The sequence below is a fragment of the Fringilla coelebs genome (genome assembly GCF_963513975.1).
Source record: "Fringilla coelebs genome assembly, chromosome: 4".
Lineage (NCBI taxonomy): Eukaryota > Metazoa > Chordata > Aves > Passeriformes > Fringillidae > Fringilla > Fringilla coelebs.
In genome coordinates, this window is record NC_140032.1 from 35994715 (window position 1) to 36138893 (window position 144179).

Below are 144179 nucleotides of genomic sequence, written 5' to 3' on the forward strand. Positions count from 1 at the left end.
CATGACTGCTCATAACAATAAATGTGTGTGATCCATGCATATATTTATTATTGAGTCTAGCTTTTAGACTAGTGGACTCTACTGAAAGCAGAAAATTGAAAAGCAATCGTTTTCAACATCTCGTATACTTCTGCACTGCAACATCCAGGACACAGGACCAAAACTGGAGAAATAAAAATTCACCTAATCCAGCATTTATTCCAAAATGTATTAGATGATACATGAAATTAAATAAAATAAATATAGACTGAGTTATTAGCCAGAATAATTTTATTCTTCCTTGCATACAAAACACTTCAAAAATTCTGCACAAAATTGCCTTTTGGAAACAGAAGTTTGAAATCCTAATTACTTGCAGGACACTGCTGCTCAGCACAGAGACTTACAGTGCTGTAGAGCTGCCTACATAATGTTAATATTCAGACCTTGAACCCAGAAATACCTTGGTGCAATGTATCTGTCTTAAAATGTAATCATACCAAAATTTTGTCAGGAGCAAGACCAAGCTCTAGAATTCCTCTTCAGGACGTGCAGTTTAGAGGCCACATGTAGTTTCCTGAGGTATAACAGAGTAGGGAAAAAATAGAATCTTCTGGGTTTTTTTCCTGTGGAAAACACGAATGATTTAGTAGTAGTTTATCTCTTAGCAAGAGATTTAGACTAGCCTTGTAACAGATCAAGTCACAATGACAATGTCACACTGGCATGCATATTACACTTAATAATCCATACCACAGAAGTTCACTGGGCTGCTGTCTGCCACTTTAGGTTATTTTGACAAATATGGATAAAATTAAATACAAATAAAGTTATGGCTCTCTCCTTTAGTGTAAGGCATATCTTTCTTATTTTATGAATAGTTTCAGGGCCAGCAAGTGGCAATGCATGATGAGGTTTCTAGGCAGATACTTGTTCCCACAAGGAGTTAACTGTTACCCTAAAACCATGTAACAATGAGGAAAATAAAATCTTCCAGTTGTTTTTATAGTATTTTCAGTTCTTAAATAGTACACCTGAAGGTTCTGTTGAGATAAACAATAATAAGTACCTTGAATGCTCTATTAACATTTAATAGGAGAAAATATGTGATTAATTGCATTTCTGCATTTTACTTTCCTGATGCAGTTCAAGAGCTACCATTGCATTGCAATAAATACTGTTTACTTGGGAGAAGAAACCCAAACAAAGCACCCAGGACAAACAAACAAAACTAAAAAGTGCTCATCAAAAGGTCAGATTGCAGTTGGCAAGATGAAGTTCTCTCAACCTTACTAACATTGAATATGGTAGCCACAAGAGTTAGTCTTGCATGATCACTGCTGCAGGCAATGACAGACTGAAGATTTTCAGCATGAATAAAGTTGCCTGTACATCTCCACTGGCAGAGCAAACTTTGGTTTCAGGAATAAATATCCCTTAACTTCCTTACTAATTTGTTTAGAAATATATTCTGTTTAATTCAAAGTAATAGATCTTATATTCAGGTTACAAAAATAGATGTTATTCTCTTTTCAGCTCTTTTTAGTTCCATTCATTATGTTCAAAGACTATGAAAGTTTAAATGTTCTACAAACTTTTCTATCTGCAGGCTCATTTTATGACTCACTTCTTGGCTGCATCCACAATATCTTATGCTTTGGCTCTCTTTGGGACATCTCATTGACTCAGCTGTGATACCACCCTTGTCTAGATCTTGATCCCATGGGGACAGTACACATTATCCCTTCACAAACCCATGAAGTCACAAGTAAAATCTCTATTTAAATTTAACATGATTCAAAAAAGGAAAAACTGTTTAAATGATCTTTTTTTTTTTTAATTAAAGGCATTTTATTCTAAATGGATGTGGATTACTTGTGTCTTGGCAGCAAGCATTTCAATGTACAGCTGACAGAATTCTCTATCAAGTTAGTGGTATAAAAAACCAGCACATTTACACTAAGATATTGATCACATCTATTCAGTTGTTGTGGAGGTTTTTTTGTCTAAAAAAAAGTGTGTGATTGCATATACCCATGCATGTTCCCTTCTGCATAAGCACCAATCCCACCAGTATCCAAATTACTTGGTCACAATAAGTCATCGTCCTTTGACAAAAAATTCACTGTTTCCCAAAGAGTGTATTTAAATTACTCTGAAAGTGGAAATATTTCTGTTTCATTCAGCAATACTGATACATTTATTTTGTAATGTCTGGATTCACTTTTGGAGATTTGTCTTGGCAAATCATTTAACTATATTTAACTAGAATCATCTTGGGAAAAGAAGATAACAGAGAAGCACTCAGTATACTAACTTCACATTTATACAAAACCACAAATAGAATAGAATCTATGTGGAAGGCTGCCATGAGGAGCAGTGTAAGGAAATCATTACATGCAGCTTTCTCCTATTTCAAAGCTTCCTCTAAAGAAAAGTTTTATATTTTAGCAAGGCAACTCAAGACATAAAAAGACATTGACAATGAAGCTGACTTTCCTCTAGCAATATAAAAGGAGGAGAAGAAAAGAAAGATTTTGCCCTTGTCATTGCACTCCTTCCAATTATTTCTAGCACTTTGTTTGAGGCAAGAATTGTTATCAATATAGGAACAAACTGTAGAAGCATATTCACTATGACACAACCACTTAGCTCTTCACAAATCCAAAGATACTTGTATCATTTATAACAGCCTGGATGTTTATTTGTAGAAACAGATTGATTGATTGAAAGATTGAAAGATTCTAAAAATCAGTGTTTCAAATAAAGTCCAAGAATGTTCCATGCTGTGTCACTTGTAGGTCCACTTGCTGCTGTAACTCTGTTGGATACCAACACAACACATAAATATCTGAAAATAGTAATAGGCTTGTAGGATCATCTAAATCTTATCTCTGTCTAGACCTGTTACCAAAGTACATAAACTAGGTTTTGATTCAAAAATTAACACTATCTACTTTTTTGTGTAGCAAAGTTAGGTATTAAAATCCTTAATTGGTATATTTTTTCATTATCCAGTTGTTGATTTAGTAACCTTTCTTACTAAAAGCAAATGTTCATACCTACCCGCAGTAGAAACACCCACTAACATTGACAAATAAAGCTATCAAAGACCACTTATGTGTGTGCAAATTAACATGCAAATGAAAAATTACTCCAATATAAAACACTCAGAATAAGGTGAATATTTGCTCAGAAACATTAACTGAATACCAAATTCAATATGAAAGGATTTTCCAGAGACCCCTTACAGAGTAATAAAAACATAATTCAAAAAAACAGCTGCATAAAAACTTAACAACTCAGTAAGTTCTTAACATACTTGAGTTGGAAAGTTATTTGTCACTGTGCACTTGACAATTCTCAAGAGCTTGGAAAAGTTTAAATGTAGAAATACAAACTATTCCAGCTACCTAGAAATAAGTGTTGCAAAGCAAAACCGCTAATGACATGAAAGATTTCACTGCTGCCACCACAGAAGGGGTTCAGTTTTCAAACAAGGAGCAGAACATGCGTTATATTTAAGCTCCACCAGACTGAACACAGATTGTATTGAACTCATGGATTTCTGAACACTCTGGGTGTTCTGGAATCACATTACTTTTACAGGTATATTTTCCATCACTCTGATTTTTTCTTAAAGTGCATTCCCAGCTCTCTTACCTCCCCTCCTCCCCAGTCATTCCTTATACAAACAGGACTTGAGCCACAATCTTGTAGCTGGTACAAGGATTCACTCACAAATATACTACGTCAGAGCTTTATGCCTGAATTAAACCAGGAAAATATTAATAGTCCCTGACAAAGTGAGTTTATTGGACTATTTCCTCCAGCTAAACCAACACAAATTCCACTGACATTGGAAGCCTGGAACGTTAGTTCACTTAATATCAGCCTCTTATGTTTAATGTGCCTACAAGAAAAAAAGGGGGAGTTTGCATATTTCTCTTTGTATGCACAGAAAACCGTAGTCACAATAACAGTATTTCATGACAAATGAGTAAATTCGGATGCCCAAAAGAACAGAGGGGGAGAATCACCTTCCCTGAACATGACACTTTGTTGTGACACCCAGGATGTGGTTGGCCTTCTGGGCTGTGAGTGCACATTGCCTAATAATATTGAATTTTTCATTTTAAAAAAACCACCCACCCCAAGTCTTTCTTCCCAGGACTAGTCTTGATCCATTCTCTGCCCAGCCTGTACTTGTGCTTGGGATTGCCCTGACCCAGATGCAGCATCTTGCACTTGGTCTTGTTGAACTTCATAAGGTCCACACAGACCCACCTCCCAGGCCTGGGTAGGTCCCTCTGGGTGCCATCCCTTTCTTCCAACATGCTGATGGCACCACAGAGCTTTGTGTCATCAGCAAACGTGCTGAGGGTGCACTCAGTGCCACTGCCCATGGCACAAAGATGTTAAACAGTGGTAGGAAAGGGTTAAAACTGGCAGAGTGGAGATGAGGATGGTAGATTCCTCAAGTGACCTCACAGCTGGGAATGCTGAGGTCTGGGGAATAAGAGTGTAGGGAAACCTCATGTATAAAACCATATATTGTGCCCGCTGTTTGCTGTGATCTGTGTGTTTTGAGAAGTGGACTCTCTGTCTAGAGATAACATGGGTGCCTGCAGAGACCTGGGGGCACTCTCATAGCCGGGCTCAACTCCCTGTCTTGGGAGAGAGACCAAAGCTCAGGGCTCACAAAGAGCAGAGGGAGATCACAGCATGGTGATACCCCAGGTGTGTGTGCACCCTCGATAAACGGGTGCAGAGAGCAGCCCCGCCGTGTTCTGGGGGGAACTGAGCCTGGCAGGGTCTCTGCTCCTGCCTGTGTGCCTCTGCCTGGGTGGTGCTCTGGGATCCTCTGGGTAGTGAGGGTGCTGAAATAAATTTACTCCTGGCATTCTGGCTGTGCCTTTGGGGTTGTTCTGGCCGCCTGCCTGTGTTGATTCACACGGTATCTCTGAGGAATGCCACTTGTCACTGCTTTTCACTTGGACATGGAGCCGCTGACCGCAAGTCTGAGCACAACCCTCCAGCAGATTCCTTACCCACTGAGTGGTCTGTCCATCAAATCCATGTCTCCCCAGTTTAGAGACGAGGATGGCATGTGGGTCAGAGTCAAATGCTTGCACAAGTTCAGCTAGATGACATCTGTTGCCCTTCCCTTGTCCACCACTGCTATAATTCCATTATAGAAGGCCACCAAATTTGTCAGGAGTGATTTGCCCTTAGGGAAGCCGTGTTGGCTCTCACCAATCACCTCCTTATTTCTGACCATGCCCTAGCATACTTTCTAGGAGGATCCACCTCATGCTCTTGCCAAACACTAAGGCCTGTATTTTCCTGGGTCTTCCCTATTCCTCTTTCTAGAAATGAGATTTATGCTTTCCCTTTTCCAGTCAGTGAGATCTTTACCACACTGCCATGACTTCTCAAATATAATGGATAATGGTTAAGCTGCTAACACTGCCAGTACTCCCAGGACCTATGGATGGACCATCTGGTCCCATGGGCATATGCACCTTCAGGTTCCTTAGGTGGTCTCAGTGAGCAGTGCTTCATTCTCCCAATTCCTGCCTTCACCTTCTGCAGCTTGGGTGCTGTGGCTTGAACACTTGCTGGCGGAGACCAAGGCAAAAAACTGATTCACCTCCTTGGCCTCCTCCATGTCCTGGGGACCAGGACTTCTGTGTCCTTCCTGAGAGAATTTTTATTTCCCCTGGTATTTCTTCTGTTGTTGGTGCACCTAAAGAAGCTTTTTTTTTTTTTTTCTGTACCTTGGAGGTCCTTGGCCAGATTTACTTCTGTCAGTACTTTATCCTTGCTAACAAGATCTCTGGCTGTTTGGACAATTCCTCCGTATTCCAGCCAGGCTACCTTGCACTGGTTCCACACTCTAAGCTACCTGTTTGTGTTTAAATTTGCGCAGGACCTCCTTGTTCACCCATGCAGGCACCCTGGTGTTCTTCACTGATTTAGGGATTGTATTTTTCTGGAGCCTGGAGAATACAATTCTTGAGTATCATACAGATCTCTTGGGCCCGCCTCTGCCTGTCCTTCCTAAAGATCCTGTATCCTCTCATTTCAGCACTCCAGTCATAGGAGCCCTTCCACAGTGTTCCAATGATGCCAATAAGGTTTTAGCCCTGTAGGCATGGGCACATCTCATTTCTCCTCTTTGTTCCCCATTGCTGCATGTGATAGCACAGAGGCATTTAAGCTGGGACACCAGTGAAGCTGGCTTTCTGACTGAAGTGACCAGAATTCCTTTGTGTGATCCTCATGACCTGTGCAACCTCAACAAGCTCTGGGCATCTCTTGTTGGCTCTGTCATCTAAAACATGAAATTAATTAGTTTCAATTGTATGCCCTACTACTTGATTACTCTTATCTGAAGCACATGGTCCCTGAATACATATAATCCTCAATATTAGAGTTCTGATTACATCCCTTCTCTTGCTGCAGGAAAAGTGTGCTACCATTGCTCCACTCTGCTGCATTTTAGCAGATTGAATATTTTAGATATCACCTCCTTTATACAATATCAAAAGAGATAAAAGGAGGCCGTGAGGTGAGACAGTTCATCTAGCTCTATGGGTTGCTGTTATTCTTTTTCCCTGGGATTTGTTGTCCCAATGGTTTGAGATTTTTTCTTATTTTTATTTTTGTTTTTAAATAGTTAGGTCAATATTCAAGACAAAGGTGTCTTCATAAAGAAGAGCAAGTCTTCCCAAAGTTTGATCTAATGCAGATAGTGTGGGTACTATTGTCTCCCTACTCCCCTTTCCAGACCAAAGGGACAAATCCCCACCACTTAGCCATAGAGTAGGCTATGCTGAGGAGGTCATCTCATGTTCTCTTCATACACTGCAGCTAAAACAGAGAAAAACATTACTAAAATTATGACAGCATATCAAAGCATATCCCCTTCACAGCAAAGAGGCACATGAAGCAACACTACTGCACTGAATCCCATAGGGGAAAAAAGACCCATGTAGTTAAAACTCCCATATTTTTAGGCTATTTTCCTTAATACAGACCAGACCATCCTGAGGTATATTTTTCACAATCCTGATCCAGTTCTCCTATACCACCTATTTCTCAACCTTTTTGAAAATGTAGCTTCAGCTCCTTAGTTCCCTGCCTTTTTGTCATAAGTTTCAAATAGCAGGGAAAAAGTGAGAAAAGAAGTCTGACACAAGGCAGAATTCAGCTCAGTAGGTTTGCTGTTATAAACCTCTCCCTTTACGTGGTTTGTAAAACAGAGCAACTTAAACACCTCACAACATCCTTCTGAGAAATTACTAATAATGCATGTTTTCTTATAAATATTTACAAAGGCAAGACATCATAGTTCTGATCCAGTACCAGTTAAAATATTCACATGTTAAGCAAGCATGTGAGAGGTGAAAAAAATTAGTATTTACATCTGTTCAAATAAAGACTGAAAATCTGTTTTTCATTGTGCTGTTCACATAATTTTGTGTGTAGCCCAGAGGGAGTACTGGTCATTACAATTCAAGTCTAAAATCAGCAATAAATTGCATACCAGTAGGCAGTATCATCTATGAACCTGCCTGTGGCTGAGTTACCTCTCTTCAGTAATAGGAAACCTCAGTTTAAGGTCACTTGCAAAGCTTGGTAGAGAGCTTTGTACACAAAGATTGTCTGTGGCTTAAAAAAACCCAAACAAATCCCTAAACCATACATAGTATTGTAAGTTCTACATAGCAGATGTACTAAAAATAAGTGATTTCCCCCTATCAATGCCCACAGGTCTTGTTTGGGGTTAGAAGTGGTTGGATTTATTACTCCAAAAATGCCATCAGTTGCAAGGTACTGCATATTAGGCAGCACAGGTGGCAGGTTCTGTTATCAAAGCAAATGGGAAAGAAAAACCCCAACACCTACCCCCTCTTCCATACACACTTCTTCTCTTGTTTACTATGGACTTCTTTTTTCTGAGCCTACTCCTTGTTAAATATCTGTGATTGTTAACCAACCTTAAGATGACTCAAATGTGTGTGGGAGTTTGTCTTTTTTAATTAAATAAGCCTTGCAGTTGCCAAGCAGCAAAGAAAACTTCTACAGAAAAAGAAAATAATGTTGCAGCAAAACCTTTTTCAGCCCTACATCCAAAAAGATCAAAATAATTAAAAAAATTCCATGCATCTTCCTTTAGTAAGATTCTAAAATGCTTTTCCATTAATTTCATTGCTATCCTTGCAAGTAAAACACTCTGTTTACTAGTTAGACTCGCATCTCTCAGGGAAAAAAAAAGCTTTAAAACATGAAGACAAAGGGAAAACAAAAACATTGTCACAAGATGCATTTTCACTGGCTGTGAAAGACACTCCAAAATGATCTGTCTGGTCATGGAATGAAATTTCCTCTTTGAAATTCATTAAGTCAGACACTATCAGCCCAATCCTGCAATTCTGACTCAGGCAAAACTGTCATTGACATCACTGAAAGCTTTGCCTTTATGAAAAAGCAAGAACGGATTTCAGGACTGGAACCTAGTTGTGTTTCATTTCATTACCATCCTATTTCACAAACAAAAACCCCATTAAGATCAGAATGATATTCTAATTTAAAGGAAAAACTGCATATCCACAGAACACAAACCAAGCATGGTATGAATTGCAGTGGAATTTTATTGTGGCCTTTATTTTAACTTTCCGTTAGATGTCAGGACTGTGCAAAAATCAACATATATTTTCTTTATGAGTGTTGGCTTCTCTCAAAGTGATTTATGAAAACAGATCTGCTGCTAGAAGTGCTGTAGGGTAGACAGAAGGTTGTAAGGAAAATGCCAGCACACTAAAGAGACTAAAGAAAAATAGTCAAGAACAAAGCCCAAAACAAAGCAGTATAGGATTATTCAAGTATTTAATATTTTCTTAAGATATTACAAACACTAAAGAAGCTATCCCATTTATGCTTAAATAAAAATAAAATTTAAAAACCAAATATCTATTGCATCAGTGGGGCTTTCAGAACTCTGCTAAATTTGGGAATACATGCCTTCATTTTTCTCTTGCTTTTCATACAAGACTGGAATTATAAATCTCCAAATTTGAGACTTCTCATTGCCTGATCAGAAGTTACATCTGTTCATAAGTTCATAGAATATCTCGAGTTGAGAGGGACCCATAAACATCAAGTCCAACTCCCTCCTCCTCACATTTGGTGCTATTTAGGTATTAATAAACTATTAATAGAATATAAGCAACCATTTTAAGACAGAAAATTCACACTCACTTTTCCTAACTGAATTGTTCCCAGATCAGTATAAAGCACAATACTGTTGAGATGCTTAATAATGTTTACAGAGTAAACTCAAAAATGGCTGTGGCTGTATTTCACACCTCCTGTGTCTGAAAGCAATCACTATATTCCCTCATTTTTTGTTTAAACTTTGCCTCCAACAGCATTCTCCTAACCATGAAGCTACAAATGTCAACCAAGCCATCGGTACCTCAAATTAACTTCAACCAGAATGGGGAGTCAGAAGAAAATTCTACACATGTATCTGCCCCAAAAACCTCACAATATAGAATCTTAGCATTTTTTAGATTAGAAAAGCTCTCTAAGGTTATCAGACACAATCGTAGTAGTCAATAGTCTGTCCACTTCCACAGGATGTCAAGCATTCACAGCTGAGGTTTTGATACCCCAGAGTCACACACTCTTCTAATGCATAGGTATGGTCATCAACTCAATAATTTTGCCCTAAAATTAAAGTTACTATGCTTAGATCTGCAGGATCTGGTCAAGCATTGGGGAAACTATTGGCATTGGAATGATACCTGGAAAAACGATGTATTGTTCACTCTACTAAAACACAAGGTAACGCAGGAAGGCAGAGAATGTTGCTTAGAGAGCAACATTAGAGATTATTATTACAGAATATCTTAGTATCACACGTTTAAGATTCATGTCACTCTACTGAATGTGCAAGACAGTTAAAAATAGGAAGACAACAAAATATACACCGCATATTAAAAAAATTATAAATACAAAGGAAATATCAGCATGTATACCTTAGTTATTCTATACACAAACCCAGTTTTCCAGAACGATTCTTTAAGAGGAAAAAGTAATTTAAAAAGGAAAAAAGTCTGAGGGGAGAGAATAAAGTTTAAAGGTTAGCAAGCAACTTTTTGCTAAATATGTCTGTTTGGAAATCTGCTCATTACAACAGAAAAATTCATGAATTTAAAAAAAGTATTCTCTTGGTAATTTTAGGAAAAAGAATACATTTGAATTATCTCTTGGATACAGTTCTCCTCTTTGGACAGTCTTCTAAGTAAACATTTCAGTCCTTAGTATTGTTTGATATTAATTTTTTAATTAGTTTTTGATATATCTGTTTTCACCATATATTTTTATTTGCTTTAGGAGGGGGCAGAAATAGGGCTTAAAAGCAGTCTGATATTATCAGCAGCCATCTCATCATGTATAAATGGACTACATTAAGATTCAGCACACAAAAACACCACATAATAATTCTTTAAAATTTTAAAATAATATATTGTACATCAAATTCTTTTTTTTTTAATTGAAATGTAAATTGGGGCAGTTTGCATTTTGGAAACACAGCTTTCCCTCTTTTGTTTCATTGCTCAGATATGCTAGAAAGGCAAATCTTCTAAAATACAATGTAAAGCAGACCCATGTTAAGGAAAGAATATTGGAGAAATAAAAACTCCTGACTTCTCTCAGTTCTAATCAAAGTTGTTACTGGGCAAGTAGAACCTTCAATAAAATGTTTTTCTATGCAACCCACAGAAGTCATCTCTACGTGGAGCTGTGTGCCTTTGAGCACCTGTTCTGCCCAGGAGAACAGAAAAGGCATTTGTTTCTACACGTGTCGCAGGGCTCCTGCCTATGGGCAAGTCAGCTGCACCTAGATGATCTTTAGGGCCCTTTTCAACCCAAACCATTCTGTGACTCTCTGAACTGTGTGACCAACATGATGGTATTCATTCTTGAAGTCATGGTCAGCCAGTTTCTATCTGGCCTGTCCAGCCAAATTAAAACCTACTTTTGTGTATTGTATTAAAAAGTGCAATGAAATTTCTTCTTATGGGAAGCAAAAACACAGGAAGGCGAACAACACTGCTACAAATTAGACCAATATTTTACTGTACAGTTTATTGTTACAATTAAATCAAATAATGCTGAATCCCACTAACTTATTTTCAATAAGCCTCACAGCCCTGGGAATAAGTTGTGTTTTGCTAAGGCTGCAGAGCAGTGCTTCTATTCTGGGAGCAGAAGGCAGAGATTTCAGCCACCCAGATGAGATTTTGCTTTGTGATTGTTACAGTCTCAGGACTGGGCACTGCAGAACCACTTGCAGCAGGTGAAGATTTGCTGCTCTTGGTGATTTTTTAAGTCTGACACCATTTGTTGTCAGTGATAACCTATTATTTCATCCAGATATTAATGCTACAAAGCTTCTGTTTTCACTCGGACAGCTTAGATGCTGTTCAACCAACACCCTTGACCAGGCATCCTGTTAAACACATCAGAGTCACTTAACACCCTATCTTTTTTAAAGGATTTTAAAAATTCACAGCACATTAACAGCTTTCCCTGTTACATACCACTTGGAAATTGGCAGTTAGGCAACACAGTGTCAGCAATCTCAAGTGCAACACCATATGTCAGATCTGTTAGAATTAACAGTAACAACAGATAAACACAATCTCCAACACGCACATGCTCCTGAGCACACAAGGATTGTCAGTACACATGAATTTTTACAGGCTGTGAAGAAGACTCTACAAGGCTTTGGTGAAATAATGCATTAAAACTCTTTATAGTATCCATGGGGGAAAAAAAAGTAAGGGCATTCAGTGTTGCTTGCATTTCCATCCCTCAATTCCTCCACTAAAACCCAATGTAGCTGGGAACTCTTTTCATAACATCCTATAGGTCATGAAAAATTGCAGCATTGTTTCCACTTCAGGAAACGCCATTGTGTGAATCTGGTAGATTTTTGATTATGTTGACAAATTTCAGTACTGAGAGGGTATCAACAGAGAAAAGAACTTAGTCCATTAAAAAGCATTTTCTCAGAATAAATAAAGAACAATCAACAGCTTACAGTCGCTCTTCAGCTTTTCCCTTGGACTTTTTTCTATTGTTTAACTGGATGCTAGGCAGAGCTAAGAAGGGACCTGGCCTACATTTATGTTAAGCCCAGACACATCTCTTCTTTCAGAACATTTATTACAAATAATTATGTTTGTTCAACAGACTAGGTGGTACTATCTTCATGTTTAACAGAAATATATATATACCCACCTCTTAAAATAGGAAGGTCAAAAGAAGTCTTTACATATCCAGCTTCTGGTTTCAACTGGAGAAAATCACCTTAGATGAGGAAAAACTACAGAAAAACAAAATATTTTCCTGGTCAGTTCACCTTGGCAAATGCAGTGGCAATTGTTATGTGTCTATTTTAGTGTCCTTCAGAGTTTGGTGAAAGACATCTAGAAAAATATCTGAAAAAAAAATCTGGTACTGAAGGCTAAACTGAGTCCATGCTTAAGTGTTTTCTTAATTTCACAGGCTGTTTTTGTACGCCACTTTCAGGCTTTATCTGTAGGCACTTCAAAACACAAAAAGTTTCTTAAATTCCCAGTTATTTTTATGACGTGGCAAGGTCTAGACAACATTATCTTGGCAGAATGGCCCTGTCTTCAAGCTAATCAGTTAAGGGTAAGAGTACAAGACTTTCCATAAACAAATAGATCTGACTTCCAGTGGGTAGTTTGTTGTTTGTTTCACTATCTGGAAAGCAAATTATCTCAGATAAGGCATATCAATCACTACTGGTCATAAATTACTGTTGACTTTGACAAGCTGTCAGTAAAAAAAGTCATATTTCAAAATGAAAAAGAAGAAAGAAAATTTCCTTCCCCCTAGCAGTAAACACAAACGCTTCAGAAGCCTCAGACAAGCATCTGCACCTGGAAATGATCAGCCTGAGACCCAGTCCAACACAAATCTTGTAAAAGCTGTCTATTCCATAGGAATAAAAACAGCCCAGATTGGAAGGGACCCTGAGAGATCATCTGGTCCAGCCTTCCTTGGTAAAGGAAGCCTAGATGAGATTATTTAGCAATGTCCAATTACATCCTGAAAACCTTCAGTTATGAGGACAGATGATGATCCTGAGGAGGCTGCCCTGAGTACCCTAGCATTTTACGAGACATTTATAGCATTCTGAAACTCCTCCATTTGCCTTCATTCAATAAGAAATAGATTTTTTTAAAAAATCACATTTTGTAACACATTTACACAAAATAGTTGAGCCTTAAAAATTTTTGTGAATACTATGCTGAAAGGGAAAAACTGGGGTACACTAAGCCATCTTCCTTACTGCATTCTAATGTCTGTTAAGATAAACTCATTGCACATAACTTGCTTTTGAAGAAAATGTTTCAAAGAACTGAATATTGTTTTTCTTGTAGCTGGAAAGAAATTCTGGTTCACTGTAATGTCAGGCTCCAAATGTCTCATAGTTGCCCAGGTGTTTCCTTCTCACTGGCTTTGCAAGATGCCTGCACTGTATTTAACTTCAGAAATTCATTTATATGTGCAACCTTATGATAAAGGATATTATGTCTCACTACTGCCAATATGCATGAAATAGCTTTGTTATTAGCTCTGGCAACACAACAGTTTTTCCATTTTACATTTGTTTCACCTAATGGCCTTCACTTATTCAAAGTGATTCCCACTGGTATCCAGGCATTCATAATAATGAAAAACCATTTTTCTGAAGTAATAGTCCATAATATACTACCTTTAAGAAAGAGCACTGTGAAAGAAGGGTCATGCTGGTTATACTGAAGTTTTTTTCAAAGCACACTCCTTAATCTCAGTTTTGAATGCAACCATTTAAATGAAACATAACCATAAAACATAACTGCCAAGATAAGTCCAAATACATTCCTAAACCCTTCCTCCTCATGCTGCATGGACTACATCATTATAATAAAAGTAGTTTGTCTCATTTTAATATTGAAAGAAAAATAAACACCATAGTTGAACTCTGGACTCTTAATAAACACTGCTCAGATATTTGAAACACCATGTTCTATCTTATTTCTCACTGACATCAGGGTTCACTCCATTCATTGCTAATCGTTGTGAGATACAGAAAGAGATTGTGAAACAAGCAAACAATTACTATTGCCTGAGCAAATAAAGAATTGAGATGCTTTCAAGAATCAATATGAATTACCTTGCATTTGCTTTATACAGATTTTGTATTCCTCTTTTTCTTGAATGCAGGACATAGCTTGGTTTTTTTGTGCAAAGAGCTTCTGAACTATGTCAAAATTTGTCTGTTACTATTGCTGCTGAATCCCATTCATACTAAGTGGAGCTAACAGTGATCTTTTTCCTCAATGTGTTTTGACTTGTTGCCTTATCTGCTGGCAAGGATGTCATAAAAGCTTCAACCCTTCCACCTTTATTAAAAGCTTTTGATGAATGAGATATTTTTGTGAAGATGTTTTTAGACAGCAAAAATATTTTGAACTTTTCTCTGGCAGAAGTATCTTGATACTAATGAAAAAATAAGTAATATTTCCAGCAGATCAGGTCTGTTTGAAAATCCTATATATCAGTAACATCTCAGACATGGGATTTCTTCTTTGCCTCCATCATCAGGGTGGCACTCAATGAGCTGGATGGATCCCACATCTACATTCAGCTATGCCAAGAAGTGGATAAGAAAGAATTTTTACTCACATTTTACAGTTTGGATAGAAAATAGAAATAGCAACACTATGGAACAGATTTTGATAATAACTATACACATTCTCAAGGTCAGACAACATTACAATCTCCAAAGCATTTGGAGACCCTTCAGTTTGTCAGAGAATTAATAACTCAGTTCTGTTTTCCTCAAAGTGGTATAAGGCAGTGCCACAGAGACAAAAACAGAACTGTTGACAGCATCAGTTTCTCTCTGTACTCCTGAAGACTGCATCCTAACCCTACTGAGGCCCAGAAAATGCACAGCAGCTTAATTTGCTTTTTGCCATTACTGCATTCCCACTCCCTTGGTAATAGGCCTCATATTGTTAGAAATCCTAATTGCTGAACTGACATACTGCATTTGTAATGCAAGGCTATTTACATTTGTATTGCAGTTTTTCATCCAACTTCCTTTCTTCCAAGGAAGAGGTCACAAAAATCCACTATAGGATTACTCATCAGCCAGAGACTATTTGAGTTCTGCACATTTATGTCTCCAGATTGAAAGTATGAATCACTCTTCTACATCATTTCTGCATATAGACCACAGCTCTCTATCAGGAAATATGAATGAATTTGAATTTGATCCACCAGGGCCTCATCTGTTCAAAAATTTCACACTCAATATAACTGGCATATTTTTCTTATGTGTCTCATCTCCTTAGCTGACGTACAGGACCATTTCTTTTAAAAAATCCAAAACATAGTTTGATAACAATTCCAGCAAGAAGCACCCTTACTGAGAATTAAGAATGAAAAATATCATTATACACAATTGAAACAGTGATGATAAATTGACCTTGTTTATTCTTCCAGTATTTCTGGAGTTGTTCAGGGTTCAAACTGAAACTTCAGTATTAAATACGTACTAGGAGTACATGGCACTTTCACCACAGTTTTATGATTTTAGTTTAATCTGAATTTTCTTGCCTACATCTGTGACTGAAATAGACTTGCTTCAAGTTCTGCCTCTCCTCAAGAAAAAACTAAAGTGTAAAAATATACAAGAAACATCATTCAGAATGAAGAAACTTGATACTCCAAGTTTGATTGCATGATAACATATAAGCAGAAACAAGATATCTTCCAATGAAAGAAGCTTCTTAATTCAGCAAAAACTCTCCTTCATTAATGACTCAAAGGAGCACAAAGCAAGTTTGCTGATGATACTAAACTGGAGTTGTCAACTCTCTTGAAGGCAGAGAGGCCCTGCAGAGGGACCTCACCAAATAAGAGGGCTGAGCAATCACCAATCATATGTTTAACAAGGGAAAGTGCACCTGGGCTGGGGCAGCCCTGGATGTACAGACGGACAGGAGAATGACAGGCTGGAAAGCAGTGCCATGGAAAGGGACATGAGAGTCTGGGTTGACAGAAAGTTGAACCTGAGTCAGCAGTGCCCTGGCAGCCAGGAGGATGTGACTCTTGAGGTGTCCTGTGCAGAGCCAGGAGTTGGAGTCGATGATCCCGATGGGTCCCTTCCAACACAGAATATTCTAAAATTCTGTGATTGCCAGTCTTCAGTAAGGCCAAAGGTGCGAAATGCATGGGAACTTGCCGTCCTGGCAACAAACACAGAGCTACCTTTCACTGGTACTCTTTTGTAGATGGAGAAAGGTTTTTCCCTTTGAAGAAACTAGGCTTTCTGGCACTACAAGTACTGCAACGTGAGCATGTAAAGCTACAGCTTTCCACTTCCTTTGATCCCCTTATCTTCATGTCTCAAAGCATCCTCAAGGACATTGTCATTCTGAAATTTACCAAAATTGGAAATTTTTAGAAACTGCCAGGTTTTAATCCGTTAGCTAAATCATTAAAGCTGCAGTGAAATGTAGCCTGTGGAGTCCCACTGTTGTAACTGTGCTTTGTAAAAGCATCCCCTGAAACATGACTCAGAAAGAACAAACACCTGTTTGCTTACAGAGCAGGACACATTTTCTTCTCCACGGAGAAGGATCACAGGGTCCTTCATGTGCCTGTGCTTTGCAAGCACCCACTTAAGGGCAAAGCAGATAATTTGTGAGTACACAACACATGCATGATCTAAGTGAGTGGGAGTCTCTGAGCAGAGTACCTCTACCATTTCCCAACAGCTATCCTCTCCAAGTGCTTACATTAAGTCCCCAAAATAGTTTTCTGCATCTACTAATGGAAAATCTGTATGAGGACAATGTCTTTCTTCACATTAAGAAAGCATTTGTTTAAGTAAAGCCTTGAAATAAAAATCTCAATTCTGCAGCATTTCTATATTGCTTAATGACTTTACTACAAGTGAGGAAAGAAATGCACTTCTGTAAATTTTGTATGCAGAGCCTGCTCTTTTCTGAAATTCTTTATCTTAGTTCATATGTTTTCTTTATTAATAAAGCTATAAGTTCCATATCAACTTTATAGCTACACCTGAAGTGAAATTCATCTATATTGAACTAAAAATGCAACCAAGGATATTCCATTTATTATGTGAGACATATATATGACTAAAACAGAATGGTTTTATGATTCATTATCGCTTTGTACTTCTGAAGAGTCTTTCAGTTTCTGGTTATGTTAATTTGTAGTTACGTTGTAGTTATGTCAAAGGCACTTAAAAATTTTAACATTATCTCCACTCAATGATAACATAACAGAGATAATAAAAAATAAATTTTTGAAATTAAGGTATAAACATTGCCAATCATTAATTCAAGATAAGGCTTCAATATTTCTTTTGAACCATATTTAAGACAAAACCTAGTGCTGTGTCAGATTTAAGCATATGCTGTACTGTATTTATGCATGTGCACACAAGTCACAAATACACATCTGATTCAGGTCATAGAATAGTTTATAAAACAGAAAAGAAACAAAACACTATCTACAGCTAAGTAGTACAAGCTGTCTGTCACATCTGTCCCCTACCTACAACTTGACAATAACCAGAGCAGGATTGTCACTCCAGCCTCCTTGAAATGTCTGGCCATCACTCTAACCTTCCACTGTTGAAGCATCTAGGAGTGTAGCATTAGGAATTTCTGTAATTGGATCCTCCAGGAACAAAATAATTGCCATGCTGGACCAGAAAGCTTGGAAAAATAAGCTGAAATAAAAACAAGCTTGCTGTTTCAGACTTTTATTATTCACTTAAATAATGTTACAAGTCAGTTCAATGAGATTCAGTTTGTTATAGACACTTTAAAGGTGAGATGCCTCATGTGAATGATCAGCACACACATTTAGAAAATACTGAGCATTGGAGAGAGATTAAAAAAAAAAATTACTAGATATAGATTAACATTTATTTCATAAAAATGAAGAATACACTGAAAACTCGATGAGTAGCTCTGAAGCAAAACCCTTTGTTTACAGCACATTTGGAGAGGAAAAAGTTACTGTAACACTTCATATTCCAGCATGTACAAGTTACAGACTCAGCAGTTAACATTTGAATCTGAGATTATTTGACACAAATAAAAAGGAAAAAAGTATCTAATAGCGGTTTTTGTTAACAGCCTAACCTATAACAGCTAAAACTCCTACAAGAAAGAATATGTATGAAGTCACATCTTAAAGGAAAAAAAACCATGTATTTAATAAGTGCTACTTTGCAGTCAATATCTGATAGAGTTATTACTGTTCACTGTGACACTAACATATTCTGTCTTTAAAAAAAAAATCCACCTTCAGAAACACACGAGCTGCTCTCTGCAAGACTCAACAGTAATGTGCACTAGTACAATAGCTTTTCTCTGACTTTCCTCTTAAAGGATTACAATGAAGGGTATATCTGATGAAACCAAAAATGAATTATGGATATGGATACTTGAAGACAGATTGGCACAGATATTGGATTCACAGATCAGGTCAGGACAATCATCTTCACAGCTCTACAAACACAGCTGTTGACTTTGAATCATCTCCAGCTATATAGTTTTTGTCAGTAGATAAGTGGATTTTTAATTCAATAAGTACATGTATATGATCACTTGGACACCAAATTGAACTTAAACTCCACATTTTCGATAAGTTATTATAAAATACATGCTCAACCAAGTTGAAACTCTAAGTATTTCATAGCATTATTTAGAGCAATAGCATCATCATCCTTAAGAATCTGACCATAAGCCAGTACTGACACCAGTGAACTTCATTCCCAAGTACACAGCTTCACATCTACAAAACTTTTAAATGTCTGCAGGGATGGTGTCTCCACCACTTCCCTGAGCATCCTGTCCAGTGATTGACAACCCTTTCAGAGATTAATTTTTTCCTGAAACTCCCCTAACACAACTTGAAGCCATTCCCTCTTGTCCTATCCCTTGTTATTTGGGTGAAGAGACTGACCTCCACCTTGCCACTAGTGGAGAGCAAGTCCCCCTGAATCTCCTTTTTCCCAGAATAAATAGCTCCATCTCTTTCAGACAGCCCTCATCAGACCTGTGCTCTCATCCTTCACCAGTTTTGCTGCCCTTTTGTGGACAGCACCTACAAGTCTTTCTAGTACTGAGGGGCCCAGAACTGAACACAGGATTCGAGCTGTGGCCTCACCAGTGCCATGTGCAGGGGAACAATCAGTGTCTGGTCCTGCTGGCCGTACCATCTAGTGCAATCCAGTGTATAATATTCTCAAAATGATGTTCCACATTCATTTCTCTTTAAAGCACACATGTTGAAGAACAGCCCTGCAAGCTGTACATGCCATTTCTACATAAGTGAGCCTCAAAAGGCAGACAGACTTGTCCTAAAACTTAAGTTAAACAGAGTACCTTGAAAATTAAATTACTTTAGTTCGTTCCCATTTTCTAATATTGAAGAACTCTCTGGGTGTAAAGTGCCTGGCACAGTTTTATCATTACTGAAAGTTTATGCTTTCAAGACTTACATGATATTTTCAAACTGCATCTCTTTAAGTTATGAATACGTGATCTAGTCACCCCTTCCTCCTTTCCAGGAGAATGAGGCTAAGAAAAAAACTTCATTAAAAGGATGGCCAAACAGTTGCATTAAGTGAATCAACAAAACAGGAGAAACTGTTTAGAAATATGTCTCTCAAATCTTTCCTAGACCCCTCCCCATATAAGCAATTTTTCACACACAAATAAAAGCTGGACAGTGAGTCGAGAGTAGCACACCTTCAAAAAAAACCAAACCAGTGGTCAATTATTGAAACCATCTTCTCCCACTGTCAAGCTATTCTTAGGCAAAAAAATAGAGCACATCTCTACACAATCGATAGCTAGAGTTGTACAGTCAAATTTCAGAGCACATTAAGAGTGCTGATGAAAAAGTTTTTGCACTTGGCTTAAAACTAGACTTATCAAAATAGTTTTCATTTAGAGCAAAATCAGAAAGAAAGACAGTGTCAAACAGCTCCTAGAAATAATTCCAAAATATAGGCACAAACCCAATACTGACTTAGGAAATGCTATACTAACACCCAGTGATAGTCATGTTACAAGCCCTTCTCATATGTGCTCCCTCTTCCATCTGTGTTTCAGTGATGAACAGCACTAGCTAGAGATGCATAAATAGGAAGCATTAGATAAGAACAAAACCAAAGATTATCAGTTTGTTTCAGGGGGAAAAAAATCAAATAATTAAACATGATTCTTTTCAAAGGTGTGACAGATACATGAAATAAGGAACAAGACAGTAAAAGCTTATGTTAGGAAGCCAATTGGTTTGAGAATTAATAGAATTTAAGCAAATGGAAAAATAACAGCAACATGAGAAGTCAAATAAACATATCTGCCTTCTCCCTAATAGTAGTCATTATTACACCTCAATGCAAATGATCCAGTCATTCAAGCCCTTATAAGCAAATCAAAATATGTCATCAAGCACTCATTCTATATAAAAAAGTAATGAATGCAAAACCAATGCAATGTAATTGATTATCACAAAAACAATACATTTTACAGTAAATTAATTAGCTGAAACAGGTCAATAACAAGTGAAACACATGTAAAAAATTGTTTAAGAAAAGCTACTAAGGAAAAAGTGGGAAAAAATAGTTTGATTTGCATTCACAACTCTGAGAATTAGTTTTGAGTAACAACGTTTGTAAACAGCCAGCTACTAAACTAAGCTTGCCCAGGTCTTATATTATGGAATCATTTTCCAGATCTCCTGGAAAAAAGGATCTTCTGCAACCTATTTATCTCATACAGGAATCCAAAGGTTATTGACTGTTTACACAGCTCATAATATCCTTACTAGATTTGTCCTTTCTTTATCCTTATGATGCATGTATTCTGTACAGTCAGTAGAAAGGAGCTGAGCACAAACCACAGCAAGGAGGAGAGAACAATCACTGGGAGATTTTTCATTGTTTTATGTCTTTAGTATTTACTCTCTTCCTAAAGTCATACTTGGGTTTCTTACTTACAGGACATACTGCAAAATCTGCATACTCTCAAGATGAACAAGGAAAATGCTGTAAAATCGGGCAGGATAAGAAAATCTGGATGCCCAGCTTTCATTCCTCTCTTTTTATGTACACCTGCTGTCACTATGACTTTGCTGCATCTCTTCATGGCCACTGAGAAGTGCTTTTAGAAAGTAGTTTTTTTTGCAGTTTTGGTGGGGTTTTTTAAATTTTTAATTTATAATACTTCTGTAGAAACAAAGGTAGTCCAGCCCAAAGAGATTTCAAAAATATCTAAACCCCTTCTTTAAGTACAAAAATCAACACAAACTAAAGTATAAAGCATTGAGACATCCTAATTATAAGTCTACTCACCACAAGGCCCACAGATTTTCAACTACATTAAAAAATAGTCTCAGGCCCTACTATGTTTTACACACACAAGCAATCATATTTCTAGCAACAAAATCCATGGGAGTTAATTTGCACAGGTACAATATGCTTCTCTGTTATTTTTTTTGCATGCAAAATTATCCCATGGGTGAATTAAAAAGAACCCACTCAAACAGACAGAAGAAACTAAAAGTTTCATACTGGGAAAATGCCAGGGTCTGGATATTTAAGAATTGTTCTAATATGATTACATGGAGTAATTAAATTTTTTAAAAAAGGAGCACTCACTAACTAGCAGGAATGGTCTCCCTTGAGGCTTGAGCCAGCAAAACACTCACAGGGCAGCTGACTCCAGCAGAACAGCTCACTTGCTTTGAGCCAAGCAGAGTTAAATGGATTGAACCCTTGATTAATTAATGGAGCGTCTCATACAAAGTATGAAATTAACTTGGAAATCTTTCTGTTTTTGATTGAACTGTGCACTCAATGGCTCATAGGCATCTCGACCCTCTTTATAGACTGTTCTGATATCTGAGAGAAAATACAAAGTTCACATTGATTCTTATTTTCAAACAGAAATTATAAGCACATAAAGAGAAGATCGTATCTTGCTCCAAGACGGTCAAGACACCACGGACAACAGATGAGCTACACCTCAGAACTTCTTTTCAGCAATGACTACTTTTGGAGTAAAAACTTATACTGCATTTATATACTTTCTTAGTTGTCTCCCTATAAAGTAACTTTTTGTAAATGACTAATATTTACAATAATTTTATATTTTGATATCAGAAAACTTGATGGTGTTTTCACGTATATACCTGTTATTTACAGGATGGGAAGTGTTTTCATGTGACATATTATTACTCTGAATTAAATTTTACATATTACACTGAAATAACTCAACATTGACTGGGATCGTACACTAAGAATAAAATATAGACCATTTACCTGCATTTGAATTTCTATTACTACTGTAAACCACCTCTCCAGATATTGGTGTCTCATATAGATTAGCACAGATCTAAAGATCATGACGGATAAAACTGCTGCCACTGGAACTCAGGAACTCCATCTGCCTTATGAGAATTAAGGTCAAAGGTAGAATGTGTTTGAGAAGAAAAAATATCTGAAGAAAAAAACATGCAATCTGGTGTTTCATGGTTTGATAAAAGACTGGAAGTTTATTCAACCAAAAATTAGAAACAATTTATTTGTATGCACCCCAAAATTAAATGCAATGGCCAAAAAGCCGATTTATTTTAGTTATCCCAAGTCTTGCTTTTGAGGCAATACATTTTCAGAATGCAATGTTTCAGCTCTGTGGTGAGGACACACACATTTCATTTTTTAGAGAAAACAGTCTAGCAAATTATTTCATACAGACTCCACTTTGTTTTTAGAGACTGAAATACATTTCTAAGCCTTTTCTTGCTTGTTGAGCTACATTGAACAACTACATTTTTCTTTTTAGTGAAGTTACTCTCATATTTAAAAAATGGCCTTTCTATTTTAGGACTGTATTCATTGAAAAACATATATATTCTATTTGTAGTTTTGTGTTTAGTAATAGGTCAAAGCCTCTGGGGTTTCACACTTGAATGAATTACATCCTGGGGAATCCTGTGTACTGAGAAAGCCAGACTAATTAACATAATCAAACATGTCTCAGTAAAACCAGTATCTAAAACTACAGTGATGTCATATCCCATCACGACACCCTCTTTAAATGCTAGAATGTACAAACTGGCAATGCAAGTGTGGTAAGGACTACATAAATGAGGTCTTTAGTCCCTACCATTATGATATGTGGGGTTTTCAGCTGTCAGTTTGGAAGCCAATCTCCTAAGTAATTAACTCTGTAGCTGAATGTATCATTATAAAGCATTTGGGGTTTATAGATTCACATGTTTTAGCATTGGAGCCATGGCTGACTTGAACTGAATCTCCAGGGTCATCACACTTTACCAAGTGGCTTCTGGACCAAACCCAGAATGTACAACCCTTAAAGAAAGGTGATCAGTTTTGCTCCCTTTTTAGGTATTTCAAAAATTTAATTGCTTCAAAGTAAGATCATTCTTCTTCTAGTCTGAATTCAACTTTTATCAGGTTCCAGGCTTGCCAATTTACTACCTCTAATTATTTCAAACTTTAAGATTTTTACCTTGACTTCACAATTCATTTTACTTCATGCAGGTGCCTAAAGACCTTTCAGTTTTTTTACAAGATGAAGTTTAATCTTATATTAGAAAAAGTACTCCAAGCTGTAGCATTCTTGTAGTTCTTTTCAGAAACCTTTGAAATTTGTCAGCTGCCTTTTTAAGGATGATTAAACATACTGAACCACAATGTGTTTATGATTGGAAATACTAAAATGATAATAATAACTTCTCATGACTACAACTATAATTAGTTTGTCTTAATATTCCAGAATAATGCTATCACACCAAAAAGCACATTAATTAATCCTTCTACCCATATATGCATTTCGGTTTTTCTGTGTGAATAACTTGAAGTAGCTACATTATCTTGCATTCAGTTGTATAAATTGTGTGTTAAAAAACTGAGGCAGACTATAATATTGACTTGTCATATTTCTTGTTGTCCTAATATACAAAGTTTTTGCCTCACAGGTTATTCCTGGTGAACACCTCTCAAGCTCAGAAACACAAGTGATTTACTTTCATATATACCTAAATCATGGTTGAATCAGGGATATAGTAGCTATCCAGCCTGCTGGTTATAAGGAGAATTAGAGACTGACTTTAGAATATTTTGGTGAAAACTTTTTTTCAACATACTGATGTTTTCCATTTGTAAGAAATGCTCTTCAATTCACCCCTAATACTACTGAAAAGAAATGAGGCAGCTCAGTTTTTTATGCATGTGGCACACACCAGCTACCATGTTTTGAGAGCAATATTATTTGATTTTTTTATATAAATAAACAACATTAATATTTGAGACAGAAGCTCTGGTTTCTGGATTCTAGTTTTAAAATAGATGTTCAAACAAATCTCATCTTTCAAACTACTGTAACTGCCAGAAGTATCAAAAGATACCATAAAGAGCTTCTAAAGATGGGACATAGCCATTAGTTTAGCTTTATATAATAAGCAAATAAGTCTACCAGTAATGATATGGAAAGACTAAAAGGATGGTAATTAGAACAATATGGTGAATTAAAACAATTAGAAAATATTTTATCAAAGTTGGAAGTCAACAGTAGTGTTTTGTTGAATTTGAACCTTTTATATGTCAAGATGTGTTGTTTTAATTCCCTCAGAAGAAAATATTTTAATACTCAACACCAGCAGCAGAAAATTTTCAAAAGTTTCAAAACAGTCTCATTAAGCAGAATAAAATATTTCAATAGTAAACTGGCTACCTAAAGCACAAGCAAGCACATTATTTCCCACAAGGATTTTGAGAAGCTTGAACTCTGCATATCTAAAGTATAGCCTGCATTTATAATTAATAGAACTGTTCCTATTAGAGACATGGAGAGTTTGTGATGGTAGTTTCAACTAAGAGTACTATAAAATAAAATGCATATGCCTTAGTGCAAATAAATTAAATTAGAACAATTCACTGTTGAAGTACATAATGCACAAAGATAAATAGCTCCTGGAGAAGCAGCCTCACTGCATGCTCATTTTAAGAGAAAAGAGAGGAATCAACTCTTCTAAATACAGAAAGAAAGTACTCCACTGATTCTGCAGAGCACCTGCATTGACAGACTGTCCCTGAGCAAATAGAGGGATTTGCCAGTTTGTTTGCTACTGTGTTTTCAGTTGAAGGTTTAAACAAGTTTCTTTCATTATCATTGTTGACATTTAGGGCTACAAAGAGGAAAAAAAACCTAAAAGGATCAACTTTTTGCAAAGTGGACCTAGAAACCTAGAGCATCCCTTCATTTATGTAAACACTACTAATTTAAAAAGTTCAGGGAATGGAGGAAAATTTATTAGTGATGTTCTGGTGCATTCTTTTCCATACACTTGATAGGAATCAAGAAATCCCAACTGGCTTTAAAATGTGTGGTAGGCATTAATATTTAGTGATACCTGCTTGGAACGACCTTGAAGAAGAGCTAGAAAAAAAGAATAGTGATATTGTAAAAACGGAGAATGTAAATTAAGAACTGTGGTGAAAGTCACATGTGGAGTATTTTTTGAAATTAAAAGAGAAAAAGAAAAGACAGTATACCTGCAGGTGGAACATGTGATTACTTTCAAGGTTTCTAATGAAATGCCTTCTTTCTAAGTCACGCCTATCTTTGGACATAAGGAGTGCATAAAATCCCTATTTCTTATTTCTTTCCTGCATCTCCTCTACTTGATGACCTTTTAACTGAGTTTTTTTCTGTGTTAAAAGTTTTTCTCTATTTCACTCTCTTTCTTTCCTTCTTCCTTTTTCTGTAATGAATTTATTATACTTCCCTCAAATTTCAGTTTCTATTTCTTTGCTTTATGTGCCTTATCTTGCTGAACCTTTGCCTTTTTCCACATCTGCTTCTGTCTTCGGCATTCAAGTTTTCTATGGCTTTTTATTAAGAGTCTGGCATGAGATAATCCTGTGGGCTGTGCAGCTATTGGAGCTGCACGAGTATTGGGGCTGCCATCTAACTGTTGGTGTTTCCTGTTTAGTGGCTACAGGGAAAAAAAAAAAAGCAGGCAGATCATACTGGGGCAATCAAGGAGAGGGAGATGGGCCCAGTCAGATGCTGTTCACAAAGGCAGAGCTCTGTCCTGAACTGGACCTCCCAGATTTCTCTTTCCACCGGCTCTCCCTGGCATGATATGGCTGTTCAAAGGCCATTGTCTTTTAGGTTCACAGAGCAGCCCTACTTTACAATCCCATAGATATTTCCCCCTTCTGCCCTTCTCCAGGTGTAGCCCTTCCTGACAAATCCTTCATTGTACTTTGTGCACAAACCATACAGATTCCTACAAGAATTTCTCAAACAATATTTCCCAATATCAACTCATAAAGCCTTACCCTTGCTAAGGAAAGCAGCACCTGGTTTGCCTGAAATGTTTGGTTTCTCTGAAAATAAATGCAAACATGTCACTTTCCTACTGCCACCTGTACTTTTAACTTTATTCTCTGTCGCCCCCCCCATTCTCATGAATAACTTTCCAGTTTCCCTCTTAGGATGCTCTCTCCTTCGTTCCTTCCCATAATCCCTTCCACTCTCCTTCCCAGTCAAACTTTCAGACTCTTTGCGTTTCCCTCTTGGCCCACTCTATGGCTCTAGATCATCTTTTTTTTACTGAAAAAGTCAAATAGAACAAAATAGAATACTTTTTCTGTGTTAATCAGCGCTGTATTTTCAAAGAAGAGGCTGAAATTCTCAACCCCCTCACCCATTTCCTAAGAAAAAGCCCACCGCCAGACCTACAGGCAAAGCAGAAGGGCCCCTCTTTGCCCAGTCTTTTCCGAGACCCGAGGTTCAGTGAGTTCACCCGACCTCTCTGACGGTCGCTACCCCGTGTAGGCATCGACTCGGCCGCCCCAGTCCCCGCGGCAGGGAAGGCGCTCGGGCCGGAGCCGCTCTGAGCACAGCCAGCCCCAGCGGAGCACCCTCCCGGCCCGGGGCGGGCCCTCCAGGGCGCCCCCTCGCCTCCGCCGCCGCCGCCGCGCCCGGTCCCGCCCCGCGCCCCCCGCGGCGGCCGCGCTCTCCGGGGGGCGGCCGCAGCCGGCCCGGCCCAGCCTCCCGCCCGCCCCGCCGCCGGCCGCGGCGCGCCCCGTGCCCGGCATGCGTCCGGCGGCCGAGCGCCGGCTGCTGCCAGGAGCCGGGGGCAGCCGGGCGGGCAGGGGGGCTCCCGCCGCCGCCGCGGCTCGGCGCCGCCGCCGCGGCTGGGATTAGGCTCCCGCTCGGCTGCGATGCGGAGCGGCGGGGCGGGCGCGGCGGGGCCCAGCGGGAGGGCGCGGGGCGCCGCCAGGCGCTGAGGCGGGCGGCGGGCGAGGAGCCGCCGGAGCTCTCCAGGGTGCTGGGCTGCTGCCCGCCCGCTCGCCCGCCCGCCCGCGGGTGCCGCGGCGCGCAGCCCCTCCGATGCCTCCGACACCGCCGCTCCCGGGCTCCGCCGCGTCGCCGAGCAGCATGGGCCGGATTAGGTACCTCCGCGCGGCTGTCTCGGGGTTCTATCTGTGGGAAGCTGCGGTCCTGCTCAGGTGAGTTGCTTTCTTTGCGGAACTAGAGGTGTCCCCCTTCCCGGGTGTCGAGCAGCTGAAATGCCTGGGACGAGTGCGGACAGCCGCCGCGGTCAGCCTTTCCTCACCACGAACCTTCGGCAGCCAGGCTGCGGGCACAGAAACTAAATGCGTGAGCTCCACGCTTCCTGAACGGCTTCCTAACATCGCGCTGTCCCGAATCCCATTTTGCGTTTTACAAGCAGGAGGTTGTGTTCTTCCTTCACTTGCTCGCAGATAGAGTTTCCCTGTAAGATCTGTGAATTTTATCACTGCTTTTAGCAGGAATTGTAACATCAATTATATTGAAAATTCTTAAGGTACAAAGTGTCTATATGTAAAAGTTATGGAAGACGATCTGAGTTGGGAATATATGGACTTCTTTATTACCGTCAGTTCTTTCCAGCAAAAGGAAAATCACAGATTGCGTTAGGTCAGAAGTCTTGTGCAGAAACAGAGAAACACTAGCTGAGTGTTTCTGAGAGGATATGGTCTACAGAAGTTCCCTTAAGAGGGAAAGCATTTGCTGTGCTACCAACAGTCTAGGATTTGTATTATGAAAGATGGCAACATATCCATAAATTATGACCTGAGTCAAAGACTGAGGTTCATACGGCTTTCTAAGCACAGTAGGTAAAGTGATGTTATTATATCCATGTAAGCATTCTTTTAACACATAGCTCTGGAAGTGTGGTGATACCAGACTAAAATGAACTTGAGTCCTCCATGAGGGAAAGCTTTAGAAGAAAAATCACACATGTAAAGAAAGAGGCTTCAGTGTCATATATTCACTGCTAACGCAGTTAGCCATACTTGTTATCAACAAACATTCTAGCTCTGTATCACAATAAACAAACTATGGCATATAACAGGACAGTGACAGACTATTTTAAGAATCACACTATTATTTAATAGACAAAAAAACGAAACTAAAATTTGAAAAGAGAGTTTGAGGATTATATGTGTAAGGCATTTATAGCCATGAGGTTAAGCCAGCAGCATGTATTGCCCCACAATGATGGCACACTTCACAAGTGCTTACAGGTTTACAGCAAATCTTTCCATTCTGAAGTTAATGTAATGATGTATCAACATATGTAACATAAATATTTTATAATGCAATTTTATTGTAATTGTGCCAAAAGAAAGAGATTTTAAGAAACTTGGTCACATGGTATGAGACTGACACTGTGAGGAAAGAGTCAATGCATGCATATTACACTTTAAATTTTGCAGTGAGTATTTGATGTTCAGTGTAGGTAACCAAACACTTGTGTAGCGTAGGCAATACAAGCAGTACTATGCTATTATTATTCTATTTCAATGTACTTATGGAACTTATTACTCCTCTGCATATTATTTATTCCATGCAAATGCCATCCTACTGTTGAACTGTTCATTCTTTATTCTAATGATGTAAAAGCATTTATTCCAAGGGGGAAAAAAAGCTATAAAGTCAGTTATGAAAGTCATACAGGTATTTTTCATCACATAAATCTGTACTAATACTGAATTGTTTCCAAACTTATGCAGATATCTTGTGTAGCATAAATTCAAACTATTCTCTTCAACATCCAGATAACTGTGGTATTGTAATAACATTTTACTCATAAGTAGTCACTTTATGATAATGAACATGGTTACTGTGCACATGGATTATATAGTTGGAGAAAGAGTTCAGAAAGCTGCTCAGAATCCATGTTTATCTTCCATATCAATCTCAAGATAGAGAATGCTTATGACTTTAGGTCTAGAAATAATACCTGAGAAACCTGAGCCAGTTCAAAACACATAGGAGTCTTCTCCATGCTTTAAAAACAAAAAAAAAAAAAGTGGAAAAAAAATGTAAAATATGAAAACCTGTAAAATTCTCAACTTTCCCAGAGCCATTAATTCTATTTCTTTTCCAACTTAAGCCTTGTGAAATTATTTCCGTTGGAGCAAAGGGAGCAGGGAATATTAGAATGCTGCTTCCACTCTCTGTTAGACACAGACTCCAGCCTTAGCACCCGCATATTTGATGAGAAGATGGATGTTCTATGGGTTTCTAGGAACAGTCAAAGTGGTTTTATTTGCTCACCCATTTTGGAAGAAATTATGTTATCTTCTCTTACATTCTGCAACTTTGAAACTTTTCTGCTCTTCATTAAGAAACTAAAGGCTGGTTGAGAAAAGTGAATGAAACTAACAAGAAAAGCCTTCATTACTTGTCCAACAGCCCTGAAGCTATTTAAAATTAATGTTTAAATTATATGCCTGTGAAGATAGGAAAAAAAGATGGTTTTCAGTGTAAATTTGGACTGGCTATTTTAATGAGCAAAGTCTCGAGATGCATGCTTAACAAGAAGAAACTTCACCTGATTTATTTTGTTTTTAACAATTCGTTCTTCATTCCACATCAAAAGATCCTTCCAATTGCAATGACTGAAACAAGATGTATATTGGTCATTATAGGATCTAATTATTTGGTCTCTGAAAGATGTAGGGGAAAAAAATTAGAAGAGCAATGAAGTTGGGAAAGGGTCTAGAGAGCAAGTCTTGTTAGGAGCATCTGAGGGAGCTGGGGTTGTGTAATCTGCAGAAAAGGAGGATCAGGGGGGACTTTATTGATCTCCACAACTCCCTGAAAGGAGGGCGTAGCCAGGTGGAGATCAACCTGTTCTCCCAGGCAACAAGTGATAGGACAAGGGGAAATGGCCTCAAGCTGTGCCAGGGAAGATTCACATTGGATATCAGGAAGAATTTGTTCATGGAAAGAGTGGTCAAGCATTGGAATGGGCTGCCCAGGGGGGTGGTGGAGTCACCATCTCTGGAGGTGTTTAAGAAATGACTGGACATGGCACTTAGGGCTGTGGTTGAGAAGGTGGTATTCAGTCAAAGGTTGTACTTCGTGATCTTGAGGTCTTTTCCATGATTTTGTGATAATGCACAGTCTTTGATAATATTGTGCATGTTTGTACTGTTCTGCCATAGATAAACACACATATTGATAATGTATTAATAGATTTTAAACATGAAAAACAATGGTTAAAACACATAACACTCTGGTTTATGCAGTATTTTTGAGGACAGAGAGAAAATCTATTATCAGACCCAAAATAAAAAAAAACCTATTACTTACTAATATTACTGCCAGTCTGAGCCTGAGTGTGATACTAAGAGGGTCCAGGTGCAAAAAAGAGGCAAAATCTAGGGAAAATAATGTAATGTAGCCTTGAAATAACTGTAATTTACTACCAAAGAAAGAAAAATTCTGAGATATAGTTTGAAGTTATAAAAATGTCTGAGACTGAGTATTCTCCTGGGTTTTCAATAAAGTAATAGTGTGACCAAAAAATCCTCTGGATTTGCCTGAATTCCAAAAGGTCATTATGAAAACAAGGTCATATTTGTAGACTAAATGCAAAGATAAGATTTGTGAGTCAAAACCAGTTTCATAACAGTTCAGGAACTTTCACAGACACCAGCACTGATCTGTTAGAACGACGCTGTCAGGGGCTTGAAGGGATTTGCTTTTTCTTTGGAGGGTGTAGTGTATCTATTTTATATGTAGACCTGTGTATGGAGAAATAACAGGAGTAAAAGGTTGCCCTGGGGAAATGCAAAATAGATTCTCCCTATGTGGTATTTCTTTATTTAACCATATTAGCGCAGACTAAGAATCATGCTACAATTAGACTCTTGCCTCTTTCCTTGTTCTTTTCACTACTCCACTGAACTTACATCAAAGAAAACAGTATCACAGACACAGATAATTGCTCCTAAAAACCAGATTTTTGTGGGGAAAACCCCCATGCAACCTAACTTTGGGGCATATCTGAGTTTAAGGTTAACTGATTTTGAAATTGTTCCTGCATTTCATTGCAAATTGATTTCAGGTGAATATCTATAAGTGGCGGAAGTCATTATCCTTTAGGCCAATATTAGTTCCATCGAATAATGAAAGAGAAAAAATACAACAGCTAAAAACTATTAATTCTGACATAGCATCACAAACATCTTTGAAAATAATGATTTTGAGGTGTTCTAATGAAGCTTCAGTAGCTTATTAATATGTTATTAAATAGACCTACAATGCTACTCAAGAAATAAAAGTGTCCAAATGAAGATGTGAATTAAAGTGTGTAAAAGAAAATCTACTAAAGCCAGATGACAGCACTGGGGCACAATACCTTTCCTCAGCAGCCCAGACTTAATATGAAAGATAGTTTCTGTGGAATAAATCAGTTGGCAGACTCCAGGTCCCATGAAAAGCATTTAGCACATCTCAGGGAGCAGCAAAGAAAGGGTAGGAGAGCTGGGAGCTCAGACTTACAGCAACACAGAAAGGAACAGGATTCTGCCATAAAAGTTTGCAGTCCCACAGCACTTGGGCAGGAGAAAAACAGTTCAAAAGTCCAAATTGATGGGCAAAGGTGGTAATGAAGAGGTATGCCCTAGGTCAAAGCCAAAGGGTCAGGTCAGCAGGTCAGGCACATGATCAAAATGATGGAGATACAAGACTGGGTGAAAGTATGCTTGCACACTGGCTCATGCAGAGAGCAGGAGAACCTCCCCAGCACTTCTGAGGGTGAAAAAAAAGGAAAAAAAAACACAAGTCCTCAGAGAAGCGAGGTGAACCCCTGCTGAGTGTTCTACAAAACAAACATCTCTGTTTCAAAGCTGAGTTACCAGAGCTCACACTGAGCCTGTGATGAAGGGTCCTTCAAAAAGTTTAGGAAGAGAGCATCATCAGTACTTTTAGGGAAGCATTGTATTTTCCAAAACTCAGACAAAAGTGACAAAAAGGGGTTTTGTGACCCCTTATTTGAATATGTAATTCAAATTCTCTTGTATTTCAGCTCTACCGATTTCTCTTGTATTTCAACTATATCACTGAAGACACTGAAATTCTTTTGTACCAAATAGGTACAATTTTTACTTTTCCTGAGTAAAAATGTGATTAGTGCTTTAGCTATCCATTCTTTATTTCTATAAAAACTTGGTGATTTTTCTAATTGATTATCATCTTTATAATTTCAGAAAAGGATTATATATTTATATATTATGTATTTATTTTTGTGTTTATAGTATTATAACCTTTAAGAAAATTAGATAACACAGAAATTTCAATTAAAACCATGAATCTTTCAATTCTTACAGTGCTAGTGACATTTTCTTACTTTCAACTTCTTTTAGTTCATTCCTAGCCAAATGATGGTAACAACAACTGAAAGCAAGTAATATTGTGAGATAAGTGCTGTGCTTCTGTATGATGATAAATGCAATAGCTCCTCTATAATATTAGTTTTGTCCAGGCATCCTGGAAATCATGACAATCAGAGAAAATAAACATTTTTACAAGATTAGAGCTTCTTATTTTAACAGATTCAGAATACAGACTTCAAATGACCTTACTGGGTATTATGTAATAATACCTATAGGGAATTATTCCTGCAAATCAGCTTTTCTCAAGTAATGAATGATGAAGAGCCCTTTTGTGTGGTGTTGCTTCTTGTCCTCTTTACTGCTTTTCCTACTAAAGTTCATGATGTTTAGTGAAAGAATCAGTAAAGGAAGATAGGTATCACTTTCACTGGTAAATAGGCATCATGAATAGGTCACGTTAAGGCACCTTTTTGAGGATATCAACTACCAGCAAAAAGGGAACATCTCAGAGAGCAGGAAAATACACTGTAAAAAACTGTGTTTAACAGGAATGCAGAACCAAAACAGAAGAACATCAGAAAGAGAAGAGCATCAGAAAGCAGAATAGTTTGCACTGTAAAGTCATGAAAAAAAGGGTGAGAATCTTAGAGACTGTACTTTTCTCCTGATAATCTATTACTTTTTATGGCTTCTGAGGCAATATTATTCTTTCTGTCTGTCCTTTCTGCCTTTAGATTGTGTGGCATTGGAAGTGTAAGAAGTGACAATAAAAAGAAAGAATTAGAAAAAAATATAGAGGGTATATATTTATATAAGTACAAAAGAATGCATTTCATTATTACATTTCCAGTCAGATGTCTAATGAACTGCTCCAATACACGTTATTGAAGACAACAGCAAAAAGGGTAATAACACCCGATCTACACTTAACTGGACTTTCCACATAATGAACAGAATCACAGAATCAATTAGGTTGGAAAAGACCTCTAAGAACATCAAGTCCAATCTTTGAATGAACACCCCCATGTCAACTACACCATGGCACTAAGTTCCACATCTAGTCTTTCATTAAACATTTGCAGTGACAGTGACTCCACACTCCAAATTTTTATACAATTTTTCCATACCACATACCACCCTGTTACTTCTCTGAGCTTACCTCTGATGTACAAAATGAGTGGGGACAGCAGGGAGAGTCAGGGCTATTTCTAGGTAGGAACTTCCCTAAGGAAGGTCAGTCCTCTTCAATATCATTATTACTGAAGTTTCTTTCTGGTGACATGAAATATTAGCAAAATGCAGTTTTCAAGGGAAACAGTTTAAGACCACAGAAAAGGCAGAAACTTTCAAGAACACTCTGGTCTGACATGATCATGGTCATTGATGGAGCTGTTGAAATTGTGAAGCTGTACAAGTAGTGGGGCTACTGACTAATACAAATCAATGGTTAGACGAAAAAGCAAGGCAGCAGGTTATCCCGAGGTTATCACCAGGTTTCTACTGTGTTGTTTCACCAGGTTATCTGGTGAAACAATGCAGTAGAACACAGGAATACTAAATTTTCTCAAACAGTTCCTTAGGTTGAGTTAATTGCTATTAACCTGCATGGGATTCGTACAGTTACAACTAATTTAGAAAAATTATCATAAGCAAAATCAAAACAGCTATGAAATTTAAAAAAGCAAACTCAGTTTCTTCCTCTAATAAAATTCAAGCTGTAGTTATAACTACATCACCTACTGTCTTAATATTTTGCTCTTTGTTGCATTCCCTCTTTGATATAAGATAAATAAATATATATAAACACATTTAATCTAAAAAAGTATTGGCTTATGCTACCCATCACAGCATTGCTCAAGGCTTCATATACTATGTACAGTTTACGTTAAGACTCCACTATGTCTAGAGTTCCAGTTCCTTATAAAAAACATTCCAAATACATTCTCCCTTTCTGAATTTTGAAAGGTAAAATGTGAACCTAATGGAATCCTAGCATCTCTGAGAATCCACAAGTACCAGAACATGCAAATTCACAGATGACTTTCTACAAAATTGGCTGTTAACAATTTTGTATGATTTTTACCAACACTTTAATTAATTTTAATTTCACAAGTAACCACTCAGCAGAAATATCTGGCTAATACAATTATACCAGCATGGTTCTCATAGGTTTCTTTTCTTTTGTTTATCTTTAAAACTCTTATCACGTTACATCTTAGTGGGAGACTGCACTTAGGGACTATTTTGGGATTGAGCTTAGGGACTATTTTGTGAAAAGTTGATTTATAATGTTCTGGCACAGAGTGGGACTCAATTTCTAAAAGGATCTTGAGATTTTGTCCTGCTAAGTCTTGTAGTTTCATAAAGGGTTCAAAACTGCACTGTCCTTTATGAGATTCAGTAACACACAGGAGAGTCCATTCTCTGGGCTAGGTGGGCTAAGACATCTTCAGGGGCCAACTGAACTTCCAGGTTTGTGAGCAATATATGTGCTGACTAAGAGTGCCCTACTATATAAAATAAATGTCCCAAAGTGGTAAATTGCTGGCAAAAATAAAATAAATACCTTGAAATCAATCATGACTAAAGCACTGACTTCACACAGTGAAGTTGTGCCTAACTCCTGTGTTTGAGGGTAAATGTCCATTCTGTGCCTAAGCACATGCATAGAACTTCTGTGAAGGGATGTGCATCTGTAGGATGTTTTCCCTGATGCTATTGGGTCAGATGCATAACCTCTGACTCAGCAGTATTAGAACTAAATTCAAAGCAGGCAGATTTCAGCATCCTATCTGGAATACATCCCCTAAAAGACTCTTTTTTAAAATCCATAGTAGATTTATTCCATAGTGCTTTATTCCACTAGAAGAATTCTTTGTTTGCAAAGAATTCTTAATTTTTAAGAATTCTAAATTTTTAAGAATTCTTAATTTGCAAGAGTTAAAGTAGAATAAAATAAAAAATTTCCCTCAGTTCTTGTGCACTAAAAGTTGATAGTCAATTTTTTTGAACATAGTATGGCAAGTTTTTACCACACAAAATGAATATAAAATGTCTCCACTTGAGACAGTAATCTGTTATTACAAAAAGTGCAATATAGCAGGGAACTGGAATCAAAAATACTATTTGGAAGTTTCTTCATATATGTGTTAAAATTTTACCTTTTCTCTTCAAAACTTATCCCCAGATTCTAACACTGTGCAAATGAGCTCTCAGAATATCCCTCTCTCTTTACCTATTTCTGTGGTTTCTCTACACGTATCTTTGGATCCAAACGTGCTCAAATTTTCATCTATGATGAAGATGTGAGCACAAAGGCACTTGTTCAGATTCCCTAAATAATGGTTAACAGAATGCTGGTTTTCCTCCTTTTCAACAGGGATGACTACTTCAGGAGAAAATGGGTCTTGCACATAATAAAGCCTTTAACACTGTTTGGGAAGGGGGCAGTGTCCTCAATGCTTTCATGATGATCCAGGGAAGGGGAGAGGGTGCTCTCTCTGGACTCCTTGCTCATGTGGCAGAGGATTTGTGAGGGCAGTGGGGGATCAGCTCAAGTCATGATCCTTCCTTCCCTCAGCTTATTTGGAATTCTTTACATAAAGTTCCTAATACTGGAATGATAATTTAAGGGGATGCTGCCATTATGAAAACTAGAAAAGCAAAGACTAAATATGTATCTGAGGGGAAGTTTAAACACCACTTTGTGTGTGTGAAAGAATGAGTGTAGTGGACCAGGATAATTTTGGAGGAAGCACGAAAGGCTAGCAGCACTTTTTTTTTTAACCTTCACATTATTTTCTCTGACTTATTCCGTAAGGAATATGCTCCAGTGCATGCATTAGGAATACTGGGTTCTGTCATTATGTGGCATGAATTCTGTCACTCTCATCATCACCCTGAAGCTCTACTCTGTTCTTGTTAAAGAAAGTCTTATACTGATTTATTACAGTGTTGATCCTGGATAGAATTAATAGAAAAGAAAAAATTACTTTATCCACATATCTCATGTAAATTAACACGGTTGGTTAAACATCACCATTCCTGTCTCACAAAAAATTCCAAAGCTCTGAAAAGATTTTCTCACTTTTCAAAGCATTAAAAAAAGCTTAATTTGCAGAAAGCAGGAAAAATCTCCTAATTCTGTGAGGAAGATGTTCAGAGTCTTTGAAAATTAGAACCTGAGACTCCAGTTTCCATTGACATTGGAAAACTGATTGTTACTGACAAAATGGAAAGGACACTGAACAATAGTCCAGCCAAGCCTGTCAACATTTCATAAAACTACATTGAAACATATATGTTTCCTTAAAACTTCATTTCATGAAAACAGTATTTTTTCAACTAGAAATATTTTGTCTTATGAGAAAACTCTAGAGTATTAGTAAGAACCCAGATCTACACTATTAATTAGCTGGCTAGTCAGAATAAACAATTTCATGAGAAGCATTTTGGGGAAAAATACTTTAAATAGTGACTTTTTGGGCTATAGTCAGCTCTTCTGTAACAGAACTTTTATCAAATTAATTTTAGAGAAAAAGTAAAATCTTCTAAACAGCCATCTCACATGTTCACACAAGATACAGGACTGATATAACCAGAGCTTCTCTAAGGCAACTAGAATAGTGTTTCATTGAATTGTGGTTCAGTCTTTACAAATCTGGAGTTTTAATTCAAAATCAATATTTTATCTAGTTTTGATAAACCTCAATCATTTTATTCTAATGTAAGATTTTCTGAGAAAATTTTTATGCATAGTAAAAATTAAGAAGCACAGCAAAGAACCCATTTTCAGTTTTGTTTAGGGTTTACAACCCATAAAAGTAATTTTTAAAAACAAAACAAGATAAAAAAGGAACAGAATACATGACATTCTAATTGGCCATTAATTATGATTACAAGAAAGGTGTCTCTTCTACAGATGTACACTCCAGTGAACACTGTTCTGGTTACACTATTGAGAGTACAGCAACCTAATAAATGCAAAGCTGATGGGGCACTCCCATAATAGTAAAAAATCCATTAGAACTAAGAAACTCAGTGATAACCATCTCTACAATTTAAAGGACATTTTGAAATGTATTCTAAATACAGAATCAACAAAGCAGCTACACTCTTTAGAGCTCTGTTTGCAGAATTCACAGGTTCTTCTTAGACCTAGGAAGAATTGCCTTGAGAAACAGCAGTTTACAGTCAAAAGTCTCATTTGCATTAATTTGCCTTTCAGTCTTGTGTTGCCTCATTGTCATCAGCTGCATTAGCATCCTCATGGTGGTGAAAGACACCAGTCAGGTCCTGGGCAGGGTCACTTGGTTAGGGGAATCAGCATTAACCATGACAATAAATGTAATTATTCAACCCTGACAGCTTTTATAGAAGAATATCTGGTGTAATAACATAGACTATTCAAGAAATTATTTTACTTGGTCATTTTGCAATCAATCCATTATGCCTATAACTTTTCTGCATTATGTAGTGAATACACAAATTACTTTTTATAATGAGATAATAATGCAAGTTCAGACTACTAGAAATAAGTGGTTTACAAATTCTGTAATATTTAACTATTTTTAATTAAAAAATAAAGTTGTCAAAACCTAAACCCATTCATTAGGTCCTTGGAAGAGTGAGAGATTTGTCAGAATTTGAATATTTGAAATATTCTCTGCTCCTCTTTGAGTTAGCTTTTTCCTTCCCCAAAAGTAGGCTGAATAAATTTAAGAATGGCAAGAAACTGAGACCTGAGTTTAGATCATTTATGAAAATAGTCTCTACAACAGCCTAAAAGTAGGTTCTTCTGGGAAAACAATGAAAGATATTCAGAACAGAGTCCTAATTTATAAAGTATGTTAAGTCACGTGTTGCATTGCTGAAACTGGTAACAATAAACTTGTCTTATACAACAAGGCAAAATTACAGAGACAACCTGCAGTTGTCTCTGTGTTTTCTGTGTTTTCTGTCTTTTAATGAAGACAGAAAGCCTTGCCTGCAAGAGCTGAAATGAGGGATGCGGGACTCCAGGCACCTCTCCAAAATGCAGTTTATTCCATCCAAGACGTTGCAGCAGCCCAGGGTTGTGGGTGACAGAGCCTGTGCCTACAGCTGTCAGCTCCAGCTGCAGGCAGGCCTGGAGACCCTTTGATTTTGGTTACAATGCATTATATACTTTGCTGAACCTCTTAATACAGTAGAACCAATCTGTGCCTTGACTATTATCTATAGCCTATCATAACTACTATCATTGCCATATTCATGTTACTATTCTCCAATCACTAAAAGTCAGTACATTACAGTTTAGGCTAGGAGTTGTTATTCAGTTTTCTTGCAGTGGAAAATTCTGAGACCGTTTTTCTACTTGCCACTTCGGCAGGCTTGTTTGCCTGTGCTATCTTCTTGCTTGGTAAAAACACCTTCTTGTTTGAGGTGGGTTTATCCTTTGCTCTAAGTCATAAAAACCCCTTCTAACTAACACACCCTTTGCCTCCTTGGTTATCCAGTAAGACTGGCTCAGCAATTCTTTACTCCTATATCAAAACTTGCTTCCAACTCTATTCCTTCATCAGACTCCACATTTAAAAATCTCTCTGCTAAGCGTACATATGTGTGAGACTATCTTGTCAAACTTTCCTCCTTCCCAACACTTGCCCATAGGATTATGAAGAATGCTGGCAAATTAGTTTTCTTCTTTTATCCTAAGAGATTTTTTTCCTGAGGAAGGTGTAAACATTGTGCTTATGTATATGTACTAAGTCAAAAACAAAAAAAATTACATAAATCTAACATTATCTAGGCTATTATATACTAGAATGGTGACCATGACAGAGCTACTTAATCAGAAGACTTCAAATCACATTATTCTGGTTCTTTTTTCTCTCTGTTAAGATGAGCTGAAACATTCCACAGCAATACAAAGTTTTTTGAAACTATAGTCCATAATTTCCGCAGCTGTGGAAAATCAGTAGAAAATCTAAATTTTACACAAAATATTTCAAATTTTCTTGAGGGTTTTTCTTAGGAAATACCTTTTTAAGGTCTTGGTGGTACAATGCTTCTGCTCTTCTTAGTTGATATGACACTGGCAAACATGAGTTAAGAATTCTGTGTCTGTTCTGATAAAATTATTATCTAAAACATTGCAGGATATGAAAATCTGCATTTTCTTTGCACAAGGAACTGTCAGTTTTATGACCTATGGCAAGTAAAAGAGATTGCATCTTTAATTAGCAAGAAACACATTATTGTCAGTTTTAGCAGAAATACAATGAAATGCACATGCAATCTCAGTCTTTGTTAACACATTGCAAATTTAATTCTTTCTCTGTCATTTGCTGTCTCTGGCTTTATTATATGCCACCCTCTTCCACTATTCTTTCACCATAGGAAACTCTTTTTTGTCCCTCAGAATGAAATTAATTTATTCACCAATAAATCATTATTCAAATAGAGTTATTTTCATAATGGAATATAAAGGAGTTGGAAGAAAATTATCTCCTTACATTAACCTTGAATGGCAGAAGGTAACATTGTCTAATTCGGGCACCTAAACTAGGAGGTCAGTTACCCTGAGTTCACAATACAGATATGTAAAGAGCTTGTCTTCCAAGGATAATTCAGAGAAGGAGATGAATTTTGTATTTTGTTTTGTTTCTCAGAAGAAAGTATCTCTGTGTGAGCTAGAATGGAACAGCAGTGACAGATTATTTAATATGTCACTTTCAGTACTGGATCCATGCAGCTGTGACCCCCTGACATAGCTCCTGGCATTCCAGAATGGCCCTGGATTTTCATAAATAAATATTGCTGATGAATGGCCTCCAATCAGAAAAGTCTGCTTGTCTTTTATTTTCTATGAAGCATTTTAATTTTCAGTAAATAGGTTGGGTTTAAATTTTATTGAAATTTTAAAAATCATTGCTTAAAAAATTTCTATCCTGTCTTCTGAACTCCCACTCCACAATATTTGCTAATCTTAAGGTTTCCAAATTTAAAATTCTGTATTGCAGTAAAACACAGAGACTTGTACTTCTCTCCTGACATAACTATCTCAGTCAGTTAAAACACATAACACCTCAAAAGAATAGCTGTGTCATGCCACTTAACTGAACAAATGAATTTCAGTGCAAAAATTTGGAAAAAACTTCGCCTTATCCCCAAAAATCAAACAAATTAATATTGTTTATGCGTTACATTAATGTATTACATTTTTTGGTGTAAAATTGAAAGCAGTTTTTGTCTTTCTAAAAAGAGCAGGGTTTGTTTTTGTAAAACCAAGGAAAACACTAATTTGGATCAGCTTGAGGTCTTCAATAATCATTCCCGGTTTGTTTTTTTTTTTAAGCTGTCACATGCTGGAACATTCTCCTCTCAAAAAGATGTTTTTGTTCAGGTTTATGTACCTCTTGACTAATGTGTGCAAATTCTGCTTACTATAAACTCTGATCTTGTTAGTCCTTTACATACTTAATTAGTAGATCAGATAGTTAGAGACATTACCATTACAAAAAAAGTCTTTTTTGTACCATTACAAAAATGCTTCTCATCAAATTAAAAGCTTGCTTTCCCCATTAATTCTACCAGATGTATTTGATTAAGTTCTGTATCGCTCAGAAGAGGCTTTGAATGCTTTCTTCATATCACAAAATCTTACTGCTAAAATTTTCAAAGTGCAAGACACTGCCAGATGATCCAGCACCACCAATTAGAGGATCATGTCCTTCCTAGTAGACTTCTTTAACTACATGGTTACACTGAATATTTTTTGTTTTAAAAGCTGATGAATTCTATCACCATTGCTTACAGCTATAGAATCAAGGAGACTAGTCATGAGATTAATTCACCTAACCATTGCTGGTGAACCAGTGAATAAGTACCACTAGACTAATTTGCTGAAATGCTTTTGTGTAGCAATGTATGTGAGATGCAATTAAATGCATATTGGCTTCAGTTTTTGTTTTCCTTCTAAGGGTGTAATTAATTTCTTTGAACTTCTCTGGGAAGCATTTTAATATGAAGTGCATTAAAAACATTCAAACATCAGCTGGAGAGAATGGACCACAAACACAACATCTAATTGCTCCAGGGGTTTGGCCACACTTGCTGTCTGAGAGAATAAGTTAAATAATGAAATGAAACCTACTGGACCATCACAATGCCTATACTGGCACTGTAGTTCACATTGTAAAATGAAATGCAAACCTTCTACCTCTCTGAATGACTAAAATGGATTGTGTTTGAGACAAAATTAGTAATTTATGATCAGATGAAAAGAATCCCCAAGACAAAGGTGACAATAACTTGGCGTTAATGTGAGAAAATACTTTTCCAAGAAAAAATGTGTCAGTAGTTTACCTATGGAAGGGAGAAAATGGACTTATCATATAATTAAAAGATAATTTGTATCAATTGAGTTCAAAAGTAAATCTGTGAGACTCTGGAGATTGCACTCAGGCTAATTTGGATAAATGAGCAGATTGCTCTAAACTGGACTTGGAAACATCTCTCCAGGAAGCTTCCAGTTCAAGGTATAATTACAGCACACCATATTCTTTCTTTATCTCTGTCACGTCCCTGTAGCAGCAACGAAACGAGAAGACTCAGCAAATGTTTTAACATGTAATTTCTTCCTTCCCTTTTGTTTATACTGGTCTTATTAAGCCTTTCTGGAGTGACGCAATCATTTTTATAGAAATACTGATGGTACTCCATCACGTTTTTTCTTCAATATTTTCAAACAAATATATATATTTTTAAGGCTGAAACCACATACTGAAAACAATTTTTTAATACCCCACCTTGAAGATGAATGTTTAAATGAGGGAAATCAGTAAAAAACAGCACTTTCTGCAGTACAGGAATGATAAGTCTCAAAGGTAGTAGGCCTGAAATTACATTTGAAAATGTGCCTTTTAAAATAAAGCTTGTATAAAACACTTTCATGTGTAAAATTTCTCTCTGTTGTTTGTGCTTTGGTAACTTAAGTTTGATAAAAATATGCAGAAGGTCCAGACAGATAGACCCAACTTACAGGTAGAACGCAGTAAAAAAAAAAGGAACACAGGAGAAAAAAAGACATGGGAAAGCAATCTGATTTTTTTCAGCTTTAAATGTTTTAAAGAAGGAAAATTTGTGGGAATTGTGCATGCCTTTTGAAGAGATTTTTCCTTTCCAATGATTTTCTTTTGGAGGAGAGGAGAGGAGAGGAGAGGAGAGGAGAGGAGAGGAGAGGAGAGGAGAGGAGAGGAGAGGAGAGGAGAGGAGAGGAGAGGAGAGGAGAGGAGAGGAGAGGAGAGGAGAGGAGAGGAGAGGAGAGGAGAGGAGAGGAGAGGAGAGGAGAGGAGAGGAGAGGAGAGGAGAGGAGAGGAGAGGAGAGGAGAGGAGAGGAGAGGAGAGGAGAGGAGAGGAGAGGAGAGGAGAGGAGAGGAGAGGAGAGGAGAGGAGAGGAGAGGAGAGGAGAGGAGAGGAGAGGAGAGGAGAGGAGAGGAGAGGAGAGGAGAGGAGAGGAGAGGAGAGGAGAGGAGAGATGTTCTCTCACAAACATTCCTGCTTTAAATAGGCATTTCAGGAGCACAGATTCATGGCCCATGTTTTATCTTGGTAGCTAAATTGCCAGATGATAGATGAGACCTCCCATTTAAATTCTGTAGATTTTGGTGCTCTGGCTGTATAGCTGTGTTACTCTATATTTTTTTCAGACTTCTGTAGCAGCAAATATTTTAAAAACATAAAAGAATCAACAATAATGTAAACATATTCTCAGGAGAGGATTAAAAAATAGCTGCATCCCATCACCTTCAAACACAATCATACATGTCACAGCATCCTAAGGCCTAGCTCCATCTTGAAACACACAGGGCTATCTGTCTTTGCTCAAAGTGTTAAAGTATTCCATAACTAAAGTGTTTCAGCGGTTGAAAGTCTTTTAATTTTGATCTAAATTTATTTCTGGACACTTCACCTCCATTTGCTTTCAGGACAACATTATCGTTTAGCTTACAGTTCTTTATTCTTTGCAGATGCATGTCATAGACAGAATATTTGCCTCTCTTTTTTTCTAGTTGTGTTTAACCTCTCATTCTTTAAGCTGCTTCTTGTTTATGGACACTTTGAGTGCACTTTCCATTCCAGAGCTCAAGTTCCTACTGTGCAAGTAGCTGATGCTCATACAACTGCTTAGTAAGTCAAGTACCCAGCTGTGAAAGGAATTGAGCAAGATGAGCCAACATTACAGCTGTAACTTTCAAACCTCATTGCAGCAACTGCAAGCCTGCAACCCAGCCCCTGTGTAGAAGGACCCTAAGACGTCATTTCACACTTGGAACTATGCCCATTGCTTCCCTTCCTTAAGCTCCTCAAATCAGTCAAGTGCCTTTTGACAGTCTGAAGATTTCTGCATGAGATCTGTAATGTTTAATTTGAATTTAGCCTGCTTTTCTATATATCAGAACTCATCCCTTTTCACCAAGCTAGCCATATATGAAGAACAATGCCTCACATTTTATTACATCGTTTCTTCCAGAAAGCTGTATTGTCTTAGTTGGTACAGTTTGATCTTCTGTTAAGTTATTAAATTGTGTGTCCAAATTCCCATTTGAATTTGTCCAACTCTCACTGGTTTTTCTTCTTCCTTTATTCTTTAGATAAATGTCCAGCATTTTCTGCTGTCTTGAGATATTTGTACACTTCAATCAAGCTATTTTTTTCACTCTTCTTTTTTGATAAGCTATGAAGATTAAGCTCCTAAAGTCTCTTACTTGAAGCAAATTTCCCTAACTCTCGGGTCATGGTTTAGTGGCCTTGTTCAGTACCTTTCCAAATACTTTAATGTCCTTTTAAAACTCAGACATGATTTGATGCAACATCCCAGCACTGGTCTCATTAATATCATATAAAATAATAAGTGACCTTCGTGCTCCTACTCTTTCAATCTTTCTACACCACTGGATAACACAGTAGGGCAGTGAGAACTTCACCACAACAGTGCAGAGCTGTTTGAGGAATTCTGAGTCCTTCTTCACTGCTTTCTCCAATTCTGCCCATGTTCACAGTTCATACATCTCTTAATATCCCTGCTCTAATTGTTTTAAACTCTCCTGCTTAAATGGGCTGACTTCAGGAAAGAGGCTTTTTTCTTCACATTATCAGAATTTATGCCTCTGTCAGTTCTTTTTGCATGTCTTAGTTTTAAACCATCAACTGCTTTGCATTTTCTTTCCAGATTGTAGATGGCTTTGCTGAACACCATTCTTACAACTAGCTTGCTTTCTCAAATTTCGGATGTGGTAGCTGATTTAGAGCAGCTGCATCTTGTCTGTGTCAGGCTGCTTCTTACTCTCTTACATTTATATCCCACTTAAAATATCTTCAGCTTGACCTAACAGTTTCTGATTCAAATGTGACTCTTTGTAGGTAAAGTACCTGTGATTTAGGAGAGTTTTCTATCTCAGTGATTGAAATTCCAACTTGACAGGCTTCAAGACATTGATGTGAAGCTCAGATTTTAAGTGAAAAAAAAGGTTAATGGACAGAATAGACCAGAGACAGAATTATTCTAATTTTCTGATCTTGTCTGGTGTTGTGTGACAGCTTATTTGAAACAAAAAATCTTACCCTAAGTTTTGATGGTGTAAATTTGTCTGGTCACAAATAATTTTTGAATGTATCTTTTGACATTTTCTTTTTTTTTCTTGGTTTTTTTCCACAACTTCAGGTATCAAATTTCTTTTCAACTGTTTTTGAAGGCTTAATTTACATTTTAAAGATGTTTGGGATACATCCAGGAAATTGAAGTCAACTACTGTTCTAAGTCTAAAATTGGAAAATAGTATAAATCCTTATAACTGATAGTAATATTTGCGAATAGCTCACAGGAACAACTCAGAATCACTACCAGGGAGACCATTCTGGTTGGTAACTTTTCCTCATAAAATATGAACAGACCAGAAGACTGTCAGGTTATAATCTCTCTCAAATAAAAGATTTCAGCAATGGGAAGCTTCTACCTCTGAAAAATGTACAGCCTTCTTTCTCAGTAATTTAAAGTCACATTATGACTTTATGTTAAACACGAGTCCATTGTACCTTGCTGATATTAAAACTCTTGCTGATATTAAACTCCTATAATTTTGCCTGCTGGAAAGTGCATGTACAAATTCTTTAAAGAACTGTGACAGGTCAGAATGAATTCCCTCTGGAGGCACGCAAAGCCATTCCTGGACTTACGCAATAGTTGTGTATCGAGGACAAAGCTGTGTGCATTATTAACACTAAAAGGAGCTCAATTCTTGGTTCATGAAAGGAGTGTACCCTCCTCTAACCCCTTAGCCAGAGCCCTAGCTTTCAGAGGCAGTGTGCAATAAAACTGAAGAGCCCTTACCATGCAGAGTAAATTTTTATATTAATCTGGAAACAGAAAATCCCTTTTTAAAATTCAGTGCTTTACTTGGGTTTTACTACATTATCAAGTCTAGCTCCTTTTTAACTAGACGAGTATTCCACATGTCAGTTTTGACTGATGAAATTTTTATTTGTTCAACATTATTCTTGAAATACATATTTTCTATAAGGGCTAAATCAAAAGGGCAGAACTCTGCAGAACTCGAACAGCTTTTCCTCATTACACCTGAAGCTTAGTAAAAGGGAAAACATTCCTTGAAGAAATATTTAGTTACAAATTACAACTGACTTTTGAGATAAAACTTGTTTATACAAAAGGTATTAACTATGCTGAATGTATTCTTTTCATAAGCAGGCATTAAATTATTCAAGATACTCTGAGACTTAAAATTGACTAATGAAAGCAAATATTAATGATGCCATCATACTAAGAGGTAACTGTCACTTTGTGAAAATCCATATTCACAGTAATTACTATTTTTCCCAGTTAGCATTGGTTATCCTAATTTCAAATTACTTTATTCCATGGCAAAGCAAGAGCTACAAGTACAGCAAAGAAAGATTTACAAGAATTCCAGTGAAGTAAAAAATAGAACAAAGAAACAAATTCTTCCTTTCCAGCAAGTGATACTCAAGCAAACAATGGGCCTTTCTGTATTTGAGTTCTGGATAATTTATGTATATCACAAATAAAAATATAGGATTGTATATCCTGTAGTATAGAAATTTCATATACCTAAAGAATAGAAATATCATTTCCTTACAGAAGACTACTAGAAAGAAATCTAAGTGTTTAAGTGCATATACTAGGTGTATACACACAGTAACTTGCTTCTCCCGCCTTCCAAGTAGATAATACCCCACAAAGGTAATCTGACTCTTGTATCTTACTTGTTTTATAGACATCAGTGATGTTTTACAGAAACAGTAATCACTACAAGTTGTAATAATGTGATGAATCAGATCCGTTCAGAATGATTGATAATGAAAATTATGGGAATAGGATAATTCCAAACTGAACTATAAAAAGAATATATTGAATACTTCCTTTCTCAGAAATGGAAATACATTCTGCAGCTATGGGAAGAAATAAAGACCTAGGTTAGATATTGAAAGAGAGTAAAGAAACATTTTTTACCAAAAGAGATACCAAAATATTGAAAACAATTTAGAGATATCCGACAATTAAACAATTTGTGAACAATTTAAGAATATACAAATCAACTTATACATAGAATAGAATAAATGCTTGCTAAGCAATTAACTCAAGGATAAAATTTAAACTTTCTGATTTAATATTACAACTAAAAGACTTAATTTCTATTTTTAATTAAAATATGAGGAAGCCATAGCATTCTAGAGGCTTCTGTGTTCATATTCTATGTGTGCCCAAATTTGTAACTCTCAAGGACTAATATGAAATCTTTTTCATTTAAGATAATAAATCCAAATTTCCAACATGAAGACAAAAATTTTAGCAGATCTTCTAAGTGGAAGTTTCTGTAACACTGTAACTTTTAACATCCTGGGTAAAAGTGTCTTGGAAAGAAAGAAATTACATTCTCAGTCTGTGCTCCACATGGCCTCTACATACATACATGCTTGTATGGAAGTTTTCCATTTTGATATTCTATCCATTGTTAAGAAGCAAAGTTTAGCATGGCTTTTTTATGAGTCAGAAAATTCCTAAAGGCTTTACATTATCCCCTGTGTTAACATCTAAACAAAACCATATTTAAGTGGTTCTAAAAGAGTGAATTGATATGAAGACAATGAATTGGGTAAGTAAAAGAGGTTTAAGTCCTTCTGTAATGGATTTTTTACTTAAATTTAGCACAAACATGCAAAACTCTTGATCTTTTTTGAGAGCCCAAAAGCCACAAATGGTTTCAATTCCACTGTATATCACAATATTACTCAAAATTTATATATTTTCTGATTGTTATTTTTCCAGTGTGTTAGAAGGAACTCAAGAGTTGTTCCACAAAACAAAACCTTCTCCTTTGGGTCCCATGGCTGATCACAGCACCACTATTCTGCTCTCTTAGCATGTGCAGAACACACTTTAGAATGTCAGTGGGAGTTGTGCAAGCCATGGAGAGGAAGCTATAGGAGATGGCACTTGACTTGACCAGAGAAGAAAAGTTTACCATAAAATAATTTCTTCAGTAAGTCATTAGGGTTTTGTTTTGGTTTTTTGTTGTTTCTTTTTTACCCACTGTAGCAGTCACTTTTGTTTTAACAGGAAATGAAACTCGAAGACAATGTTACATACGACCTGCCAAGAGACTGAGCTGTTTTATTATGGTTACCCATCAACATAAAACAAAAATTGGTGATAGCAGTACTATTCTAATCAAGTCCTTAGTACTTTTTTTTTTTGCTTCTGATCCAGGCTTCTATTATAACACACCCAGTTAAAATAGATCAATCTCAGAATAGACTCCAAAATAGGACATACACAGCTACGCCTGAAGATGACATTATTTAACTCTGTGATAATGATATTGATTATTGCTGACTGAAAGTGTTATTAATCTTCAGAAGTTCTGAGGAAGAAGTAACTGTGCAGCATAGCAGAATAAAATGTATGTATTAAATGACAGAGATAAAAAGAACTTGCTTTCAATTTCTTTACTACTATTGGTTTTGAAGCATTAATTAGCTCGAAAAACCGTCTTAGCTTTCCTGTTTTCCTGTTCCTACAAAAATGAACTATGACTGACTAAATAAAATCAAAGTTTTGCTAACTTCTAACAATTTTTTGTTTGTTTGTTTTTCCTTGCTGTTAGCTTGGTAGCCACAAAGGAAACAGACAGTGCAAGATCTCGTAGCATGCCAATGTCGCCGTCCGATTTCCTGGATAAGCTAATGGGTAGGATGTCAGGCTATGATGCGAGGATCAGACCAAATTTCAAAGGTAATTTCACAACTAAACTTTCGGGTTTTCAGTATGTCAGTATTACTGTTCACAAAAATGCAATTTCTGAAACAAATATGTAAAATAAGAGGTACATTCACTGAAAAAAAAAAAAAAGTCTTTCTTTTTTATGTGTGGCAGTTCATTCCAGTAGCAATAAACTCTACACCTACCACTTTCACAGCTGCCCAATTGCAGGCCTTTAGTAAATATACCTTATCCTTAGATTTCAGTTGTCTGATATGATTTGTTAGTTTCTTTCGTTTCCTGAAATGCTCACTGATGGATTCAGATTCCCACCTTGGATTGCCATAGCATGAAACACTACAGAAAGTAAGCTCTGTGAAAGACTGGCCAAATCTTTTTGTCTGTCTGGTTCTAAAGTGTGTGTTAATGACATTGATCATCAAACTCAAGACAGCTTATTTTAGTTACCAATTCTACCACCAAATTATATTCCTCTTTCCTGGGCCCCATTTGTGCCTTGAAATGTCAAAAGGACCATCTTTCCTCTTGTTATTTTCCCTGTTACCACTTCTCCACTGAAACTGTAAGTTCTCATTACCTGGAATTTTGTCTTGGTATATGCCTTTAATGCACTTATCACAAAGGAGATTCAATTAAAACAAAGCAGATTCAAAGGCTGAAACAGTTTGCAAATGGAATGACTACATCTCCTGAGGGTCTTAGCATATTATCCAGAGTCAGGCACATTAGAGTATTTAATGAAGGATTACACAAACTATATTTTTATATGAATATGCAAATTATCATACATACAAAGGCCATCCATTCTGGTCTGGGAAGTCTGGGTAAATTTGACTACTCTTTTTTTTAATACAAGGAGATCCAGTGTTATAGTGGAACCATATTTAACTCTATAACTGAATTTTTAAACAAGATATCAGTATTTAAATTACCCAGAATATAAATAAAGTTTTGAAAGAACAAACCTATTGTGAATAAAAATTACATTATTCTTACTTTGCCGTAGTTGCTTTGTCCTATGCCTATCTTCTTGAGTCCAAGAGACTCTCTTAGCTCTAACATTTCACATAAGCCCCATATAAGGCTTTACTCCATGTTTACTACAAAAATTTTCCTCTAAGCTGGCAGAGCTTTCTCCTCTAAGTCATCTGTCACTGCCTTTCCATCTTAATTCTTATTCAGCAAGAAATGTTATAATTTTTTGACATCTCCAAGTTCCAGAAACTTAAGTGGTTTTGACTCCAAAGCCACTGCCATGTGCTGGTTTTACCAGAATTTGCTCAGTCTGATTCATAAGGACCATGTAAGAGATTTGTCAGATTACTTCCTCATCAGCAAACCATAAACAGTTGGTTGTGTATATATAAACTTATTACCCAGGATTTGCTGCAGCTGGAAATGCTTTGCTCTTTTTTAAGTTAGGGGTGCTGATATTTCTCAGGAAATTATAAATGTGCACTGGAATTTCAAACACATCTCTATATGATTTGGGGATTGAATTTTATAGTTGGTCATGGACAGCATCCAATCACAATCTTCTGGTGGAGCAGCAATGAAGAATAGGCAGATGGTTTAGAGATTACTAAACTAAATGCAGTACTTCTTGAAAGTATAATTCAAAGGATTTAGAGCTTTGTTTTGTAACCATTGAAACTTAAAGAGACAAAACCTAATTTGACGTTGCTCCTTTTCAAAAAGTGCACATTCTAAATCTTCTGGACAGTTATGCAGTTTGAACAGATCTGTCCAGAATGATTCAGACCTACCACTAAGAATAAGTATCTCCTTAAGTGACTTTGCCACTTTTTGGTTAGTTTTATTACTCCTACAACAAGTGCTGGGGCTTTATGCCTTTTTGAGGTTTTAAATTGGTGACAGCTTAAAAGAAAGAGGGTAAGTACTAATAAGATAACTCAGACATTAATTTTAAATTATTTTTTTGTTCCAGTAAAATTCCTATGCAGACAAGGTTTTTAGTTACTGATTTTAGTCATAATCAATCTTGGTCAGGAAGACAAAATTATATATTTTGTCTTTGTGGTCTGCTTTTGATATGGAATACTGCATATGAGTTCTTGTTCAAAAAATATAATAGAGAAGACATGGGGTTTATTCAGCTATGGAATACATCAGGAAACTGAGAGTCATTGTAAAAGCTTTGTTCCAGTTACAATTTACTTTTTTTTAATGTTACATCAAGCCTATAGTAAAATGCTTCTCTTACTGTCCACATTGCAGATGATATCCATTCCTGCAAGTACGGAAAATATTTCATTGCCTTTTAAATTTGAATGCAAATATGTAACCTAGCTGTAAAAAAATTAAATATTAAAGTAAAAATTTGGGCATTTATATAGGAAAATGCAAAGTATTACTTGCCCTGGTATTGGTAAGAATTTTGCAGCAATCATTAGTTTAGAAGCTTTGAAAACCAGGACTTAATTTAAAAAATAAATAATTTAGTTACATATGCTCTCCTGACCCCTTCTGGAAACTCTGTATTTTTTCGGGCTTTTCATTATATTTTGGCAATAAAACCTTTGTTTTTCTGAATATTAAAGAGATATTTTTTGTTTGCTTTAAATTTGCTGATTATTTTACTGATTTTATAGCCACGTGACATACTAAGACATGGAGAAGTATTACCTCCTTTTGATCTTTACAAATTTGTGTATTTGCAGATTACTGCCTACTGTATACCTTTTCCAGTGTTTTCTACTTAAGCTGGTTTTCATAGAATTGTGGCAGCTTTCATAGAAGTGTGGCAGCTTTTCATAGAATTTTTGATCCTTTTTGACATTTTGACATCTTTCTCCCAAGTATATAAATATATTAATCCATGCAATGTATTTATATATAATATTAATCTGTATCTCTTATTTTAAAAAATTCTCATTATTTCTACCAGTTTGGCTGGTACAGAAGTAATGTTTACAGGGATAAAGTTCATGTTCATGTCCCCCACCATCCTACCTGAAATCTGGGGGGGGGGTTTGGTTCAAGTTGTACTTGCAGAACATGGTACATGCTTCCACTGATTACAAAATTGACACAGGTGACAGCTGACTCACAGTGAATTGTATTTCCACAATTCTGCAAAGATTTTTATACTGTCTGGATTTATATCACCTCTGCCAGTCAGTTTGTTCCTGTTCACTTGGTCTGAAATGTCTTCTACAGTCTTCATACAAAATTCCAGCAGAATGGCTCTAGTATTTGACACAGCCAGCAATTGGAGACAAATGCTGCTACAAAGACTTCATTTGGCTTTTCTGCTCTGACCTTCTTCACTTCCATGGATATCTTTATACCTTAATCATTTTCTTTCAGCTTTCAGATCTTGGCAGGATTCTATTTTTAATGCCTTGTAGATAGCGATCATTGTTAGCTTTTCTGTCTCTAGTGAGTTTTAGCTCTATTTCTTTTCTGCCTCTCTTTAATCTATGTTCAACTTGCCTGGATTCCTGTGTTGGAACATGACTTCCAGCTTTTACAGCTTCTCATTCATGATTCTTTGTGACCATATTCTGGGAAGTTCATTTTTACTCTCAGCACAGTGTCTTTGAGTTAACTCTAAAGCATTGGAGGCTACTTTTAGCTTCTACTTTTGTACCCCTTTTAACTAGCTATTAACTATTTTATTGTAATTTGAAATTAGGTATCAACACTGTAGTGATTTAGAGCTTTTTCCTAATAAAAGCAACTATGTTGATAAAGCAAACATATTTTAAAGTCTAGTACTATTTTAAACAAGATAGCATCATATCAATTTTGAAAGGATGGCAGGTACTACAACATGGAAGTTTTTGGAAGAAAAGCTGCCTTGCAAACAATTGACTAATATGGGCAAGAAATACAATTTTCTCCCTGACAGTTTTTAGTGACTTCCTTCATTTATGGTCCCTGCTTTTTCTTTTCCCCTTGATTCTTTTCAGGAGTTGAGCATGTAAAGCTTTTACTGATTTCTCAGAAGTACTGGGTATTGTCAACAAGTCTAAATAATTAACTGTGTACCAAAGTGACTGCAAGTGCTACCTCCTTACCTGAGAATTCTGCTCCATAGGTGTAGTCTTGTGTATTGCAAAGACTGAAGTATGTGTAGAAGTGTTTTGTTAGAAATATTGTACAGGACTTCAAAACAATTTTTGCTCTCAGAAAAGAAAGCTGGATGTTCCGAGTTCTGTCCTATTGGGAGAATTTTTAGTGGACATTCTGATTCTTCAAGTATTTAATTTGAAATTTATTGGTCATGTTAGGTTTTTCTAGTTGCAATCCACCAGTAGTGGCAGAGGATTTTTCTTCAGAGATACTAAAAAAGAGATATTACATAAAGGTTTATAAGACCAGTCTTTACATTCCAGATATAGATCTTTCATTGTTAGACTGCTTACAACTACAAAAAGAATCCAGAATCTCCAGTGCTGAAGTGGTTTATTGATATAAGAATATTTAATTGTAGGAAGGTAACAAAAAAAAAAAAGGAGATGGAAAAACCTTGTTTCTATTGGACATGGACTGAAATTGATAAGGAATAATGGAAAAATTAGCAGGCTTTTCCACAATGACATTTTAAAAGGGACTTCTGGAAAATAATTTAAGCCCTTTTCCATGAAGAGGCAATTCCTTGTTCAGTTATCATAATGACTGCTCTGCCACTATTGATTCTTCAAAATGCAAGATAAGACAAAACAACAGTTGAATGAGGGCCCATGGTTACAAAGAATTCAGTTATAAATGGACTCAAACATTTTGTGAATTTAAGAGAAAAGGGAATAGAATCTAAATGACTTTCCTGTAAGCAGTAGAGATAAGAGAAGCAATAATGCATTTCTTTTCCCAGTGATGACAGATAACATTGAAGGTAGAAGCTGCCTTGAGTGAAGAAAGTCACTTTCCCCTCTAATTGTTGTGAGAAGTGACATGCATTCTCACTGAAATACACATAAAATATTTTTACTATATATTTCAAATGGGATGTTGTTTTTTTTCAATTTTTCTATAGAAGCATGTGTGCAGGTTTATACTGAACTTTGTTTCTATGGGTTTTTTTATTTGCTAAACCTAGTCAGATAAGTAGTGTACCTTTTAGAAGAATCAAAAGAAAATTATTAGAAACCATTCAATTTAATTGTGCATTAAATTAGTTGTGAATATAGCATTATTTCTTCCAGTAAATATTGTTTATAATGGTTTATATTGTTTATAATGGTTTATATTGAATAATCTATCAATAAGCAATAATTCTGGAACAGGGACTGGTGGGGATTTTTTTCTCTTTTGCAGGTCCTCCAGTTAATGTCACATGCAACATATTTATAAACAGCTTTGGGTCCATTGCAGAGACAACCATGGTAAGATACTTTAATTCAGTCAATGTTTGAAGTCCAAGTGAAATATGTTTCATGAGCTCTAAAGTTGGCTAGGGCTTCTCTTCAGCTGGAACTCAGGAAAGAGGAAAATCCACTTCTGAGAATGGAAAATGAGAATTCCTAATTTGCCAATTGATTTTTTTTCCTAACAAAAATTTCATCATTATACCATCACACCCAAGTAAAAGTAAAGCCAAGACTAGAAGGGTTTTTTTTCATTTTTTCTACCTAAGTTTTATTTGACAGTTGCAATAAAATAATTATTAGATAGGTATTAGTTTCAATAGTGTTTCACCTTCCTAACCTCAAAAAGTGCTAATTCATTAAGCAGCTTTGTTAATAATATTTTTTCAGTTTCATCATACACAGTGTAGATTGAGATGTATACTTTATTTTAAAAGTCCTTCTTCCATAGAGTTATTGCACTGAAATAATGGAAATTACTAAAACTTTGAACAGGTATATAAAATTTGGAATAAAAGAAGTTGGCTGCATGCTTTTTTACATACATTTAAAATTTGTCTACTAAAGAAAGACAGAGAGAAAAGATGAGATTTTCACAAAATAAGGAGAAGAGGTCAGAGTGTAAAGGTAACAAAACTAGATATTGAACTGTGAATTGACAAGAACCCCCAGGATAATCTCACTAAAAGGTGAGACATATGCTGGTAACTTGGAGTACAGATATAATCACTAAAATTTATTGTGGGGAGATATTGGCATTCCTTCTCTCTACAAGTGTTTCCCATTTGTTTGAAGAAAGTTAAAAACATCTCTTTGAAAACAGTTACATAGTAATTTTGGGGCAGAGCGGGTTAAAATACTGAGAGATGACAGAAAAACTGTGGGAGTTTGTAAGATCCAAATTTATAAAATACTCTGAAATACCAACAATTTCAGGAGTCAGGATATGTACTTGGAATGACAAAACTGAACTGATATAGCAAAAAAAGGAAAAAAACCAACCCAAACAAACGAAAACCTACAAAAAAAGCCCTAATGTCACCAAGGACCTGTAGTTAGGACAACAAAAAGAAAAATTCATATAATCAAATATTTATGCCCTCTGTCTCCAAGTGATATTAACAACTGCCTGTTCTTCACCTACCTTGGAACATAGTAGTAGATGTTATTGAGAGAGGTAGACAATTTTTTTTTCAGATAGAAAATTACTTTAATTTGTATTTGGGGACCTTTCCAGATTGCAAATCCCGAACAGATTGACAGGGCATCTAGAGAGATTTATTCAGGTTCAATCAGAGGATTAAGCAATACCCACATGATTAGAATAGTGTTCTACAGCTACTTCCTAATGTCTGGATGAGTGAATCTGGTCCAAAAGAGGAGACAGACCACAAGGTCAGTAAAGTTCAAAGACCTAGCCACTCAATTGCTATATAAAGGATATATACAAAGCTGGAGTTGTTAACACACAAAAATGGTCCTGGTTTGGGAAGAGGATGACCAAGTTCACATCTCAATTGGATTTTCTCTCCAAAGCCAGAGAATTAAAAGCATTTCCTTTCAGTGCAAGTTAGTTAAGTTAGTACAATATTTCTATTTTATAATCAAACTACATTCTGCTCTGTGTTACCTTGAAAGCAAATTGAAACAGTCAAGGTAGACAATGACCTGGTCTGTAACAAATAGTTCCAAGTAATGTAATATAATACAGAAAATACCAAACCTGGTCAGAACCACAAGGTTTTTCATTCTCTTATTTTCATGCATTCAGAAACTGGACATTTAAGTACAACCTTGACCTTCATGATGCTTGAGTTCGGTTAATAATTCACTGACATAGCTCAAAACAGACTTCTACCTATTGTCGGCTGTGCATGACCTCTCAGAGACTGAAATCTTCCTTTGCAGAACAAATGCTTTTTCCTAGATAGTACTTTCAATTGTGTGGTTTATCAGCTTTTCTTCTCCCTAATACTGATGGTGAACTTCTGAAAAACATGAAAATCTTTCTACCTTTAAATGACAATGAAAACAATATTGCATTTCACAAACTGAATTTTTAGCTACAGTTAATTCACTGCAGTTCAGTATGTCTTCAATTTTCACTATTTTATTAATTGAATTTATTGTATCTCTTAAAATTCAGGTAACTATGTCTTAACTCATTAGAACAAATTCTTAGACTCAAAAAGGACTTTTAAATTCTTGATAAATACCTCTTTATCCAAACTGTAAACAGAACTGGTTAAGTAAGCAACAAGTGCAAAATAAAAACTGGCCACTGATACCTTGTATTTAAAACTACCAGCTGATAATGGGATACATAAAGCTGTATGCCAACTTTAAAGGAGTCCAAACACATCAGTCCTGTCTCGCTGATGTCCAAAATCTTTGAGCTCCCTCTGCTGCCTCGGCTGTGCATAACAGAGGAAACAGGCAGAGAGCAAGGGGTTAAAAAAGCCCTTTGCGTGGCTTGCAAAGTAGCCCGGTGCCGATTTCACACTGCTGGGCTGAATAGCTCTCAGCAAGGGCGAGGAGTGTGGCAGTGGGCAATGGGAAGGGCAGTGTGTGGCTCTCGGGCAAGCACATCCCTTTAACTCATCTACACCTGCCCTAACAGCTCAGGACTGGCAGACAAACCGAAAAAGTAGCATCATTTGGCTTACAGCTTGTCAACTCTGTAAACTGGTTCTTCTTTCCTTTCTTTCTTTCTTTCTTTCTTTCTTTCTTTCTTTCTTTCTTTCTTTCTTTCTTTCTTTCTTTCTTTCTTTCTTTCTTTCTTTCTTTCTTTCTTTCTTTCTTTCTTTCTTTCTTTCTTTCTTTCTTTCTTTCTTTCTTTCTTCCTTCCTTCCTTCCTTCCTTCCTTCCTTCCTTCCTTCCTTCCTTCCTTCCTTCCTTCCTTCCTTCCTTCCTTCCTTCCTTCCTTCCTTCCTTCCTTCCTTCCTTCCTTCCTTCCTTCCTTCCTTCCTTCCTTCCTTCCTTCCTTCCTTCCTTCCTTCCTTCCTTCCTTCCTTCCTTCCTTCCTTCCTTCCTTCCTTCCTTCCTTCCTTCCTTCCTTCCTTCCTTCCTTCCTTCCTTCCTTCCTTCCTTCCTTCCTTCCTTCCTTCCTTCCTTCCTTCCTTCCTTCCTTCCTTCCTTCCTTCCTTCCTTCCTTCCTTCCTTCCTTCCTTCCTTCCTTCCTTCCTTCCTTCCTTCCTTCCTTCCTTCCTTCCTTCCTTCCTTCCTTCCTTCCTTCCTTCCTTCCTTCCTTCCATGGGTTCTAGTTATTTCATATTCTATTTCCTTCTCTCAAAATACAAGTCAGATGGTTCACAGCAGGAAAAAGAATGCCACCTCCTTCTAGGAAGCTGAGTTGGACCTAGGTGATTTTAAGTGATCATATAAGCAGTTTCATTTATGTCATGTATGCTCTGAGGAGGCAGGCAAAAAAAAGTAAACTACATAATTGAAAACACCCTTAAACAAACTTTTCTCATTGGCACCACTTAGGATCCAGCCTCACCAATTTTTCTGTGTTATCAAGATGAATGGTAGCACTAGATCTGCGCATGTCTCAATGGTAATCACAAAGTAAGAATTTCACACTCACCCTCAAGACAAGAAAAACTCTTATTGCTTCACACATATAAAGATATAAAAGAAAACGTAGGACCAGTGTTTCATATTTTACATGTTGCTGTTATTCTGGGCTTTTTACAAAGAAGAATTTAGAAGTATAGAAGAATAAAAGATTTAAAATTTGTGAAAACACAGAATAAAATTACTATTATTTCATTATAATGAAATTAACATAAATATTTAATACAAATTAACGTGTTAAGTTTTTCATTTGAGATAAACAGTAGAACTGAAGCACACATAACATTAAAAATCTGATAAATCAATTGGATTGCTTGGTCACATAAATTAAATATATATTGGCAATATGCAAACTGTATCCCGCTGGAAAGCAAATACTTTTCTTGCTGGTGCAGTGGAACTTAAGTTTCAGCTTTTATCAAACACCCTGAAAAGTTCCTGAGAGTTTTTGTAGCTCAAGCTGTATTCACACTGTATCTCCTAAAGCTAAAAGATTTTGTGATCATTAAGAGCGGTGTCCCATATATTGTTGGTAATCACCAAAAAATAAGAGAAGAGATTATTCAGTCACACAAGGTCAGAATAATATCAGTGCCAACATTTTCAGCTGCAAATGTTCAGAGTCAGAATACTGAATACACAAAACAATTATTCAATTGGGTACGTAATAGGCCGTACCAAAATATCTGCTTTTATTCCAGGAAATGTGACTGATAAACTTGTTCAAGGTTTTCTGAGTTTTAAAGGTCAGGTACAGCACTGGCCTTAATGCAGATTTACAGCAACTTTTAGTCAGTGTGTGTTAATACGCTTAGCATAATGCATGTGCTCAAAATGCATTGAAGGGGACACTCACAGAGACATGTGATGGCAAATAACAGCAATGCAGACAATTAACGCTGAAGTAATTAATTTGATTTTAATTTAACACTCCTAATTAATCTCAATTAACAACTGAAAATCATATGTCTCTTATTTGGCCTTACCGTGTTTTTGCTCAGGGGTATTTCTTGATTCAGTCTGAAAAGAATTGAATGTTGATAGGAAGCACGTTATAGATCTTTCTGTACTCCCCCCACTAATGAGATTATCTTGCATTTGCAAATAAAATGTGCTTTTAAACCACACCAACCTATTTTTAAGCTGCCATAATTACAGTCCTTTCACGAACCACAGCTCTTTAATTTCTTTAGCTTCATCTCTTTTCAATAAGCATTTCTGATTTTGTTCTATTGTACCTATCCTAAGTTGTCTTTCAGTAGGTTGCTTGGAAGAAGTGTTCCCTTGTACACATTACAAACCTCAATGCTAAAGAGTGTCATCAAGCATTTTTCCTCAAATGAATCATTTAGGCTGATATCTCAAATACAAGGAAATAGATGTCTTTCTTTACTGAAAATACACTGAAAAATCTGTCCAGTATATATAGCAATGTGTTAATACTGAAGTGTGGGGACAAAACACCTATGCTTTGTATCTCAGATGAGTGAAAGTGAGGCTTCAAAATAATGGCCACTTTACAGTTTCAGAATTAAAAAAAAAGAAAATCCATATCTGACAATCCACTCTCTTCTTCCAAGGCACAGAAAAATTGATTGTTCTTTTGCAAGTTTGGACATCAAATTATATAGACCACTCTATTTTTCATTCACTGGCCTCTGCCACCCTGATCCTGGGTTACAGAGTCAGGAGTAGACAAAGGTTTTACAAATTCTAGTGGGCCTACAGCTGTCCAGATTGTTACATGTGTGAAGTAATCCAGGCAAATCCTGTTGCTGAACCTGCATTCTAAACAGAGAGATCATATCACCCTCCTGACATAGAGCATCTATTCCATATTATAAGGAAACTCTATAGGATACAGCCAAAGTTTGCTTGGAAAAACACATCAGTACATCTACAAGATACAAATTAGCAAACAAATAGCTTTTTTTTTTCCCAAATTTAAAAAGGAATTCCTATACCCATTGGTTTTCCAAGCAGAAATGGAAAGCATTTTTGTGTACACTTCTGCTCTGCAACTTTTAGCTTAGGAAATTTTTTAGAAGGGAATCTTGGAATTCCCTGGAAATTGTAGTGGAAGATATCACGTAAAACACTGGCTGGCTCTACAACAGCATAAAAAAGTGGAGAGGGACGACAAAATATGAGGCAAAGGTAGCACAGCCATGTTCCAGATGTCTCACCAAGTTGCAAGGTGTGACATGGCATTGCATTGCAAGGCTGGATCAAGGATAATGTGTTGTATTGCACTAGCAGATGTTGAGGATGTGTTTTCAGAGGTGCTGGTTAAGAATGAGTTCAATTTGAAGCTGTGCATAGAAACATGAGAGTCAAGTATCTGATTTGCTGATATACCCAGAAAATCTCTCTATACTACTACCATATGCATACAGTATCTTCTTCTTTGACTTCCTGGTCCTGGAAGAAATGTCAAATCAGGTATACAACTATCTATACCAACTTCAGGTATAAACAAGTTCTGAAAACAAAACACATTAGTCAGAGATTGTTTCTTAGGTCTAGGGAAATGGCAGCAGTAGTAGCCTTGCTGCTTGTGTGCTGGGTCACATGTTTTTAAATTCTTGTTTACATTAATGGAAACTTAGCTTCAAATATTTTTTACCTCATTTGAAGAAAAAGCTGAATACACACCTACAGTTGACTTATTACTCTAAGCTAGAAGTAATTGTTCTGGTTTATCTAAAGTAGATAAATATTTACCAGTACAGGTGTTATAATCAACTTGTTCAAATATGCAAATGTATCCTTCTTTCTGATGCATTTTAACAGGCATTCTTAAAGAATTTGCAAAACAATTTATAATACAGAAAGCTGAACAGCTCAGTTTATAGACACAAAGCTTTCCACTTCCCCATAGCACTTAGTGCAATCATTAGCTACAGAAGACCTGAAGTAACCTCCTACATCATCAGCTCATCCCTTGCTACTGCACACAGTGCTGCTTTAAATGCTACTCATCACCTGTTCTAATGCTTCCTAAAACCAAAATGGTTTCTTTACAAACTTGTCAAAGGTTCTTCCAGAATCTTTATCTTCTCATTCCAAGGGAGACAGCCTTTAGTTAAATTTTTATGTTTTTTGTTTACCCAAAGTGATCTAATCTTCTAGCAAAGCTAGGAAACAGTTCACACCTCTTGTTTCCCCTTATCTATGTTTGTTTACATTGATTCCTCTTCCTCTGGTCGTTCTTTTTCACTTAGAGGGAAAACCATTACTGGCACAGCACAGCAATGTGAAATCATGTGTGAAATCATTACTCCCATCCCTCCCAGTATCTACTTACTTAGTTCCACATTATTATATTAGTCTTTTCAATCTCTTTGAAGGCTGTGATTAGGCAGGCTGTTCCTAAAAATCTACATCCTGATACAGCAATTGCAGCATTATCCAGAAAAAGATGTGAAAATATCTAATTTGCAAGCTGAGTTCTACTCAATCACTATTGTAGGAAATCTTAGTATCTGTGAAAATAAGATTGTGGCATCACTATATAGCTCTGTTCACATCATATGAGGTATGCTCTTTATGAAATTTCTTATTTTATTGCAATCATGAAAGATTTACTCACTTGGGTTTATGATTATGCAACATTCATGATGATTCCTAAAATTATAATGCAGATATTGGTGTAAAAAAATTATTAAAAATAGTTAAATCAAAGGACTAGGTCTAAAGTAATAGTTTTAAAAAAATCTTTAGTGTAGCTGCTTCATGATATGTATTTAAGCAATGGAAATTAATCTAATCATGATATATGTGGATTTTGTCCTTAACTCCCTTTAATGCTAATAGGAGTTAAGTCCATAAATCCCTGTCCATCACTGTATGACTACAGCCTGTCTCTCTCAGTTTTGCATGAACTTGCAATTTATTAACTCTGTTTACAGTAACAAGAGCTGCAGTGGACTTTAGAATAGTGGTTGAATGAACCTCAATTAAGAAAATAAAGGATTTTTGGATTGTCACCTTTGTTCCTAATTTCTGTTCTGGACTCTAGAAAATATGCCCTGGAAAACTTCTCAGTACAAACATTCTACATGACCTTGAAATTCTTGATTTGAATAAGTTTCAAAGCGTCATTTTGGCATCAGTTAAAAACTCTGTTCTCCCACCATGTCTTCATTCTATTCCAAACACTTGGTACTTTCTGCACTCTGGGTGTGCATATGCTGGGTGTGAAGTTTTAATTACAGTAGCCTAAGTAATCACACAACATAAAAGAGCTGTATGCTCAGACTTCCATACATCATACCCATACTGCAAAGATATAATGTAAATCATATATTAAAAAAAAAATTGAAATCCTTTAATAGTACTTTAAACAGTAAAATTATGCAATTCATCAAAAGCGCTTGTAATAATCTGTAATAATCAGATTCTTTTTTTTCCATAGACAATACACAGTATGCTAACAATTATGGCCATTAAAAGCTTGCAGAACAAAAAGTGTTATAATTCTGTGAATCAGACTTTAATTTTCTTTAAAAGTCAGTATGATCACAGCAAGGTGTGGTATGATATACATTTTCCACTGACATACCACTCCCTATGTCATTACTGCCATTACATCAGTGGTGTTAGACCTCTTCCTCCCCCCCAAAATCCTTTTAGATCCTAATACCAATTTAAAAAATAAAAAACCTCATAATCTCTCAGATAGTTTGATTTCTTTTTGCGCAAAATAACCCTTATGACTTCAGCATTTCAGACATACTATGTGGGCCTTTGCAGCAGCAGGCATTTCCTTCAGCACAGAAATTGGGTTCTGTCTTCTCTCACTCCTAAGCACTTCCATTTGACCTTTGTCTAATTAACCATCTTACCCAGGAAGTGCTACTCTGCTGTTTAGATTCATCAGACAGGTGTCTCTAGACAGAGATCTACAGATTGACACTTTCCTCCCTCTCTCTAAATTGCAGGTAATCCCAACTCACAGGCTTCTCTGCTCCTATGCCTCTAGTGCTCCAGCTTGTTGAGGCTTTGAAATTCTCAGCAGTTGCATCCAGGGCTGAAAAGCACTGCAAAGCCAAAAAAATCTCTTGTCATGATTTAATCCCAGCCAGCAAACGAGTGCCACACAGCCTCTCTCTTATTCCTCCACCAGTGGGATCAGGGAGAGAATTAATTGGAAGGGTAAAAGTCAGAGGACTCGTGGGCTGAGATAAAGACAGTTTAATAGGGCAAGGAAAAGCTGCACACAAAAGCAAAGCAAAACAAGGAATGAATTGACTGCTCCCCATGCACAGGAAAGTGTTCAGCCATTCCCAGGAAAGCAGGGCTCCATCAGGTAACAGTTAGTTGGCAAGACAAACACCATCACTCCAAATATGCCCCTCCTCCTTCTTGCCCCTCTACCCTTCTCCCCCAATATATACTGAGCATGACACCATATGGTCCTACTGGGTGTATTACCTTGGTCAGTGGGTGTTAGCCGTGCCAGCTCTGTCTCTTCCCTATTTCCCACACACGCCCAGTCTCTCCACCAGCACAGCAGTTGGAAAAAGAAAAAAAAAATCATTGGCTCTGTTAAAGCATTGCTCAGCAATAACACAAGACATCTATATTATCAACCTTGTGCTCAGCACAAATCAAAACATAGCCCTGTAACAGCCACTGTGAAGTAAATTGACTTAACCTCAGCTCAAACAATCTGCAGCCTTCTCCAGAGTTCAGAAAGATCCCAACTTTCAAGCCTCTAGGCTTAAAATTTAATTTTGCCTAGGAGTAAATTTAGTCCCATATCTTTCTTTCCCATAAAAAAAAAAAAGAAAGAAACAGGCAGCCAAGTCCTCAAGGTCAAGGCACTTCTCAATGGAAACTGAGGCAGTGGGAATAAATACTAACCTAAAACCTTATTAAAACCATTAAGATATTGAAGGTAAATTATAAACAAATATATTGAACACACATAACTGAGAAAAAGTAGGTATTCATTATTTCTTGTTTACTGGTTTTCAATGATAAAACAATAATCTTCAAAGGCACTCTTGGAGAATCTGAATTTATTCCCTTGCAACCAGTCTTTACATTGCCTGATCTTTCAGTCACTAGGTTTCTTTTTCAGTTAATGGATTTTCAAAACGTAAATGTATAGGAACATATGCAAGCTAATTTATTGGCATAACAGGATTAGTTAAAGAAGATTTCTAGTCTGATTTCCATCTACAAACATTGTAAGCTACAATATGCCGGATCTCTCACAATCTTCTTTTTAGTTCCTCTATCTTCTTTTAAAAGATTTAAATTGAATGAGGGTTTAGCTACTTAACTCCTGGTAGGATTGAAGGGATAGAATACTGAAATTTGATGTTTCTAGTCAGCCATTATTAGGTGCCTTGTTTGCAATATATTTTTCCTTATTTTTGTGAATGTGGCTGCTCTACAGTTTCAGAAAACTGACTATATTAAATACATAATTTACATGTCTTGTTAATGTATATCAGATATGTATATAATATATATACTAAATACAAATACAACAACAGTTTTCATTTCATATATTGATATTTTACGCTGGTTATCTTTTTCATTAATTTTTGGTTAGTTTTACTTCAACTCCTAAATATTTATACTAGAACTTACAAGGTAAAAAGTCTATTTCCAGCTTAGCAAAATGTGGGAAAATGTTTTAGATTTGTGCCTGTGATTACTGTTCTGGCATTACCGTAGTATTACAAATTGCATATCTGAGATCTTTTAAAATAAGGATTCATTTTTCAATAAGTTACTTTTACTTCTACCCCTTTCATCATGGACCTAGTGGAACGCCATAAAATTTACATTTCTTCTTTCTCCTTTAGTACTCATGTAGACCCACATGTACTTGTTCACAAAGTTAATTTCTTCATGAAAGGAACAGGTTAGCAAATCAATACTGAATGGAGTTTGTGTCTGTTGAAGAGTTTTATTTAGTTGCCCAAGTGTACTTAGTGTGGCCTTAATAATGCCTATGACTCCCTGAGTCATCTAGGAAGGTAGACATATCACAGGATTGCAGGAGACATGCATCTTTTTGAACCAGCAGCCAAAAGGCGAAATATCTTAGGGCTTTTCAAATGCCACCAGATGATGTCTTTGGGTAGACAGACAAATTGTTCTCTTTGTCCTCACTACTGGTACAGTTCAAATACACATAAAATTTTATGTGTTGCCATGGTATCATTGTAAAACCACTAAATCAACATGATTTTCCTAACAGACCTCTTGGTGCATTTCATGCATATCAATAAATTTAAGGCCAACTCATATCTGATCAAGTTTGTTTAAGTTATAAATATATTCCTTCTCATAGGCCACTTTAACAGGCGTTTAGACCATGGGAGTTAGCAGGCCCTGCTTCTGGGCTTGACCTAGTTTAGCTTTACCTTTTATTTTACCTTGTTTACCCTATTCTAGACAATGTCATACTTGTCTACCAACACAAGAAAGGCATCAGAGAAATTTAATATGGAATTCCCAAAATTGTTTTTGATCTAATTCAGTTATATTTCTCTGAGGAGATGAAACAGAGGGTGATTTCAAAAACATATTTTCAGTAAAGAATTATAAAATTAGCCCATTCAGTCACTCATTGAAACCAGTCATATTCAAAGGGCTAACATAATATTTGTTAATAACAAAATGGAATATATAGCACCAAAAATTGAACAAATGAAAAATCTCAGAAAAACTTAACTTTTCACTTAGCAAGAAGTACCTTCTGCTGTTAGAGCAAAACCTTCTTCAGGGACACATCATTTGCTTGCAGAAAAAAAACTAGAATCTTTTGTCAACTGAGAACATGGCAAAGACCAAATGAAGGCAGAGGCTTAATGTATGTTGTTTGTTCATGTAATTGTCATGTCCTTTATCATCTAATCCCTTATACAGCTGCTTGAAAGTGCAAACATTTTAAAAGCCCCTGAGCTAAAGCTTAAAAAAGCAATTACACTGAACAAGTTTCAAAATGTGATTTTAGTGTAATGCATTAGGACTTGGGAGCACACAGCTTCCATTAAATATGGGAGTTGCATATTGAATCTTTAATTAATAAATATTCTAGGACATGCAGTGGGAGCTATGACAAACATTATTATACAGTGTGTCAGTACTATAATTAGTCTTTTTAAGAATAAGCATCCTAGATATTAACTACCTTTGACTTCTGATGACTATATATGTGAGCACAGAAACTAAAATCCAGTATTGCTGCTGATAATAAACTCAATAAAATAACTCAATGCTAAAATAAACCAAACCCATCCATTTGCAGTGTTTTATCCCTAAAAGGTATGGAAAGTAAGCAGATATTGTAGCACATTCTTGAATTCAATTGATTTTGAATGTTTTGTGAAAAAGACAAGGGAGTAAATAAGGCAAAAATCAAGGAGCTCTCTCAGAAGTTACTGACTATACTCTTTTTTTAGCTGTGGATTGAATGATAGTCTGATAGCTCTGTGCTAATAAGCATCCTATAAATGACCCAATACTTTCTCTAAGGCAGAGACAGAACCGTAGTAGTTGCAGTAGGTTCTCATCCTCCATCATTTGTAGCGGTGGCAAATGAAGTATTACTTATCCCAGAAGAAAATAAAGCAAGGAATGTTCATCTGTGCCAGCCAGAATGCTAACAGAAGCCATACCACTTCAGAATCCAAGGGTATGAAAGCAGCTGGTACACCTAGGGAGAGCCCTAGGTGCAGAAGTGGTGTGTAAATTTATTTGCTGAACTCTAAGTTTGTAAGGAAGTCTGAGAGGTCTGATATTGCAGGTAACAATGTTGAAGTACTACTTTTAGCCAGCTCTTTGCCAAGGGACTTCTAGTTCTATTGATTTCAATATGAGTATTGATGGATGGTTATGGAGTCAAACTCTGAAAGGAATTTGGTAAAATCGAAATAAAGTTTTAACCAAACCATTCACAGGACCCCCACTGGGATATCTACTAGTTCTGAAATGTATTAGAAACAGACAAAACCAAACTAAAACCCCAAAAATCAACTTACCAAAAAAACCCAAAACCCTAGAAATATTAAAAACATTGATACACATCTTAAAATCTACTCTCAGAGGAGCTGTTCATTCAAATCTATCAACAGTCTTTTCTGAATAGCTCAAATAATTTTTAAATCTTCCTGAGATCAGAGGCAAGTTAGTTGTAATCTAAACCTCCCATCCATATGGGCTGTCCTACTTAATGGAGGGAGCAGGAGCACCCACAATTTTCAGTATAGACTAGGATTAGAGCTTTTTTCCAGGAACTGAGCAGGCCCTACTGCTCATCCTCAGCCTTCAAGGGCTGAAATCTAGACATCCTAATCATCCACAGTGTGTTTAACCAACTAACTTCAGGCAGGCCCAGACAGGAAAATTTTCCATGCGTTTGCATGTGGACTGAATCTTTTTCCTTATACAGAAGAATCACAGGAAGACTAGAAACAAAAATTACAAGAAGTTATTTTTCTAAGGCACATCCATGAATACATTGCTGTCAGAGGGAGGAATCATGTGGTTCTAGAAAATTCACAAAGTTGCTTTGTACTAAAATGGTACAGTACTGCAGTTGCTCTCAGCCTCTCTATGGGTTCTGTAATTCCAGAGTCTGAACAAGAAGGACATCCTTAGTTTTACCCACTGCCAAAATCAGTTTTGAAAAGAGAGATCCCACCTGTGGAAATATCCAGCAACAGATCACCAAGCAAAATTCTCTGTGCCATAGACAAACACTTTATCAAAATTAACAGTATATCTGCATTGCTTCTTGTAATGAATGCCCTACAGCTCTTCAGTACAGAAAAGCATGTTCTCAGGGATGTTTGGCAATAGTCAAATATTGGTACTCTGGCGCAGATTTAATGTGTCAATTAAAGCTAAGTACTAAGCAATTGATTTAAATCATAGTTAATTTCTCTTTAGCTGCTATGGTAAATCTTTGACAGATTAATGAGTTACAGTTAATGGTGGAGCATGAAGCTTGTTGCAATTGGTTTTCATTCATTAATTGAAATACCAAACAGGTTAGATATATGCACTATCCTTACTGCAGTTCAACCCTGGAATCATAGAAGGTTAAGGGACTGGAATCGACCTTAAAGACCATGGGCAGGGACACCACCCCACTAGACTAAGAAAACCATGTAAAGGAAAACTAGAAAATTCCATCTATTTGAACAAAGTAATTGATTACCTAATGTGCAGCCACATAAGAACAGTGAATAAATTTAAAATGGAAAGATGTTATTACCACAAAGAAGGCCATCCTGTCTAATTATACCAATCAAGGCAGCAATATAAAGCATGTTGAGTTGCATGTTTTCCAGACACCAAGACAGTTATTTTGGAAAATCTCAGAAGTAAAATTTAAAATTATCAATGTGTTCTGCAACATATAAGCTTTTCTTCTACAGCAGTGAAAATGAGCTTTCATTACAAGCGTCATAGTTTACTCATGAAGAAAAAAATTTCTACAAGAACAATATTTGTTATAGTGTCTTATGTTTACTCTTAACAGTGTTCTTCCAAAGTCTGTAAGAACATTTTCATGTTAAAATTTTACAGTGAGTTAAAACAAGTGAAGGAAAAATCATTTGACTACATCATACAAAAGAGAAGTCTAGATTTCACTTAGAAGTATATATTAGGCAAAATTATTGTATTTGGAATGGCACAGAGAGAGTTCTGTAATTTATGCATGAAATTCTGAGGACTTGGTTCAAATAACAGCATACAAAACTTATGAGAACAGGTGATATTCAATGTTCAAATGAGGGGCATATTTTGGAATCTCTCAGATCTAGAAGGATTCCAAATGAAGTGCATATGAAAAATGCTTTAAAGAAATAGCATTAATTAGGAAATTAGAATCTTGAAGATTTGTGCAAAAATCTCAATAAAGCTACAGTCTGTATGTTGTGGTAATATAGCTCTATATGTAGAAGTATAATGAAGTAGAAATCAAAATATCCTGTAAGTGTTTCAGATTTTACTGTGTGGTGGAAATTATTAATCAAAATGTTAGTACCAAGGTCCAGGGTGGCATGAGCCTTGGCATGGACAGAAAAGAGCAATTACCTGATCTCCAATTTTTATTTTATTGAGCCTTATGAAGCAGCTGAACAGTATCCTGACCCTCTAAGAAGGTTCCCCTTGTGCTAAGGTTTTGAAGTACAGTGAAATCAGTGCAGACCCACGTCTCCCTCTCGTTCTGTAGAAGCAGGGTACAGCAGCTGTTCAGACAATGGCAGCCTTGAGGTTACAGATGAGGCTGTGGAAGTCACCACAACTTAAATAATGATTTCTCCCTCCCCTCAAGGGACTTTTCTGTCACAGTTATTTGAATTAGGAGTCATCCTTTCAGGCAAATAGCACATGAGAATACAGAGCCTCTTGTAGAATAACTAATCAATTCAGGCAGTTTGATTCTGGTGTCTGTGTTTGCATCAAGCAACCATACTTGTTTAAAGCAGTTAGGCCTTGTGCTCATAATGTGTAATTATAAACTGAGATGATGAATACTTGTCCTTCATAAAATAGCAGTCAAATAGCAGTCTCTTTCCTTTTGATAGATTAGGATATTTTTTAAAGTGAATAATGAGTGCCAATGGCAGAGTTTTCAAGGGAGATAACGATGAAAAATATCTCCAGTTGCTTCAGTGAGAAGTTTAACCAGGACTTTCTTCATCTTAAAAGCTGGAAACAATTTAAACCAATAAACTTTACTCATACTGATATAAGAATAACTTAATATAATTTTGAAACTATTACATAATTTGTCATTCTCCATTTTTCTTTTTAATTTGGCCTTCATGCTGCATTTTTCAGCTGTTCTGTCTCACACATGTGAGAAGACCTTTACTCTAAAACTAATCCTGTCCATACAGTCTTCATATTCTACTGAGAAAAGTAAAGTAAACAAACATACCTCAGGTTATATTAATTTAAAATCTAAAGCTTGGGTTGGGCAGAAATACAAAGTCCTGAGAGCTGCAGTGCTCCCACCCCAGTGCCCCAGGTTTAGAGCTGCTTCTTTCAGTGCAAGGATCGCACACACTGGGAAAGGCAGTGGAGCCCTCATTGCTCCCACGTCCTTCTTCCTCCTGTCCTTTTGATTTTGTACAGCAATCTGGCATGGAAACTGGTACTACATGATATTTGGGATGTCATGCAAAGAAATAAGGATATTTCAGGGATTATTATTCCCTCTTATTATAAGACACCAAAAATATAGTTCTGTGAGTACTGAGGCACATGCTTGTCTAAGAATTTTGTCTTACTTTGGAAACACACAGAAAATACAGGCTTGTTTCTGCATCTGTAAAGTACAAATCCCCGGCTCTGGTTCTACCACATCATGGTACTAATTAAAAAATATACCAGCAGGTTCTCCTAAGAACTTTTTATGACTTTTTGAGGCTGTCCCTACCCATGATGAAAAAGAAAATGTCATTCAGTCCTTTCCTGAAAGGGGTTGGGGTGTGTTTTTGTGTGTGTTTTTAACAAATTAATTAACTAACAGTTTATTTCTTTAAATATAGCAGTTGATTAACAATTCCAATGCATTTAAGGTTGCATGCTTCCATTTGGTCAGAGAGCCTTTTTCCTCTGCTAGAAACAGTAATCTGAATTAATTTCATTTTTCAGGTGTAGTTTTCTACTTACCTTCTTTGTGCTAAAGACTGTTAAAATCATGTGAACATAAAATTCTTTACTGGGACTTTCTCTATATGATTTGCAAATATTGGCAAGTATTGGCAATATTTGGTAAGCATGTTTTTAGCATATTTGGCTACACTTACTCAGTCAAGCTGAGTAATTAAATTGACCAAAGCAGCAGGATGCTGAAGATACGAAAAACTGTTTCTCATGGATAAATGTTGCATATTGAGGCTCCTGTTGTCCTTTATTATGTCTGTTGACGTAATTCTTCCCACTACATGGCTGCATGCTCCAAGTTTCCTAAGAGAAATATCAATTGAATGCTGGATTTTTAACCAACAATTTCTGCACCAATGGGGTTTTAACTAGTTAGTCTAATCTATAAAATCTAGTATCCATAGTTTTTGGCTAAATTTTATTTCTCAACCCTGTACGCTTCGTTTCCCATTCTGACTCAAAAAGTTTTCTTGTTAAAATGAATTTTCATAATCTTTTTTAACCATAAAAAAGTGATTTATTTTTACTTCTGTTATATTTAGAAGTGTCATGTAAGGTCTGACATCCAGTTGTCATTTTCTCCCTGCAGCTAACCTATCTTTTTCTCTATTTTATTTTGATCTTTTTCATTAATGCAGTACAAATAATGAGGAAAATCTTATTATGACCAATAAAAGTGTAGTTCCTATGTCCTTATGTTCAGTCTCAGTTCTAAATGCAACATAATGAGAAGCTATTCTTCACCTTTATTTAAAACCAAGTATTTTCACAGTGGTAAAGTTGTAAGAAAGTGGAGCCATAAATACATTTCTGACAGAATCTATGTGCAGCTTCAAAATGACTTCCAGAAGTTTGAAGCACTCACTTATCTTTTCTATAAAAGCCCTCTTGATTAAGACAGGAATTTCTGTAGAAATTCTAGTAGCTAATCTAGAAATTCCAGTAGCTAATCTAATTTATCATAAAGGCTTATAGAGTCTCTACCTCTCCTGAAGAGAGGAGGAACATGTGCCCTGCCCAGACTCAGACTGCTGTGTGGCAAGTTACTGCTCAGACAATGTTCCATAGGAAACTGAGGCACAGAAAGCCTATGTGATGGGTCTAAAACAAGTAAGGATTAGAAAGAATCTGTCCCTTACAGTGGGACAGATTCTCACTGACAGAGAGAGAGGGAAGTGGGAATACCCCTGCCATGGTTTGAGCAGAAAAAGTAACACCATAAAACTCTTTTTATGCTTCTCATTTCAAATTCAAGACGAATTTGTGATACAGAAGGTAGATAGGTAGGGTAGAGTTATATAGAATTATATGAACAGTGCATGGAGGTTGGATTTCCTTATCTTAGGATGTTTTTCAATTGCCCTGAAATGCATCTTTATTCTCATCCATTGTGTCCCCACTAACATAAATAGGTATCATTCTGGCATTCAGCTAAGTAATTCTTTTGTCATCCACAGATGGACAGGGGATTACATGGCTAAGAAATGAAATAAAAGCTAAATCCCTATGCTTGGTAAAGCTTTGCTTGTTTTCTCTTTTATTCAGGATTACCGAGTGAACATCTTTCTCCGTCAGAATTGGAATGATCCACGCCTCGCATACAGTGAATATCCAGATGACTCTTTAGATTTAGATCCATCTATGCTGGATTCCATTTGGAAGCCTGATTTGTTCTTTGCTAATGAAAAAGGTGCCAACTTTCACGAAGTTACAACAGATAATAAGTTGTTGCGGATCTTCAAGAATGGAAATGTACTTTATTCCATCAGGTGAGTCTCTAATCTAATGGGTTTTTTATCAGATAGAAGTTCAAAAGTATAATTAGGATTTTCTAAAACATATATTCAGTTGCTAGTCATGCAGAACTGTTATTTGAGAGTTTTGAATGCAGAATTTTATCAGCGTTATTGTTTATATTAAAATAGAAAATGATCACTAATTAGGCGTGCACATAGTAAAAGTAATAAGAAAAATATCTTTCCCATTTTAAAGTACAGCTCCTCAGCCTAGAGGAACTAGGACACTGCACAGAACAAAACATCCTAGTATTATAATCTGAGTTGGCCTATATACAAGTTTCACACTCTGTGGCCTCTAATGTCACGACAATCCAATTTTACTTCTTTTCCCCTTTTCTGGATATTGCAGTTGCATTTCAACCTGAAAATATGACCTGTTTGAGGAAGTATGACATTTAAAGAGTAGTTATTTACACATCTCTGAAGATGAAGAGAAAACTGGAAAGTAAATTTTTGAAAAGGTTTTAAGAAGCTGAAAGCAGTAATCATAAGTATTGACAAAATCTAATTATCCTACTTCTCTTCCCACCACTTTCCTTTTAATACAGGCATCAGTAGGCATTTTACCACTGTCATCAAAAACCCAGTCTAATGAGAAACACATTAGATATAAGTATGCTAATGGCCCACTAGATTTGGTGTTGAAGCAGTGACTCACTTGTGCAAAACGTTACTCTTTTCAAAATAAATATACTATTGTTCACTCAGTGTTTTGCTTTGCATGTTTTTATGACACTGAATTAATGTGAAATTTGACTCTTTGAAGAGAAGTCAGGAATCTCTAAACACTTTGTGCTCTGGAGAAAAAGAAAACTTTATGACTTGCATGGATGTGTCAGTGGCAAGAGTCTTCTTCCTCCTTCCCTCCTTCCAGTGCCATTAGGCAGCACTTCTCCAAGCTTACACAAGGAGAAAGGGTTGGGTTAAAATTCTTAGGAGGATTTCATATCCAAAAGGAGGTTGGTCTACCACTCTGGGAACATAATCAATCTTCAGTGTCACAACATGTATTCTGTCACTAGAAACAGATTCAAAGTAGGTTAAAAGGATTCCTTCTCTGGATTCAAGTAGAAAGTAGATCTAAATCAATTATCTGCAGACTGAGTCACTCCAAGAGGCACTGGCTGTTGTTCCACTCTAATCAAAAAACTCCTTGCCTTGCCCTACTCCTTCCAAATACACACAGCCCACAGTATTGCCCCACCACTCAGCTAAAACTAGTTTGGATTGCAACTTCAATTCAGACCAAGTTCATGGCCACATGAAATGGGGTGAAAAACCCCAAATGTAAGAAAGAGTATCATGTTAAATTATAAAGGCAAACATCAACTGTGCTGAAAGCAAACACCAGATAGTTCCTCTGTTTCTTATGAAGCTAGAAAGTTTATGTTACCTTGATTTAATTAAGAATTATAACAGTTCCTAAAACAGATTTAAAATCATATCATTGGCATCTAGTTTAGTTGTGTGCATTTGAGTGAGTTAACCTTCTGATAAGGGGAGATATGCTAATTGCTATTGTGCTGATATTAGAAGAGGAAAAAAAGAGGTTTCTAAATTTGCTTCTTTCTTTAATTCCCTAATTTATCCTCATCTCTAATTGCATTGGGACAATACAGACAAGAAAATAATGGAATGTAACAGTTCCCAGCTCAATGAATACTTAATATAAAATACTAAAATATTTACTGAATCACAAAGTAAAGTCCAGGTGCCTCTGAAATGACTTGCTGTGTTACCAACCTACTAGCTAGAGCAGAATTTGCCATTGGAACTATTTTTAACAGCCTGGGAACAGGGGATGGGTCTGACTTCCCTCCTCAGACTCTCCCCATGCAGCTCTATCACTGTTTGGCTAAACAGAAATTATAGCAACAATAAATCAAGGAGTTTTTGTTACCAACAAAAAAAAAAATAGGTAAAAGAAATATACAGCCATACTTGCCAGCTACTGCCCACTTCCCTTATCCCCAGTGCCAAAAACAGGGGAGTGGGTTCAAGAGAGGGGGATTAGAGCACTGCCATGCTAGGAGAGCCTTATGTGTAAGCAATTGAACTGAAGCTCCTCAGGTTTTTGTAGAACATTCTATGAACTGAATTGATTAAGGTAGAGTCATGGCCCTGGGTGATAGATGGATACATAAGCATAGCCAGGAAGGGAAAACCTGTGCCTTTATCTCTTATAAATTCGTCATTTTGATTCCTCAGAGAACTTCTGCTCGAAAGTTAAACTATTTTAAATAATTTATAAATTATTATAATAAATAATAAAATAATTTTTAACATTTAAAAATACCTCTTTGCCTATAGTTTGCAAAGAATTTCACAGGAAGTATTAGGACTAACACTGATGCACAGCTACAGTTCAAAGTTGCCGCCATATTTTGGTTTACCATCAATATCATAAAATGTTTCTTTAAGCCTTTGTGTTGACATTTTAAGCCCTTTATTTTAGAACAGTAACAAATAAAACTGCTTTTCCACCATGACTGCTGGCATATGTTATGAAATTCTTGCAAATTTGGGTACATTTTATGCCAAGGGTTTGAAATACTGGAACAGTGCAATAATTCTGCTGTAGTACAAAAAGGCACACAGTTGCTGCATTCCTTTAGACTTCTCATTAAGTTAGACAACCCTACTAAAAAATTTAGTTTTCTGAAAGTCTGTAAATTCTTTTTCCGTGTTTTTTTTCATACTAGGCTGAGTTAGATGGGTTCAGCTAATAGAGACCTTTTCTGAGAGCTTTCTACTGAAACGTGTATTCTATTTCTAATTGCTTCCATTGTATTCATGCATTCTTCCTGCCCAGTTCTATGGCTTTTTTTGGGGTATGTTTTTAATGGGTTTTTTGTGTTCTTTCAGATTGACTTTAATACTTTCCTGTCCGATGGATCTCAAAAATTTTCCAATGGATGTGCAAACATGTATAATGCAGCTGGAAAGCTGTAAGTTTGCGTAATGTATTATCCTATACATACTTTTGCAGAGATTACAACAGCTATACAGGAGGTAGGAAAACCCCTTGTAGTGGTACAAAAACAAATTTTCAAAATGAAACTTCTATTTTATCAATAGAATCTGTGAAATATATATGATTTTAAGAGGAAGAGGTTCTTTCATACCTATTTGAACTGAAAAATGAGAGTTTTGTGTAAATCTGAAGTCACATTAAACTCAGTGACAATTTATACAAAATTTCTGCACATAGGGCTTCACCATAACTCTTTCTATGTTCACACATGCAGGAGGTAAATAATAGGGAGAGCATAATGGAAACATAAGAATAACATAAAGAAGTGATTAATGGGACTTTATGTGAAATAAATATTCTAACATATATTCTAACATATTATATATTCTAACATATCATATATTCTAACATATCATATTCTAACATATCATATCATATATTATATTCTAACATATCATATATTTTACTTATCATCTACCTTGATATCTTGTTACTTAAAAGAGGATGGAAAGTGTAAAGTACCTATGCCATTTCAAGGCATGAACACTCACAAAAGGAGAAATCAACTATTCTGTCTGATGCATTATATTCTCATTTTCCTTGTGATATGAAGTATTTGGGAATTGCTGTTTCCCTTAAATTGAGAGGACTTTGAAAGAGAGCTGTAGCAGAAAAACCCTCCTACTTATGCAAAGAACAAAAAAAAATAAAGCATTCTCTGAAGGCTTCCAGCAATCTGAAGTTAGTGAAAATAAATGACAGGAGTAAGACAGATTAAAAAGTATTCATCTAAAGCATCTAGATTTACAGTTTTAGGACCAATAACGAAAATATTTCAAAAATAAAAGAATTATGCATATAGAATGAACATATTGGATTATTTTAAATATATCATAGATCAGAAACACAACACACATAATTTTATTAACATTTTTGGAGGTTTTTTCTTCTTTTACTGGAACAAAGCAGCACCTAGGGGAAGGGGAGGTAATTATCTATCAGTCAGTATGTCAGAACTGTTTGTTGTATGGTGTGCTATTTATAGACTATTGCAGGGTGAGTATAAAAGCCAGATCTATCTTTTATTACAATGGACAGATGGTAACATTATGAAGCAGCCTTTCAATATGAGGGCAACAGCTGAATCTGACAGCAGAAATTTTCCTGACTAAAAGGGAGAGATCATTTTTTGCTGCAAATGTCAAGGAATTTAGGACAATGTTATATATCCAGGATTTGAGCAAAACTCCACAATGAACCTGAGCAGACAATCCTACTGATAACCTATGTCACCGGTATACATGATGTGACTAAACAAAAGGTTAACAGGAGGCAGTTGCATGCAGATGACAGGTATGCTCACTAAACAATTATACTTCAAAGAGGAAGTATCATAGTGTTTGACTGAGCAAGCAAAATGTATCATTAAAAAGTGTTTTGAAAAGTTATGAAGTTTTTGCTTTAGCAGCTTCATAAAACTCAGCTGCATTTTTCCTCTCTTTCAGCTGTTGTGAGGACAGGTCAGACAACAACTGAGCATTCTTGAACAAGCAGGCATCTGGTTTGCTTTAGAGAAACCTTGCAGGAGCCCACATTCCCACAAACTACACCACAGGGAACCAACATTTATTAGTTGAATAGCACTGTTGATGTTCTACTGTATTTTCCAGCAGAACATTTTTCACTGAAGACTTGTTTTTAATCATTGAGTTCAGTGGGAGTAAATTCCCAGCTGCACATTCACATGGTAAAGAAAGGTTCTCACAAAAGGAAAGCTGAAGAAAATACAGATGACTGCTTCAAATTCTTTATTCACAGAGAAAGATCAAATTTGATTTCATAAGGAAGTTGCAAGTAATAAAGCTTTTCCCATATTGCCTTGTCTAATTCTATTTCACCTGTAACTTCAGACATCAAAAAACAGACTATGAGAAAAGATGATGGCCTGAGGCAGAAAATTTTGCAGCATGTGGGAGCTCTGGATGTGCTTACATGTCTGACAGCAGAATAGCCAGTTAGGTTTGCAAGAACAAGGCAGCAGTTCCCTGAGATTATTTTGGGACAGATCAAAACAGATATGTACAGTGACCTAAGTTCCAAGATCCTAGATCTTTGAGAGTAGGAATTCATCTGTCCATAGCCAGTTTCTCTCTACAGGAAGGACAGGAAAGGAAAGAAACAACTTAGAAGTGTTACAAAAAATATCTACATGCCAGGAAGAAGAGTAAACAAGTTAAAATAAAAAAAAAGTAGTTTATATAAGAGTGAACTCTGACCAATTTCCAAAACTTAGGAAAGGATGAGCAGAAACTTTCAAATTCCAGACTCTCTGGCTAAGAAAAGGCATCTAGTTCTATTTAAAATTATAGAAGAAAAAAGGAGGATGGTGCATTTGGCATTTTCCCAGGCTTCACATCAAATCTCCCGAGGTAAGAACTGACACAACCCTGAGAGCCTGATTCCATCCAAGCATCTCTAATTTCTAGGCCACAGTGTCATTCTCTGCTCTGGCTGCCTGCCTTGCATTTTTTGGTGCACAGTGAGACAATGTAAACAGAGGGATCAAAGCAGTAACCCTAGTGGTTAATGCCTTGTCTGGGGAAGACTTTTGGGTTCAAAGCAGAAAACACAGTCCTCTCATGTCCTGAGTGAATGATCTGACTACCAGGCTACATTTTAAGAAACCAAAGTGTTTGCAGGAGCAAAACAGCAGTAGCCGTGCTTCCAGATGTTTCTTTTTGAAGTGGTGATCATTGCTGCTTTTTCCAAGTTGTGTAGGACATTGTACATTATGAATTTACAAGGCACATTTGTCTCACAGTTTCTGTAAACTGTGTCAGACCTTGCAAGCCTTGTTTCAGAATGTGTCACTAAGAAAATTAGAATAAATCACTCATCTTTTGTTTTACTCATTTTACCACCGGGTTGCAAAGACTGACAGTTATAACTGACAGATCATGGGGTTTGTCTCTCTTTAAGTAGTATTTTCTTTTAGAACTGGGTACTTTCCTTCAGCACTCATACTGTTGCTCCATCATAGAAAATTCTAAGAGAAAAAATAATGTATAGCTTTTATTCCCAGATGATATCTTTATTTTTAGCTCTCTCATGTAATGTTTTCTCCAAGGTCAGTCTGAGCAGCTGGATTTGCCCCTGGTAAAAGTACTTCATTAGATCATGAAGTGTCTGAAAAATATTTCAGTAGATATGTCTTCTATTTTTAAAGGATTTATTTTACCAAATGATTTCTCAGCAGCTAGAATTGCTGCTTTTTTATCTTAGAAAGGGAACAAATGAAAATGCACATATGAAATAATCCCTTCTACAGTTCTATGCCTTACACCAGGGCAGCCTATAGGCATGTGGGATAATTTTAGTTTTATTCTGCTTGAATAAGATACAAAGAAATGTCAGCTAGATACCTATTTATTTCTGTGGCCTGTCTCCCTGGAAAGAAATGTTTTTCTTTCAGATGCTAGAGCTTGTTGTCTTTCTTTTTTAAGTTTCTTTTTTACCTCACAGCATTCCTTTACTCATAAATTACAATTATAACTTTATGTGACAATTATTACTTTATGTGGCATTTAATACCCCTGAATTTTCAAAGAATATTGAAAAGACTAAGTTACAAAAGAAAAAATACTATGAAAAGCAGCATAGGTAAGGTATAAACCACTTTCTTACTTCATAATTTTAATTTGATGTTTAATTTTTAAATTAAACAATGGCCCTTTTCCCCCCCTTTTGATTTATGGAGGCTTTTTAGTCTTTCTAAGCAATCATGCCCCTGTCTTCTGGATTGTTAAAAAAATTCCCTCTGTACCACATGATTATTTGCACAATTTCTTTCCCCCCAGTCTCTAATTTGGAGATTGTACGAGTGGAAAGATGGGTATACAGGCTGCAGCAGTAACAGTTAATGCATTACAGAAAAGTACATGCACATTTTTCCTTTCCCACAACAGCACAAAGACAACATAAGAAAGATGAAATAACTGGAGCGTATTTCTCATCTGCCAGGGAATTCTCAGGTCTCTACCTGAATGACAGAAATTATGGACACACTAGTTCAATGCCTGTCTGTGCCAGAAGGTGTAGGACCATACTGCTTCTCTCCTTTCCATTTCAGCAGCACAAAAATTATCAGCTGCTCAGGCTGTGGTTTTTATTCTGCAGATGGGTGACTCAAACTATTGTGTCTATCTGAAGGGAGACGTGACACACAGCTACAAAGATCAGCATACTTATAGTCATAGCTCCTGACTAATGCAGGATGAAAGGGCAGTAGGAACTGCACAACTGCTGCTGACATACAGAAACTAGAATAAAAGGGATAGCTGAACACCTATAGGCTTCAGCAAGAATAGTAGGTTTGAGAGATGTGCTAGAGTGCTGAGCTGAAATGTTATTCTTTTCCAAAATTCATGCTAAGAAGAATAAACCTATAACTCCCCAGGGAGAGATTCCTTCAGAATGACTTAGAGGGCAGTGCAAGGGGCAGACACTTTGCAAAGCAGCTCAGAAGTACATTGAATAAAATTCTGCCTGCTTGGAGCTCCAACACAAATTTAGCCTCGAAATGAATCACAGCTCATTTCTGAAGCTAATATATTTAGTGCATAATGTAGGAGAATTTTTTCTAACCTCAAGCCAAAGGCAGATTCCTTAGCTCTGTCATATCTTCCCCCTGCTATGTTGCTGGGAATTTAGGATACAATTCAAATGTCTGTTATGCTCTTAGGAACAGTAATGTGCAGGCAGCCTGTCCTGGAGGCAAACTGAGGGATGCCCAACAGAAGAGCAGTGGAATAACCCTAGTTAACATGACTGTAGTTTTTGCTTCAATTGGAGACCTAAAGAACTGATGGGTTTGGACCTGTACCTTACTAAAAATTAAAGAAATGAGAGTAAATTTAGATAAATAACTGGGATTAAAAAAAAAATGCTCTAGTTAAACTAAACTCTTTTACAAACAAAATACTTTGCTCATGCTTGTTTCATGCTGAGCATGTGCCTGTTTATTAAACATGAGGAAAAGAGTTGGGTTTTAATCTACCTGCAGGTATTTTAAAATGACACAAGGGAAGCACAGCCTTCCTGTAAAGAAAAAAATGAGTAGAAAATGTACAGGATGTATTTATATTCAGCTGGATCACAAGTTTGCTCTTGGCTTGGAAAGGTGTGCTAAAGGTGGATGGACAAAGCAAATAAAACCGTGTCAGCAGAAATGATAAAGGAATTATGTTGGAATTGCCAAGACAATGACAGTTCAAAGATGTAGAGTCTCTAAAGGTTCAGGGGAGCAGGAGAAGAGAGGTTAGACACTTCAACAATTCTTAAAAACAAACTTGTAGGCTGTTCACTGTTTTTTCTATGAGATAATGGGCTTTTAATGCCTACCACTGATACTGAATTAGCTAAAATAAAATCTCCCTACTTTTAGCATGCAACTGATTTAAGCATCTTGGTTCCAATAAGTTCTATAGAGTAATGTGGACTGATGTGGGTTTAATGGGACTCTATTTATTTAAGGCAGGCTTTATTCCTATATTTTCAAAATTGGATGAATGAAAAGTTGATATTTGTTATTAATGCTTGTGCAAAAAAATACAAAGATACAGTCTAATTCTTTCTTTCAGGAATCTCATATGAGTGTTGAAAACAACTTTTCAAGACTGTTTTTGAAAAGATATTTTTTTCTGGGAAAGATGAGTCAGACCAAGAGAAAAGTTTGGTTTTTCTTTCAAGACACTGTAGATGTCCTTGATACTTAGAAATATTTCAGCGGGATCACATTGTTTTTTCCTGAAATTTCTGTAGTAGAAATGCTGAAAATTTTCACTCTAGCTAAACAATTTTCTGTGCTGTCTAAAGGCAAAAGTTACTATGTCTGTCTTGTCAACCATCTGCCAGTTTTTTTATATCAACTAAATAAAATACCACTTAAATTCAATTTTATTTGATGTCCAGTTATTCAAAAACTTTCATCAACTATTCCAGACACAATTCCTGAAAACTACTTTTCATCAATGCCTTATCTCTTCCACCTTCTCCCTCTGTTAGTGGGACAGAGTTTTACTTTCATTTTGTCACACTTATCATCCACTCTGTTTTAGAAAACATTTAGAAAACATTGTAGAAAACATTTTTGCAGACCAAATCCAAGTTTCCAAATTGTTTCAGGCCTTCTTCCCTTCTAGTAAATTATAAATGTTCCCTAGTTCATCATATTTATCTCAGGCAGAGCTCTCAGTCTGCCATTATATGCTTCATTAGCTAATTACCTGGAATGACTTCAGGCTCCTGAAAATTACTTGTGTCTTTAAGAGAACTGTTTGCTCAGAGGCTACAGTGCCATGCATTCACACAGTTCTTGAGTTTTCCTGAGAAATACTCCCCCTGGAAACATTCTCCTCCTAGGGTGATGTCTTTTTCATATAATTACCAATAATTTAATGCCTGCTTTTGCATTTTAAATGTGCAAGACCACAGACTTTGGGTTAATAGACCTATAACCAGCCCTATAACTCCTGAGCACCACTGTTCAAACATAACAAGGTTGTTTTTTCTATCCTTTCTTTATAGTTCCACGATGATACTACTTAGATTTTGTATAATTAGCAATACCTTTATAAAATAAAGAGCAAGTACCGCGCAGTAGCCAGACAAAACAAAATACATTGCTATCTGCCCTCTTCTTCAGCCACAGAAGCTGGTGTTGGTCCCATAAAACACAATTTAACAGCTCTACTTCCCTTCCCAGCCTTCATCCTTTCATGCCCTGCAAACGTGAACCCTAGTGCGCTGCGTTTCAGGGACAGAAACCTTTACTAGTCCACTCGATTTAGTTTAGGTTGGGCTGGTCCTGAAGACCATGTTAGATTACAGCCTCCAATAATAGTCATCAACACCACCTCATAGTCAAAAAAAAAAAGCTTCTGTTTCAATGAGAGGCTAAATATCATGCTGGGTTGCAGTTAATCCCTTATAGGCCCTCAAGAGAAATATCTTGTTCTTTATAACTGCTGCATATTTCAGTGCAGTTCCTACAAGTTGCATAATATGTCTAACAATATAACTGACACATATAGCGCAAGTTTGTATGGGTAGCCACACATCCATTCAGAATAAAGCCTTCACATTTCAAGACACACTTTATTGCTCAATTTGCACAGTGATAACTGTGTAATGGAACACAACTTCTCATATTTTTTATCTCATAGACCATTTGGAGAATACACACAGTGCATTTCTAATCTTCAAAAGCAGACCAGTATCAGCAACAGGCATTTAGACTTTTAGTTAAACTTATGTTACTGAATGAGGTTTTTTTAAAATTATTTTAAAGATAAAGCACTTTTGTTAATCAGGTAGCAAGCAGACAAGAACCAAAAGCTCAGGAGGACTTCAGATTTAGTATTTCTAGAAGAGGACAGGGACAGTTTTCACAATTAATCAGCAGAGGTCCTAGAATAGTGTGCCAGGGGACTGTATTTTAGGCTCATTGCATACATAGCACCGCATACCTAAACTCTAATAGTATAAACACTACACTATGGTCACCACTGATTGTATTAAGGAGTGATTTCTATAAAAATGTCTTTTTCCCCTTATACACAATGCACACAGTACCATGAGCATTCTGAACGTTAAGCAGTGTGCTATTCAGCAGGTCCTCTTCATAAAACTAATTGAAAAGTACTTTTTCTTTTGATTTAATTCAAGCTGATTTAATTTAACATAATAGTGGAAACATTATACTACTTTAAATTCATTTGGTATAAGAGAAACTCATGTCTCCATTAAGTTCTCTGTATTTTAAAACACTTTTAATTTATGCCCATGACCTTGAGTTACAAAACTGAAGTTACAATTTTCAATGCTATACTTGGGCATTTAAAATGTAAACATGACAAAAACTAATTACTGCAGCAGCATTTTGAATATGCTGCTATTATTTGTACTATATTGCATTAGAGAAGAATTAGTGGGCAGAGTAGAAAATCAAAATTAAAAGCATGCATTAGAGATGAATGAACCTGATTTAGTGAAATACATTTTGACACAGCAATTGTTTCTTGCCAGTTCAATGAGTTTTACTCAGGGAATATCACTTCTGGCCATAATCTACGTGCTTCAAGTGGTAATCTGCTTTACACACAACTGCTTTTTGTTTGAATTCATGCAGCTTGATAAGATATATACTTCTGATTTTTCATAGTTTATGGCATTTAATAGTGAATTTTAACTGTGTTTATGGACTATCATGCAATTGATAAGAAAAGCAAGTGTTCTATTGATATATGCTTGTAGTAGCTTGAGCAATGTCTGATCTTAGTTACTTATTTAAAAGGATATGGTGGTCTCATTTTTTATCAGATTTATCCAGGCTCAAAAAAGTACCAAGTAAAGCAACAGTCCTCCTGAATTCCTGTGAATAACTTTCAACAGCTTATTAGTATTGGATTAAAGCAGAAAGGAAGTATTGCAATGAAGCTGAAAGCTATATAAATCAGATGAAAAAATTCTCCTTTTACCTTCTGGTTCTTTCTAGTATCTGTGACTTAAACTTGAATGAAAATATGAAGCCTTTTTTTTTTTTATTTCCAGTTGTAATAACCAGATAAAATTTATTCAGAAAGAAAATTAGAATGAAATGCCTGGGAAAGTTAACAAATCATATACTCAGAAGAAACAGGGATATTTTCCCCAATGACATCCCATGCAAATATTTATCTGAGAGAGGGAAATAGAAGGGAAAAGTACTTGGCTGTTGCAAAGTCTGGGCCTTGATTAGTATGTCTTTTGCTGTTATAGCTAATATTATACACATGCATGAGGTATGGATAAGTGCAGGAGTCTGAATATTAAAGATGAGTGCTTAATATCATTATATGTCACAGTCAGTTAACATGAGAAGATTACAACAATTGCTTTCCCATGTCTTGTTCCAGTTTGAGAGAAAAGCAATTTTTCAATTCAGCTAATACTACTGCAGAATTTTGAATTCATTGTTGTCTTTGAACAATTTGCACTTAATCATTCAAATTGACATAAATCCATAAGCATAACTTTGACAATCCACATTTCACCTCAAGTAAAAGGAGGAAGAGATCTGAGTGTAAAGGGCCTATTTCATCCTTCATGGGCTGAGGAGAAAAAGATGTTCCCAAGCACTGAAGAGATTTGGATGTTTAGCTAATTTAAATGCTTTTGTTGAATCCATTAATAGACCATCTAATCATAAGGATTTTAAAGAGCTTCATAAGACAGCTGTTTTGTCTCTCCCAATTCAATGTGCTATAAAATGGCAGATAAAAATTTGTGATTAACAGGTACAAGCAGACCCTCTGTATTACCTCCTTTGTATAACATTTACTTAAAATGTTTTCATTTGATATGTTACTGCTTTTCAAAGTCTGCAGCAGACTTAATTTGGGTTTTTTCTTTGTTTTAGTTGGATACACAATGAATGATCTCATTTTTGAGTGGCAAGAAAAGGGAGCGGTTCAAGTAGCAGAAGGTCTCACTCTGCCACAGTTTCTGCTGAAAGAAGAAAAGGATTTATGTTACTGCACCAAGCATTACAATACAGGTAGGAAAGTGATTACAACTGAAAAGATATTTAACATTTATTGTTATAATAAATGTCACAGTATATTGGAGTATATTTTAAATGCTCTCACAGAATTCAGAAGAGGGTTAAAACATACAGGTGCTTTGTTTCAGGTAATGCAGTTTTAATAACTGGCAAACAAACTAAAACTACCTGAAGACTGAACAAACTTTAATTTAGGTACTTTAACAAAATAGATGTGAAATAATTCAGAAACTGTTCATTCAGGGGCTTTACTTTTTCAGTAGGTGCCGTGACCACATTTACCATGTGGGATCAGAAGAACTACTGAAATCCAAAGGTCTACATGCAGTGCACTAATCATAGCCTGGATCAGTCAGGAAAAAGGGACACAGGGCTGCCAAGCCAAGTTATCCCTGCCCCAGTTCATACAGCAAGGGAATGAGCTGAAAGGATTCTTGGTGGGCAATGGCCAGGTGTACAAACTATCCATGAGTATGCAGTGACAGGACAAGGGTGAATGGATTCTAACTGAAAGAGAGTAGGTGTTGATACCAGGATGAAATTCTTTATTGTGAGGGTGGTGAGGCACTGGAACAAGGTGCCCAGAGAAGCTGTGGCTGCCCCATTCCTGAAAGTGTTCAAGGCCAGGTTGGATGGGGCTCTGAGCAACCTGATCTAGTGAAATGTGTCCCTGCCCATGGAGCTAGGTAATCCTTAGGGTGTCTCCACTCAAACCCTCTATAATTCTCTAATTCCATGATACTGAATTGAGGCCTTTGTTGAACTGAGATATTTAGCTCATCTCTGGGATTATTTGAAAAAGGAGGGGATTAACATAAATAATATAGTTATTATGTTTTTATTTTTAATTGGGAAAAACTATTTTAATAATTGAACAGTCACAAGGACAATAATCCTGAAAAGCAAAGCCTAAGAATGCATAGTTTATATATTCTCTTGAGAAAAAACAAACAAAAACTCTTCCATTCTAATTCATAAATCTTTTAATTTTTGCTTTCCAGTATGATTAAGCATGTCTTAAAATCGAAGATTATAATGATTCATTTGGATTCTGCTGAAATGTGAGGGAGCAAAAAATTGAATAAGTGGTGTTTATAAGGAATGTCCTGCTACGATCAAAATTAAGGAGAAGTGGTTTCCAGCACTGAATTTTATCACAACTGCAGTGCTGCCCTAAGAGAAAGGAAGGTTCTCTCAATTTCCATTTAGAGGAGGAAGATACTGATAGAAATATTTTGAAGTGTTCTCTAAAATAAATTGGAAATACTTAACATGCACTTCTATTTTACAAATACTAATATCTGGATAATCCCTGAAAACCTTCTAAAATTTGTGATACATATCCTATAGCAGAGTAATTTTTTCACTCAGACGTTTCTTTGTTAATGATAAGATAGAAATTCCTGTTATTCCTTTTTTCCTTTCTATCATAATCCTTATGACAAATAAGAAAGTTTTATTTTCATTATTTTCCAGTCTCCTTTGAGATATACAAGCAACTTAGCTTTTCTTTTTAGGGTTCTCCTGCTTCTGTGCCATTTTAACTAGTGTCTGTAGTTGCATTCTATATCCTGTATATGATATTAACTAATGAGAAATCATGGTATGGAGTACTCTTCTCTTTTTTCTGAAGTTCATGTGCATAACATGATGCATCCAAAATCTCTGAGAAATTAAGACACTATTGTGATGCTTAACATCATACTGAATGGAAACCTGGTTTGAAATCTCAGAATTTTCAGGGATTTCCAAACTCTCCATCCAAACCTGAGTTGTACTCTTACTCATTTGTCTGAGAACTTACATTATAATCGTCTGAGTTCAAACCCTGTGATTTGGACTAAAACTTCATTTTTTCAATATTTTGAAGGAAAAATCTCTGTTTCAAGCCTATTTAACTTGATATCAATTTTTATCTAATGAAAAATAGGAAAATAGTAACATATACTATGCCTAGGCACATTAGGTTAGGTTACGTGGGTTCAATTTATATGTACTGTTTTCTCATTCTTGCCCTAAGCTGACTGGAGAGGCAGGAGCAAGAGGTGTTATTAACTGCATGTGAGGCCTCATGGTTCTCAAGATGTGGCTACAAGTGTGCTTGTGTCTGCAATTCTGGCACATTTAGGTGAGAGGAGGGGTTTACTGCAGTAAGTCTAGAGGACAGTGTGGTCAACCAGCAGCCTGTTGTATTCTGTACTGCTTTGGCCAAACTGCATTTCTGTGCCCAAACATGCTCTAAGATGTGACTGCAACCCACAGCCCTGGAAAGATAAAGCTCATACCTATACTGAGAAAGTAATTGGACCATTTAACTTGTCCACAAAAAAAATCAAGGCATTGGATAACACAGAAACCTTGGAAGCCTGGATGTAGTTAGAGGATGGGAATGCTAAAAGATGTCAGCAAAAGATAAAGCAATTGCAGAGCTGTGGGACCTGCCTGTGATGGGCAGGGGGAAAAAATATGATGCTGATGATGAACAGCAGGTGGAAAGGTATGTCCTCACCAGAGGAAGCAGCTGAGTGGCCTGCTCTGAGTTAGAGCACCAAAATTACAGGTACAGAACTTTGTCAGGGCAAATCAGAAAGACAAGGTGGTTTTACCCCAGAAGGATTACATTTATTGTGAGAGCCTCCTCTTCAAGAGAACAGTATTTTGTCCAAAGTATTATTATTTTAATTCAAATCTTCAGTATTAAGCAAATGTAATCAGATTAGAGGGGTTTGGTTTCTAGGAGAGTAAGAATTCCTTTTATTTCTTTGTTATAACCAATATTATTAATTAATATTAACTACCATTTGTAGGCTAAAACCCCATAAACATTATATTAAAATACAACAACAACTATTTTCACTATGTCACTTGGTTACGTGACCAGTACTGTGCTTTCTTAAGGCTTCTGCAATGAGATGCTGCAGGCAGATATGCCTTTAGGATTCTCCACAAGAACCAAAATTTACAAAAAGCAATTTTTAAAACATGATATTAAGTCTGTTTCTCTAGCCTATGACAGATTAGATAAAATGAATTCTTAAAATAATGCTAAACAACTGCAGCTGGTATGCAGAAGTGACCAAGGAAGAGTTTTCAAACTAAATTTAGTAACAATACAGGGTGGAAAGCTCTTCTGAGACATCCTGTAAAACAGAAAAAAATCCCAAAATTCTCCCTGTGAAGCAAATTAGCATGAAGCTTCAGGACAGTATGTGGAAACTCATCAGTGCATGTCCCATCAGTGTTTCATGCCCAATTGAAAATGGTTCACTGTAACCAGAGCTCAAAAAATAAATATATGTCTAAATATAGAGACATACCAGTTTCAGCAACAGTACAGCAAAATGGCTCATCAAATCTTGTGTTCTGAAGTGACACAGCAACATTTCTGATAATTTTCATGTTTTGCATCCACAGGCATATCCGCAGTGACCAATTTGGAAAGTGAAGTAGAATCATAACAACTAGAAAAATCACACATGAACCATTTGCATTACAAGGATGGTCTTGCTTTGCCACATAATGTGACATTAATTTCTTCCCTGGGCTGTTATGCAACACCTAAATGTTATTTCAAACACAGCTGCAAAAAGCCCAATGTACATTAGCATGAATTGATACATAATGGCATTGGCTAACAGGCATAAATGAGTCTTGGCTTTACTCCTGCATCATGGATAATGCTTTACACCCACACTTGAGTGATGCTGCTCGGAATTGTCTTGGGTCTAATAATGCCTTTTGCATCAAAGAATTGGATGTAGTGGTCCTGGAAACAGCGGAGTTATGATTGCTGCACTCACCGCCAGAACTGATAGATTCTGTGTGTAACATTTTCTGATAATTGCAATCTTGATGAGCAGCATGTTTCCTTAGCTCCACACTTCCCATCTGACTTCCTAATATGCACATCCCAAACACATTTTTTCCTCATGATCACATTTGTTCCACCATTGTCAAAAAAGGTGCTTCACTCCTGTAGATTGTGGCCCTTCTAAGTCTCACCTTCAACCAACCTAGTGCCTTATATTCAGCCAGCTTGCTGCCAGCTTGATGGCATTCATTAAAGGAGACATAACTTCAATGTCTTACTCTGACAACAACTCAAACCCTTGCTTGGGTTGACAAACACCTAAACAACTCTTTCTGAGACTAAAGGAGTGCTTTTTAAGACATGACTTTTTAACTCCCTCAGGTTTCTTTTCCTAGAGCATTTCTCCAAAAAGGAGCTTTGTACTTTTTACCCAGGAGATAGTCTATGGGTGTGAAATCTCTGAAGCTGCTCATTCCTTCACTGGAAAAGCAGAAATTATAAACACTTTGTAAAACAGCCTCTGGAAGGCTGAGGATGTGACCATCCCTAGGCGCACAAAAAGGCAGTCTGATTCCAACAAGGCATTTTTCTCAAGGGCAGAGAGGTTACAGTTTTCAACCCTGCACTGATGAAAATTTGAGCATTCTACTTTAAAGATTCATTGAATAAAAATTCATCATCTGTCCTGAAGTGGAAACATTACATCTGGATGTCTCTTTAGTTTAATTTATACTTCCCTCTCTGTCCCGGCTAACGCAGTGCAGCACATGACAAGTCTTTCACATCACAAGACTTCTGTTGATATCTCTCAGGCTCCCAAGCCTGGGAGACCTGCTGCCTACCCAGCCCACCCCCAGCTTGTATCAGGGCAGGGGTTTACTCTATCCTCATCACCCATCTGTGCATTTGTCTTTGCCATGATGTCGTGCGGCTTCTCCAGCCTACGGAGGTCCTGCTCGATGCAGCTTGGTTCTCCTTTCTGAGGGACTTGAGAACCAGAAATGTAAATTTATCAAGATGAAAAAGAAATAGTTTTTATTTTCCATATTTATTTTCAACTGTCTTTTGCTGCAGTCATTATCAGTCTCACCCCAATGTCATGTTTACCACTTGCCTCAGTATTTTTTTCCAAATACAGCTATGTAAAGGCACTTCCTTCCTGTCCAGGAATCTATGTAGTCAAAGTCAGGGGACAGCCTCAGCACTGATTTCCCCCAATATACTGCTGATATCCACAGACTGGGACTTGAAAGAAAGACTGAATGGTAGTATATTCCTAGAGTCATTTAGTGAATCTTGGCTTTAGATACATAGACAAGTGCCATGTAAATGAAAATTCGTCTAGTCTATGTGTTAGACACTGGAAAATCATAATTTCTATCCAGGCTGTATGAAGATAGATATGATGTTTTATCTATTTTATGATGAGGGAAATATGAGTACTTTTATAAGCAGCTTTTATCAGCAAAATACACTCAAATTGCAATTTATATTAAAGTGCAAATTGGAAAGTTTCTAGAGACTGCACTTACCAAGTGCTTTTTTATTATCCTTACTTCTTCATAGAAAAGTATGAAAATTATTTCAGCTAAGTTTACTTATATGCAATCAGTTTTATAGGTAAAATCTCTTGAAATAATGAGCTTTGCATACACATAATTTATTAATTTTATTTTTTGCTTAAAAAATTTTATCACTGGAAGGCAGAGCAACAGAAAGCATTTAGCTGTATTTCAGTAATAAGTAAAGCAGAGCTGCTCTCAAACAAAAGTGTCACATTCTTGGAAGAATAAAAAGGAAATGTCTTTACTGAAAAAGGTAAAATCGAACAGACTGCTTTTCTTGCACTGATCCTGATAATAACTCAAACAGGAGAGAAAGTAAAGGGGACAGTGTTGCCTCATGAAAAAATCAGTTTTTATATTTCATTCTCCTGCATCCTCTCTATGAACATCATCTGCTATTCTGACTGCAGTGTTATACATAACATGCTGTTGCCAAGAGATGTTAATTGCAATCTTAATTTTAGCAGATGCAGAGGAAAGAAGAAAGCACTTAACAAAGCACAAAAGGAAAGTGCTGGTGGTCTATGGGATCCCTCTTATGGCAATATATTTTATTTCCTCCCAAGACTGTCTATTTTCAACGAAGACATTTTTTCAGTTAGAAGATAAAATTGATCATATTTGCAATATATATTATATGTCATGAACTATCCTCAGTGTGGGTTGTCCTGCAACAGATATTTGTTTTGAGTAAATACTTGTCCTTGTACCGGGAGTAGATAGGAATACTCAAAGCATGGCAGTGACAACCATTTAGAAAGAACCTGTTAATCCAAGGTATTAAACTTTAGAAAGCAGTCAAAGGCATGAGATGCAGTGCACATATTACACCAACCCATACAAAATCCCTTTCTTGAGTCCACCTATTATTTTCTTTTGGGGGAAGAGTCTAACTTGTGTCTTGAGAAGAACTATTATTACTTTTATCTCTATAGAGAAAAGGGTGTCAGCTGGCTTTTACAATATGTTATTTTTTCCACATAAAATGACAAAATCTGTTTTTTACATGTCTAAAAATGTTAAATACAGCAGAGGTTTAGAATAACACTGAGAAGGAAATCCTCTGTCTAATGCAGTTTTCCAGCTCATTTTGAATTTAGGATCTCTTTCAGGATATAGGGAGTAGAGGAATTTAGGTGCTTAAGAAATGGCTTTCCTGAAGACAGACAAGTCAGAGAAGCTCTCTATTGTATAAAGAGATGTAAATCTAAGTCAGCCATTTAGGTTGAGCATATCCTAGCCACTGAAGTAGTCTCACTCTCCCTTTCTCCTTTCCTGCTATCTCTCAGGTTTTTTTCTCTAATTTCGTGCTAAGCCTTTGTCACTAGCTGTTTTTTCAAGAGGAAAAATGAAGTGCTGTTGCAAAGGAACAGAACCAGGACAGAACATTATCACAGTTCAATTGCCCCAGGATTCTGTTAGCAAATCTCCATAACTAGCAATATTTTGATTGCTACACTGGCTACTTGTTGGCTATCAGTCACTGGTAAAATCAGAATTGTGTAGTCTACATCCATGCTGACAGATGTGTTGGAATCAGAATATGAAATATTTACTTCCCAGATCCAAGGCACATATTCTGCAGAGTGCTGTAAAGATTTATTAAGATTTGCCTAACTGTTCAATTTTGCTAAGCTTTAAATCTTCAGTATTCACCAAGCATAAGTTTCTTATTTTAAGTGAATAGATTCATGTAATTTCATTAAGCTGTATAGTCTTTCAGCCACAGTCCTCTCTACATCCATAAGATAGTTCACAGTAAATAATTTATTAGCATTATCAATGACTTACAAGGTCAGGCTACCATTTACTACTATCTAAAGTAGTACCAAGAATCTTCAGCAGATAACTCTCCATTCTGCATGGATTAACAGTCGAACTCTGCATGCTTATTTTTTTTCTCATTTGTTTATACTTATTCATTTCATATTTATCTATGTTATTAATTTTAAATTTTATAGCAGTTTAATAGTTGTAACTTCTTTCTTAAGTATTTCTAAGGCACACTATTTCCTTGACTCAGAATCCCGAAGTAATTCTCCCTTATTAAAACTTTCTGTATAGCTTCAGAAACAGCTACTCAGTCTTCCTGGGAATCGTAACATGTTTATGACATTGTAGGTGTACAGTAAGAAAGTCTTTCCCCAAAAGACACTTTAAGGGCTGCTAAAAGGAGACAAATACTTTTAACTTTTACCAGCTCTTACCTCTGGGACAGTTTGCGACAGATCAAACTACAAAAGAGGAGTCTTTATGGCTTGAATTTACAACTTATGCTTGCTTTTTCTTGCACATCCCACACTTCTGACGGTACCTTTTAATGACACAAGCATGCTGCTGCCTGCATAGCCCATTTTTTAAACAGCACATGCCGCAATCTGAGGAGGCTGTGTAGTGTGAAGATGACCTGAAGTAGAAAAATACTCCTCTTGGGTTGGCCATGAAAGAAACGACAAAAATAGTATTTGATCTAGACACTGACTCCAAATAAAAGCAATTTGTGCTTTCTGAGGAAAAGAAAAATCATATAGACTGACTACAATTTTATTTTTTCACTACACAAATGGTTTCAGCATGGACATTGCATGGAAATCTTGCCAGTTCAGCAACTCTAACATTGTTGTTACCAAAGAATATGGGTAAGAGATAAAAATGCATCATCACATGCATGTACACCAGTATATTCACTCCACATGCTCATCGAGGTACAATGCTCATCGAGTCAACATTTTTGGGGCCTTTCATGCACTTAAATCCCTGGTTAGGCTAGACTTACAAACAATGTAACCTCAATTCAAGAAAAAATATTTATTTTGGGAAGCCCTGCATAGTTTTTCTTTTCTTTACTTTACAAAAATCCCTTTTATGGATTGTGTGCACACTTATATTTAGCTTTAATCTGAAACTGCCATCAGGTCTTAATTTGTTGCTCAGCCTCAGCAAAGCCACAATACCAGAAGGGATTCCTGTCCTCCTGCTAGGCACTCCCTGGGACATTCACAGTGCATATCAAAGTGAACTGGATCTTACCCCTCATGCACTGCAAATGAATTAGTAGAGCAATGCTCTTAGTTGCTTTTCTATCTCATTCCCCAGCTGAGATGACTTTATGGGTATGTCTCTTTATGGGCATCTCTCTTCTGACCCATTCAAGCATCCAGTCAAATAGATCAAACCACAGCTAGCCTGCCTTTGAGTTTGAAATGGAATACAGGAAGAGAAAGGAGGCCCACAGCTGGATGCTGCCTCAGATGGGAAAAAACAGCACAGCCTCTGCTGGCTGGAACTCACATCTGCTAGAGCAAGTTTTTTATTTTTTCCACTCAGCTTCATTAGCCAAGTTTATGCAGGTGGTTCTGATTTCAGTCAGGAAGGGTAAAAGCTAACATCAACTCTTTCACACTTAGACCAGCAACTGCTGCGAGCACAGTGCTGAGACTGACTGCCACCTGCAGCCTTTCTCCAACACTCAGTGGTGGAGCAACAGAGAAGGGTAGATGGGTAGCCACCAGTCTTGCTGAGGAGATGCTATATATTCATTTTTCAGTGCTGTACAGGAAGAGAGGAACACAGTAGTCTTGACTAGGAAGCACTGGAAGTATGCCTGGCAAGTCCAAAAGCTTTCTGGGTCTAAAGCAAAGGCAGGACTCTAGGTCACACATGTTGTGGAGCTAAGCTAAGGTATTTTTCTACTTTGAGACAGACTCCACTTTCTTTTCTTTTTTTTTCAATTTTTTGTTTGGCCTTGGTGTTATAGGTTTGGAGGGTTTTTTCCCTTGGCCAAAGATATTTACAAAAATACTAAACCAAGCAAAAACTGCTTTTGTATAATTCCTCTGACACATCAAGCAGTTCTAGTTCTTGCCTCTTCATTATCCCTGCTTTTTTCTCTCCTTCCCTGGGGTTACAATATATTCCATTCACACTTCTTTCATTTAGAATCTCTTAAATTTTTTTTAGGATTCTGTTGCTTACAATTATTCTTGTCTTGCTCCTTTGTTCAATTGGATCTGTCAAATTTGCGACCACAAAAAAAAAATCCATAGCTACTATATTATTTACTGTTCACTGTTGAGGACCACAGAATTTTTCTCCTGAGTGGTCTGTAATAGTCCAAGTCCACTGGAGTCCTCAGGAAAGAAAGTCAGATCTCTCATCCCACATTTCTCGGGATGGGAAAAAACCAACATACAAAAAATAGCCAATGTTTGTTGACACTTCATGCATGCAAGTGCATATATTATGCAGTCTGATGTTCCTCAGTTTTCCTTCCTAATTTGATTTGCAAGGAGAATATAGGACCCTGTAAGAAGAAAATGTTGCATGCTGAGCCATTCTTACTGATATGATGCCAAAAGAAATGGCTTTGCTTAGACCTAGATTGGGCTGATGCATTTCTGTCACTCCTTACCACCACGATTTTCTGTGATGTGTGAGGCACAGACTGCTGCTGTCCAAGGCTGCTGAATTAACACACAGAATGTTACAAAAAAAGAAATCCTCAGGGTAAGAACCAGTTTGAAGTAAGAATATGATTCCAACAAAGGCCAGTCAGTGCAGAACTTCTGGTTATGTGGGGCGTACTGAACTGCTAAGTGAAACACTAGATTGCTTAGGTGTCCTTTTGAAGACAATGGAAGAGAAACGTAGGGGAATATCCTAGGGGAATATCCTGGCCTTTTCTCAACTAAACACCTAAATCCCATTCACTTTTTTAAACCAGGATTTCATCCCGTGACTGAGGCAGAAATCAGTCTTGAAGCTGTGGTAGCAGATGGTGGAGCCAGGATCTGGGACACAGATTTCGGGAGTGTAGACAGGATTCAGAAAACGCTGGCAATTAGGAAAGGAACTAATAATTGAGCTTGAAGATATAAAACTCCTGAAATACAGAATGTAACCTTAAAATTAAACATCATAACTAATGTCTTTCTAATTTTTTTAGTGGTTCAGCAGAATAAAATTGTCATAAAATTACACTCATTATAGTATCATAGAAAAATTAGTGTCCTCTTAAAAGAACTGTTGTGAAAATGATAAAGTTCAGAAGCACTCAATATCCCCAGAATAAAAAATATTTGTTTTACTTTATCTGAAGTTCATTTCTGTATGCCTAACACTATTGTCACATAAAACATAATATATTAGTATAGTATAAGCTTTTAAATCCATTACATAATTTTTTTAATCTGATAAGTATCAAGCCTCTATTAATGTGGAAAAAATTTGTATAAGATGGCATTTTGGCAACTAGAAATTGATTAGGAGAATATAATTCAAAAGTGAGTGGGAAACATAACAGAAAATCTTCATACCACTTAAGAAATATATAAGAATATAGCCTTCCTTGTTAAATTTAGAATTACGAAAAATTTTCACTCAAAATAAGGAAGAAAATGAGTTATGTGTATTTGTTGCTGTGAGAAACTGTTTTATGTATACACCACTTGCAGTAACAGCATTGCCTTCAGCACCATCCTTATGTGACTAATATGGCCATTGGGCAGAATTAGAAAATCTAATGAGGCTGGGTCAATATCTGTGAAGTAATCTACAGTTTGCAGGGTGGAAAAAAAAAAACCTAACCCCACAACAATCTGGTTAATCTAAAAATATGGGTTTATGAAATTTTTATGAGCTACCAGTAGATTTTTTTTTTCTAGTTTGAATAAGTCAGTAGAAGTTGCCTAATGTTTAGTACCTGGATAAAACTAGGTCATTTAATCTCCTTCCTAAAGTTTCCTAATCTCTGGCCTTTCTAGTCTTCAGTCAGTGTTTGAATCTTGATCATTTATCTTCTGAGCTGAAACCATTTGAATGGGGACACAGGGAGAGATTTTCCAGATTCTTCTATTGATAATCTAATGCCCATGCTATCACTATATTTTCCCAATTTTTAATAAAAATAAAATTAAGTTTAAAATTGAACAAAATAAAAAGGAGATATTTTACAATGGGGAAGCAAGCATTTTCCTTGTACACAGAGGGATTTCCAAATCCTAAGTCATAAAAAAAGTGTGATCTCACAGAGGAAATTTCCTATTGTTATAATGAATTGTAGGGTATTTTTACAAAAAAATAAGAATTTGAGATCTTATCAAATTCTTAATTTTTCAGATATTCTGCTCCTTTTCTTTCCAATAGATACTCCTGTTATAATGGGGACTGTCTTTATTACAAGTCACTGTGGAGAATTCAAAACACAAATCTTTTTCTAGAGAACAAATATATTTGACATAGCATACATTCTTTAGAGTGTGCACTAGATGTTGACAGTAAAAGCATTCTATTTCTCTTGAATATTTCTTTGTTGTAAAAAGGAAAGTTTACGTGTATTGAAGTCCGGTTCCACCTGGAGAGGCAGATGGGTTACTATCTCATCCAGATGTACATACCGAGCCTCTTGATCGTGATTCTCTCCTGGGTGTCATTTTGGATCAATATGGATGCAGCTCCAGCCAGAGTGGCTTTAGGCATAACTACTGTACTGACCATGACAACACAAAGCTCAGGTTCACGAGCATCTCTTCCAAAGGTAGGCTAAACTTCCTTTGCTTGTACTAAGTTAATCATAATGCTTTATGGCAAGCACTTTCAGTCAACCTTATGTGTTTTAATTACTAGCATCCAACCACTTCCTGAACTAGATAAATAAGTTTGAAATATTTAGGGGTTTTGGGATTCTCCAATCAAATATATTCTATTTCTCCACTGTCTCTACTATATAGCCAGCCACGTATCTAGTTAATTCCATAAACCTTAACAAGTAGTCAAAACAATGTTATTCAGTTTTATATATACCCTGCTTAACAATTGACAGGCTCATCCTTTTTTACATCCCAGTATCTGGTGACATGCTAGCAGATATGACTGAAATTCTAAATTCTTACCATAGATTCTCAATTGTATTCCTTTCTCAAAACTGCCTAAATTATGAATTTGCTCACTAGTTACAAACACATTTACATTAAGATGTAGAAAAATGTGAACCTTAACAGCTCCAAACAATTGCACAAAATTATTCTAAACACAATGAAAATCACTTAAAGTTTATTTCTGTGATTAACTATTTCTGTTTTCTTACTTGTAATTGCTTTAAATATTTTCTGTTTCATTTTAAGGCTTACACCTTGACCATGTTCATGTGCCATTGCAGCTAATAGAAATAAAATGTATACAATAAAATAAATAAATTTCAATTCTGAATTAATTTTAACACCATATTTTTATCTAATTAACTTTTTTTTAAGTAAAACAGATAGCCCTAACAGATTTGAGCATGCTTTGTGACCCAAATATATGGAACTGAATGTATCTGAAGTTAGCATCAACAGATAAAATGGAATGCTCTAAAACCTCAAAAATCTACAATGTAAGAGGCTGACAGAGAGCTGCAGATTATTTGGTCCCATTTTGAGGCCTGAAGTTAGCTATGTTTGCTTACATAGAAAAGCTCTTGTAACTCTGCAAAGACAGAGTAGGTTCAGATCATGTCCTGCATCTGGTCTTGGCAATGCAGGATTGCAATGAGCTCTGACCTGTTTCTGATTTTCAGTATTTTCACTGTGACAAAACTACAATACTAATTTGAAACTATACATTTCCTATGCCTATATTAGCAAAGAATGAACCCGTCAGACCAATCTCCTTTACCTATCTCCTTTCTTCTACTTAATTTTTATTCCAGAAACTTTCAGCCACATCCACTTCAATACAGGAATTCCAATTGGTCCCACTGCAAGCTATTTTTTGCTTTCTTAGCGTCATTCACAGATCTCAGTGGGACAAATGAAGGAAGAGCGTGTGTTTTTTGAGGATTATTTTGTTTGTGATGTAATACACTATAAGGATCTGTTAATGATTTAATCACATTTTGTAAAATACACTTTTTTAACAAAAACTCTACATTTATAAATTGAATTGTTCTTCCTATTGTTGTCTAACTTTCATGCAAATTTTTATTTTTATAAAAGTATTGCTGGGATATGGAGATATTAATGCACTTCCTCCTGCCATGAAGTACTAAACTTCACATCTGTGGAACATTTTAACACACTCAGGCTTCTGCTGTCTCCTCTCATAGGTGTCATACGTCAAAGCCATTGACATCTGGATGGCGGTGTGTCTGCTCTTTGTGTTCTCTGCCCTGCTGGAGTATGCAGCTGTAAACTTCGTGTCGAGGCAGCATAAAGAACTCCTGCGGTTCCGACGCAAGAGGAAGAAGAGCAAGGTAAAAGTAACGGTGTCCTCAGCTTTTAAAGGGTCTGACTGAGCTGTGCCGAGATACAGGGTTAATTTGGTCAACACACTGCAGCTTGAAGGGGCAATAGAAATAAAATGGCAGCACAGCATAAAATTCACTTTAGGCAGAGGGTCACTACAAGGACTATGAATTGCATAAATCCAACTTGAATTCTCGAAAGAGGGATTAAGAGGGATTTAAATGAGGCATGGGCCATGTGGGAGCCATCTGCACAAGCCTGAATTTCACTCTGTTGGAAGAGTTAGATTATACTTCCGTGAATGAATGTTACTGGTATGTGAGGCAGTTTTTACTACTGTGAGATTCAACAAATGCTGTTTCCCCATTTTATTCTAATATTCAATTCAGCCATGTTTCACTTACATATTTTTTAATACACAAAATACTTATTCAGCTAACATTACTGGTAGAAAAACAAACATTTTACTTTAAAATGCTGGTAAGTTTGGGTTTTTTTTTCTTCTGTCCAGCAATTTTGTTTTAGTTGGTCATGTTATTGGTAAGAAACTTAATTATAGTAATGGTTGTTAGTATTTATATTAGAGCTGGAGCTATACAGACTACCAGTAAAATAACTCACTACCAGCGTGCAAAGCCAAACAACTAATGTTACAAGTTAGAATTCTGAAATCTGTGGTTAAATCAAGCAATAAGGAACATTTCTTACAATGTCTAACTCCTACTTCAGATTTTACAAAGTGTAAGTAGTTGTCCAGTCTACTTATTAAGTGAGCACCCCCTGCCAACGATGTAACGCAGAGCCTGTCACTATCAGTCACTATCTGGAATATTACTAGGGGATGAAAGTCTGACCATAGCTAAATGATTCAGTTCAACCATCTTTCATTGCTGAAGACTTAGCCTGCTACTTACATCAGCAGAAGAAGATATTTTACAAGTTTCCCTCACATTTAGAAGATCTGCACTGCTGTAAAGCCTACCTAAGCAGTCTCTGTTAGTAAGACTCAGTGTTAAAAGGCAGGCCAGACAGTCAGGTGAAAATGAAAAATTTTCATACATTTGCCTGTCTCTGTGTGGTGAGTCCTGGACTTTTTCAGCTGCCCAGAGAAACTCACGTACTGTAGACTAGAGGATGATTCAGACTGCAAGTACCCGTGTTCAACGTTTGATCCCATGAAAAATGTTCTTCTTTCTTCCTGCTGATAGTAGCAGAAAAAAACAGCACTTTTGTTACAAGGTGTTAGTTCTTGGAATATGGCAAGTTAGTTCTTGGAATGGGAAGAATGGGGTGGGGCAGACAGGAATTACTGATAGGGGCTAGGTAAGTCACAACAAGTGAATTGTGTATCAAACAGCCATGGTAAGTGATATATTATGTCACTATACTTTTAGTCCATTCATCTTTCTCACCATGTATTATTGTTTCTTCTGGATCTCAAGCAAATTTACCAGATTCAACTTAAGTGATATCACTTTTAAAAGCAGGTCAATTATTATGACCACAGGATTAGGAACTGGTAGAAAGTATCTTCATTCCTCAGAATCAAACTAAATTTCTTTTCAGCTCCCTCTTAGCTAGACTCCAAATTCACCAAAGGCTCTCATTCAGCAATAGCAATCAATTAAATTTCAGCCTGGAGGTATGTGAGAGAGGAACCACAATATGAAAAGGACTTCTAAGAGTAAAAGGACTTTTAAAGAAAAAAGGTTTGTGCATGAATAAGCACTTTGGCTTAAGTATTTTTCTGGATCACGGTATTTTTGAATTCACACTTAAAAGTCCTTATTCTAATTTTACCCTTCGTTAGACAGTCTTTAGCTTCAAGTAGATTGCCTGCTAAATTCTCATGAAATTACAGAGTTAGAATTAGAGACTTTAGAGTGTACAATAAAGTACCAAGTACTTCGCTTTGATTCTGAAGGATGCAATGAACATCTGCAATGATTTTCTTCATAATGTCCTTCAGGTGAGGGTGTTAAATATATTCAGGGGTATAGGGCTTTCCCTTCTTCCTGTACCTATATGTTTCACCATGAGACAAGCTTCTCAGTCTAAATTTACTATAAAATTCATTGTTCCTGTACAAGGTTATAATTTTAGGAAAACAGTAATTTTTCAGAAAATATTATTTTAATTAAATGTTTTTTAACTCACTCTAATTCCACGTAGAGTTAGAGCTCCTGGACAGAGTTACCATTGAGAATGCAGCTTCTCAAACTCTATGGACAGCTCAGCTAATTTTTTCTCTCTTTCTCAATGTTTTGTGAAACCTTTCCTTGCCCAACAAGTATGCAGGACTTAAAACATTACAGCATGGAGATTCTATCCAATAAGAAATTTGGATCACGTCTTAAACCCTCTGCTATAGGAATTATACATGAGTTATACAGATTAAGAACTGCAGTTAATAACTTGCCTTCCTTATCACAAATATTATTATTTATTCACCACAATTTATAACAGGAAATGCAGGCCTAGGATCATAACTCAAATTAACTTGGTTTTCCTTCTTCTTTTGTCTTTTTCAAAGTCAGTTACTAGAGCTCAAACTTATAAAGTTCTGTATGTTTGTTATTCCTTTGGACTAGGTCAAACAGCCACTGGCTCTCAGGGATTAGATTTTATTGACTTTGAAACCTGCCATGTATTAAAAAATGTTCATTTGACCATAAAGTCAAGAGGTGAAAAGAGTTTATGTAAAAAGGCTGCATTTAAAGTAAACTTCAGGGGCTTCCTTGAACATTACATCTTCTTCCTTGTCAAAGAGAAAAACAATATTCTATTCAGTATTTACATCCAAAACTATTAGAGAAATAAAGCAGATAGGATATCCTATTAGACTGTTTCATTCTGTATGCTTGCCATCTTGGAACATTTTCCTAAGATCAGGCTTTTTTACCAAGTGAAGTCTAAGTGTTGAATACAGATTTTTTTTCACCACTGGCATTTTATCTACAAGGGTACAGCAAAACTTCTAATGATTTGACATGTTGCAAAAGTGCAAAAAATAGATCCGTTTCAGGTTGGAACTGTTTCATTTCAGGTATGTGTAGGGCAGCTGAAGAATTTCCAAAGTCTATTTTCTTTGTAATTAGTAAGATATGCTTATTGCAAGAAATATTTACTTTTACCAAGTAACAAAGGCAATAGTCCTATGATTGAATTTCAGTGTCTTTGAGAGGTAAGTGGATCCATTTTCTTGACTTAAGTGAAGATCATTCATACCTAATTCATCCCAGCCAAAAAAAATTCCATGAGGTCCCCTGAAATCTATTCCAATTGTTTAAAAAGGTTTTTTTTTTACTGATGTGTTTTTTTGGCCTGTCATAACTTGTCTAGAAAAGACACAGAAACCAGATTGCTTCATTCCTTCATGTCACCATTTGCACATTTCCATTCAGTCTTTTCTATCAATATTCCCAGCAGACACAATTCTTGGTTTTGGCTTCCTTTGGGTTTTGGGGTTTTTGTTTTGTTTTGTTTTTTTCTTATTCATCTTCCCTGGAAATTCTCCTAGTAAGTCCATATAATTCCTCAAAACTATGTTTGCAACATGAACAACAGGAAACCTGTACAGTAGCAGTTGAAAGCAGCCAAAGGATCAAGTGATGAAGTAATACAGCTGTTTATCCAAACCAGTTGCCTTTTAAACAACATCATGTTATTGACCCATATCATGATTGTGATCTTCCATATCTTCTGGGTCTTTTTTCAGAAAAGCACCCTGCAGGGACATTGGCTTTCCATCTAATACAAAGCTGATTATTTCTGACTAAATGTCATAATTACTGATTCTCCTGTATTTTTCAGATGCTTTGTTCGAATCATTGAATTCAATTTTATTTCTAAACATATCTTCAAACAAATTTTCAGGTTTTCATAGTTTTGAATATTTTAAAAATTAATGTAAACTATGGGTTATGTCCTTCTGAAAACACAGAGGAACTGAAATCTCTCTATTAAGAAGCATATGTTTGAACTCGGATAAGACTCCCTGCAGTAAATTCTATTGTTATACAAATTACAGTTCTGTAGAGAACTGCAACAAGACATTTTGGCATCCAGAGTTCATCTATCTTTGCCATTTTCCTTATGCTTTTGCCACTTACAGTCACTGCCTTTTTTACACACCATCTGGTTCATTTGTGGCCTCCCTTCGCAGACAACAACAGCAGCACCAAAGACAATTCTTAGGTACCACTGCACCCTCTGGCCACCATTTTTATGATTGTAAGTATGGACTTCACTGAGTGATTCCAAATTACTTAAAGGCAAATTTCTTTTCAGAGGCCCAGCCCAGTTTCACAGAACTAGCAAAAATTTGGAAGTGTCTGGGATTGTGTTATAAATTCATTTACAAATGAAAGCTGTTGTTGCAACATACTCAATGTTTTTTTCCAACAAGCATCACGGTAGGTATAGGAGATTTTTTCCAAAATGTCTAATATCTTTATGATTACACAAATGGCATAACCAGTCCTGAGAACAGGGCAATTTTGGTTCCCAGTTTGAGATTTCATTTGATACTTAGTATATGAGCCACAGTTCTATGACAAAAAAAGAAACCTGGCCAGTGAAAAGAACAATTCAGAAATATTATGCTACCATTCCTTCAGAATGAATGTTAATTATTCATTTCCTTCCTAAAAGACAAAATAAAAAAAAAGGCAGAAAAAGAAGTCATACAGGGATACTGAAACACATCTGTGATCTTTGTTTTTTCTCAGTTGCATTTACACTGTATGGGAAAAATATCAACTGTCTACACATACTGAATAATAACAATTTCATTTTAGGTTAGCTGTTAATATATTTAGGTTTTGGGAATATTCAGTCTATTAGTTCTATTTTCAAAATCTAAAGATCACCATATCTTTAGAGAGGAAAATAGACATGCAAACTAGATTGTCTTTAATGGTAATCACACCTTTTTTCTTTTGTTTTCTTTTTGGTCAACCATCCATTTTGATGAAAGTATTTTGAGGGAGTTCTTGATGGAAATGAAATCAGTGAATCATTACAGCATAGCAATGGCTTGAGATGTGCAGGACGTATAGACGGGACTTTGCCTCAAATCTACAGTACAAATTTAAGGGTAAACTATTGAGAAGATGTCCCATTTGTCATAATGTGCTATCCAATCATTAACAGAGGCCCTGTCCTTTTGTCTACAATAACATCTTCCTATGTGAACTTCATATACCTTCATTGCTACCTGTATGTGATGACGTGAAATGTTAGTAAAGGCACTGTCTTGTTAATTTCATAATCCATTTCGATCTGTTTAATCTGGATTAAAACATAGTACTAAAATTCTGCACTGTTTGTAGTGCAAAACTACTCAATACCACTTTCCTTCTCAAAACTGAGCAACAAAAAAGAGTGTTCAAATTACCAAAGTCAAGGCTTCAAATAAGTTTTCGAGTTGTTATGACCCCTTACAATCAAATGGCTATGGAGTTATTTTCAGCCCTTATATACGTGTTATTTCTCAAGATAAATTTGTTACTAAGCACACTAACTGAAAACACCACAGTCACAAAACTCACAGTTTTCTATTCATTTATAGCTAAGTATTTTGTAAAACAAGACTGATACAGAAGTAAATGAATTGAAATTATTTTCTTCAGACCACCAAAGAATTCTAACTTTCCAAATAAAACTTCTTATCTAAATTTTTTCCATTCCTTAATTACATTAACTTATTTCTATTTTATCAATAGGAATGATAAAACATTTAAATGTTATATTTTATTTAAATGTATATTTTAATGTAATATTTTATTAATTACATTAATTTATTTCTATTTCCATTTATTAATTTCTATTTCTATTTTATCAATAGAAATGATAAAATATTTAAATGTAACTGCATGCAGAACAACTTTCAAGTTGTTCATTCTAAACCTGAATGAATAAAAAATGTTTTCAAATCAAGCTCTTAGTGAAGTTCAGTTATAATAAGATTTTTAAAGTTTTAACAAAAATCTATAATAAATAGCTTTCTGTTGTGATAATGCACTAAAAAGGTCACAAAAGAAACAAAATCTTCCTTATCATTTAAAAAAATAATTCTATTCATTCAACCAATATGCAGGACTCTTTCAGGAAGATTCACTGTAAAGGCTCTCAACTGGGTCATGTAGGGTATTGTCCTTCAGATGATTTTTACATCTGTAGACTCAGACACATGCATTCTGAGACATTTCTAGTAAAAAAGAGGGATTTTAGCCAAGTCAATCAATAGTAAAAAAAGAAAAAGGATATCACTGACATAAATGCCTTCAAAAAGGCACTCAAAGCTAATATTGATAACAACAGTAACTGCATCTTTCCTCCTGTGCACAAGCACCCCCAGATATGAACCTGAAGCCAACCTAGTGATCTTTCTGCATTATGAATCTGCTGGAAAACTTGCAGAACCCCATTTTGAATATTCAAGCTGCTGCCCCTGAAAGGAATTCTGGCGGCTCTTGGTATCCTCCAGAAGGTCCTTTCCTGCATATCCATCAGCCTCAGCACTTGGGTGTGACTTGGCTGGCTCCAGGCATCCTGCCTGCCCTCCTGGAGACACCATCCAACAGACACTGGGCAGGAATGCTGGACTCCTACAAGGACCTTCACATCAGTTCAACTACAGAGAGCATTTCCAAGGACTCTGCTTGCAGATGAAAAACAGGAGGTCCGTAAGCACAAAAATAAGGAGAGACCTGGCCTTTAAAACATTCTAGGGGATCATTCCATTCAGGTAAACTTGAAACAAAGACAGTAAATCTCAGTATATAGTTCCTGATCCTGAAAACATGCACAGCTGAAATCTGCTACTCGAAAGAATAATTTTATTATCTTACACAGCCTGTGCAGTACATATGGAGGTATTTAAATGGCAAGTTCATAGTAAATTCTCACAGTACATGCATTTCTAACTTAATATTTCTCTTATCTGCAACACAAGACTACAACTATTCTAGAATACTACTACATTAAATATGTTATTTTCCATTCTTGGCTGACAGGAGAGGAACACTATTGCAGTAATTAAATCCCTGTTTTATCACGTCATCAAATAATGATCCTATCATTTTGTATTTCTGTTTTTCATTTCCATAGTAAAGTCAGTCAGTGATTTTTCCTCCTCCTTTTCTTTCATGTTAATTTTTCTTTTTTTAATTTATTTTTTAAAGGCAAATTCTAATATAGATTTTAGATATAGCAGTTTCAGTGACTTTATCAGTCTCACTATTTATCCAATTTACATATATGAAGAAGTATTTCAGTAGGTTGATATCTACAGCTCTGCTGGATGCTCATGCTGATGACCAAATAGTTCATTTTAAATGCAGCAATTTATCTGCATTCTTTTGTAGCTGACATATTCAATTAATACTGATAATAAAACTCGGACTTTTTTAAACAAATTAATTAGCAATTATTTGATGAAAGTTTTAAATTTTTAAAATTAATTCTTCATTGAAAAGTGTTTTCAGATTTTCAAAATGTCATACATTTTAAAAATGAAAAATTTGCAACTTTAGATTTAATTTGTGCTCTTTGAGAAATTGCAGTTTTATAAAGAGGCTAAAGTAAAACAATAAATGCTTCTAACTATTGAATTGAAATAGTAATTATTTGACTTGCTTTGGCAAATAAATATATTTCAGACTTATTTTAATTTCAGCTAGGAAGAGCTTTAAAATATCCAAAATTCTCCTACAAAAGAAAAATTGACAGCTGCTCAACTGTTTTTATAATATCCATAAAAATCATTTTTCAAAATATTGATTTAAGAATTAATGTAATAATTTCTGTATTTCATAAAAGTGTAAAATCCTAAAGCAACTAGGCGAAATTAGACATGAAAAATTCACATTTCTGAATTTAAAATTAGTATTGAAAAATGGTTAATGCCATCAAAATTACATCATTATTCTTGAGTAGTCTATGTAAAAAAGGATTACACTGGAATATATTTCAGAACCAAATCTAGCCCAGACTTCACAGATTATGTATCATTTATTTGTCTGCATATATGCCTTTTTTATTACTTCAGGATTCCTAGGTAAAGAGAAGTAAAAAAGATGTCTCCAGACACAAGATACATTTTTAAATTGCATGCTATGAAAATATGTGTATCTTCAAAGCATCTACCGTTTCTGTGTCCTGGGATAAAGAATCACTTTCTTTTATAGTTCCCTAATCCTGAATGTCTTTGCCAGTTTTCCCCTGGATTGACAAAAGAATGAGTCAGAAGAAAAATCTGGCCTTTAGATTCCATTCCCTTTATTTTAAACTATGGCACTTTGCCTACTGTTCTTTTTATCTGATGCATTCAAAGGGAACAGCAGAAATTAGGCATACAGATGAGATTAATTAAATATACAGTGGCCAAGTAGGCAGGATTCTCACTAATATATTAATGTGCATATCATTAGTGATTTTATGATGAGCATCTCTAGAGGCCAGGATCCGGGGTTGTAAGGCAATGTACAGACTTACTAGCTGTTTTCTAAAAGAGCAGTGTGACATTTGTCCTTTTGAAGACTGTACATGTTTACTGTAAATGGGGAAACTTAAACCAAATCACAAGTTGTGTGCCCAGTTGACGCTAGTTTACTAGGCTTTCTCATTTCTCTAAATAGATTACAGATTCTATAAACAAATAGAAAAATTCTGTGCTTGTTAACAATCCAGCAATATTTTTGGTAGACTGACAGGGATGAAATTTCAACAAGTTTAGATAAGGTGTGGATTCAGGAAGTCAATGAGGTAATGGTGCAACTGGTATTTAGCAGCAGGTAAGATTTCTGTAAACAATAATTTTAAAAAAACAATACTTCTTGCTCTTTTCCTTTCTTCTCTTATTTTTTTTCCAACAGGAGGATGATACACGTGACAGTCAGTTTAGCATTACAGCCTATGGAGTGGGCCCGTGTGTGCAAGCAAAGGATGGAATAACACAAAAGGGGCCAAATAATCCTGTTCAACCTGTACCAAAAAGCCCTGATGAGATGAGAAAGGTATTCATTGACCGGGCCAAGAAGATAGACACAATATCCAGAGCTTGCTTCCCATTAGCCTTTCTGATTTTCAACATTTTTTATTGGGTAATCTACAAAATCATCAGGCATGAGGACATTCACCAGTAACAAGATTCAGGCTTGCAGTGCATAAAGATCTGGCTGTCACACTCAGCAGCAGGCTTTTTGTGAGAAATGCACGTCAGAGGAGTGATTGGAAGAGTTAAAAACAATGAGGGGGAGGAAAAGGATCCTGCATGGCCTGCAATGACCAGCTGCAGTGGGACAGAAGAATGAAACCCAAAGAAGATACATCTGCTATTGCAAACTTTCCTTGTCGAACAAATTAACCACTTTTTCATTGAAAATCACTCTCTACTGAAGCTTTACTGCCAAGTATTTATACATACTGTTACATAGTGGTATAATTGTACAGTACTCTTTGATGGTCCTTAAATTTTTTTAATTCTGGTGTATTTTTAATTTTGAAAATGTTTCCAGAATACCCTAAGTGAATCCCACAGTATTACAGAATAGACTAGTGCTTGTATATTTTCTTTTATTTTTACAATATAATGACAAATTACTGATTGGAGAAGACAGCTTAAAGGACTTGATCTAGTCTTAAGGACAGTACTGGTGGTTTTACAGTGAGCATATTTAACAGTTTTAAGTAATTTAATTTATTCAATGTACTTCATATTACTGTTCCCCTGGAAGGTGTACGTTGAAATAATCTCAGCACAAGGTATACAGCCTAACAATCTATATTTCATATGAGAAAGCATTGATTCCTGCAAAGAATTTCTTTTTCCTTTAATTACCTATACTTTGTTAATTGCAGCATATTCTTTAATCTTTTTTATATTTTAAGGTTTTTTTTTCCTCAATTCATTAAATTCATACAGCTTATGAAATAGACAAATTACATCAAAATTTGCAATGCTTCATTTTGATTCAATGCAAAGAGATCTTGTACCAAAATTGAAAGCAAGGAGTCAACTGTTTCACAGAAGCATTTGGAGGATGAATACAGTTATGTTTATGCACATTCATCTCCTATATATTACATAATTCCAGGAAGTTTAATTTATGAATGTGTCAAATTTTCTGACTCATTCCTTGAAGTTTGTTAATGTGACTTAGATACTGGTTAAGAAGCACTTCACAACTTTGGAAAAGCACGCAGCTCTTCTAAAACAAACAAAAAAAAAGACCTGGATGGTCTTTTACTTTACTGGATTTCACATTATTAAATAGGAGAACAACTATTAGAACTCTTACATCTTCCCTGTTTAGGTTTAAATAAGCCATATTAGTTGCTTCTTTGAATTGTAATACCATGGAACACTTTTATGGCACAGTGTCCAGGCAAGAGTATTTATTTTTGTCAATGTATTGGCAAAACAAAACCATGCTATGATGTGGAAATATAACATTTACTTATTAGATACTCTAAGTCCAGTCAGTGAGGCTGCTTTTCATTGCAAAATATTTTTATTTTGGACATGTTTAAAATTTGTGCTTTGTTGATGATCAGAATGTGTATACAAAAGCAGAATGGGCTGGAGGCAAACATCTGGTGCACTGCCAAAGGCATGGTGCATGCGAAGCAACAGAAGCAATGTAACTCTGTTCTGGGGCTTGTAACATAGCAACCTTGGGTTTGGTTTGGTTTGTTATTGTTTTCCTCCCAGGATTACTTAGAGAGATTCTATAATAGTAGCTCACACATTTTGTTAAATTGTGTCAGAAAGAGCATGTATAATCCACCTTTATTTTAAAACTATCATTATTTTATAGTTTTGCTTAATTTATTATCTAAAATTAATTCAATTCACTTTTGCTTTCTTTTTTTTCTGCTGTTTTTGTGTCTGCTTTTTTATTGATTGCTTTATGTAAATTGTTCCAAAAAATCTCATTCACTTATGAAGGTGCGAGGGGGTATCACGAAGTTATAGCTGATACTCACCTCTCTCAAAGTTAGGGTTAGTTATATTGTATGGGAAGGTTGTTAACATGTTTCTGTTATCAGCAAAATCAACTGAATTTTGTTTAAGGGCTGTTTTCAAATGCACATAACATTTGGTGATTCCATTATGATACAATGGAGCCAAGATCTCTCTGGAGCTGATGGTTTTGTGGACTTTTTTAATTTACTAAGGTAACATAAGCCTCTGTAGTCCACTAATCTGTTTTTCAAAAGAAATAATAACTTTAAATTTAAGCTTCATTTAGATTATTCCTCAATTGCTTAGTATAAATTCACATGGTAGAGAAAGAGAAATGCCATTTAAGATGATAAGAAACTTCAAGGCACAAACGCCTGCTATTCACCACTGACAACAGGAATAGTCCAAAACTGCCAGCAGGCATTCCAGCCCTCTGTGCAAAGCTGGAATCAACAGCTACTGACATCAGCTATGATTACTGTAAGGGATGATATTTTTGCAACTGTATAATGAAGCAGCAGGAAATGATGTTAAGATGCAAGAATTTAAAGGTACTCTGCAGTACTTACTAGACTGCAGTATTTTTGTTGCACTCCCATCAAAGAGACAGTGAAAATGCAGAAAAACACTCCTCACGGAGATGATGCTTGAGGCAAATGGTACCTAGCAGGCTTCCTCCAACATATAAAAAAGACCCCATTCATTAGGCAGAAGTAATAGCTACCTCACTTAACTATCACTGGACCTGGGCTCTGCAGAGAACAAGTCCTTGGCAAAGCCACACAAGAAAGCTTCTCATAAGCACAATCCCTGTGAGACAGGACAATGCAGCTTTGTCCCAAGTCATCATTCAACATAGGTGCAGACCCTGTACTTCTCAGGTCATGTTTTTGTGGACCAGCCCTATGCTTCAAAAATTAAATACTGCTACTAGAAGGATGCTGTAAGACAATGAGAACAGAGGCACTGTAGGATCTGGTGGAATACCCCAGTAACAGAGCTACTGAGGAGCCGACACAGTCACCATGAACGGAAAGAAAGGATCAAGCACCCCTAGAATTTTCCCCAATCCTGCCATATCTCTGTAGGTACACTTGCTCAAGTGGAAGCAGTAACTACAGGAGGAAACAATTTATATCATCTGCTGCAAAGTTTATATTCTTTTGTGACAGTGGTTTCTACCTGTGCAGATTGACTTCCACACCATCCTCTTTCTTGATAGAAAGAGAAGCAAAACAGGAAGGTACAGGATGAAAAGTCTGGGCTGTGCATAGCAGAACAGGAGCCACAGGGAGTGAGAAAGCCCAAAGCAGAGCCTGGAACCTCTTACATGACTGTCTTTCCCTTCTTCACTAAAGAGAGATGTGGCTGAATCCGTGTCACCCCTCATAAGGCAAAAAACTTCAGTACCTTGAGAGAGGAGAAGAAAAGCCCCTTAGAGGTGCAGTAGAAATATTCAACTATCTCTGTGCCAAACTCCTACTTAAAATTCCAAACAGCAACATGCATTTTATTTTTAAAACTAGATTCAAATATCAACACAATAGGCTTGCATGGTTAGAGGGATGGCTTTTTTCTCTATAATGCTGATAAATTATGTGAAGATGTAAGGGATAAGGAATACTAATATTGTACTACTTAGAACTCAGCTATTTTAACACCAAAATAAAGTACATTTTACTTTCAAGGACTTTTGACAGCAAGCAGTATTGTTTAAACAGGTTACTGTAATTCAGGAGGAATAGAGCATTTACTTAAGATTTAATTATTTTTTCAGCTCAATCATACATTAGGTTTCTTTGAATTCCTTTTCTTACCGTTCATTCCAAAATCTGCTTTATAAAGAACCATTTTTGATGTGTGAGAGATGATTCTGTTTACTCACTAGACAGAAATATTTAGGTGATTAAATGTGCACTTTACATTTAAGGAGTGAGATATTGCTTCCACTTTGTGTATAATCCCTTACAGAACTGTAGACTGATAATGTAGATAAAGATAGAATATAATAAACTGTACAAAACCTTATATTTTTTAACAGTAGAGAAAGATAAAAAGTCTTCCTTAACCTTAGAAAAAGTATTATTTTCAGCAATAATTTTATAGTAGAAGGAAATGAATTTATTTATACCATTCCCAGCCCAAGCTGGCATGATTGGTTGCAAAAGAGACACTTTTCGTCCAGCTTCTGCTCTCATTTGAGCTATCATAGAAATTAATCTAATGCAACAGAATAGAATTTGGCCTTAAAATGTGAAACTGCTGAATGAGCTAGTGATACATACAGTACCCCTGGGAGGTAGTAAAACAACTTTATCCACATCTTAGTGCACAATCATGTGGTTATTTAGATGAGTACAATATCAGATTTCACAGCTTTTTTCCTTTTTGAGACAACTAAGAAGAAAAACATAAATCTCAAACCAGACTACTTGTTAGTAATAAAATGGGTGTTCTGGTTTGGAGTGGTTACATAAAAGGTGTCTTCAGGCAACAATAACCTACAGTAATTACTGAAGTACTATCAGTTTGGAAGGCTTGTGGAAGCAGGTTAGATTGCTAGAAGCAGTAAATTAATGCCAGAAAAAGTGTTGGCTCATCCTGTCTTCTTGACATTTTCGAATATTACTGCACTTCTTCACTTTCATCTTTGTGAAATATGCAAGAAACATTTCTTATGTTTGTATTTTAATGTACGTCAGAGTGATATTAACAGATGAAATGGACTCAAGTAGCTACTGATGTTCCATGAATGTGGAATTGTGAGCTGTATAAAAAGAAATTGTGCCATAAGCTTTTGACATAAAGGTTTAACATAGTATATGGTATTTTGTGTGTTAGTGATCCTGGCTTTTTAAAGGCTACAGCGAGAAAAAAAAATAAATTATATGATAGTGTATTAATAACTTGTCTGTGAGTTTTCAAGATATTCTCCTGTGAGTTCCCTCTGACAGCAATTTCATCTCAAAGTACTTCCTTTTTTGGTAAAAATCTATAAATGTGTTGTGCATGGATTTTATTAGGTTCCTTTTTATTGTATTACAGTATCATATTGCACTTAAACTGACATTCTCTGCAGTCAGAAGTGTTAAAAATGTGGAATTTATGGTGTCACCCATGTCATTGTAGATATTTTGTTCAAAAAGGAAAATAAACTTATCTTTTTTCAGAAACTGTGAAGTAATTTTTATTATATTTTTTAATTTAAATTAATTTAAAGTCAAAAGAGGAACAGACAACACCATTGGAAAAAAGGATTAAACCCGAAGCAGTAGTTACCGTGCACTACCATTAAGTATTTCAGGAATGGAAGCAAGAGAGAGAAGAAGTAGAGTGCCTTTGAGTAGAGTGCCTTTGATTGTTATAAGGGCTCTGGCTCTGAAAAAAACCTTTGTTCTGAAACTCAGGGAATGTTATCTTGATGGATGCCTATTGAAATAAGTTCAGCCACTCCAAAATAGTCCTGCTGAACTTTTTATCAAAAAGGCAAAGAGTTTCAGTTGCAGCAAAATAGCCTTATGAAAATTTTATAGGTGTCTGAGAACCTCCTATGTACTCCTTGATAGAAAACTTGAAGTTAGCAGATAAGAAGTCATTTGAGAACAGTCTTGAGTTCTTCTAATCTGATTACAACGGTTAATGCTCTTATAAAGAGCACATTCAGTAACAGCCCTGTCTTCAGGAGACACCTCCGCTGTTTGTCACTCCCTGCCCACAAAAGGCGACATCAGTTCACGCCCCTCAATTTGCTTTTCATGTCAATGGGACACAAAACAGCAACTTTGACATACTCACAAATGAAGTGTTTCCATTATCAGTTGCAAGTAATTCAGTACAGCAAACCTGTAGCTTGGAGCTCTATAAAATGGAAATTTCTCAAAGGAACAGTCAAATGAAACAAGAGCACCGGAGAAGCCTTAGCGGAAATCTTGAGTGAGCCTTCAGAGAACCTGAAGAACTCTCAGAGCGTTGCTATTTGTGACAGCTGTTGCTCCAGCAGATCTATACCATCTTGTCTGCCCTAAAGCAAAGCACAGCTGGTACCTCTGCCCTTGTTCAGATATAGTCACAAGCAACAGTGTCATGAAACTACTGCAGTAGCAAATGTTTCCATAACGAGGTATGCAGTTCCCAGAGCATGAAAACTGCAAATGCACCATACCAGGTGTGCAGCAAGCAATTAAAAAGGAAAGTAAGAGCCAGGCAATGTGACCTAAGAGTCATAGGAAAAAGGAGTAACACATTTGAAGGAGAATATGTGATTTATGCCATAAACCAAATGGCCCTTTCAAGACAACGTTCTGGAAAGACATATCAAATATCCTCTTTTCACTATTGCATATATAGTGGTCTATTAATTTTAGAAATACCTAGATATTTTAAAATATTTTTAAAACATTTAATTTCACACAATCCCCACAGTGGATTATTTTTGTATTATCTATACATTATCAGATCTGAGAACATACCTTTTTTTTTTTCTGAATAAGACACAGCTTGTGAGTTTAAAACCCAGGACAACAATTCTCAAAAGTCACAGACCTAGAATTACAGAACGATTTGCCTTTTGGAAATGAATCATGCATTTCTCAAAAATTTATCAATATTTTAAAAAATTATTAATATTTTGAAAAATGTAGTAAAGAAATATATATTTTATATTTAATATTTTCTCATTAACAAAAATGAAATATTTAGATATTTATTTCACAGAGTTACAAAGTCACAGATTGGCTGAGGTTGTAAGGGGCATCTGGAAGTCCTCTTGTGCAAACCCCTGCTCAAGAAGAGCCACTTACAGCCAGTTGCCCAGGGCTGTGTTTGGAGAGCTTTTGAATATCTCCAACAATGACAACTCCATGACCTCTGCAGGCTACCTGTGCCAGTCCCCCTCAGAGTAAAAAGTGTTTTCTGATATTCAAAGGGAACATCCTCTGGTTTGGTTTGTGTTCATTGCCTCTGATCTTACCACCGAGCACTGTTTAAAAGAGCCTGACTCCATCACCTTTACATACTGCACACAAATTTTTACACAAGTTGATGAAATCCCCCAAAAGTGGACACTGCAGTGCAGGTGTGGCTCTACCAGTGCTGAGTAGAAAGGAGCAATCACTCTCCTCAAGCTGCTGGCAGCCAAGGCTGGCATTAGGGGTCCTTGTTGCAGGGCATGTTTCTGGCTCATGGTCCTGTTCAGAGCACCCCCTGTCCAGCTGCTCATCTCTCAGCATCCACTGGGGGTGGGGGTTGTCACTGTCCAGGGGCAGGGCTTTGCACTTTCTCTCACAAGGCTAAAAATACTTTTCTTGTAGTATTAGTCCCCATTTAAGTAATCTGCATTTAAAACCTCCACTGAGGTATTGAGTTCAGCCTCAAACCCACTTATGTTTTATTTCCTCTCATAACAAGCCAAACAACACACTGACCTGCCTTGAAAACCTCTCAGTGTTACTTCAGATGTGTTTGATTATTCTCATTAGGCATGTTCAGTAGCTACAGGAGACATTAACCAGTTGTTTTTAAAAGTGCATGATAGAGCTGGTTTTCCACCTGAATATGAGGAAGAACTTTACTGTGAGTGTGCACAGTAACAGATTTTCCAGAGAGGTTGTAGAATGTCCCTCCCAGAGATATTCAAGAACTGTCTGGACACAATCCAGTGCTATTTGCTTTAGGATGACCCTGTTAAAGCAGAGGGGTTAGACCAGATGCGCCACTGTAGTCCCTTCCAACTTTCTGTGATTCTGTATGAAGAGTAAACCTCACGTAGGGATCAGAATAAGTCCACAAGTTACTCGAGTTCGGTTTAACATATTTAAAGTCGGTTATCGGACATTTTTACGGACCTCAGCTACACTTCATTACTTATACAGGAACCAGGAGTCCCTCCCCACCCATTTCTCGTTTCGCTGCAGCAAAGGCACCGCCGTTTCTCGGGACAGTATAAATCACACCGCCAGATGGCGCCCCCTCATGCGGATTGCAGCACGCTTTGGGAACGAGCTTTTTGCTCAAGGACAAAAATCAGCGAAATGCATTCTTCCTGAAGATATTCCATCCCCCGACAGTCATTATTAAGAAAGAAATTTATAAAATATAATTAATATTCATGCTACAAATCATTATTCATTTTGAAAGTGATGGAAACATTTTGAGGTGGTGCTGTCTTAGAAACTAAAACATTGAAGGTTTTTGGAGTAGATTCCTCATGGTAAGGATGCCTTCAGAGTACAGGTGCAGCTACAAGTACAAATGCATCACTTATAAGATATGCAAAACAGCCACTCCATTTATTCCAACACATGTGTTGTCATGCTGTCATAAACACAAAGAAGGAAGTATAAGAAAGTTTCAGGGTGACTTAATTGAGGCTTTACAGTAGCTGAAAGGAACTTTCCAGAAAGATAGAGACTTTTTGCAAGGGCATGAAAACTTTTTACATAGGTCAAGGGGAAGTGAATAGAAACTAAAAGACATTAGGTCTACATGACATATTAGGAAGAAATTCTTCCCTGTGAGGGCAGTGAGGCACTAAGCAGGTTTCACAAAGAAGGTGTTGATGCCCCACCCATGGAAGTGCTCAAGAGCAGTTGGATGGGGCTCTAGGCAATCTGGTCCACTGGAAATGGTCCCTGCCCACAGCAGAGGGGTTGGAAGGAGATGGTCTTTAAAGTCCCTTCCAGCCTAAGCTATTCCATGATTTTATGACATATAGGTTTCAACGAGGAATAGATAACTTCATATCATCTCATAGCTGAGGAGAGCCCGTACATTTTGGCAGCATTAATGATGTAAATCTGTAACTCAGTTTGTCTTGTAATAGCTGGCTGTATCACCACCCCCTTGCTCTCCTAGCAGACTTCACACATTCACTGAACAAATATGGAAAGAGCAGTAAGAACACCCTGAACTTTGATCTGAAATGATACTGAGAATGTTATTATAGATAGAAAATACAGAATAGTGCAGACAAGAATAGATACTACACTGTACCTTTAACATCCTTTGATTGTTGGTCCTTCGTTTCTCAAGGCAGTACAGCAGTTTCTTTCATTATTTAGGAGCTAATTAAATAAGACCACTATGAACATTACTAATTTTGAATTTAGTAGTAGTCAATAAAATATCTCTCCAAAATTGATGAATTGTATGTTTAAGGTTCACAGAAGTATTGACAACTTAAAATCAATGAATATTGAGGTTGTTTCTTTTCCTCATAGGCTTTGCAGGCTCTCCTCAATGATCATTCAACTGAAATACTTTACACCTTGTATTTAACTTCATTGATAATAAAAGAAGATCAGTAAAAATAAGTCAAGATGGGCATAACTCACTTCAATAGGAAACTTTTGAATTGTATATAACTGTGATCAGACATTATACAGAAACAATTTTATACTACACACAATTTTGAGAAAATAAGTTTAAAAGCACTTTCAAAAATAATCTGTCCCCTTTCCAGTAGCCTCAGATTTAATTAAGGCTTATAAGTACAAAAAAAAAAAAAAACCTCTTGAATTTTGTTATTGCAAATATATGAGACCAAGCAAATTTCTGGATAGTTCTGAAGCAGTATCAAAGTAGCTGCTAGATGAGGGAACAGGGAGAAGCTACTCCTGGTTATAGGCAGTAGTTCTGTGTTCAGGCAAAGTCTTGACATAAGAAGGCCCCTTTCTGAGACATTCTTACATGACCCCTGAGTTAATTCTTTTATTTCTTAATTACACCTCCAGAACACTGCTGTCATCTAAAAGGCAGTACATTCCAACACCACCCTGTTACACAGGGCAAGTGTATTAAACTGGTTTGTTAGCCATGCTCACCTTCTAATTATTTCTACCCTGTGACTGGCATCAATATTTCACACAGCTACTCCACTTGTAGAACAGTTACGTTGTCTTTCAGATTATTAAACCTCTAATACTTTATTCTTGCTCATAATACTGATGCTTATATTCCTACTCTGTCATTCCCTGCAAGGGAAAGTATGGACTCAGATTTACATGAAAACCCCAAGCATTCTCTTGGCATAAGTGTTACTAGAAAATTTAGGTACTTAGATCCCTTCCTCACCTCTTTTCTTCATTTACTACCTAATCCTGGAAAAGTTTTTCAGTATTAGCAAGTTCAAGTTGTCTCAAGTCTTCTAGAAGTATCTTTTTCACTACACATTTTCAAAGTATCAAACCTATATCTAAATTGTATCATAACTTATAACTTTTTTTCCTTCCTTGCTTTCACCTGGTGGGCACAATTCTTTTGGGGTGTCCAAAGGGACTTTGGACAGGATAATTACTGTAAATACACAGAAAATCCTATACACTCTCTTTTCCTGTCTACCCTCATAATCTCTCCTGAGCCTGTACTAGCTCTCGTCCAACCATATCCCACTCTCTAATACTTAGGAGATGTCTACAGGGTCATTTCAGGGTTCAGCCAGCATTAGCTGATCTGTGAATTTTGTAAGATTACTTAGCCTTTTTCAAATTAAAGCAGAATATTTTACTTGCAACCACGAGAGCAACAACATAATCTGCGTGCCTCTTGGGGCATGTGCAAAACCACCCAAAACAAATTTTTTGCATCGTATCTAACCAGGCTACCAGACCACTCTGCACTCTCTGCCTGGAAAAAATAATATCACCTCTGTGGGAATGTTACAAATTATGCATACCCATTCCTGTTGCCTGATACAAGTCTCCATTGAAAAGGTAATTCCAATTGCATAGTCAATATTTTAAATAGTGGGTGAGTCAGTAAATTCAGTGGTTGTAATTCTCTGAGCTTAACAGCCTTGACAGAATTTTAGTAGCTGGAATTTCTGTGAATCTATTTTGAACTAGAATTTGCTGTCAAGCCTGTTTGGGAACTTACCAATAGCTCTGTTTTGCGGGTCTGAAGGAAATGCAAAAATGTCTGAGAATTAGGGTCAGGATGGTCTACCTTCTTACGAAAGGCAGCGGTTATATATCTCATTGTAGCTGGAATTTTAATCATCATTTTTTCAAAAGAAATTGAATCACCATCTTTGACATAATCTTTCTGAAAAACTTCAGTTTACTTCAGACCCAAAACAGATGTTCTGAACTCAGGGATTTAGGCAAACCGTGAGTCCTTTCCAGTGCTTAATTGTTGTGTGCCTGTAAGTTAATGAGCTATTTATTCTCTCCATAAAAATGAAGTGCAGCAGAATCTAAATTGAACTCGAGCATCTGAACCAAACTTGAACATCTGTAAATTACGCTTGCCATCATGCTTCTCTTAATTCTCCTGCCATCAAATCTAGCCCTGCCTTAAGCGAAAATATTTCTACAGAGCTCAAGAGTGGCTGGTTTCAATTATACTACAATATTTTAACTAGTAAAATAAACATGGAAAATATTGTCAAAGATGGTAACATAATAATCATGCAACATCCAGAAACACTACCAAAAAAATTATTTTCATCATACTACTTTTTGGCACTTCTTTTATCCTCCAATCTATTTTTTGGGGTTTTTTTTTGTTTGTTTCTTTTTTGTTTTGTTTGTTGTTTATTTTTTTTTAATTCTAGGAATGAAAACCTCTGGAAACAAACTAAATATTTTTGTTTGTGCTGCTTATATCTAGACAGTAAATAGTCAACAGAGGTCAGAACAAGGAAAGAAACACTTAAATCACTTATCTCTAAAAAACATATTTGTGTTCAGATTTAGAAAAAGATTATTTTTTCCTTTTTATTTCAAATTTTAAAGAATATTCATAGCTATCCCAAATGGGTCATGCTTTTGTTCCTTTCTCACTTGAAAACCCAAATTGAAATCTTCTATATCAACATTTTAAATCCATTAAACAATTACAATTCTTGTCTTTCCCGAGACAGTAATCTTACTAAAACAGAGCAAGTCCTTTATGGAAGGAAGTGGACTTCAGACTCTGCATATACCCTCCAAACAGATATACCATTGAACATAGATATTTTTGACACTGCTTGAAGTCCCAACATATAAACTGCCTACTTGGGGTTTCTGTGCTGATAAGAACCTCCCTTTGGTCATCAGAAGCAGGGTGATGCACAGCTGATGAAACAGATTTTACCAATATTTTACCTGCAGAGGAATCATCCCCGGATATTGGAGAGAGTAAAAATTCCTTATGAATCTGTCTAAATAATTAGTTTTCCTATAACTGCACAAATAAAAATTTGAAAAAAAAAAAAAATCAGCCCAATGTTTGTTTATTTTTAATCAAAGTAAATTTCATTTTTATGTGAAACCAACAATTTTATTGGAAACATAAGTAGGTGATAAATAAAATATATTGAGTAAAATTCAAAATTATAACATTATTATTTTCAGATATTTTGTAGTGGGCTGGCCCATTCTAAATGCCAGATACCCACCAATGGCACTCTGGCACTCTTCTCCTCAGTTGAACTGGGGAGAGAAAATATAAAGAAAGGTTCATGGTTCAATATAAGGACAGAAAGGTCACTCAGCTGTTACTGTAACAGGCAAATCTCTGAGTTTACTTGGAGAAATAAACTGAACTTATTACCAATTGAACCAAAGTAGGATAGAAACAAACCCAGATCTTGAAAACACCGCCCTTCTTCCCAAGCTCAACTTCACTCTGATTTTCTCTGCCACCTGCCTCTCAGTGGAACAAGAGGATGGGGAACGGGGGGTTGCAATCAGCTCATCTCACATTGTCTCTGCCACTCCTCCCTCCTCAGGAGGAAGACTCCTCAAACTCTTCCTCTCCTCCCATGTGGGATCCCTCCCATGGGAGACAGTTCTCCATCAAGTTCTCCAACATGAATCCATCCCCCCAGGCTGAGGGATGCACTTGAAATATTCCATAACAAAATGTTTTAGTTAAGGAAAAAAAGGTCTAGTACCGGTTATGTGATGCAAGTTTATGTGTTCAGTGTACCTAAAATGTGTGTTGTGAGTGAACCTAAAATCATAGAAGTAAAAGAGATTTCTGAGTTAATGTAGAATCAGATACATATGTGTGGACAGACACTTGTTAAACTGCTTTAAAAGAACTTCCCAGCTTCTCAGCAGCTCATTATTCTTACTCCTAAAAGCTGTTTCTTTCTAAATATCTTACATAACTCCTTCTTTTTTGCAATTTAGATTATTTCTCATTTTATCTACAACAAACAGGGAAAGCATTCCTCCCTTCCTCTTTGCTAATGGCTTATTTATTACATTTCATCTCCACACCATATTCCTTTATTCTTCTCTTTTGTTTTTCAAGAAAAAAAAATCAAAATCGCTTATTCTTTGCTCGGAGAGCATGGTTTCCAGAGTTGAAGTCACTGTTGCTTCTGTCTCCTACATGCATTTCAGCCAACCCTCCGCCTGTTTTGGAGAGGAAAAAACAGAACTGAACAAAATATTCTAATGAAAGCCTTGCTAGTGAGATGCAGAGGAGAAGGATTACTTTCCGTGTTTTGGTTTTGCAGTCCTGTTTATATGTTTTCCTTTTCACAGCTGCGTGCCTCTACTGATTCATGCTGAGCCATACTAATCCATAGATTTTCTTTTGTGCACAAATACTAGTAAGCCTCCTACTTCATTTATTTGAGCAAAATACTTTTCTCACTTCTTGTGAACCTTCCTTTTAAAATTCCTTCCCCAGCTTCAAAAGCCTTCAAAGGTTTTAAGACTGTGTCAGTAGAGCTGTCCCCATCACTCAATTAGAACAAAGTTTCCCTATCATAGCCAAGATACATATTATTCACATGCTGTAATAAGAGTTCTTTTAAGGAAGAAAGCATGAAATTTTGAGCAAATACTCATCTCATGCCATTTCTTGCTTTCAGAAAATAAAAACCAGATTTTCCATCCTTCCCTCTTCATACATATACGCTCACAGACACAAACCAATTTCTTATGGAGGATCTGTCAGTGTTAGAGAGTTATTAGAATGTTCTCAGCATACAGCTGGCACCTAAAGAGGTGTCATTGAAAGGAAAATTTTTGTGATAAATGTTAGAACATCTTAGGTGTAATTCCTCAAAGTTTGTTGGCTGCATGATAATACCTTTTTAGAGGGAGAAAAGAAAAATCTGAAATTGCTGATTAAAGCACTAACACATTTAGGTGATCACATTTACAGAAGTGTCATTTACAGAAACACATCTGGATGTAGTGAGAAGAAAAGCCTTTGAAGAATGTGTATTCAGAAATCTGTAGTACCTCTATGGAAAACTGTTTTTAAAGTTGCCTTTCCCAGCTAGAGAGTATGCAATTCAATATTTTGAGTTGTTACATAATTGCAATTATCTAAATTGCAATAAAATGCAGCAAAACAATTTAATATTCTTACATTTGGGCTTCCAAGATTTCCAAGAATACATCCACATCTCCATTCCCTCCTTCCCGTTGCTAAGGGCAATGTGTTCAGAATCAATACTTATTTTTAATTTTTCTCTGAACCTGCCAAACTGTTCTGCATGTCAAGAATTATTAAACTGGACGGCCAGTTATTTCAGATAGAACATGGGGGAAAAAAGACCTAGATACTTTTCCAAAATCCAAAAATGTCAGCAAATCCAAATGCTTCCCTTGATGTAATTTCAAACATCTGAAAAAACATTAGTAATCCACTGCTAAGGATTTATCCTGAGTTATTAAAGAAACAAAAAAAGAGACCTAATTTTTAGCACACTTTGTCTCATGTAGTTATTATCTGTGCAAAACATGTACAGAAGAAGACACTAATTTTAAAATTGAAGGGAAGGCAGTAAAGTATTTCCTCTATCAAAAGTAAGCTTTTTGATGTAAACTGTAAATTGATTTTATATCATGTGTCTCAGATCCACTGTGGAATATTTGTCCTCTTAAACACTTTCTAAAGAAAAGGCAATAACCATTAATTGGGGATGGTGAACTGTCCTTTTCCCTTCCCTCTTCCATATCAGTTACATCTCTGGTTTCTTCATGAGAAAGGGAACATGAGGTTATGTGCCCCCTGGAAACCAGAGTAAGCAGCAAGGAGTAATAAGACACTGAGAATTTCAATATTTCAAAAAGAGTCTTTTTTTTCTTCACCTTAATTTATTTTTCTAATAAGGTTCTTATCTTGTGGTTCATACTTAATGGCTGTCATGGTTTACTAAATAGATTTTTAAAAGTGATAGAATGCTATTTCAGTGGTGCTATATCTGTGATGCAGAGAAATGGGTTCCACTGAAACAGGAATGAAGTCAAAATTTATTATGCAGCATGGTAGGAAGAATTCCCATCCCTTTTTTCTGCTTGTTTTTTTTAATTTGTTTGCTTTCTCTAGGATCCTGACATTGTTGTTTTTTACTTACAGCTCATCCAAGGTGTTCTATAATTTTGACTTTGCTCTTTTCCAAGCTTGCAATGGTGTAAATTACTACAAAAATACAAGTTAACAGAGAAGAAGGGCTGGTTTGACCACAGTTAAGGAAACAAAATAGCTATCTGAAAACTAATTGTAACCTTACAGTGACACCCTGTTCTCTTTTTTTAGCCATAAATGAAAGGAGATGATAAAAGGAGAAAAAGGGATAACTGGATAAAATTTCCATGTAAGTATGAAGCTTCAATAAAACACATTACACTGAACATGGAAATTCCCTGTGTGGTTTTGCACTCCTGTCACACCAGGGCCATTATGAAGTCATAGGCATATATTTTTCATGGTCACAAAAACTCCTTCCAAGAACTAGACGCAGTTGATTAAGTTACATTTAATAGCTGCTGCTTGGTCAGTCCTGTGACTATTTAGAAGCACATGGTACAATGCCAGATCAACATTAACAGCGCACATGATCCATCCTCACAGCAAGTTCTGTAACTCTCCAACGTGTGACTTGAAATTCAGCTTCACAACTTCCAAACACAGCTGTCTGGAAATGAGTAAAACAGTTTCTATAAAATTCTCAATGACTTTGTATGCTAGAGAAGAAAGGAAGAACCAACTTTCATTCAATAGTATAAAAGAGAAAGTCTTCAAATTATTCAGTAAACAAGAATCTGGTCTGCTTGAAATGCCCAGAAAAAAGGCTTTAAAGATGACTACAGAATAGCACTAAACTGTCATGCATTGCAGGAGAGAAAAAGGCAAAAGGAATCATAGGAAGGATAATCAGATACACTTTTGTTACAAAAAAATCCCTTTCAACAAACCTGGAACTGTTCTGAATGAATATGTTCAAACACCTAAGGCAGATACAGAGGAGGACTATTTAGGATACAAAAAAAATATGAAATTTGTCTTTCACATAAGCTTAATTTTCTTAATCTGGTATTAGAAACAGCAAGCATATATGACTGATTTGCAGAAAGTGAACATATCCTTGTAATCCTGATGAGAGATAAACACCAAGAATAAATAAAAGAACTCTTTTAAGCTAAGAAAGGATGCCAGGAGAAAAAAAGAGGTCATTAGTACTTTAGACTTTCTTCTTATAGAAGAAAGAGTCCTGACCTGTAGAGCTTTCAGTATTTGGAATACGCTTCTAGTGAAATCAGTAGAAGTAAAAGCCTTCAAATAGAGAACTTTGAAGGAACATAACGTGCTTTCCTACAAAAGAATAGGATTTCTCTCAGTGACTTATTTCCTTCTAGATCATTGTTTCCATTACTGTGTGAATATGTACTTGTGCACATACATACACATACATGTGTATGCAGATAAAATTTGCAGTGTGTAGAAACTGTATGTTATTATACAATGCATTTTACTCATGGCAGTGTGTTTTTATCCATGGCAGTATGTTTTTACCCATAGCAGTATTTGTTCTGACTGTATGCATGTGAAGAGTAAATAGGGATATGTGAAAGGTTGGCCAGGAATTAAATATCATAACCTTTTGCCACTGAAAAGCAAACTATGTACTTTGGGTGTATAGCCCTGAGTCAGTGTTTTTATTGACATTAAATTGTTATACAATATTTTTATTTTAGATAAACACTGCGACAAAGCAAGAACAAACACATTTTTCCAGGAACTATTTAGGATTGAGTGTACCTTAGTATGCCCTGAAAAAACAGTGTATAATTTAAAAGTGACTCATTTGGGCACCAGCTTTGGAGGATTGTTCAATTTCTGCTCTATCGTGGACTTACAATTAGTCAGAAGAAAGCCAAGTGGGGCCTATTTTTACTATTGTTAGTTCAACCACAGTGTTGATGGAATTACTGAAATTGGTACTAACTCACTCACTGCATTGAGTGCAGCCCAGTCTTCAAGAAGGTGTGATAAAAAATTAAGGCAGTCCAGCAACCTACTGACAGTGAAAGAGGTGATGTCATCCCTTCCAGCCTCCTCCCTGATACCCAGATACACAGCCCTGCCCTCTGCCTCATACCAGCTCTGTGGCTTCCCTTCAGAAATCTAATTCAGGTCACTAAGCTCACTACTTCTGTTTTATCAATAAAAACAGGGAAGGGAGAGTCAATTCTAGGTGCTCTAAGTCAGGACCATGGGAGACAAGGCTATGCTTTTTAGTATAAAATATTCTTCAATTGATTAGGTCATGTGAAGCTGCATTCACAAAAGAGATGAAAAAACCTACTTCTCAAGAGCAATAATGCCATCTCCACAAATGTCTTCTAGGCAATCATTCTACCAAAACATTGAGGAACCAGAAGGAGACCTAATTTTTCAAGAATTATACCAAAAAATACGCTCATTTACATTTAGCATTAATCTTTAACTCTAAATTACTTTTGGATGGGTAAAAATTTGCATGTATTTGTGAGTGCACTGTATGCATATAAATAAAGAATAACCCAGTTACCCATATCGTGTTTAAAAACTCATTATTAACATTTATAGCCAAAAATACCTGTGGCATTGGTGATTAGAATATTATGCAGAATAGCAACCCAAACTGTCTAAAGAAGCAACATTATTTGTTCCATAGTACTGAAGGGTTTCTTGCATATTTCTAAAGGAGCAAAAGAAATTTGTAGTATTTCTTGAACGAGCTGGCAAAGGCCCTACCCAAGGCCCTTCTCAGGCTTGCAATCTGTTAGGCTCAGTTACTGAAGTCCTAAGCAGTCCTCAAGTTGAGCTGGATTAGCTTGAGCAACTGGACATTCACTGGTCCACTGTGACTGAAATAATCCCATGAGCAGTTCAGCTAACAGAGCTGATGGAACTGTGGTCTCTGGCAAAATTTCGTAATATGCTTCCAGCTTGGAACAATTCCAGCCAGTTTACTTCTTTTGTGTTGTGGAGCTATGCCTTAAGCCCCTCATGAGACACAGGAAAAAAAAACGTGGCCTGCTATCTTCAGCACACCCAGCTTGTTAAACCTGAGCCACTACTACTGCAAGGCAGAATCTGGAAATCATTACTAAAAATGCTGAAGTTATTCTGCACTAAATTCCACCATTTTTAATTTTATCTTATTCTTTAAAAGATACAGTGTCTTTTCTACAATACTGATCACAATGCAATGTAACAACTCCATTTGTATTTTTACACTACCTCTTTGGGTGGAAAAAAAGGATTTTTTTCTAGATATGAATGCAGAAATTATTAATAAGTACCATGAGAAATTATTTTTAAAATTTAAATTGAAAAAAACAATTCACCAAATTACTTAATAATAAACCAATAGCAGCATCATGTCCCATCCTTAAGTTCCTTAGTGATGTAACTTTACCAAAGAGAAACATGGGATACACTTAATGTTTTAATTTTACTGCCTTCATCCATCTTTTTTATGCTCAGTGGTATTAGCAGAAGCAGTTCTAGTTATCATCAGACCCACGGATTACATATTAAGCTATGGGTTTGTGCCTCAGCAGAAAACAGATGGCAATCAATTTTTTATGAGTATCATACCTTTCCATTTCCCTTAAACTCTCTTTCAATTCCTTCGTTATTTTTGTTGAAAGGTTCCCCATTGTGAAGGGAATTGCACAAAAAGAACAAGGGCTGCAGTTGTACCGAGGAAATATTGTTGTGCTTTGTTATGAGTCAGACTGGATGGAGTCAAAACATATTCGTTGGTCTTAAGAAACCCTGGCTGAAAAATAATCAAAATCACAGATATACATCTGCTTTTACAGAGTATATAACATCTGGACTGAAATTCTTCCATCATCCAATTGAAAGTAATAAATATTTTCTTTTCTTTGTTGCATCTACTCTAAACTACAAATACATGACTTTTAACCTTTAGAGATTCTATAGAAAAATATGGAAACTAATTTCTGTGTAAAAATTATGATGCTTGGTCAGAACACTTACTTTTGGTTCCTCTTTCCCACAGTGTCAGTGGTAAGTTTCGTGTCTTCATGCAGCTTCCCAAAGCTTTATCCCACATTACACAAAGTCCAAAAATCAAGTTATAGACACCAGCTTCTCTGTCACTGCAATTAAAGCCACTGACACATGCTCTTCCTTCTCTTCTGGTATCTTTAGTTACACCCTCTACTTGAAAGAACTTCCTCAAACTTCTATGCTCAAATGTGAATTTATCCCACAAATACCATCACTTTTCATATCTGCATGATAGGAGAGGTTTTGGAGTGTTTTATGACAAAAAGAGAATGAGGAAATTCACTTTACAAAAAAAGGCTGAATGAAAGTACCTGCACAGTTTTAGAAAGCCAGATTTTTGTATGACACAGAACTTTAAACCTTGCTTTTGCACAATCATGGCAATTGCTCTTCAGAAAAAATAATATTGGAAATGGGACCTCTGTGAAAGGTGAGAAAAATTGGACATCCAACTTATGGCTAAATGCCCTCTCAATGCGGAGGGTTTTGAAGCCTGAAATAAGCTATTCTTGTTGCGTAATTCAGAATTTTTCTTGAAAATGGAGAGAGATTTCATTCATTTGTTGTTTCCCTTTTTTGTGTTGCTTTCTTTTAATTTTTCCCTGAAAAAATCTGAATGAGTTGCCTTGAAGAGCATTTTTTAAGGCAATACATAGTCCAAGAAGTTAATGTAAAAGAATTTGACTTTATGTCTTCAGAGGAGGGTGGGGGATGGTTGTTGTGTGTTTAAGAATAATAAAATACAAACCAGAGTGAGATCACTTATCCTGAATGGTTTCCTTCTGTTTTATCATTATCTCACCAATTTCATCCACTTATTTGAATGTCAGCTTGTTATGAGAATTTTGATGTGCTACTGTCTCTCACTTGATCCTGTTAACTCAAAAATACATAAAAGGCAGGTTTTGGTACCACTGAAGGGGTTTGTACCTGTCAATAGATCATTTCGCATAGTCTAGGAAAAAGAAAATGGAGAATTCTTTCACCCTGAAAGTTCACCTGATGAGGTGATGGAGGAGGAAGATGTTGTACAATCTGTTCTACAAAATAGACTTGTTTCTGGTGGTCTTTTGCTCAGTTAAAATAAACATCTTTTAAGCCTAAAGCAATCTCCTAAATTTAGAACTCTCAGTTGTGTACATGTTCTTGTGGACATTATGAAAACAAGAAGTTCACTGTTACATGTTAAATTTGTACTCAGCAAACCTGCCAAGAGTGTTTCCAGTTGACTTATAAAAATGTCAAGCTATTGCCTTGGAAAAGAGGATATTAAAATGTTTGTTGATAATATTGTTTCCCCTGGAAAAAAAAAATTGAGGAGAGAAGCTTTCTCTGAACAGGCTTTATGTTCATGGTCACATCATTATGTGCACACAATGATAGTGAACACGTGTTTCAATTCAGTGGGTTCTAGTTAAAACATACATGAAATTGATGAATTACTGATATGCATAATTAAGTGTGTCTTGCTTGAAGAGAAGTATGTGGGACAATAAAATCTTTGAACCAGATACAGTATCATATCAATTTACAGAATTCTGATCTTGGATGTACTCATCATTTTTCTGCAAAAGTCCAGTGTCACCAGGTGTACAGGTATCACAGCAAAATTGTCTCTGACAATTACTGTTGGAGCTTTCACTCACAAGTGTGTCATTTGTTTTCCACTAGGCCCAGTAGGTAGACCACTTTGGTAATAATAGGTAGGAGCATGTGTTATGGCTGAATATCACCTGATTATTTTGAATTGTATGGTTTACATACACCTATGTGCATGTATGTTTATATATGGGTGCTTATATAATGTTTGCAAACAGTACCTTATGTATTAGCTACTTGAAATATTTGTTGCTCCTACAACCCTGCAGAGGACAGCAATTACTTAGCCAGAAGTCAAGAATTTTACTCTGTATTATTAGGAGACTGGAAACATTTGCGGTGCTACAGGCAAATTACCAGTACATGACTGACATACAAAAGGTTCTTTTGAAAGAAGAATTTCTGTAAGACTCTCTGCCCTAACTGCAAAAGAACCTTTCTACATCATCAGTCCATTCCTGCCTTCTTGTAGCCATAATTGGCATAGAGACACAAAGTTTTCCTACTTTGTTTTGTTTTCAGTCTTCCATAACAAAAACAAAGAGAGAGAAGTCATGCATTGTATTAAACAGTTATTGCAAAATGAATCATTATCTGACATACATCAGAAAAAAAATATGAAATTAATTATGGCAGGCTCTAGCTACAGCTTTTGGAATCTTGCCATTTGCCAAATTTATTTTCCATTAACTTTCTTGAAAACAAGTAGAAGTCCACTCGTTTTGTTTAGATACTTGTTGCTATCAGTTTTCTTATCAATCTTAGCTGTTATTTGTTCATCTAGCATCATCAGTATTTGTTCTTTAGGATCCACAACCTTCCTACCTCAACATGAATGTATTCTCAAGTAAACAAACATACACCAAAAAAGGGAAGAAAACAAAATAAGATAACAAAACTGAAGCAAACAAAAATAAGGAACTTTTTGCTGAAAAGAAAAACATTTAACAAAACCTTACCCTATGGAGTTCTCTAAGCAAAAACTTTAAAAGCCTGCATAAGACTGTCTTCAAAGGTCTTGACAGCAGGCTCTCTCAAACCAATGGGGGAATGGGAAGGGCCTCAAATTCCAAAATTTAGGCTATGAGCCACAAAACATTTAACTGCTGCTTAATTTGAAGCAGACAAGTAGTCCAAATGACTGTAAGCTCTGTGTGCCTGTGTCTGCCTGTTTACTTACTTACCTGCCTGCAGCTAGCAAAATGTTTTCCAAGCATGGAAGCCATTCTCATGGAGATGTGTCTTCAGGAGGAAACCAGGTGTGCTGTCACCTAAGGTAACAAGTGCCTAATAAATTCCTAATGAAGACAGGCAATGTGTGGCTTTCATAGAGTAGCAATTCACCACAGCAGATTCTGCTGCAGCAAAGGTCCAGCTTGATCTCTAAATTCATGTTGAAATTCTGAACAGATTTATCTTCATAAGGGCTTTACCTCATACTAGTAATCTTGTTTATCATGTGCTAGCTAAACTGAGTAATGATTTTTTTTGGAGAAAACAAGATGTGTGAGAATTCATCTGTTTACTTGAGATCTAAATTACAACTCATCTGAAAACAAAGTCTAATGAATACACTGAGAATAGTCTGGCGATCTTTATCATCTTGGTGTTACAAAAGAAGGAAGTTTCTTGAACTATTAGGATGCAAAATAACTCATAAGGACTGCAGGGAGGAGGGGAGTTGACTATGTGTTGGGACAGATATTGGTCCCTTGTTAAGGGCCTTCTTGGCAAAATTTGCTAATTAGACTGAACCATGTAGAAGGTTTTAAAGAAAATAATTTTTTTTCTTGGCAAGCAATCATAAGGTTAATATTCTTTTAAAAATCCAAGCCAGGCTTCTGGTGATTTGCCTGATTTTCCAAGTGAAACATACACATGTAATGTTCCTAGAATCTTGTTTGTTATGCTTTGGGGTTTTTAGTGGAGATAATTAACCTGCTTTATTGCTTTAGAAAACCGTAATTTGAGAGGAGTTGTTTTTTATTGTTGCTTCGCTTTGCTTCATTTTTACATTCAGTTGCAGACCCATGCTGCTTAGTAGAGGCATTTGCTTAGTAGAGGCAAGGTTCTTCAGTTTTGCTTTTGGGTAAAATAGATTGGGTTAGCAATATGCCTTCAGGTGTCTCTTTTTGTTTCATATTTATTTACCTGGTAGAAAAGCTGAGGTTTCTTGTCACTGCATGCATTTTGCTTGTAGTAATTACCCTGAGGTAAAGGCTTACTTAATAGTCAGAGTGAGGTTTTTATAATTGTGGGGTTTGGAAGGTTCGTTGCATGCAGTTGGTAAGAGTGTAAGCCTGATGCCTGCTTGGTAGTACTCTGAAATTATTACTGTTTATTAAATATTAGGAAGTTTACTTTTCCCTTCCAAGAGGACCTACAGGGAACCAAGCTTATTCCTGTCTCGCTTTAAGATAAAATTTCTCTAAAATAATATCTCTAGGTACGTTCTGAGGAAAAAGTTGAAAGCAACTCTGCACTTTATCCTGTACCATGGCTCCTGAACAGAGCAAGCAAAGTCAGTATAAACCTAGAAGAAACAACTGCACATAGAAATCATATACAATAATAATTAAATTGAGTTAATACAAATTTAATTAACTTCATTAAATGGCAAAGTTCATCCAGTAATTTCCAGTAAATACATACATGTTCTTATTCATGCTCCTCATTAATCACATGAATGTCTTTCTTTGACAGTTTTATTCTTTGAATGTGGTTATTGCAGGGGCTGGCAGCCTGCTTGTATTTAACAGAGAACCAAATTTGGACAAATTTGTTAAGAATACCAGTGCAAATGTATCCGTTTCAATGAAGTGATTACTGAAATTCACTAATGCAGAGACTGATTTAATATACAAGAATAAATATAAAAAAGTAGTAAATAGAAAATGAAAATAAGTAATGAACCAGAACTGAAGTGCATAAAACTATGAGACCACGGGCTCTGAGTAAAATTAGTCTCCCAGCATTCTGATTCTAAAAGACAAGGATGTAACTAGGAAAAAGTTAGTGCAGGGCAAGTGCAGATTATATTTTCTCTAATACTTTCCTGGTCTCAGTAGTTTTCAGTTTATCAAATTTTTGGACCTCATGTAGTTTGTCTATTTAATAACCCCTCCCAAGCACTTGCACCACATTTCTAAGTGTCTTTCCAGTTGTTTGCTTGAGCATGTTTTTATTTTTTAATATAAAATATTATTTAGCAAAAAGTTCAAAATATATACAATACCACTGTATGATCAACCATCTCTTTCTGTTTTACACTACAGCTTTATTCATTAGCTCCCAGTCCCTGTCCTGTAAAAGACAGTGAAGAGGTCTCTCTAGCTTCTACACAACTACCTCCAGATATTTATGATTCTGAAGAGCTTTACGATATGCCTATCCAGTAATCTCTCAGCTGAGCATCCTTCAGTTTGACCATTATTCATTCTGAAGCTGTTTATGTCTTTGATCATCCTTGTTGTTCCTTGAACTTTTTCAGTTTCTGCTATAGGCCTATATTCTGCTGAGGTGAGATAAGGAAAGAATCACAGAATTCTAGGAGAAGATGAAGCGTATATTTACAAAGTGACATAAACATTTATTTGGCATTTGCTCTTGCTTCCTTTTGTAACAATTCTTAACATTCCTTTTTGTCCACTGCTGAATGTTAAGTCAGTGTTTTGACAGAGCTATTTATCATAGCACCGGTTCACTTATGAGGAGCAAAGTTGCAGATAGCCAGGTCTCATGTAGAGCTAGGATTTTCTTTCCTCATGTGTATCTCGTTGTATATATCAAAAATTAATGTTAGCTGTCCCTTCATTACATAGTCACATTGATTTCTGAGATCCTTTAGCTGTCTTTAACTGCTCTAATAAATAATATCTGAAAACTGTTTCACTCACTGAGAATATAATTTTCTAGTAATTTAGAAATATGCTGATAAACTAAGATTCTTATCCAAGATACTGTGGAATGAAGTGGAACTACAATGGTAACCTCTCTCTCTCTTGTAATGAAAACATATAAATTCTGTTTTGGTTATCTTTGTTAACCATAGTTTTATCAATGGCACCTTCTCTCTAATTCCACGATAATTTAGTCCCCTTAAAAGTCTTTGGATAAATACCCAACAAGTCTTTGGAGAGGTAAACTAGCAGTCAGATTACCTTTAGTCACATGTCTGTTGAGGCCTTTGAAAATCTTCAAGAGGTTTACAATGCAGGACTTCCCTTTAGTAAAGCTATACTGAATCTTTCCAAAGGATTGGGATGTTACTCTGCAGTTACTCATGTTTCTACCCTCAATTATTTTAATCCACATTAAGATTATGATCCCTTAGATAATGAAATGCTTAAGTATTTTGATTACTTGAGTCACCTTTTAAACAGCATGAAGCTATTTAAATGGATGAAGTGCTACATCTTTTTCAAGAATGTCCTATGCTCTAGTATGGACAGGCTATCTATCTGGTTCTTTTACAACTACATGAAATAGAGGGGTATAAGTGCAACCCCCAATTCCTAAGCTATCACAAAATATTATACTGTAGTGCTGATGAATTACAGTGATTCATTCCTAATAGCTAAGATTCTGTTAGAAATTGGAAGCAGCTCTCATGCAGACAGATACAAGCATGGGGTTTGGCAAGAGAATTTTTCATCATCCTTTGGGCTCATTCCGAATTTCTGAGTAGCCAACAGCAAGGGAACCTTGTGTGAAAAGTGACACCATTTGGGTTAAAGCAATAAGAGGTTATTTTGTCATAAACTAGATAGATAGATGATAGATAGATAGATAGATAGATAGATAGATAGATAGATAGATGACCAAAAAAATTAAAGACACAAGACAAAACTAAAGATGAACAAACTTAAAAGCACTATTAATAAAACACACTAAACAACTGTCAGTGATTCCCAGTCTAACTTCTTGACAATTTTGCAGAGAAGTAGAGATGTTTGGACCATTCTTCAAACAGCTCAAGGCTCCAGGAAACAATATGGTACTAAGCGATTTAAAAACTTTGCTTTAATATTCATAGAAGCAAGGATTCTCAAGGTTCATAATAGCTTTTCATTATGTGAAATGGTTATGAATATGCTTTGATTCTGATAAAGTCTTCAAAGTACTTACAGACTATCAATTTTTACACATACCAAAAAAAAGCACTAAGAATTTTTTAATATAGCTGAGGTGAGAGGCAAGAAATTATGTATTTGGAAATACCAAAAGATATGTAGTCAGGGTGGAGCAGGATAAAGGAATAGGAAACTTTAGAAAAGGCAGTATCTTCTAAGACATAGGCACAGAAATAGAAATCTTGTCCCATCTGTACAATTCTGTCATTTCAAAGGATCCTAGAAAATTTCACAAGATTTTAGAGTCAGCAGTTTCCTCTAAAGTAGATTGCATTTTTGAAGCCCTTGTAGGTGTGCAAATATGCCAGCAGAGCGCATATTTCAGACAGTCACTATTATCATTATCATATATCAGTCAGTCACTATCATCACTCTTTGCATGAGACAGATTCAAAATTGTACCAAAGTATCACATAAACCACAGCCAAGGCTGAAATGAGCACAATAAAAAAGGTTTATAATTTTGTCACAGCTAAAAAAGTCGTAATTTATCTTAATCCCAGACAGTTTAATAGGACTTTGCTTAGCATTATTCCATTTGCTCATGAACAGATGTTCAGCGTAGACTAGTTGGTGAAAACATATTTACTCTACTTGACACGCAAAAAGGACCAATATTGGCAAGTCTGTTTAAAGGAGGAATCCTTAGACTGTGGAACTCCTAAGGCAGCTACAAGATAGATAACATCTAGCTTTTGGAACAAGGGCAATGAGGAAATTGTTTCAACAAAACAACAGTGAAAAGTATGGAGTTATTACAGACATCCACGTAATGACTGGGACATGATAATTACAATGTCAATCAAGGTGGAACATGATCAGAAACAGATGAAAGGGAAGGCAAAGATCCAAGTAGAAAATATTCATTTAATTCAAGTGAAGACTAAAAGATGGTAAATACAAAAGGAATTTAGACAGATGACAGGAAAGATGAAGACTCCACTAGAAGAAAAAATGAAGTTTTATAGTACAGGAAGCTGTGCAAAAGATTCCACAGATAATTAGAGTAACCACAGAGGGTACCCAAGGGAAGTCTATTTGCTGAGACAACAGGATGATTTGGCAGTGGCAGGAGAAATGTGATGAAGCTCTAGAGCAACTAGATAGTGTTCTATTATGTGAGTCCTTGCTGTCCAACAAATGGACATTAATTCACAGCTTTAACTCTCCTATTGTCTGACTTTCCAAACATCACATTGCTTTTCAGGCACTCTGTACCTTTCTAGACTAATCTCTCTAACCCAAACACCATTTCAGTATGCAAGGTAGCTTGGAAATTTCTACAGTACGAGTTAAGTGAACTCTGATTGAAGCAGAATGAAATTTTATAGAAACTGAGAAGGGAAACCTGGCTGCCATATTTTCCAGTAGGAACTACAGCACACAAAGCTTCAACAGCAGAATATTGAACAGATGAGACACAGTGGCGTTTCGTTGTGATATTCATTACCATGAGTCACACCTAATGGACTACTGTACAGGATGTTAAAATCATAATAATAATTCAACGAAAACTGGTCAGATGAGAAAATCCAGTGCTTCTTGAGATGGATGCACAATACAGATAGTTTTGGAGAGGACCGCATAACTGGAAATTATTCATTGTTTTTCTGAAAATCTGTTTGCAAGTAGGACATGAAGCATGACTTTTTCCATGTAACATACACTGCTGTGATTCACAAGGTCTCAGTAAATTTGCAGTAGAATATTCAAGGGTACAAAGAAGGTACTATGCCAAAAGAAGCAGTCAAATTGTTTAGACCACACAATACAAAGACCTGCATGACAGTCTTAGGCAGGTATTCACAACCAGACTGAGCTGGTGATAAAGACTGAGCTCAGATGAGTTAAGTGTTTGCAATCTCTAACCTACACTGGTATTATCAGCAGATTATCACAAGTATGCCTCAGGCCTAATGATGAGGACATTATTTGTCTGAGGCATTTTTAATGGGAAATGGCAGAGGGAGTGTATTGTGATACTAACTTTTCAAATTAGTCACAACTAATTATCAGAAAACTTCTATTAGCAAGAGGTCTCTTATGTGAGGCTCCAAATCTTTGAGACTCACATATCAACATAAGCCATTGTCAACCAAAATCTCATTAGGTCACAGAGTCTGAAATGTCATGTTCTTGGTCTCACTGCATGTCCGGTGGCGCAACAGTTAGGAAGAGAAATCAGAAAATATAGAAACCAATGGATCACAGCCTAATGTGATGATGAATCTCATGAAGGTGAATTACAAAATCCAGAGGACAGACTAAGGAGGAAGTCATGACAGCTGAAACAGCAGGAGGTGTAAATCAAAAGCAATCCACAGCAATACTCATCCAAGGCTAACTTAGAGTGACATTACAATGAAGAGCAGTTCCTATGCATGACTGTCACTTAGGATCAGGAAAGCGAAAAATTAGTTGTGTCCTCCCTTCACAATTGCTCCTGACAGTGGTGTAAATACGATAAGCATAATGGTCCTATGTGATTTCTTTGCTGTGTATTCTAGTTTATAATGATTTGGGGTTTATTCTGTGGAAACACAAATTTGACATGGCTGCTTTGTAATTGATCTCATAATAGGGAGAAAGAAGATAGTTGTACTTCATTCCTTTAATGTTTTTCTTTCTCCAAGAAAAGGGAAGAAGAGAAGAGGTATAAGCACTGTTTCCCATTTCAGGAAACAAGCTGCTTCCTTGGTCTTATTGAAATCTGGAAATTTTTCATGCCAAAAGAATGCCTTTCTATCTAACATTGAAAGAAAATTTGTGATTTGTGTGCTTAATGCAGTAGTATATTTTACCTGAGTCTACCCATCTGAAATAGGTTTTATTTTCCTATCTTATTACATCTCCCATTGTAACACTAGCTAGAATTTTCATTAAAATGTATTATAAACAGAATATGGATCTTAAATGACATGTGATAGTCTTCCTAACAAAAAAATTCATATGACTTTCTGTTAGTAAGCTAACAGGCAAAGTGGAATGCTAATATTCATGCTGTGTTTTCATTTTTTCATTCTGTCACAGCTGTCTTAGACTAAACAAAACAGTTTTATTTAAAAGCAAGAGACTGTAAAGTTACTTTAAGGAATTAAAAGAGCTTCTAGAATGTTTGCTTTTAAGAGACTAATGGGAGATAGCAATATTAAATAAACCTACTGAAAGACAAATATACACACTATCTAAATAAAAAACAAGTTAGAAGAAGAGTTTGGCTATATATTGATTCAAAAATGCATACATGTCTGAGGTTAACTATTTAAAATAATAAATATCCCCATTATTTTATTGTCCTACATATCGTACTATTTCCTTTCTATTTCCACATATTATTCATATGGAATAAGGGCATACTATTTGTACATCTAAAGTTCTCCTTCAGTGAGACAAATTTAATAAATCACAGCACAAGACATAAACATATTTTTACCACTGAAGTGAACTGAAGGTCTACACCTTGAAGTAAAACTCTCAAACATCAAATTGACTTTACTGAGGTTTCAAAAAATATATTCAGGAAAAGTAGTGAAGTGCGTTGATTTGGTTTGTATTTCGTTGCTGTCAGTTCTATAACCTGTATTAGAAAGAAATTATAAACAGGGATCAACAGATTTCTTCTCCAATGGTGCTTCATTGGTCACCTTTCTTGGGAGGATCATGACCACTCCAACATCTAGTAAATTACTTCTGATGCATCAAGAGTACAGGAAATTCAATCTTATATAATAATGAATAACTGCAAATTCCAAGAAAAACTACTTATATCGATTAACCTAGGCAATTGTATAACAATTCATACCTTTTTAATCTCTTTTTTGACATCTTTTCTGTTCTCATACTATATATCAAAATATTTCCCGGCAAGTTCATCTTCGTGTTTTAATTTCATACCAGTTTATGCCTCATTGCGTTTTCTGTAGATGTTTAGATCATGCTCCTGTATTTTCTTCATTACCATCATAATTATGCATAAGGCTAAATAAGTAACAGATCAGCATACCCTTATGACAAGGGTGTTCAGATAAAATGAATGCAAATAATGCCTTTGTATACATATATATATATATTCTCAAAGCACTTCCATTTACAAGTAAACATTATATGACTAGATTCCATTGAATTGAAGCTGCTTATCTACACATGTTTAAGCACATGTCTAAATATTTACAAGATCTGATATTTAGAAGGTTTCTTTTTTAAGAGGAATAGCTTTGTATACTAACTGTATATTAAGAAGATCCCTTGGTTTTGTCCCTGAAGCAAAAAAAAGCTGTGACCTGGCATAGTTTTCTACTTTATAAATGAGAATTATTTCAAAGTTATTTGAGATTTGGAGGTAAAAGAAGCAATGAAGCCCTATATCCCCCTGATAGTCTCCTAGTACTTTTGGCACATGTAATAGTTGTTCTAGAAAAGCTTAAAATGAAAGCAAAGGTTTTGCTTCAGGATTTATGATGTCACATGAATTTTAAAAGTTGTAATCCTGTGAAAAATATTCATCCATAAGGACTCAAGCCAAGTTCTGCCTAAAGAAACAAAAATCTGGAATCTTTTTATTGAAGTCAATGGATATGTTCCATATTTAAATGGCTGCAAGTAAGAGTAGAGTTTGGCTTCACATTTTAGTCACAGTCAGAAATTTTTAAGAGTAGGATATTGGGCAAATTATTTTTATATAGTTTTCCTCTGGAAGGAAATATGTATAGTTGTTATGCCTTCAGCTGGAAAAAATATGATTATTTATTCCAACCCTTGCAAAAGGAGCTGATTGTTTTGCCACATAGGATGAACACAAGACTGAGTCATGGTTACAGTATGCTGGGTGTGGCTACAAAAGAAAGAAATATTCCTTACCTTGACAATATTTGTTTTTTGGGGGGGAGGTGAGGATGGGGCAAATGTGGGTGATTTTATCAGTGAATGGGTGTGTTCCCAGCAAATTAGTATGGGTATTAGCTGGGTATGCCAGCTAAGTAGGGTTCTCTACGAACTTTTGGACTCAGAACATGTTAGCAAAGACAAAAAATAGTCTAATAAGGAATCACAGGAAATCTCAAAGTTATAGGAAAACCCTTACACTAAGTTTGAAAGTGCCTAAAGCATCTGAGGGAGGGACACAGTTTTCACAACAACAAGAGTTTTTCCAGGTTCCTGCTATTGGGCACAAGGACAGGTAGATCACACAGTGTTATATATATAATCTATAACTTCCAGATTACCCACTAAATCCATTGCAGTTCGGCAGCTATGCGGATTTAACACGAATCTTAATATCATATGTAAAAAGTTAGAGCAGAGCATTTTTCCTGTTGCCTTTGGTCTGCAGCAGCCTGCTGCTTTTGCTGCCTGGAATCCACTGGCCCATGTCTTCTTTCTCTTCCACTTCAAACTCCCTCCTCCCTGATTTCCATGGCTCACTCTCCCTGTGACCACAGACACACTGCTGTCAGTACCTACCCCTCCTGTCCCCTCGCAGAAGTTACCTGAATGTGTGGGTCATCTGAGCACTTCTTTTCAGAGATCAGAACTTTAAAAAGGCATGGATTACTAAATGCCGATATTCACCCAGGAAAATAACACTCTCTGCTTGTGCACATGAAGATCAGATATCCTTTCCTCCTTCAGACTCGATTTCTGCAGGCCAGGTGAGAGCCTCAGGGTCTCCCCAGGCATCCATCAGAGCTGGGACTGTCACACTGGTGAGGGCCTGGTGGCGGGGAGGCAGCCCAAATCCCAAACCCACGGGTGTTCACCATGGCCGTGACAATGGCTCAGGCGGGGAGGCAGCCCAAATTTCAAACCCCCAGGTGCTCACCGTGGCTGTGACAATGGCTCAGGCGGGGAGGCAGCCCAAATCCCAAACCCACGGGTGCTCACCGTGGCCGTGACAATGGCTCAGGCGGGGAGGCAGCCCAAACCCCCAGGTGCTCACCGTGGCCGTGACAATGGCTCAGGCTGGGCCTGTGGCACCACGGGCCCAAGGTGGCTCCCGAGGCCCTGCCGTGGGCCGCTTGGAACCTCCTCTCCCCACGTCACCCGGTGGGACAGGGCTGTGGGCCGTGGCCTGTGGTTCCACAGAACCTGGAACATTCTGGACACACAGGCAGGGGCAAGACACTCCCAAAGAGGGGAATCATGGTGAGCTGAAGAACCTGCCTCATATTTAGCCCCAGTGTCCGGAGGCTGAGAAGGGGTGAAGGCCCCTGGCCAGATAATATACAAACACAAACACAGGCCTTCCGCAGGAAAGCAGCGTCCAACAGGGATGGATACTCTCCAAAAGCATATGGAAGCAACAAGTAAGTTACAAAAAGTGTCTCCTGCCCTTAATGCAATTCCTCTTCTTTTTTTTTTCCTGTTAGTGTTAGTCCCATTCCTTATTCTCTTCGCAACATCCAGTGGTCAGGCTGGCGATGTGGGAGCCATTTCACACAGTCTCAGAGATGTTCTAGCAGCCGGCAATCCCCTTGATGGTGACCTCTTAGGCTTCTGGGTTTTGGGTTTTTTTGTCTACATATCACCACTGATCTGTCTAACCTACTCTAAACTGAAAAATTACTGATACTAAGATTATTGAGAAACCAAAAAGTGTTTGATATATCTCGTGTACTAATCTGATGGTACATTATGCATCAATCTGCCTTTTAAATGTTTGCTTGAAATAGGAAGCCTTTTAAACATTTGCTTGAAATAAGCAGCCCTTTAAATATTGTCACAGGCCTGAAGAATGCTTTTTTCTCTGTGTCAGGGCTTAGCAGACGGCATGTTTGCTGAGATGATACACAGAGCAGAGGGCAGGTGCTGGAGGTACAGTTTGTTCTTCCAGATTTCAGGGGAGAACAGGAAGTTATTAAAAGTTTGTATCTCTAACATATCCCTTATTAGCACACTTGTTCTATATTTGTTTTGTATTCACCTCTGCCAGTAACCACCTTTCAGCATGACCTCTAGCAATAAATTATCTTATGAACCAGGATACTTGGGATGCACTTTAAAGTGGAAGCCTACTTTTTATTGAGTTAACCAAAGACAACTCTCAGCCTTTAATGAACATGTCCCAGAGAAATATCTGCATGCAAGAATTCAGTCCCAATGCCTTCCAGCTGAAATTCTCCTATGAATTTAGTTCTCCTATGAAGATTCTCACTTTCCATGTGAGGAAGTTTAATGGCACATGCAAGAGAAGCTCAGGCTAATATGACTTTGAGTCTCCCTAATTTTCTTTAAGCTCTTGTATGCAAAAAACACTGGCAGGTCACATGAAATCCCTCAGAGTTCTTTTCTGAAGACTGGCCACATATTGCAACAGAACTGCAAATATTCAATACTCTTCTTACTCTTTCTTGTTGCCGCTAAGTCTATTTAAGGATGGACACACGCAGACGGGCAAAAGACAGACAAAATATTATCTATGACTCAATCTGCATACACTGAAAATTTTCTTCTGTAGACCAAAAACTGATTTCCAGGAATCCAGTTCACGCACTATTCAATGGCACATTAAAGAATAGAACATAGCAAGCACCAAAACATGTGCCAGGCATTTCACCTACTGTTCAATCAAGGGAACAGGAATTAGTCTGGACAAGTTGATCCCCATTCAGACTGTGTTTACCTCAAGTTCCATTGGATTTCTTACCTAACCCAAATATCCTTTCTTGTCCCATTTTAGGAGCATAGTTCTCATTTCATCATTGAAGTGCTACTCAACTCTGTTACCAAAAAAAAAATGTACTAAGACCTCAGTGATATGTAAATTTTAAAAATCTGGTAACTAAAAGACTTTTAGTTTCTTCTTTAAAATAATTTTATTTTATTTTATCTAACTATACTCCTCTCAATAGTCCTTATTGGTTTTTATGCCAGGTGTTTGCTCCTGTACCTGTATTCCTTATGACAGCAAAGATATTTTAGATAAAGTCTTCAATAGCTGGATACATTTTTCCCTCAGTAAAATGCTGGTAATGGAAGAGAGGGTTTACCTGCAGGAAGATATTACAGCATATAACTGCAAATGTCATATAAGTCTTATAATACATAAAAAACCAGGTGCCTTAAAGTTCATAACCCCTAATGTTGTTCTGCAATAAAACTAGGGCTAGACTCTAAATCTTTTGTTGCTGACAGCCAAAAGTAAATAATCTATTGTAAATGATGTAATTTTCAAAGCCCCTTTACCTTCTCTTTGCAATGTCATAACAAAGCTTATTGGCAGCTTTTATAGCTGACACCTCAAAGTCCCTGTTGGCAAAATACTTTGCTGTTAAAGAAAAATGTGTTTGTTATCTATAAAAAACAATGAAACCCTGGTTTCCAGTAAGCCCATGGTCAGGTCATCCACAGATTAATAGGCTTTAAGCCTAGAAGGTACTATTATGACCATTTGTTATGACCAAGTGCACACAGCAGAGCAGATCAGCAAGTAAATGCTGCATTAAGTCAGTAAGTTTCTCTTGAATTGAATTCTATCACAATACAGAAGAACTGAACCTCTATCAGCTCAATTTTAAGAAATTAATGGGACCATGATCTGGGAATACGTGGTGGAAAGAGAGCTTGGAAGAGAGCCTTTACACCTGAGTCCACATTAATAAAACCTTCAGAGTCATTTGGCAAACCAAATTTAAAGAGAAAAACTCTGGTGCTGCTAGAGAAATACACCTATAGAGACATGATTTCAGCCTGTGGACTATGCATTCTCACTCAGAGAAGTAAGTCTCTTAGCCTCACCTGCAGATATACGCCAGTCATCCTGCAGGATGGTTGTGACTGCTGGAAGACCACTTCATAAACACTTAGTGATTTTCCTCTAAAATTCGATCCAAGATTTTTTTTCAGGGTCAGTCTATATGTGTTTGTTCTTGTGCCAGCATTGTTCTTTAACTTAAATAGATCTGTTCCCATATGGTGTTTATCCTTGAGGAGAGCAATCTTAGCCTCTCTCAGCCTTCCTTTTGCAAAGTTAAATAAATCTCACCCACTATCTTTTGTTACTTGGGTTCTCCTTTCCTGGTGTTACCCTTGTAGTCTTCTCTGCAAATGAACTAGTTTCTGTTTAATTTTTTTCATATCTGTGACTGGAGTTTTAACTATTCCTGACAACTGCAGGAATCATCCTGCTCACCGGCTCCCCTGGGATTCTCCTGGAGGGGAATATTTCTGTCTCATGTGCTTTTTTTCACGGCTCCATCCCTTGAGCAATTTATGCCCATGACGTGACCATCAAAAATGCTTTATTGTTCTCTTCCTTAACTACTTACCACTAAGAAGATGCAATCTTACAGCAAATATCTTCGTTATCAGCCCCCAAATCATGCGTTCATAACTGTGCTGGATCTCCATAGAGATGACATTCTGAACCAAGCCTCTCCTGAGCAGATCAAACAGTAGCAAGAGACACCACGCATGGCTAAGAACAGTTAAAGACATGGAATGAAATTGCTAAACCTTCTTATTTAACCACAATAGGATTGAGCTTAATGCTTCCACATACAATAATAAGCATTTAGAGGGAGAGAAAAGCCAAACTTGGCAGCATCCAAGTACAGAGAAATATAAACAAATATTGTAAATAAATACACAGTGGTCAGTGGTTAGATCTTTTTTTTCTGGTAAATTTTTCTAAGTTTGGTAAGGTTCTCATTAAACAACTAAGTACTGAATACAATGAACTTACTAAAAATTCTGCATGCTTTCATACCTCAGAAAAAAGTAAAGAGCAAAAAGAAACACAGTTTTTGCTCCCCAAAATTTGAACACATGCATAGCAAGCATCAGCTTGTGCAGAAAAGTCTGCTTGAGATTAAACAGACTTTTTTTAAGTTGTTAAAAATATTTTCAAACCTTTGCATCTCCTGACACTTAAATGTACTTTCTTTAGTGGTGAAATGTTTTCTCTACCTACCCTTGCAAGCAATAGTATTTCAGTGAAATGGGAATCTAGGTGCCTATTTCCATAGTGAATGAAGCAATGACCAGAGTTACACTTCTTCTTCCAGTTTTTACTGTCTCACTCTTTTCTTTCTGCAGTTTCCATAAGATGGACTGTAACAGGAATAGTTGAGAGCCATTCCACGCCCAGGAAGTTAGAATGTTCTTTCAGGAGGTAAAGGACTTTATTTCAAATCTCAAAAATTCCTCATAGAAAATGCCAGATTCTATACTCAATGTCTGATTATCCCAACCTCCTGGAAAAAGAAAAGGTGACTGTATTTGTTAATACACTCCCTCTTTTTGCTTTTCTGAAAAAACCTTGAAAGCATTCCTTTTGAACAAAGGGTATTGCTAAGAAGTGGGGAATGAAAGTAAGGATCAAGCTTATTTCAGTACAGCAAACAATAAAACATACCTATTTACTAGAAAATATGTTTTTCTTTCAATTGCCTGGTTAAAGCCAAAACAGAGAACTTATTTTTTGCTCCCTTTTCCATATCTTTAGTCATTGCAATGTCCTGCAGCTGCATATTTTGACACTTTGACAGATGCTTCCACATCTGCCCAATGGCCAAAGAATGACTCTCTTACTTGG

At 36.4% G+C, this 144179-nt stretch overlaps 1 protein-coding gene across 3 annotated transcripts; it reads left to right on the plus strand.

The window, feature by feature from the left end:
- Nucleotides 1-27563: 27563 nt before the first annotated feature.
- GLRA3 (glycine receptor alpha 3) lies at nucleotides 27564-107835 on the plus strand (the record flags this gene model as incomplete). Of its 3 annotated transcripts, XM_084204430.1 has the most annotated exons (10): nucleotides 27564-27682; nucleotides 49033-49160; nucleotides 54432-54499; nucleotides 72260-72483; nucleotides 75379-75461; nucleotides 84945-85082; nucleotides 96785-96999; nucleotides 98548-98694; nucleotides 103665-103784; nucleotides 107566-107835. In XM_084204430.1, 10 exons carry the CDS (start codon nucleotides 27564-27566, stop codon nucleotides 107833-107835), a joined length of 1512 nt encoding a protein of 503 aa, XP_084060556.1. The 3 variants fall into 3 exon arrangements, with proteins under 3 accessions (XP_084060556.1, XP_084060557.1, XP_084060558.1); XM_084204431.1 differs by lacking the exon at nucleotides 103665-103784; XM_084204432.1 differs by lacking the exons at nucleotides 27564-27682; nucleotides 103665-103784 and having other exon boundaries at nucleotides 49082-49160; nucleotides 98548-98700.
- Nucleotides 107836-144179: the final 36344 nt, after the last annotated feature.